General features: G+C 37.8%; 8 protein-coding genes across 13 annotated transcripts; 4 read left to right on the top strand and 4 right to left on the bottom strand.

The window, feature by feature from the left end:
- Positions 1 to 3,944: 3,944 nt before the first annotated feature.
- LOC306882049 (protein L-Myc-1a-like) lies at positions 3,945 to 7,596 on the top strand. The gene is made up of 3 exons (XM_079436482.1): positions 3,945 to 4,356; positions 4,969 to 5,552; positions 6,517 to 7,596. The coding sequence occupies exons 2-3, from the start codon at positions 4,994 to 4,996 to the stop codon at positions 7,074 to 7,076; spliced, it is 1,119 nt and encodes a 372-aa protein (XP_079292608.1). The 5' UTR covers positions 3,945 to 4,356; positions 4,969 to 4,993; the 3' UTR covers positions 7,077 to 7,596.
- Positions 7,597 to 11,871: 4,275 nt separating this feature from the next.
- On the top strand, positions 11,872 to 20,439 carry LOC306882886 (transforming acidic coiled-coil-containing protein 3-like). 2 transcript variants are annotated; one of them, XM_079437878.1, is made up of 17 exons: positions 11,872 to 11,997; positions 12,596 to 12,712; positions 13,170 to 13,335; positions 13,722 to 13,849; positions 14,198 to 15,376; positions 17,650 to 17,716; positions 17,803 to 17,974; positions 18,067 to 18,128; positions 18,295 to 18,428; positions 18,600 to 18,681; positions 18,797 to 18,946; positions 19,030 to 19,097; positions 19,421 to 19,464; positions 19,545 to 19,705; positions 19,815 to 19,921; positions 20,037 to 20,157; positions 20,275 to 20,439. In XM_079437878.1, the coding sequence occupies exons 3-17, from the start codon at positions 13,171 to 13,173 to the stop codon at positions 20,344 to 20,346; spliced, it is 2,712 nt and encodes a 903-aa protein (XP_079294004.1). In that variant the 5' UTR covers positions 11,872 to 11,997; positions 12,596 to 12,712; position 13,170; the 3' UTR covers positions 20,347 to 20,439. The 2 variants fall into 2 exon arrangements, with proteins under 2 accessions (XP_079294004.1, XP_079294003.1); XM_079437877.1 differs by lacking the exon at positions 12,596 to 12,712.
- Positions 20,440 to 20,887: 448 nt separating this feature from the next.
- Positions 20,888 to 29,640, bottom strand: LOC306882220 (potassium channel subfamily K member 1-like). The gene is made up of 3 exons (XM_079436711.1): positions 29,127 to 29,640; positions 25,714 to 26,109; positions 20,888 to 23,482 (listed from the first exon to the last, which is right to left on the bottom strand). Exons 1-3 carry the CDS (start codon positions 29,479 to 29,481, stop codon positions 23,220 to 23,222), a joined length of 1,014 nt encoding a protein of 337 aa, XP_079292837.1. The 5' UTR covers positions 29,482 to 29,640; the 3' UTR covers positions 20,888 to 23,219.
- A 7,235-nt stretch (positions 29,641 to 36,875) lies between these two features.
- On the top strand, positions 36,876 to 68,942 carry LOC306882695 (mitogen-activated protein kinase kinase kinase 4-like). Of its 4 annotated transcripts, none has more exons than XM_079437524.1 (27): positions 36,923 to 37,175; positions 45,024 to 45,199; positions 47,095 to 48,419; positions 49,710 to 49,967; positions 51,013 to 51,165; positions 51,648 to 51,805; positions 51,960 to 52,076; positions 52,784 to 52,883; positions 52,966 to 53,049; positions 53,145 to 53,414; positions 54,245 to 54,394; positions 54,599 to 54,760; positions 55,481 to 55,614; positions 56,145 to 56,223; positions 56,305 to 56,383; positions 56,592 to 56,691; positions 57,032 to 57,160; positions 59,915 to 60,015; positions 60,089 to 60,169; positions 61,437 to 61,628; positions 61,710 to 61,780; positions 61,881 to 61,997; positions 62,087 to 62,246; positions 62,425 to 62,547; positions 66,574 to 66,680; positions 67,083 to 67,262; positions 68,164 to 68,942. In XM_079437524.1, exons 1-27 carry the CDS (start codon positions 37,153 to 37,155, stop codon positions 68,182 to 68,184), a joined length of 4,650 nt encoding a protein of 1,549 aa, XP_079293650.1. In that variant the 5' UTR covers positions 36,923 to 37,152; the 3' UTR covers positions 68,185 to 68,942. The 4 variants fall into 4 exon arrangements, with proteins under 4 accessions (XP_079293651.1, XP_079293650.1, XP_079293652.1 ...); XM_079437526.1 differs by lacking the exon at positions 36,923 to 37,175 and adding an exon at positions 37,862 to 38,063; XM_079437525.1 differs by lacking the exon at positions 57,032 to 57,160 and having other exon boundaries at positions 36,876 to 37,175.
- Positions 68,023 to 75,146, bottom strand: LOC306882697 (1-acyl-sn-glycerol-3-phosphate acyltransferase delta-like). The gene is made up of 9 exons (XM_079437528.1): positions 75,001 to 75,146; positions 72,831 to 73,051; positions 72,194 to 72,363; positions 71,851 to 72,012; positions 71,286 to 71,439; positions 70,994 to 71,096; positions 70,694 to 70,769; positions 70,131 to 70,329; positions 68,023 to 69,248 (listed from the first exon to the last, which is right to left on the bottom strand). Exons 2-9 carry the CDS (start codon positions 73,015 to 73,017, stop codon positions 69,172 to 69,174), a joined length of 1,128 nt encoding a protein of 375 aa, XP_079293654.1. The 5' UTR covers positions 73,018 to 73,051; positions 75,001 to 75,146; the 3' UTR covers positions 68,023 to 69,171.
- A 3,143-nt stretch (positions 75,147 to 78,289) lies between these two features.
- Positions 78,290 to 84,617, top strand: LOC306881999 (endoplasmic reticulum lectin 1-like). Its single transcript, XM_079436414.1, has 15 exons — positions 78,290 to 78,569; positions 78,673 to 78,851; positions 79,166 to 79,270; positions 79,379 to 79,459; positions 79,537 to 79,614; positions 79,965 to 80,016; positions 80,112 to 80,170; positions 80,252 to 80,475; positions 80,550 to 80,703; positions 80,874 to 81,035; positions 81,112 to 81,171; positions 81,311 to 81,435; positions 83,049 to 83,126; positions 83,203 to 83,278; positions 83,420 to 84,617. The coding sequence occupies exons 2-15, from the start codon at positions 78,723 to 78,725 to the stop codon at positions 83,489 to 83,491; spliced, it is 1,455 nt and encodes a 484-aa protein (XP_079292540.1). The 5' UTR covers positions 78,290 to 78,569; positions 78,673 to 78,722; the 3' UTR covers positions 83,492 to 84,617.
- A 402-nt stretch (positions 84,618 to 85,019) lies between these two features.
- On the bottom strand, positions 85,020 to 87,848 carry LOC306882353 (putative G-protein coupled receptor 75). The gene is made up of 2 exons (XM_079436907.1): positions 87,653 to 87,848; positions 85,020 to 87,097 (listed from the first exon to the last, which is right to left on the bottom strand). The coding sequence occupies exon 2, from the start codon at positions 86,982 to 86,984 to the stop codon at positions 85,323 to 85,325; it is 1,662 nt and encodes a 553-aa protein (XP_079293033.1). The 5' UTR covers positions 86,985 to 87,097; positions 87,653 to 87,848; the 3' UTR covers positions 85,020 to 85,322.
- Positions 87,849 to 89,830: 1,982 nt separating this feature from the next.
- Positions 89,831 to 117,793, bottom strand: psme4a (proteasome activator subunit 4a). Of its 2 annotated transcripts, XM_079436689.1 has the most exons (48): positions 117,457 to 117,793; positions 115,885 to 116,025; positions 114,919 to 115,035; positions 114,578 to 114,634; positions 112,560 to 112,604; positions 111,328 to 111,477; positions 110,742 to 110,805; positions 110,583 to 110,657; positions 110,261 to 110,383; positions 110,059 to 110,151; positions 108,296 to 108,561; positions 107,961 to 108,147; positions 107,484 to 107,573; positions 107,338 to 107,402; positions 107,112 to 107,262; positions 106,490 to 106,588; positions 106,326 to 106,395; positions 106,162 to 106,229; positions 105,142 to 105,357; positions 102,626 to 102,783; positions 102,117 to 102,212; positions 101,948 to 102,003; positions 101,798 to 101,854; positions 101,624 to 101,679; positions 101,425 to 101,523; positions 101,284 to 101,346; positions 100,173 to 100,268; positions 99,947 to 100,078; positions 99,596 to 99,805; positions 99,185 to 99,321; positions 99,020 to 99,073; positions 98,794 to 98,923; positions 98,587 to 98,695; positions 98,324 to 98,477; positions 97,872 to 97,941; positions 97,605 to 97,730; positions 97,250 to 97,402; positions 97,017 to 97,121; positions 96,237 to 96,328; positions 95,960 to 96,091; positions 95,654 to 95,862; positions 95,493 to 95,578; positions 95,283 to 95,411; positions 95,004 to 95,159; positions 93,084 to 93,246; positions 92,168 to 92,301; positions 91,736 to 91,870; positions 89,831 to 91,347 (listed from the first exon to the last, which is right to left on the bottom strand). In XM_079436689.1, exons 1-47 carry the CDS (start codon positions 117,705 to 117,707, stop codon positions 91,736 to 91,738), a joined length of 5,625 nt encoding a protein of 1,874 aa, XP_079292815.1. In that variant the 5' UTR covers positions 117,708 to 117,793; the 3' UTR covers positions 89,831 to 91,347. The 2 variants fall into 2 exon arrangements, with proteins under 2 accessions (XP_079292815.1, XP_079292814.1); XM_079436688.1 differs by lacking the exon at positions 114,578 to 114,634.
- Positions 117,794 to 118,367: the final 574 nt, after the last annotated feature.

Genomic DNA, 118,367 nt, shown 5'->3' with positions numbered 1-118,367 from the left:
TTACATTTTAAACAGGCTTCTCTGGTCTCTGTAGCTCACTTATCATGTGAATTGTGCTTTTTATGGCCCATTCTCAGAAAACAATACCATTTGTGCTTGAAGATTTCAGTGTTTTTGTTTTTTTTGTTTTTTAAAGCTACTACCAAACTGATTATTTGACCAAAATTACAGTAAAAAGTAGTATTGTGAAATATTATTTCAATTTAAATAGCCTAGCATTTTACTATTTTAATATATTTGAAATGCGATTGATTCCAGTGATGGCAAAGCTGAAAGTTTTCAGTGTCTTATAATCTTTCAGAAATAATTCTAATACGCTCATTTTGTGCTCAATAAACATTTCTTATTATTATCAATATTGAAAACAGTTGTGCTGCTTAACATTTCTGTGATGCTTTCCCCAGGATTCTTAGATGAATAGAAAGTTCCAAAGATCAGCATTTATTTTACATTTACATTTGCATATACATGGCAAACATCTTTACTCTTGCTTTTGATCAATTTAATGTATCCTTGCTGAAGAAAATTATTTATTTCAAAAAAAGAAAAAGAAAAGAAAGACAACTTTTGAACAGTATATAAACAACAAGATACATACACTTCATAAACTTGTACCATGTGCACACAGCTCAGACTCATTCAGAGTTCTCACGTAAAATCTTTCTGCTTAGTGGTGTATAAGGCGAGACTGTCTGAGGTTATTGGGGGTCAAAGGGGTTAAAGGTGAGGGGAATAGGGATTGAGAGCAGAAACAGGAGTTGGTCTAAAGATCAGACTATTCTCAAACACTCTACAAATAACTGAGAGATTATTTCAGCAGATCTTTTGTCTTCATCTTTAGCTTGAGTTTACTTTAACTCTGGGTCTGAACATACTTGGCCTTTCATTATCAGTCAATTTGCATGTGTACAATCAATTATTATTCAAGTACAGCACCTCATTTTCACCTAATGAAGCTGTTTGCTCTTTTTCCATTCCTCTTTAGAGTATAGATAGTAGTTTATAATAACTGCCGAAAGTTGTCAAGTCTCCATCCTTTCTCCACATGCGCATATGAGACTGAGGCTAGAACAATACCAGCTCCCAGCACGGAGCGGCTGCTAGCCCGCAGCACTAACCCTCCCCTAACCCTTTGTTAGGGGCTAATCTGTTGCCTTAACAAAGACACTGGCAAGTTTTTGCCTCCGATAAAGAGGGGGATGGTGGGGTAAAGAAGGAAGGGAGTGGGAGAAGAGGAGAGAAAGAAAGAACTGAGGAGCAGAGTGGGGGATTTGGATACTACTGGCATGTCTTTGGGCAACAGCTTTTATGTCAGTGAGTTGTGGTGATGCTCAGAGAGGGTTGAGTCTAGAGTTTAAATACCCAATGATATAAAATAAATTAAATGTGATAATATTCCAGTATGATAAAATCATGAAAACATGAGGTAATAATAAAACAATGTTACATGAACATCACAGTTCATTAATACAGTTATAAAATACTAAAATACATCTACATTTAAAATGTATAAGATTATTTGGTTTTGTTTGGTAGGATAGATAGATAGATAGATAGATAGATAGATAGATAGATAGATAGATAGATAGATAGATAGATAGATAGATAGATAGATAGATAGATAGATAGATAGATAGATAGATAGATAGATAGTGTTAATTTTATTTAAATTTTCCTAAATAATTTTCTTATATTTATATTTATACCTAATTATAGCTAGGCCTATAAGATTTTTCTATATTATTATTATTATTTGAATTCGGTCCTATTTCATTACATTTTATTACTGTTAGTATTATGCAATTTATATGCAAACACTCCCGGCAGGAAAGAAGAGAGTATGAGCTTTCTTTCTGAATGGGGGATGGAAGAATGAGAGGAAAATCTTTTGTTTCTTTCATGTAAGGAATTGTCATGTCTCCTTTATGCAGTAGGAGACGCCCGAACGCAGTCTGAGTTGAGTATGTACATGTGCTTCTTGAGAGGCGTGGGGGTTCTTTGTGTAAGTACTGCTCACTATAAGCTTTTTGACCGCTTGACTGGCTGTTTTGACTGACCAGACTTATACAACAAATGTCCAGAACAGTTAATAGAGCATAGCAGGCTGAAATGTGTGTCTCCCAGACTTTTATATTTAGTAAAAATAAACCAAATGTACCCAACAGTGCTGATCATTACAGTAGCTGAACTGGTTGTTAGGACAACAATCACTGTTCCAGAACTCACATTTCTCCACCTTTCCTGTATGTGTGTGGGGGTTCGATGATGACACACATCCAGTTTCCATAGCTGCACACTTTAATGTCACAAAAGTACTAAAGAGAACCACTGCATTCGTGGACCTTTTCATTGTCTTTATCCTTAATCATGCATGAGGAGCACATCAGACACATTTCTATTTTATCATTGACACTTTTTACTGTAATACATCAACTTTTTACTTTCCATATTTACAAATGATCTGTACACAGCTTTTGAAATAGACAAGTTTTAGAGATATTTCAGATATGACCTGATAGAGATTTCTCCACAAAGTGTTGGATGTGCTCTGGTAATTTGCGTAGATGTGTGATGCCCTATAAGGCCAAGCATTAGATCACACCTCTACTCGACTATCGTTCACGCTGTGCTCTCAGTGAGGAGTGTGTTGGGTGGCCAGGGGGTGGAGGGTGCATGGATGACGTCAACACAACCATTAACTGCTCTATACTAAACCACAAACCTTCCATGTGAGAGCCAAAACAAAAATCTTGGCTCCACAAGAACAATAGATGTGGCTATATTGCCATCACAAAAGTAGCAGAGCTGGATTTTCTGACAGAAATCATATAATACAAAGAAATGCAAGAACAGTTCTTCAACAAATTTAAAAAATACAAACACTGAGCACTACATGCAATTAGTCCGTGGAATAGATTAATTGAGATTAAAAACATTTATTGAAAGAAAAATCCACTTTAAAATTAATGAAATAACTGATATAATTGGTAACACTTTACTTAAAGCCTTTATGTATAATGCATTATAAAAAGTAGTTTTAATGCATTAATTATGCCTTGTAATGCACCTTATAATGCATTCTACAATCTCATGAATAATTGTAGCCACAGTATAACACTTGTCAATTAATTGTTACAGTATGCATTTTAAATGTAGTTTTTATTTACGACAAGATATAATGTATTAGAACACACATTATGGATAGTTATAATGCATTATGCCCGTTAATAACCCTTTATAATGCATTATACATGAAGGCTTTAAGTAAAGTTTCACCATATAATCTTTTTTGTAAAAAAATTGTTTGGACCTTTTTGCTAAAATCCCCACCACCTAAAATTTTATACCAGGATTATTTTTTTATTTTTTTATTTGACTGGTGAGGATTTAATGGGCAAGGGAAAAAAAATATGTGAAAATGGTAAAAGAATGAGATGAGACCCACATCATTAATACAAATATTCTATGACACAAACTTTCATTTTCTTTCATTAGGTTTTGCCTCTTTTGTACCAGGATTCAAAACAAGAATCAGTGACACCTCAAATAATTATTTTCATTTTAATGAATGTTATTTTATGTTTTATTTTCATTTTTTATATATTGCATGGCTTTCAAGTTACTGTTTTATAGAGCTTTTTAAGTACTAACCTACTGGATCTTTTCCTGTCTGCAACACTTTAGTGATATTTAATTTAGCTAATTTAATCATGTTAATAAAGCACACTACAAATATAATTTAAAAGAATCTGTTGCATTTTTTCAATAGATGCTTTAATAAAACGGCATAAGAGTTTTCGTCTAGCGCGTGTTGTCTTCGTCAGTTCAGACACAACATATTGATTAGTGCGTTATGCATCAGAAGACAATTAGAAGGACGCATCAGCTAAATCATGATTAGATTAGAGTAGTGACGTAAGGCTTCTATTTTCATTCAAATGCTTATTTTAGTGCTGCAAATTGCCTTCATCACATTCACAATAAGCGGCGGTTCACACGCTCTCCCCGCCCAGCGCCTCCGGTGGGTGGGTCCACGCTGAGCTCTCGCACACAAAGACTCAGATCTGGCGCGAAAGCACTTTACCGGCAGCGGGCTGGGGGAGGGTGCGGCTGCACTGCACCACGCGGATCGATCGTTGCTGCCGTTGTAACAGGACACCCGCTTTCTTTCCGCAGGGAAAAAAAAAACTTTTCTCGTTGTTCAGGTTAAACGGCTGTAAAACAAAGGCGGCTGGAGAAGCGCGCTATTGTTTAGTGAGCGCGTGTGTACCGGAGTTCTACCGGACGCTGCGCTTCTTTGTTCTGTCCTGCGCGTCCCGTTGACTCTGCCTGGATTTGCAGGTCTGCGACCCCATGGTAAGTGCATTTTTACATCAGAATACCATTAACTTGATCTGACATGAATTCAAAGTTCATTTCATGGTAAACTTTTGCGTGAACCCGTGGGCTGTTGAACATTTCCTGGGTCCTTTAATCGGACCGGGTGCTCCCTTTACCCCCTTGTTAGTGCGTCTAATCGTTATGGGAGTAATCTCGCAACCGTTGATGTTTGTGGGACTTTCGATCTGCAGTGGTTGGTTATAATTAACTGTTAGTGTTAATAAACTTGACTTGTTACTTTGGTTGTTTGGGTGCTGCACAAATGCTTGTTTTATGCGATTATCTGTAGTTATGCATGTGCTACGGTAATATTGTTTTATGCATTATATGCATTTTATAAATCGAGAGCATGAGTTTACGTTTAAAAATCGCGTTTGCGATGCATTTAATGATAATGTGTCTGCATGTAAATATTGTGGTTTTTTTAGCATTGCAAATGTGCATTTTTTTTAAAAGTATATTGTGAGTTTAAGCAATGCATTGAGTGAGCACGTGCAATTAGGGAGTGCGTTTTGCTTGTGCATTGCGACGTAGTTGAACTCCACGTGGGCAGGCATCATTTGATCTAATGACTCGTTGTCTTCCCAGATAATCTTGTAGAAGTTCTGCAGCAATGCCTGGAGTCAACACACTGTACGGCTGGGACATGGAGCACTACTTTTACGACGAGATGGACACCGAGGAGGATTTCTTTAAGTCTACTGCCCCGAGCGAGGATATATGGAAGAAATTCGAGCTGCTTCCCACCCCACCCATGTCGCCCTCAAGGACGCTGGATGGGAACTGGCTCCTGTCGTTACCGGGGGACCGGCTCGGGTGGGCGCAGCCAAAGGTGTTAACATGTGATGAGGAGTACGAGGGGCTGCACAAGTTCGACCCACTGGACATTTTTGGGAATCTGGGCTCTATCGTTATTAAAGACTGCATGTGGAGCGGTTTTTCCACGAGTCACCGGCTGGAAAAGGTGGCTCATAGCGAGCGAGCTCCGGTGATTGCTCAGATTCAGACCTCGAGCGCACAGAAAGCTGCTCGTGCCGCATCGGGCACGCCCGTGACCGGGACCCAGGCAGCACAGTGTGTGAACCCCGCCGCAGTCCTGGAGCTCCCTGTCCCGCATAACAAGAAAGTGGCTGCGGGCTCCTCCGGTTCTGAGTGTCGCTCAGATTCATCCGGTAAGAGGCTACATGTGATTACCTCCCAGTTATAGGTGGCATGAATTGATCTGCACCTCAGAATAATGCCGAGACAAAGAGGCGATGGTTTGCCCAATACCATGTGTTAAGATGGAAGTTAACCAAGGAATTAGTGTGACTTAGGATTCAGACCAAATTTGACAGTGGTTTAGTGTAGATCTCCAAAGAAAATTGTTCCTCAAGAAGCCAAAGCCACTTGCTGACTAAAAGCTGATGTGGATTGTGAGTTAGTGGACCGGATTCCATTCGTCTCCCCAAAGAACTGTAGTCCATTCCAACTTCACTCCTAGTTTTTCCTACTCCCTGTCCAGTAGCGAGGGGAAACTCGCTCCTTTCACCAGAGACACTTAACTTTATAAAACCACTTTTGCTTCAGGCAAAGTAATGCAACGTTTCCATGTAAAGAGAACTTTATTTTTAATATTTATATAAAATTGTATTTTAAATTATCTGTTTAGTTGATTGCCAAGACAGCATTTATTATAGAAGTTTAAATGTATTTTATTTGTACTATTTTAGTTGCGAAAGCCATTAAGTTGTCGCTAACAACAACAGCACTGCCCACACATCCAAATCAGTTTTGGGAATTTTTCTTTATTATAATGGATCTTAGAAGTAATTTGGTAGTGTTAAAAAGTTTTGCCGTTTAATATGACCACAGAAGTTGAAAAATGAAACCAGCTCATGTAGCTGTAGAGATTGCATGCAACTTCCTTGCAACCATAAAACATTCAACAGATTGACTTATTGAGGTGAAGTGTATAAACGACACATGGGTTCATTTCTATGCAGTAGATACATTGCTTGCACTTGTTTTGGTTCCTTATCAGGTTGTTTTTTAGTTTGAATGTTTTGTCTGATCAAATGTTTTTGCACTTGGAAAACCTGTCTCAATTGATTTTAAACGCTATTGCTAAATGTGCCAAATGTTTTGTTGCCTCAGATGACGATGAGGATGATGACGAGATTGACGTTGTGACAGTAGACAACAGACCAAAGCGTGGCCGCCCTCCAAGTCGCCGTACGCCAGTAACCATTACAGTGAGTGCTGATCCATTTGGACCATGTCCCAAGCGCTTCCACGTGTCTCTGCATCGGCAGCAGCACAATTACGCCGCCCCCTCCCCTGACACGGATCCTGAGGATGACTTTGATGAGATGGAGTCTGTGAGCAAACGGCCACATCTGGAGCCTTCATCCTCTCCCTCATCTCCACTTTCTTCACTGGTCACATCGGACTCTGAGGATTCCAATGAGCAGCGTCGGAACTTTCTGGAGCGAAAGAGGAGAGACGACCTTCGCTCGAGGTTCCAGGCGCTCCGGGAGGAGATTCCTGGTCTTTCTGCATCCTCAAAGACCTCGAAGGTGGCGATTCTGACGCAGGCAACAGAATACTTGCTGAAGCTGCACGCAAGCCAACGGCGTCAAGCTCAGGAGAAGAGAAAACTCAAAGCCAAACAACAACAGCTTCTCCGCAGGATCAGCGTATTGCAGAACTCATAAAGAAAAAGTAGTCCGCTTTAACTTGGCACAATATTACCAAAGCTCATTATGGACCAGAACTAATTTTCATTCACTGAAATGACATTTAAAACACTGCAGGGAAGTCTTTAAAACCACATTGAATTATGCCTTTCTTGAAGGGATCTGTACATGTATGTGCTGGGCTTTCAACTTCAGTTGAGATGTGGAGAACTTTGTGTGAGGAGACTGACAAATGTGCACATGCAATGCCTTTATGAACCTCAGCGGATGGTAATGCAGAGGAAGTTATATTGATATTTACCTCCGTAGCGCGAAGGGTGGGTGGTGTTTGTATGCATGTGGGTGGTGTGTAGGGTGTATAATGTGAGGGGAGCATGGTGTTCGAACACGTGTAGAAAATTTGAAGTGTCTTGTTCATAACATGATCTGTACAAAATCTGCTGTAAATACCGTATTCAGAGGATGTTCTCCTCCTGTATCTACTCACAAACTGCACAGAGATTCTATTTTGTTAAAGAATAAAGCATCTAAAATGACAAGTGGCTTTTACTGTTATGTTTTAATTAAATTTGGGCTTCTCGGCACGTTCTCAAGTACACAATCTTTCCTGAAATGCCAGAATCTGGGTCCAAAACTAACACTTGCCAAATAACTAAATTGTTGAGATTCTTTCTAGTTCCTGATCTAGCATAAGAGGCATAATTCCACTAAAGCAACGAACAAAATCCAACTAATAAAAATGTGGCTTAAGTTCCTGATTCAACTGGTAAAAAGTTGATTTGGAAATTAGATGTGTGTCTTGCACTATTTAATCAGTCTTGTGCAGCAAAACAATTAAGGCTAAAGTAAAGAAGTTTTTCAGATCCTTCCCTCTGTGTGCCTGCTGTTAAAGCAGAAAGAGGAAGTAGCCTGGATATTTACTGAAAAACAGGTAGTTCAAAAATCACCTTTACCCCCTGTTATCCCGAACAACAGGTTAAACAGTGACATGGTAGAGGTGTGAAAACTGACTTGTGCTTATTGGAGTATAATTTTTACTTACAGTTTGAATAAAATGATTCGGTCACATACGAAAGCTTGTTAATTCCCTCACTTTAAATGCAGTCACGTCTCATTTGTTCAAAGGAATTCTTCAATCTGCAGAAGTGGGAGAGGTGCATTTTGGGATGCAGGAAGCCAAAAGAGGAAGTGATGCAAGCAGCCCTATGACTTTTCCTCTATATTTGAATTTCTTCATCACATTGGTATTAGTTTAGTGTGTTTACAAAACTTTCTATCTCAAATAAATGCTGTTCTTTTGAACTTTCTTCATCAAAACATGCTTTAAAAAACGGTTGTCACAAAAGTATTAGGCAACACAGCTGTTTTCAGCACTGATAATGTTTCTTGAACACCAAATCAGCATTGGAATGATTTCAGAAGGATCTTGTGACACTGAAAACTGCAGTAATGTTTTTTTTTTTTCATTTTTAAATTGTGATCAAATTTAACAATATTAATGAAATAAAAGAGTATAAAGTGTTATGGGTAAAGTTAGATATGAAACTTGCCTGCTACTGGGTGGGTTACTGTTCCTACTCTTAAAAGTTGTAACTTTATCTACTGGACATTTTTGTTATGGTGCAGCTATTATTGGTGTGTTTATTTTCCATCAGTGCTAAAAGGTCATATGACTCCCTTTTCCCTTTTATTCAAAGTCTATTACATAAGAATCCACACATAAACAGTGTCTCTCTCTCTCTCAGACATACAGCCCATACCGGCACCATCGCTGCCAACCACTGACCAGATTCCATTCTCAAAGAATCACAGGAAGTCAGACAGCTCCAAACAACTGGTGGCCCACTGATCCTAATGAAGCTAATCTATGCCACACACACTCACTTATTTCATTCCCACTTCCTAATCCCTGTCTGTGTTTCTTGCTCTCTTCAATCTCTCTCATTTCTCTTTGTCAGAGAGTTATGTAACCGCAGTTACATGGAGAACAGGCAGTGTTTATGTCTCTCCCTCTCTCAGTCTGTCTCTCACCTCACTGTCTGTGAACGTTTTGGTCTGGGTGTGGCACAGAAGCAAGTTTATTGCATTTTACTTGCTCTGAAACTCAGAATCTATTTGTCCAAACATTGCTTTTTTAACTAAATCAGCAGCAGCCTTTATTAGGTGTGCTTTTGGCTCAAATCTCTGATCTGAAGTAACCTTAATGTCATTGGTTTAAACACTAAAGCCATCTGGCTGCAATACACATCTTCACTTTGCCACCCAAATATATATACACACTATTAGACGCCGTTGACACAAAATCAAAATAGACCCTATATATATTTAATACATGTTACTGGTGTTATTGTAAATGATTCATCTGTGCATTCATTTTTTTTAACATAATCTGTAATCATAACTTGCTCTTCTTGTGATGCTCACTTCTCTCTGCTGACAGATACAAGGCCACACTTCAGTTAAACCAACTGCATTCAGATCTGTCTGTATACCAGAATGCAAGACTCACAGATTTTTCTCTAATTTGATAGCCATTTCACTCAGAAATGCATACAATATGATAGTTGTCATAGTCGGCCACACTTAAATTTCATGCTGACTCTAAATGCATGCCAAAAAGATGTAAGTGTAGTGACCTTTTTAATAATTCTCGAACTCTCACTGGCCCTGAGTCATTGGGCCATCCTTATTATTGGAAGATTTTTAATTAAATCAAGATTATCTTGCATTACATCTGATTAACTACAGCTAAATTAAATCACTGCCTTAAATGCAGGAAATACATGCCTCTGCTTGATTTTTTATGCATAAAATAAAAGTGCACTGAAAAAAAAGAAACAATTTTGTGTAAATTTCAGCGCTTTATAGCACCTTTCATGATACAAATCGATGCAGAGCAGCTTTACAGAAAATTTTGAGTTTCTACATTATATTTAGGAGTAGGTGGTGACTATGACAGAAATGTACAGTAAAAATCATGCAGGTAGTTAGAAATTGCATGGAATCAGACAGTGAATTAAACATTTAATTAATGAAAAACTGAAATGGTATATTCTTGTTAAATATACCTCAATCTTTGTTTTATTTACAACTGAAATTGTAACAGTTGTGTGTGTGTGTGTGTGTGTGTGTATTACATTCCTAAGTGGTTTTAGGATTTCAGGGGTTTGTCTCTGTGTACACGCTGGTAAGAAACAGCTGTTGCATTGTGTGGATGCACTCTCAGAAGAATAGAGAAAGCCTTCAGCTAGACCCAGTAGCATCATTTGAAACCGCCCCTCTGCGCTGTGATTGGCTGAAGAGGTTGTATTGCAGATATGGGGGTGGGGGGGACATTAGATTGGTGGGGGGTCTTTGTCTATTTGGGGTTTTGTCTTTAATGACATTTTAGACTCCCAGCCATCAGACCAAAGCTGCAATTATTATCAGCACCACGGCTGCACTATAACATCAATGCATAATCACTGAAGCCATTTACAGTTTGCCTGAATGCAGTATTAAATTACAGGAATTCTGTGTGCAAGCTGGAGATAATAGGTATAGAGATGCATAATTTCTAAAAGGCAATAGAACAATAATTCTTATGTGAGGGTGTGTTATAGGCAGCTAGGTGAATGCTTTAAATTACCCAAAAGAATATGAAAAAAGAGGATAAAAGTGCTACTGAATCTCTTATGGATCTGCATGCATTTTCTGTATATATTGGATCTATTCAGCATGTACAAACCCAAGAACTGTACTTTTGTGGTGTATATTTACATTTCATTTTATTTTTGTACTGTGCAAGCACTAAAAAAGCTGTACTTAAATGATTTTTTATTTAATGCATATTTATTTTAAAGCTTTAAAGTAATGTAAATAAATAAATAAAGTCACCTTGACTGATGTAAGCTGAATATAGGTCAGTAGTGTGGGGGAGAGGGAGTGCACTGGCCTCAGCACAAACATACTATTGTTATGTAACTCTCTTCTCTTCTCTTACCTGCCCTCCCTCATTTTCTCTTTTTTTTTCAGATTCATACTCTGATCTTTTAAAGCTTTTTTAGCTTTAATAAACCTTTTATATACATGCATAATCCATATATAAACATCCTAATAAACATATAAAAGCAATTTCTCTGTTTTCATCTCACCAACCCATTGATGAGCTCACAAAAGCCATGCACTGTGATATTAGTTGATCCGATGCTGTCCTCTGGTGGAAAAAAGACGCATAAATAATAGTCTCGAGTCACTGATCCCTTCCTTCATCGTTTCTGTTGTTTGTGCAGTTATCAACAGTTTTATAGTTTTATTGTCTACAGATCACGTGTATTCTTTTTTATTTAAATCCACAACACTGAGCATCTATTTTCAGTGCTTTACATTCAAGGCATAGTTAACACAAAAATAAAAATGGTCAGTATTACTTTATTTGCAAACCCGTGTTCACGTTCATTGTATTAAAAAAGATATAGCTAATGAAAGTAAATTGTGACATTGTAACATCTAAAAATAACAATAAAAAGCCTTTAACTGTAATTTAACCTTCACAGACACTTATATTTAATATTCAAAATGCAACAGCAATAGTAGTTTACGCGGACACATTTTTTATACATTTAGTCTACTGGTAAAAGGGTTAAACGGGGTCATATTTATTTGGCTTTATAAGCTGTCTGCGTCAACGGCTTGTCTCTATTGGATGATTTGGATGTCTATCAAAAGAACATCCAATAGGACGACACAGTGCGACGCGCATTGCTATTGGTCGATTCATATGTTCGCCCCGCCTAAAAGGCGCAGAATCTTGCGTTTAATTGGCTGAGACCGCGCAGTTTAAATTTGAACCGTTTCAAACAGGGTAAAAGTTCTAAACGCACAGGAATCTCTTTGAGTATCACGTTGTATTTCTCAGAAGAAAACGGTTTATGTGTTAGATTTGAGCATCCTGAATAAGGTACGTATTTTAGGAAACCGTATACAAATGTTCAAGAGAGCGATAATGAAATATTTCCCGATACTGAACAGTAAAAGTAGTTCTTATTGACTAATTTGTTAGTGCTACTAGGACGTTGATAACTGCGCATATGATGTTGTCATGTTTATATATAATTTATCTGTTTGTTTTTTTGCAGAGATTTATATTCTCATTCTGTTCACAGATATAATAATTTAAACGATAATTAAATGTTTTGGAAATAAATAGTTTGATCATTACTAGAGATTTAGAGACATTGTATTTCAAATAAAAATGTTTTGTCTGCTGAAATGTATGGTTGTTTCATGTTTTGGTTTCTAATCAGCCTTGTCATCCGTGTGGGCACATGTTAGTCTAAGAGGAAACTAGTTGGAAATTCCTTCAGTTTCACTAGTTTAATTAGTTAATTTTGTAATGGTTCAATTTCCCACTCAGTCCACTGGCTGTTCTTATTTGGTTACTTTACTTTATTGCTTTCATTCGCACTGGATTGAGGGCTTGGTCTGAGATCTGTCTCTGTCCAGGTTACAACCTGATAATGTCATTTATGATGGTGAGCTGTTTATCACCTGTCTAGGTAGACTGTAGAAGAGAGAAGCTGTCAGAAGTGCCTGTCATTACAAAGCTGACAATCTTATTGTCAGTCCTACGTAGTTGAGCAGAATCCAGGGAAGGACAGATGAGGCCAAAATTGGTAATGATTCTTTGAAGATTTTATCAGTCTCTTCCTTGTTCCTCCTTATTCTCCTAAAAACATGCATTGGTAGACTATATGCCACTATTATCCAAATCACAAAGACCATATTGCCACCATCAAAATGCTTAGTTATCTGCTGGTTGTCTGTTATAACCTTTGCACATTTCTCTAGGCATGATTCCTTCACCGATACAAAACCACTTTGTTCCCTCAGCACATGGCTGAATTGCACCGGTTGCTATCACATGTTTGGGTTATTAGTCACAGTGGGTTAGTCTGATCTCATACTGATGCTCAAAAGAAATGCAACAGATTTGAAGGGTCTTTGGGTGTTGGGTTGAGAACGTCAGATGCCCACCTCCGGGTCTTATCAGTAAAACCAGCTGTGTGTGGTGCCCAATGGGTGTGGCTTTCCAGAACCCATGTTGTCATATTCTATGTCTCTGTTTTGCAGTATGAGTTCTGAGGCGCTAAAGGAGAATCAGGGAGCTGTATGGATGAACAGCACTTCTGAAGCCGCCTGTGACATTTTCGCGTTGGAACAGCTGACTGGCAGGCCTTCTATCCTGCGGCAGTCCCAGGCTGACAACATCAGCAGGACTGCGCAGAGAGGAGCAAAGGTGGGTTTTCTAGAGGTTTCCATGCAATTTGTGTGTTTTTACTTTTTTTTTTTTTTTTTTTTTTTTTTTTTTTTTTTCATATTTAAAAAATATAATTTATTCCATTGATGGCAAAGATGAAGTTTCAGCAGTCATTCCAGTCTTCAGTTTCACAAGATCCTTCAGAAATCGTGCCTACTTGCTAATTTGGTGCTTAAGAAACCCTTATCAATTTTAAAAACGATTGTGCTGGTTTATTTTTGTTGGAAAAGTTCAAAAGAGCAACATTTATATTGAAGTGTTTGTTTACATGTAGGTGTATTTTTTTTTTCAGCAGTTATAGTATGAAGCATTTGTTTTCTGTATTAGAGTTTAGATTTACATAGTTCTTTGTTGCTTTTGTATAGGTTTGTTTTCAAACTCCACGGCGAGACCCAGTCACAAAGAAGATCATGTCCCCGAGCCGCGCTAGTAGGCCATCCAGACAAGAGGACAGCAGTAAAGCATTGGAAACTCTCACAGCCTCTACTGACCAGTAAGCAAATCTCCTGCTGCTCAACTTTTTAAACTTATTTTAAGTGTCCCGTTTATGTACATATTCAAACCAGTTTCCACCAAAATGGTCCTGGATTTCATGCTGGTGACTAGCCAATGGAACTGCTAACTGACCCACATTTCCTCAGACCCAGTGATATTGACATAACCTGCCCACAAACACTTAAAACTATATTTATGAGCATGTTGTAATTTTAAAAACATTTAATTAATCATCTTTGTTCATTCACAAGCAGTAACATTCAGAGTTTATGTATGAGTAGCATTTATAGTAATCTATTAACATGAAAATGTAAAATCAACATGTAAAATTGAATTTGTTTTACAGGAGTTCACTGTTGAATAACCCTTCCACCACACTGATTGACATGCAGAGTAACAGCGTTGCCTACCCTGATGATATGCCTGTTCAGAGCAGAGGTGCCTATACCCTCGATCTTGACAATCTAGATGTCATCAACCCTTTCCTGGGGTCCAGTAAAATGCAGAATTCTCCTCCTAAATCTTCTGCTTTACCTGAGTCTTGGACATCAGAGCTTGTAGAGTCCGATACAACTGCAACCCCCGTTTCTGCACCTCAGCCTGAGGTTCCAGAGGTGACTGATACTGCACTTGATGAGACTCTTCCCTTTGTTCCATCGGTGGAGAATTCCCTTGCAGAGTGTTCTGCCAACATATCTTCAGCAGAGGGCACGGTCATCATCAAGACTGACAACATTGAAAACAGTGCCACAGATCTGGAGGAGTCTGATATGATTGAACCAGCACCAGTGTCACAACAGATTCTTGTTTTGGAAGATGAGCCTGAAGCCCAGGATTCGGCACGACCCCCTGTGGGATCCTACAACTTGGATTTTGATGATCTTGACTCGCTCAACCCATTCCAAACTGGTGGCTCAAAGATCCCAAACTCTCCTCTAATTGGCAAGGCATCAGTAGTTTCCGATCCACCCCTGCCAAGCCAAGAAGCTAAATGGGAACCAGAGTTCTCAGTCCACACCCCAGATGTCCCAACATCTTCAGATGCCTCCATACCACCTCAGGAGAACTCCACTGCCACAGAGGGCTCCTCCTCTACAGCACCCCCTAAAGGGAACCAGATGCTACTAGAGTTTAATTTTGACGATGGCGCTGAAGTCAAGCGCAAACCTCCTCCGAAACGTCTTGGGGTCAAAAGACCTGCAGGTGCAAAACCTGTGACAAAAAAACCTGTTGCACCAGCCACAGAAAAGAAAGAACAAGAACCCAAGCAGTTGTCCCCAAAGAATCCAGAGGAGACGGCACCTGTGGATGTTCCTCCACCTAAAGGTTCTTACACCTTTGATTTTGACAAGTTTGATGACCCAAACTTTAACCCCTTTGGCACAAAGGCTACTACGGGTAACTCTCCACCACGTGGTGTCGAGACTAGCCCGGTTTTGATGAAAGCTCCAGTTCAGACGCCTGAGGCTTTTGCGCTAGTTGACCAGCCTGAAGCCCCTGCACAAGATGACCACCCAGAGCACAGGTACAGAAACTAGAACTTGTACAGCTTGTATAGACCGAACACATGCAATTTCTTATCGGTATATGCTAATTACTTTTGAGCTACAGGTATGTTTCTGATCCTGAAAGTTGAGGTAATGGGTTTGATTCCCAGGGAATGCATGAACTAGTTAAAATGCCCCTATTATGGGTAATGAAATGTTCATGTTTTGGGAGTCCCTAACAGCAGGTTGACATGCATGCAAGGTCAAATATCATTATGAAATAAATGTTTTTCTCAAATACACATTGGACACAATTATTAGCACCCCTAGAAATTTTTATGAGTAAAATATCGCTAAGTATTTTCTCATTCATATTCACAATTTTGAGAACTCCAGGGTGACTTATGAGCATGAAATTATCCAGAGATTTAAATAGGAGGGAAAACAAAGCCCAAATTCCTTTAATTCATCCATCACAATGAGAAAAAACAAAGAATATATTTCTGATGTGCAGCAAAAGATAATTGAGCTTCACAAATTAGTGATGTGGCTTTAAGAAAAGAGCTAGAGCAGTGAAAATTCCCATTTCCACCATCAGGGCAATAATTAAGAATTTCCAATCAACATAAAATGTTACGAAACTGCCTGGAAGAGGACGTGTCTATATCGTCCTAATGTATGGTGAGGAGGAGAGTTTGAGTGGCTAAAGACTGTCCAAGGACCACAGCTGGAGAATTGCAGAAAATAGTTGTCTCGGGGTCAGAAAACCTTTAAAAAAAAATGTCAAACAACAGCCCCTACATCACCACATGTTGTTTGGGAGGGTTTCAAGAAAAATTCTCTTAGCTCATCCAAAAACAAACTCCAGCATATTCAGTTAACAGACACGACTGGAACTTCAAATGGGACTGGATTCTATGGTCAGATGAAACTTAAAAAATGAGCTTTTTAGCTGCAAACACTTAAGATAGGTTTGGTGAACACGGGGATAGAAAGTACCCCATGTGTACAATGAAATATACTGCTGTATTTTTGATGTTGTGGGCCTATATTTCTGCTGGAGGTCCTGGACATCTTGCTTAGATACTTGGCATCATGGATTCTATCAAATACCAACAGATAAAAAAAATCAATAAGTGATTGACTGTTAGAAATCTTATAATGGGCCATGTTTGGATCTTCCAACTGTACTATTATCCAAACACAAACCTCAAAAACAACACAAAAATGGGTCACTGGGCACAAAACCAAGCTTCTGCTATGGCCATTCCAGTCCTCTGACCTGAACCCTGTAGAAAATGAGTGAGGTGAACTGAAGAGAAGCACCACCAACATGGAGCTGGGAATATAAAGGATCTGGAGAGATTTTAGATGAAGGAATGGTCTCTGATCTCTTGTCAGGTGTTCTCTAACCTCATCAGGCATTATAGGAGAAAATTTAGAGCTGTTAAACTGGCAAACGGGGGTTTCAAAAAGTATTGAATAAAAAGGTGCTGTTAATTGTGGCCAATGTGTATTAGAGAAAAACATTTTCATAATGATATTTCCCCCCGATTTTAAATTGATTATCCAATGAAAGGTTAGATTATTGTGAATTTTATTTTTTTATTTTTTAAATAAAAGATCAAAAGGATTAACAATGCAGATTAATTTTCACAGCCACCTTTGATCATATTTACCAAGGGTGCCGATATTTTTGGCCATGACTGTATATGCATTTATTTTTACCTTACTTGCTCAATGACTCCCAAACGATTTGCTCAACGATTAATTTTTCCAAACCCCTTCTTTTGCATGATGCTAATCTGCGGTGATTGGTCCAATTGGTCTCATTTTCATTTCATCATGCCTGTAATGCATGATAAAGCAGGGTTTGTGAGCACAGTGCTGCTTTGTGTACAGCGTTACCAAGGAAACGGCTATTTTACCACTCTAAAAGCGGCATCTAGTGGCAAAGAATGAATTTGCACTTTCATTCAGTCCAATGTGAAAAGACCAACAAGTGGGCGGGCAATATGCTAACGTTTCATGTTGACATCAACATGAAATGGCTTGGGATTCATTTTAAAAACGACTCATTTCAATGATTTAGAGTCGACTCTTTTGAGAGACTTTCAGGTGCACTTTTGGATTTAAAACTTTGCAGGATGTTTTCATTCACTTAGAGCTGTGTTACACATGAAAGGTAATTTTCAAAAATCCATAATAGGTGCACCTGAATGCAATGGAAGTTTCTTTGGATAAAAGCATCTGCCATATGCATAAATTTTAAATAATCGTTGAGCTTAGACCTTTCCTTTTTCTCCTTCAGTTCTCCCCGAGCCGTGTCTGAAACCAATGAAAACATTGCAGAAACTGATCTTCCTGTCACTAAGAGGGTAAGAGTGTCTTAAATATACAAATTTAAAGAGAAAATTTGTATTTCCACAAATTATGATCATGTTTATGCTCATTCTCTTACTAGCCGGCAGAAGATGAGTCATTCACTGTGTCCAGCACTAACATACCCCAGAATCCAGCGTTACAGGTGCCAGACCTCATGGCAACACCAGAATCGAAAGTGAATCTACAGAACCAGACCTGTGATCTTGGTGTGGCGGCACCATGTGAAGATGAGTTTGTGCCAGGAGCATTTTGTGAGTATACATGGTTGCATTTGTATTTGAACTACACCGACTTATCCAGTGCAAGCCTTTGACATTTTGAGCAATATCATTCATTCTCTCAGTCATGCCAGGGGAAGATTTTGATGGGCAGATTGATTATCTGGAGCAGTTTGGATCAAGCACTGTGAGTTTTTCCTTTGAGCCCTTCCATAAACCCAGTTAGTGTGAGAGTAATCATGAATAATTAGTTTTTTTTTTTTTTTTTTTTTAAAGAATGCTGCTCCAAATATAGTAGAGTACATTAAGCAACATTTCAGTTGTTCAGTGCTATACTAAAACACTTTTAATAGTTTAAGGAGTCAGCCTTGCGGAAGCAGTCACTGTATTTGAAGTTTGACCCACTGTTGAAAGAGAGTCCAAAGAAAACTGGAATGGACAGTGGGATCTCTGGATTCAGCATGCCACGGCCTTCTCTTGCCATTAGGTCAGTCTTCACAAACATTCATATTAACAATGTTTCGTAATCTTCAACTGTCAAACAGGTTTCAAATGGAGTTAAATGGCCCAATGCAACAGATCATATCTATATCAAAATCCAGAGTGTGCACGTTACAGTGATCGTGCAAACCTTTTTTATTTTTTTTGTGCATTTTAGGATGATGGAGGCTGCAAAGTCTGAAGTAAAGCAGAGGTCTCACAGTGACCGTATGAAGCTGCTGGATGATCTGCCTCCACCAGTAAAATGACATAAATTCAGTGCTTTGTTTTGCATCTTTAACATTCAGACTAGGCACTGAAACATTTAGTCTTTTGCACATTGGAATCCATTTTACAATGTCTGTTAATCTCTAGGCAGTGGAAACTGTGGTGCCAGATCCAACTGTTCTGGACTTGCTGGTTCCCACATTAAAACAGCCAGTGAGGACTGAGGACTCCATCATAGAGGTTCTGAAGTACAGCCAGAGAGACATGGATGCTGCATTACAGAAAGCAGAGAGACAGGTTTGCTCCCATAGCCTCACACAAGATGACTGGCATATATGTCTGATTGGTCTCTATAATGTTTTTGTATTTTCTGTTCTTAGGCGGAGGAACGACAACAAGAGCTTAAGACTCACATTGAGAAGCTGCAACTGGAGAATCAGCATATGCTGTAAGTCTCTGATTAGACAAACACTTTCACATGATACCTGGAGAATGATTTGTTAGGGTTCCTACAATCATGGAAAAGCTGGAGTTGTCTTTTAGAGTTGGAAACGTGATGCAAGTGCTTATAGTCGTTACTCTTGAATTGTGAGCAAATAATTTGTCTTTTTTCAGTTTGATTCTCAAATGAGTCAATCACTGGGCTCTCTATTGAATGTGTTTTTCCAGTTAGTTGTGATTTACTGGATCAGTCAAATTGTGTGGGATCCCTGATGCATGACTGACATTTGAACAGCACACCAGTCTTAAACTCTTGTCCTCTGTTTTCAGGTTTATAGTGTCAGAATTTGAGGCCACCATCACTCAAATCACCGGTACGACAGTTGTTTGATTAGACTCAGTACATTATTTTGAAGGCAGGTATGTCAGATAACACACTCCCGTGTGTTTACAGATGAGCATAAACTGAAGGAAGATTTGGCCAAAATTGAGTTGGAGAAAGTCCTCCTGGAAAAAGACCAGCTGTCCAAAGATTTGAATGAATTGGAGAGATCCTTCTCCTCCGTTGTCAAGCGCCTTGACAGATGCAAGGAAGTCATTGAGGGGTTCAAAAAGGTATGCTTTTTAGACTTCGGAATCAAGACGTCATCTCAAATCAACATGTTATTTTAGTGTATAATGGTCTTTTTAAAAAAAAATTTTGGCCCCATTTTCTCGTCTATAGAATGAGGAAACTCTGAAGCAGTATGCACAGAACTGCATGGACAGACTGCAGAAAGAAGAAAAGCGTTATCAAGCTTTGAAGGCCCATGCTGAGGAGAAACTAGATCAGTATGTGCTTATCAAGCAGTCTGAAACGCGTTATCTCTTATGAATGTGATCATACAATCTTGCATAATTGATAAATAATGCCTGGAAGCGTCACTAATAGCATTTGTTGTTTCAGAGCAAATAAGGCCATAAATGAGGTTCGTACTAAACAGTGTGCAGAAGTGGCAGGACTGCAGGTGCAGCTCAAAAGAGAACAGCTGAAAGTTCAGTCCTTAGAAAACGATCTGGAACAAAAGGTAAATGTGTGCACATAGGAAAGTCACTCTTACAGTGGTGTCCTTTTGGGTGTAATTCTGAATTGCTTTTAAAAAAAGTTATGTAACCTCTATAATGTGACCATTTTCTCTTCTCAGGCTAAAGAAGTCAAAGATGTCACAGAACTGTGTGATGACCTGCTAGTTAAAGTGCAAAAGCATGGTTTTTAGTGCATTTTGTGTTCTTTGTGTTCATTATTTGTGTTTGTTTGTTGTTTGTATTTGTTCTCACCAATTGTAATAAATAAAAAATGAATGTTTGAAAACAAACCTTTGTCTTGATGCGAGTCCCCATGAGTAACAGCATTAATACTCTACATTTTGAAAGATTTTTTTTTTTTTTTTTGGCCCAGATTCTGTAGTACCCTTCAGTTTTGGGTTTTTGTTTTTCACCCCACTTCCTCATTTTACTTTTAAGATCTAGTAGTCCCACACTTCTACATTTCATAAAATAAGAAAATGAGTTGAAATTTGATACCGGTTTGATAATTTGATTTTTCCAGGCTGTTAAAACTCTTATATTTAAAAAATATATTTTGGACCGAGGCATCAATTGTATGTGCACAAGGCTGCAAGATCTTGCTCATATTTCTTTAATTGTCTGGCCCTAATATTATATGCTATATATTTATTATATAGAATATTTAAATGGATCACTTTCATATAGTTAAAAAAAAATATATATATATATATATATAAAAAGACAACTGATCCAGTTCAGGATTTTTATTTATGGAAATGACAACATTTATTCAACAGTTTCACACACAACTTAAACAGAGATCATGATAGTACGCCCTTGTGTATTTCTAAACATACTACTGATAAAAATTAAATATTCAATAACAAATACAAACATTATTCTGTGCTGCACTGATACAATGTTAAGACACAGTAGCTGATCATAGAGACTCATGCAGCAAAACACCAAGGGCAAATAAGCACAAAGAATCCAGCAGTGACATCACAGAGCATTTCATTATTTACACAAAAATGTCACATCAGCACATTCAAGTTCCCATGGCCTGAGCTCAGATTCAGCATGTTTCTTTAATGTAAAAACAACACTATCTGCAAGTAATCCCTACGGTCAGACACATCAGAAATTAAAATGAGGCCTAAAAACTTTCAGCTTTTATTCTATTGTGATAAAAATGTCATGACATTCTACTGCGGTGACAGTGATACAGCACAATCTGCAGTACAGTGTGATCTTCCAACGGGACCTTAAACAGTAGTCCTTAAACAGCCAAGATTTTCTCCAAATCATTTTTGGTATGTAATGGCATTGTGCTGGATCTCAGTAGCTTAGGACAAGGACACATGGAGCCAGCCATTATTTGACCTTGGTTTCAAAAATCCATGTAAACTCAGACTGATTTACTCTGTCAAGCATTTTATTATTTAGACCACGGTAAAATATCACTTTCTAAAATGAGAAAATGATACAGTATAACATGTTTTTCCCTTTAAAACACATTTAAAATATCCCTTAAGATAAACATCACACTATTTTAACTACATGTTATCTAAAAGGTGTAATGACTCTCTTTTGAGCAGGCTAACTTCTTTTGTTCATCTACACTGACTTATGCTACAGTATATTCTGCATTATAGTCTTTACATTTCAATGCATTAGAGCGATACAGCTTCATGAGAGACTTCTAGAGTAATCTCTTTCACCACTAGCAGATATCCTTAAGTATTACTCTAGTTGCAAGCTCACAAGGTAGAACACACGAGTTAGAAATAAAACTTTTCTACTACTATGTTTGATGACAGGTCTCCACTATATGCAAGTGAGCTCTCACAATGTTCATGAAGATGTAAGAAGATGGTGGTCTTTATTTGAAGCTTAGATCAGAGCAGAAGTGCCTTTTGATTTAGAGTCTATTTTTGAAAATTTGGACTACAAAAGAATATTCTAGGCTCAATTCCTGGAAAAGTAAAACTTAGCTGGCAGCAACTGTGGCAAAAGTTGATTATCGCAAAAAAAAACAGTTCCTCATTATTAAAAAAGAAAGAAAGAAATTGTCTAATTCTAATGGGTCTAATTTTAAAAAAAGGTTCAGCCAGAAATAAAAAATCTGTTATTTATTTCAAGTTGTTTCAAACCTGTATAACTTTCTTTCTTCTGTGGAACATAAAAGGCAATATTTTGAAGAATTTTAATAACCAAACACTTTCTGTTCGCATTGACTTCCATTGTATTTTTTGTCCTTACAATGCAAGTTAATGGGAACTGAAATTACCAACATTCTATAAAATATCTTCTTTTGAGTTCCACAGAAGAAAGAACATCATACAGGTTGAGTAAATGTTGACAGAAGTTTAATTTTTGGGTGAACTACCTTTATAAGCAGAAATGTGAAGCTACTAATTTTATAAAATCACTTACTGTATGTTAATTCTGTTATTTTTAAACTGTAAAGGTGTTGAAATTATAAATTTTATGGTCTTATTGGAATTTATAAGTCCATTGTGATGGTAAAAATGTTGTAAAATTGGCTATAAATTTATATAGAAAAGATTTATTTTATGCTAAAATCATTTTAACACACATACTATTTATAGTATTTATAGTACATAGTATTTTAGTGTTTACAGATTGGCCACATTCACGTCAACTGTAAGTGCCTTACTGAAACACAGATTTTTTTTTTTTAAAGAAAAGGAGCGAAAAGTGAAAATAAATTTAGGTGGTAATCAACATTATGCCACAAATGCTGTCAACATTACTTAACATTTATGCTAGCCCAATTGAAAAGTACATGCTAGAGTTTAGTGTGCAATTATGCTTTTTAATGTAGTTTGCCGATTTGATGGGGTAACAGCCTAAGTGTCCTAATGATCATTTACAGTTATTCAGCCAGTGAACGATTTTATCATGTATCATGGTTTTGTAGAGGGCTGTTAAATACGCAGAATCTCGAGTGACATATTCGAGTAATTTCACAATTCTTTATCCTACCAGTCACTTGCAAGACCCCTCGGCTAAAGATGTCTCCCTCAATTGAGAGTTATGTTGATAGAAGTGAAAACCTCTATTTGATCATGGGGTCATCGCCTCCTGGAGAGGTTAGGACAGAGAAGTCCACAAAGGGTTCGGTTTTGTCCTCCTGGGGCGAGTTGATGGTACTGTCTGGCATGGAGCTAAAGGTCAGATGGTCATGTTCCATGATGGCCAGAAGGTCCTGGGGCTTCTCCTTCTTAAGATAAAACATCTTCCTCAGCTGCTTCAACTGCTGCAGCTCACAGAAAGTCTCCAACACCACCAGCATGGCAATCAGGCCGAGGAGGAGATACACTGTGGGACACGAAGGGAAGAAAGAAATGAAGAAATAAAGGAATGTAATTCATGAAAATATACAATATCACATAACAAAATACAACACAAAATATGTTAGGTTGAAATTGTGTTTACAGGAAAAGTGTGTACATAAAAAATACTCTTTTGGCCACCCCAAGGATCATGAGTAAGATTATTTTAGCCTGAATCTTATCTTTCATCTCAGCAACATCATGAAATGAATACAGAAAGATTCAGAGCTAAAGAAATATGATACTTCAAGAAAACTCAGCATGTGTGGGCCTCATGAATGCCACGTCCTCCACAATTACGCTACGACAGCAAATCTTGCTCAACGTCCCCCACACACCGAACAGAAAGACAGGACCATCTGCATCAACTAAACCCACACAAGTACGAAAGTGCCATTTTCATGCAACTTTTTGAAAATAATAGCTGTGTTGCATCATAAGTAAGACAAACACTAGATGGAACAGAGCAGCAGTGAAAGAACAGTTCATACTCTTGAATCCCATGCACTTCCTTTTTACCTTCCATCTGTTTCTATGACAACAGGCCAGACTTACACATGAAGATGTGTAGATACACAAAAGGAAGTCAGCTGAGTATTTTTACTTATATACTGGGCTGAATTTCACTTACGAGAAGAGGAAGTGAACAGACTAGGCATGTTTACTCTTATAAAATATGAGAAATAAAGGCTTATTGTTGAGAAGTATAAGGACCTTTAAACTGGACCACAATGTTAACAACATTTTATTAACCAAAAACTGACATTAAAGGAATTATCGACCTAAAAAAGAAAATTCTTTCATCAATTATTCACCCTCATGTCATTTCAAACCTGTAAGAGTTTCTTTCTTCTGTGAAACATGTTGGTAACCAGTTTCGATTCCCCTTAAATTTCACTAATTTTTTAGTCCATACAATGCAAGTCAACGGAAACCAAAACTGTTTGGTAACCAACATCCTTTAAAATACCTTCTTTTTTTTTCGATGTTTATTATGTTGTAACAGAATTGACAGAATTATCATTTCTGGATGGACAAATAAACCACAGAATGTTTACTATTCAGCATTTTTGAGACTTTTGAATGTTTTTTAAAGGAGACCTATTAAGCCACTTTTTTACAATATGTAATGTAAGTCTCAGGTGTCCCCAGAATGTGTCTGTGAAGTTTCAGCTCAAAGTACCCCACAGATAATTTATTATTTAATTTTGAAAATGCCTATTTTGAGTAGAAGCAGAAGCATGCAGTTTTCGTTCATGTCTCTTTAAATGCAAATGAGATGCTGCTCCCTGCCACCTTTTCCAGAATAGAGACGTGGCTTTACAGCTTGTACCTCAGATACTCTGCCAAAAAACATCCGTTTGGTTTTGATTATCATGTCTATCGCGCTGAAATCATCCATTTTAAACCATATTAGTTTAAACTTCCGATATATTGAGCGCACACATCTGAAGCACGCACACAGAAAGCAGCTGTCACACGGCATGCGAGTACTAAACTTGAAAAGTTCTCTTTCATGTCTTATTGTGCTTAAACTGTCAAATCCACACAAGTTTATAATAAAAACATGCACGAGTTACAAAAACAGTCAGTTATGTTTGTGAAGGTAAAGAAATCGCATGTTTATATTAGATCTGTGTGGCAGTAGCGTAATATACAGTAAATAAACCAATAAATCCGCTGCTCTCTTGTCTGCTCTGAGGCTGGGACTCTAAACAGTGTTCTGTGCTAGTCAGTGCAGCCAAAGATAGAACAGTTAGCATGCTTTGCTCAAACTTTCGCCATGGCATTACAACTGGTTCACCGATGTCGCTTGCGAAAACACAATTAAAGCGTGGCAATATTATAATAAGATCCCTTGCTACGAAGCACAATCTGACGCGCTCATTTTTGCACAAGCTTGCAGAGAAAGGCTTAGCAAAAAAAAATTCTGGGTTGTTCTTTTCCATGTTTTCTGGGTTAGAAAATGCACAGGGGACCCGATTATAGCACTTAAACATTGAAAAAGTCAGATTTTCATGATACGTTACCTTTAATACACACTTATGAATAAATGTTCAAACTTTCAAATATCACTTCAACTTCAAATGCCCTCTCAAGGACTATATTCTATTTTGTTAAAATCATATTCTTCCCTACAAAACTCTTTATGTAAGTCCCTACATTTGTAATAGATTCAATGCACACCAAAACAAAGCATACTGAAACCACACCTACCAGTGATGCCCAGTTTGTAGAGCTCACGAAACCTCTGGTTAAAGGCCTCACCAGGCACATAGTCACCTAGACCGATAGTGGAGAGTGAGATAAAGCAGAAGTAGAAGGACTCCAGAAAGTTCCAGTTCTCTTCTAGGGCAGAGAAGATGGCGGCAGGGATGAGGAAGAAACAGGACACGGCTACGACGGCCAGAAGAGTTGCGTGAACGAGGGCCACCAGAGGTTTAGACAGACCCCAGCGTGTATGAACGTACATAATGGGCCGCCATGTGCTATAGACCATGATCCTTTGCACCACAGCTGTGAGGAAGAGGAGGGTGAAGGGGATGCCAATCACAGAGTAAATGATACAGAAGGCCTTCCCACCATCAGAGAGAGGGGCCGTGTGACCATATCCTGTGAATTGAAAAAGTGGAAAATTACACATTAAATATATTTACTTGATGAAATTGTTCCTCTTATGAGACTTGCTTATACATGGATGAGCACAGTGTATTCTCCTTACTGAAAACAAAACCCGCAGCCCTTGCCAGACACCGATTAACAAACAGATTAAGTCCCATCCTGGATTATCAATGAATTAATCATTCAGTCCAGCTCTGTAATTTAATTTTTGTTTGTGTATCCTTGAAATAAACAGATTATATTGCTCTAATTTCTGCCCTCAGCAGTTTGATGCCTCCCAAAAGCTCAAATCTAATGGAAGACCTCACATTATGGATATGAAGAATCAGGTAAGTGTGCAGGGTCTCTCTAAATGCCTCGGGTCTCTGATACTAGCTTGCTAGACGGATTTGCATTAAGGAGAAAAGGCATTTAATAAAATGCTAGAACACACATGCCACTTTTAACAGGAAATGGCCAAAGAAAAACTCTAGTGATAATCACACGTCTGTTTGTATTAAAAGCTACATTAGCATTTAAAGGTTTGGGTCAATAAAGAAATGCACTTTTATTCAGTAAGAACACATTAAATTGATCAAAGTGACAGTAAAGACATTAATAATGCAACAAAATATTCCTATGTTAGTGCTGTTCTTTTTTAACTTTATCAAAGAATGCATAAAAAAAGTATAAGGGTTTACACAAAAAATATTAAGCAGCACAAGCATAACACTGAAAATAATAAGAAATGTATCTTGAGCAACAGGTCACCATATTATGTGACACAGAAGACTGGAGTAATGGCTGTTGAAAATTCATCTTTGTCAACATAAGAATAAATAGTTTTAAATCGAATGTTTTAATTTTAATAGTAAATCCCCTTTGTTTGCCAAAAAGACCAAGCACATCCAGAATTCTCAGTTTCGGCCCAGAATTTTCATTTCGGTGCATCCCTACCATTTACTATAACTGCATACTGAGCACTGTGTTTGAAACTACATGCTCCTTTAAAGGATTACACACACACACACACACACACCAGTATGCAAAGAGACATTTAAGAGGGTTCATTCTCCACATAACTTTAAATTCATGTTGCTGAAAAATGTGTTAAGAAATGTTATGTGTATGGACTTCCTGTTCCTCTTACAAAAGCCACAAAGCCTTCTAAGAATACAGTAAAGGCTTATGTCATGCCTGAGCTGTAGTTAGGCTGAATCTTGAAAGTTAAATTGCACATCGTTTAGGTTTTATTATAATTTTTTTATTACTATTATTTTGATTTATGTCGAGTTTTAGGTTATACTATGTTTACCTTTTTTAAAGTCATTTGAAATAGATTTTTATTTGTATTTGCATTTTGAATGTAATATGGCAATTAAATGCACTAAATGGGTTTAGTTTTCACAGTCATTAATATATGCAATTTCAGCAATAAAAATTTAAACTTTTCTAAAAAGGAAACAAATTACTTGTTTATTTAAAGAGACCTGTCTTATTTTCTCTTGTATATTTAGTATTGCTCTTTAGTAAAGAAAAAAGTACTTCTTATCCGATTACACGATTAATCGATGGAATGTTCGGTAGAATACTCGATTACTAAAATATTCGATAGCTACAGCCCTAAAACAAACACTAAATTCCAGTGGTATTTGGTCTTTGTTGGATCCATGTGTTAACCTGGTGATATTTTCCAGAGGAGTGTGAACCAACTGTAATTAACCCTAAAAAAGCCAGATAAATCTTTTTATACATACATACATATATATATATATATATATAGATACACACACACACACACACACACACACACACACACATTTCTAAGGCCTATAAATTACCAACATGATCAAATCTTTGCTCAAAAAAAAATCTGCTACATGCCATCTGTCATCTAATTAATAGTTAGAACACATTTAGTAAGTAAAAGTCCTTTTTGTGTAGTTGTAAAAATGTCCACCTTTAGGTTGCGGTCTTTTTGCTGTGAAATCTTTAATTATTTTTTTTATAAAATAAGCTTAAAAATAACTCTTTTTTTATATTTCAAAATGAAAATTTACTGGATTGAAGCAATTTAGTCTTAATTAATTTTGAGGAATGTTGTTATATAATTTATAAATCAATAAATAATAAATTTTCATTGAATTGTACTGCATTATAAGCAATAATTTCAACTTACATTATCAGAATTTCATCATACTTTTTGCTCGGTTTGGGTCTCTGAATAAAATGTAAAATGTTTATTTTTTCCTCAAGTATGAACTATACGTAATCTCATTAAATCATACAATATGGGCCATAAAAATCTGATGTATCAAAAATTATACAAACATATATGCTAACTTTTTTAGATTTGTCTAAAGGTTCAATAAATTGTTCCATTAAAAAAAAAATAAAAATAAATAAATCATAAAAAAAATTGATTATTTCAGATGTCAGGCTTTATGGAGTTAAAGAAGCTGTCTTGTAATACTGGTTTGGATGTAATGGTACATGCTGGGGCTTGTGAATGGAACGTTTAATCTTGAATCGTTTTCTTATGTCTGGGAAATATGGTATGCTTTAATAGAAATGAAACTGTAAGTTGTGATCTTTATGTCTGGCTTCCTCCTGTGTGTGAACATACAGGCCTATGTCTGCATATAGCTCACAGACTGAACTGTCTATAATGTTATCTGTTTGAGAATTGGATACCTGTCTAGGGTAACATTGCTGTGTTCAGGCAGGTGTTAAATGACAGATGAGACAGCTTCCCAAAGAGAACAAAGAAAATTAGAAGAACAAGAACAAAAGGAGAACTTCTCTATTATTAGCAGTAGTGCATTAAACTTTTTTTTTTTAAAGGCAAATGAGATTTATTGTTTGTTGTTATTACTGATGCCTTGCTAAAGCATTAAAAAAATGGGTCACTGCAAATATCCAGTCCCATCAAATGGTGCACTATCCACATAGTCTCACGGATGCCACGTTAGTCATTAAATGTCATGTTGTATAAGTTTATGACATCTCCGCATTGTTCAATGACTCACCTGTGGTTGATAAGACAGTGCTAGCAAAAAACAAAGACGAGGTGAAGTCCCAGTTCCAGCTGGCCGACGCGTTGTTGAGAACAGACACCCCATAGTTGCTGGCCTCCAGCGCTTTGGACAGAAACCTCTCCAGCCTTTCCTCGGACAGACATTCGTGCTCCTGGAGGAACTGTCGTTTAATCCCTCTGAGCTGCTGGCGCAAGAGGTCTTCATACGGCAGCTCCACCGAGGAGAAAACCACCGCTCCGAATATGAGATACAGAATATAGCCGAGCACGAGAAACAGAAAATACCATGCCGATTTGTTGCTCTGTATCAAGCGCATGCACGAATTACCGGCGAGGGACTGAAGCATCTTCAGCTTTCCTATTAAACTCGATGGTGATGATGATATTGATGTCGGGTCTTGTGGTGTCGATGCGTTTTATAGCTCTTGATTGCACGCGCTGCTCTCAATGCAGCGCGGAGGAGATGGAGCTCAGCTCGTAACGGGGACGTGACATCGACGAGACAGGAAGTTTAACATCCTCCTACATGAATCATGATTGCAATCTCAAACAGAACAGGGGAAATACTATTATGGAGGCGACTTTGGGAATCGATTCTGGTTCTAAATAAAATCCTTTGACAGTTTTAAGGGAGAAACATTACTTTTAACAGTCTGATGCCAGTGATTGAAAATAATATGAGGTTTCATTTGTGCCAAAAATGAGTCGACTGCTTTGTGCTTTGTACTATGCATTTGTCTTTGTGTACAGTCATTGTCTACTTGTTCAGGTAAATCAGTATATGCTGACGTGTATGTTGTCTGTTGACGTCGTCTGCTTTTTCTCTGTCCTTTTTACTGTTGTCCTTGCAGTACACAAATATTTTAATGAAAAAACAACAACAACAAAACAAAACAAAAATGCAACAAATGTCCCACATTAGGGCAATTCACCCCACATGCCTAATTTATGAGTAAAATAATAATAAAACCTCCCCTAGTAGCACCTGAGAACTCATTTCAGAATTCCGTCTAGACTTTATGTGACTTTAACACTATATATATGTAAGTTTACTGATAAACACAAACTGTCACATATTTCAGAACTATGGCCCTGTTTTCTATAGCTGCATACAGTATGACAGTGAGAGTTTCATTCTTTTATATGGCCTTGTTTCTTGAAGATGATGCAGACATGAGGACGACTGTTTCCAAGGTAACAGTCTGTGCAAGTTGGTGAGGTGGTGGTGGAATCTGGGTTCTGGTAGGCCAGCTGGGAAAAAGGTTCCTCTTCATTCACCAGTGTTCCTGCTTGGAGCAGTGGAAAAAAATTACATATAAACATGTGCACTTTTGTCAAGGGAAATGGAATGAAAAATTTAAAATACAGATAAAGTGTATTAATACTTGATCTGATCTAATACTTGATCATATCTGATCTGATGATCTTGATACCAAGATGTCTTGCCATTTTTTTTTTAGAGATACTGGTTTGATTCACTTTTTGCAGTTGGTAGCTGTACTTGTAACTGAAATCTGGCCTTTCATTTCTCTGTCAGACTGTATGGAACAGGGCAGTTTTAACATTACCAGTCTTTACCAAATCTTTAATTTCTGACCAAAATTATTCAAGTCTTCGGTGACTTTTATATGACTTTTTTTTTTAATCCTCTTCTTTGTCAGGCTGTACAGACGCTAAAATAGAGGCTGTCCTATAATAGTGTACTATTTGAAGTTTCTGTACTGGGAATTTAAACCTCTCAGCAGTAAAGATGTTAGGCAGGAGGTGGATTGCAAAATGTTTGTTTACAGCTCATACAATTTGTAGATTTTCAGTTTGCACAAAACAGGGAAAACTGTGTGTGTTGCAGTACTGTAACCGCCATAGACTTTTATTGGGATACATCTCCCTATATTCAGATTAGAAACCAGTCAGTATGGGTTTTTCTTTTTGGTGAAATTAAACTTCTAGACTGCAGCAATGTTTCTTGCCAGTAAAGTATAGCCGTTGGCCTGTTGTCCACCTCAAGCAACGTTTTGGTAACCGTGTAAAATGCCAGAACAACAAAATAGCTCCACTAAATGGGAAAATTTGATAGAACACCCGACACAAAGGCAAAAACGAAGCGTTTGTGAATAAGTGAAGAGGGCGACAAGTAATACCTCAGTTTTCAAACTGTCTGAGAGTGTTAGGCCATATACAGTAAGACTTTCTAAAAAGAAAAATATTATGTTGTACAATATTTTTATTTAAATAGACAGTTGTGTCTACACACACTTAGCCTGTCATGGCACTTAGAAATCAGCACTGCTGGAATTCTCTGTGGTTCAGCCATGTGAAGTCATTTTTCCTAAAATGACCTGTAAACTGTAATCATCGTCTTAAGCTGCTTAACATATTCTTGTCAGTTATTCTGCTTTATAGATTTAACAGTCTGCAATAATCTACTAAATAATATATATATATATTTTTGTAGATATAGGCTTTGTGAACATGGAAATCAAAGAAGGAAACAGTGGTTTGACCTAGTTTTTTCATGATATTATTTTTCTTTTAGTAACATTTTGAAAGATCAAGCAGCATCTGCCTACATTTTTATCAGCTGATGGACTTGAGATTTATTTTACTTGTGATAAACACGGTTTCTGTTGAAAAAAAATATTGTGAATCGTTCAAAACGGGCATGTCTTGTTTGGAATCAGAAAAATACAGATGTACAAATTAAATATATTTTTATTTACATTCAAATCACCTCAGGATTTTTTTTTTATAATTTCAAAATTTCAAAGCAAAGCAACATGTAATTGTCTTTGATGTGGTGTGATGATTAAGCAGGAATTCCTGCTCAACTGGACTGGACTTGTTTGAAAGTGAACATATTTTTATTGGGAATGTGCATGCTTTGAAAAGTTAATGTAATTAACTAACAAGGTCACAATTATTAAAGAATTATCCACATAAGAGACAACAAAACAAAACAATAATGCATTGAAAACATAATTTATGATCCAGGCAATGCAAAGTATTTCATTATTTATAAGCTCATATGCCTCAATTGTTTATTCTTGGCATTAAAAACTTTAGTGTGACCTATCTACCTGTGCCTTGGACGTGACACCCTCCTGATCAATCTCTGTTCCAGTTCAGTGAGTTTCTTGAGTTCTGCACGGTGTTGTTTCAAACACATTAACCTCCTGCTGCACCCTGTTCTATTGCTCTCTGTCTCAATCTGGAGTCATGAACTGACCTCCAAATACATGTGTAGGGTCAAAAATCACTATAAAGTGCCTTTGGTGTCCTCAACAGAATCACGCAGTCATCATAAACATAATACAATATAATGAAATTCTGAAATTATAAGATAAACGACCAAACATTTGCACATATATAACTACAACTACAGTCTCTTGAAATGTTTTTTTCTCATTTTATACCATTTTCTTTGATTGGATGTATGTGATTTTGACATCAGTGACTTCAATGAGTGTAAAAACTGGTTATATAACACAATAATTTTAAAATATTCTTATTGCCCTCAGCAAGTTGTTAATAAAACAAGTAAGATTGTTCATTTGTATTCTATTTTCATAATAATATTAAGCATTTTGCATGTGTGCCTGAAATTGCTGTCCACCCTGTCATGATGTTGCAAATGCCCCTTTAAGAAACCCTCTGATCTACTCAGTGACATTCCCACCCCCATTTTGCCTTTCTTCAGTGGAGGCTAAAACATCTGCTGCAAGTAAACTAAGTATCTACACTTATATTTCCTAATTTTCATCATATTGTGTTGGTAGTTGCATGTTGCCAAGCTTAACATGTCCACCCTGTCATAGTAAAATATTAATTTACATAAAAGTTTTTCAGAAATTCAAAATATATATTTTAAGCCGTACACATTCAGCTTCAACAATGAACCACTTTGCTAACTGAAGGTTGTCCACCCTGTCATTGTCCACCCTGTCACCAAGCCTTCCATGACATGGTACATGACAGGGGTTACATGTGCCTAGTTTTTGCCAAATTCTGATAATGGTTTAACAAGGGCTGTTAATTTAACATGTTTAATTGGTGTGATTAATTATGGGGAAAAAAGGTTGAATTGATAAATGCATTTAATGCACCCCAGCCCAGAACTGTATGCTATCTTACATTGCATGCAGTTGCTTAGTGATGAACATGATGGAAGGCAACTCACTGTGATGTAGCCTAAAATGTGCCTAAAAATCAAGATAAGTGGGCAAAAAGTGCCCTTGTATTATCATATGACATAGTTAAGCAATCACACAAGCAAAAGTGCAATTTTCCTGAATATCTAATCGATTGCAAATGTGATATTGACTTTAACAAACAGTTCAATAAACAAAAAAATAATAGTTACATTTTAAACACAATACTGTCAATATTGTCTTTTTTTTGGTTCTATTTCTCCAAAGAAAATAGTAAAAAAAAATCCACAGCGAAACACCAAATCCACAGTGGCATCTGTTTCTTAACTGAATGAATCCATGTTTTTTTTTAACAAATATAGCAAGTGGCTTTAGTTTCATATTTAGAGCATAATTTCATTTTTATTACTTTCAAAATTTAATATTACATTTTAAAAAACTCATTAATACCAATTTAAAACCCATTAATCTCTTTGTATTATTTATGCAATTCTAAGTGCAGTGTATACAGTCTGTGTAAATTAATATTATATATATATATATATATATATATTTAATGATTTCATTTGATTTGGAACAGCCCCAAAGTGTCTTACTATTCTAATGTAAATTATTGCTTAAAATGTAAGAATTTGACAAAATATGATGCATACATCTAATAAGGTGAGAAAAATGGCCTTATAATTGTAAAAATGTCCTTTTAAATCAATTTACAATTTACAATTGCAGTGTAGAATATATATTTCTGAAATCATTCTTTATACTTAAGGGTTTCTTGTTGTTCCTGTTGTTTATCTGATGTCCTCTTCACCCATTAATGCATTTGTCGACACCGTCATGCCAAGGTCCACCCTGTCATCTTGTTGTCCACCCTGTTATTTTTGTCTTTTATGAAAATAAACTTATTATTTAAACAAGTTAGCAAAACATTTCTTTATAAATAAATGAGGGCCAGTTAGTATTAATTGAAAGGTTGACCAGATATCTTTGTCGTTTGATTTTATGTAGAAAAGAAAGCGCAACTTTTGCATATTTTATAGGGATACAAATATGTTGCAGTAATTTCAATTTTTCAGAAGACTTTTCTCACTAAGTAAAATGTAGTGTTGAGAAAGGGACAAAATATCTTTCTGAAAATCTACATTTTCTAATCACTATGTAATAAAAATGTATATACTCTACTTTGAATTTGTCCATGACAGGGTGGACATATTTTGTGGTTTGCTCGAAAATTATCTGCTTGCAGTTATTTTATAAAAAGTGCTGGAGCTGGACCAATATGCATTTCTAACAGCCTACAGTCTCCTTAAAGGGGACCTATTATGCTCCTTTTTACAAGATGTAAAATAAGTCTCTGATATCCCCAGAGTCCCAGAGTGTGTATGTGAAGTTTTAGCTGAAAATACCCCACAGATAATTTTTTATAGCTTGTTAAAATTGCCACTTTTAGGGTATGAGCCAAAACGCTCTGTATTTGAGTATGTTGCTTTAATGCAAATGAGCTGTTGCTCTCGGAGAAGAGGGCGGAGCTTCAAGAGCTCAAGCTTCCTCATTAGCAGTGCTAGCCTTTGCAAATAAACATTCCCCTATTAGTACAAGCCTGTTATCTTTACAGAAAACATACTCGGCTTCAAAGTCAGTCATCTGATTATACTGTGCATAATAAATTTGTGTTTATGAATTACACAGACGGGGAGCACGGCGGGATAAAAATAACAACATAGCTGGTCTCATGGTACATGGCATGCTATCACAAACTTTATAAGACCCACTCCTGATTATAAGCTCAAATAAACTCAAGCGATTGACTCACATTGCTTTCATATGCAGCTTTTAACTACCACATTCCTATTCACGATCATTCATGAAGACAGCACCAGTGAAAACAGGCAGAGACAATGGTAGCTTTAGCATCATTAGCCTTACAGAGTGCCAAGAAGCTCTTTCAGAAGGGCAATTTGGAAAACAAAAGCGTGATACTTACTTTGTCTGGAGCTGACTTTCCCGCACGAAGTGTTGGTATTGATCCCTACACGTATTGGGGACTTTTCCGATTTTTTCCAGGACATTTCCTTAGACAATGAAACTTAACCACAGTGTCCTCAGCGGCTCAGATGAAGGGAGTCTATGGAGACTCCTGTGTTCATTAGTGCATCCCAAAACACAACACTTGAAATGCCTCTTTGGCGCTGACATTGTATATCTCCAGCAGCTACAGCTAATCAGTAATGGCGGAGGCGGACCACAGTTTCTCACTCAGGGCTGTGTCTATGCTTATAGGGCAGCGTCACAAATGGGTGGGACTTTTTCCCCTCGGTGATGTGAACAGAGGGAGAATCTGAAACAGCTCATTTGGAGAGACTGTTTATGATTTTTTTAGATTATAAAAAAAATTAGTTGGTGGTTTTTAACTTTATAGGCTGGTTGTTTTCACACACTGCGGCCACACAACTGTGTTCAAACACCTTATACAACAAATTTGAAGTTTAATAGAAAATTTCATATTTTTGTTTTGGAAATTGTGAAGTCTCAAAGGCACTTTATAGTGATATTGACCCTGTATTATATTGACCCTAAATGCCAAAAGAAGAAACAGGAGCAAGAGACAAACAATAGAGAATAGGCAATTTATTGAAAACTGCATTTAAACTCAAACAGGCTGTTCACCAGCTGATCAAATGTTTAAGACCATAGCCTTAAAAAGTTAAAATCTGCACAAAAATATGGCTTTCATGTCGTTGTTCTTCATGCAGTCACACTGTCATGACCTCAACAGCTCAACAATCCTGCCACGTTCAAAGACAGAGAGACTTCTTTCATTTGCCATCAGGAAATCATGACAGTGTGATGAACAGCCTGTTTGAGTTTAAATGCAGTTTTCAATAAATTGCCTATTCTCTATTTTTTGTGTCTTGCTCCTGTTTCTTCTTTTGGCATTTTGAAGCAGTACTTACAGCCTGGTTATGATCCACCTGAGCGAAATGCGAATACTTTTAATGTTTCCTCTGGTCTTAAGATTTTGTTCAGGTGTGTATTTGAACACTCATATGAAAATATATGCATCAAAGTTAAATGGATAAATAAAGTGAGAAATAAAAAGACAATTTCTAACTATTTTAGTATATTTACACTGAGAAAAACAACTGGTACGATTTATTTAATTTGTATTTGAATTTGTATTTAAAGTCTTTTCGAGTAAATTTAACAGTTGTGAAACTAATAAAATGTCTTTCTGCTTATTTATTCCAGTTCTAAAGTTGTGAGTAAATTTTAATCCAACATAAAAGTAATTTAAGTATATCTAACTTGATTATTTAACATTAAATTAATAAGTTATACATACATATATATTTTTAATTTTCATAAAATTTATGAATCTTTAATGTGATATTGAAACCAACAGAATTCATTATAACAAACAAACAGAACGTTAGAAAATAATAATATGAAATTAGTTAACGTAAAATGCTTTTTATTATAAAACATTGCATTATTTTAAGTGATGTGCACAATGCATTTAAAAAACGCAGGTCAAAATCTGGCAGATGGATCTATTGTAAGGTCTTTTTTTTCTGCAGTTCCTGGGAGCGTCTGAACGGGGCGGCCGTGATCCGGTCGGTCGCAGCAGCGGGTCTGATGTACTGCACGAGCTGCCGTAGTGTGTGTGTCACTCCCTCATCAGCGGCTCGCTGACATGGCGTCAGTGCACACACGGGCGAGCCTCAACTCTGCAGACGGATAGAGAAAGAAAGTGTGCACCGGGACTCATATCACAGACCAGTCTTTGCAAAGTCGACCTCTCTTTTCCTGGACATGTTTTGGTTCATGCACGGGTGAACGGAGAGCAATCCCGTCGATTCGGCCCCGGTTATGGAGCCTCCGGATGAGATCAGGTAAGGGAAGCGCATCAGAATCAGCGCGAGCGTGTTTGAGTCTGTGTGTCTTTATGCATATTTGTGTGTGTGTGTGATCACGCAAGTACACAGCCGGGATTCAGGACACGCTGCGAAATAGTGCACCTATTGAGACCGTATTGGGCACGACTAGAGCGCATGCGCGCACTGCAGCTTGTGATGGGAAATCCGAGTCATTTCAGCGAATCGCTCGCTTCAGCAGAACTTAGATTCTAGTATATTGACAGACCGCCACTGCATGTTTCATGCTTTAAAGAAGCCGCTGTTTATTACGGATTTATATAGTTTTATTAATAAGGGTGTAATTTAATGTATGTTCAGTTTGTTGCAGCCGTGATTTAGCTCATTTAAAAGCAAAAACTTAAACTGATAAACGTTTAGTGGAAATTAAAAAAATACATATTTTTAAGAATGTTGGTAACCAACCAGTTGCTGGTAAGTTACCCATTGACGTCCATTTATCAGAATATCGTCTTTTATTCAGCAGAATAAAGAAATTCATACAGGTCTGGAACAACTTGAAGGAGAATAAATATTTTGACAAAAATTATTTTTTATTTTTGTATTTTTTTGGGTGGACTACCGCTCAGGTCGATTCAGTCCAGTTAAGGTCGCTCTGTATGCAGTTCAATTCTTCGAAAAGAACCGACTCACTAGAACGATTCATTCACGAATCGGGCATCGCTGCATCTCGCTTCCTGCCACAAAGTGATCCCGCTTTGCAGCGAAAGCAGAATTTCACATTAAAGTTGCAAACTTTTGTACAAGGATTGAAAACGGCTTCCTCAAAGCCAGCGTATGCAAGATTAAATCCGTTTCTGTGAGGAAAACTCAGTGTTGATGGAAACAAGCCGAGCTGTGGGAAAGGTAGAGATTGTGCGTCTATGTGCAAGATCATTGTATTCAGCTAGCGCGCGTTATGTGCGGCGTCCCTCTCTCTTTCAGTTTCTGCAGTCTGCCTTTTAAAGTTTCAGGAATGTGTACCATTTCAGTCTGTTGTTGCATGAACAGATCACCGGTTATATCCGGTCTCGGTCTCAGGGCGCGAGTATAAATGTTGAGATTGTCGGGTCAATGTTCAAGTTTGTTTGCATCATTCCTCGAGTGCAATTTGAGTTGCACAGAACTCTACAAAACAACAAGCACTATGAGTGAAGTTGGACGTTGATCCGATAGCCGGCATGAAGCAACAGTCGTGATTGAATCTAAAATATCTAGCCGGTCCATCACGAGTCCTATGAGTCAGATTGACACACACTGCCTCAGTGATTTGGGGAAATGTTTGATTTGCTGTTCCCAGAAATCACCGGGCTGCGTACTGCTGAGCAGGAATTCTTGGATTTGACGTGCAGCATCTAATTTCAACCAGGGAATTTAGTTGTTTGTGTGTTTTTGTTTAATACACTGCTTTTTGGAGTTGTTTTGAGATCTATGTGAACTGTACAGCTTGTTCTGGAATATTATTTTCCCCCATATCTCTTGTTGCCTGTGGCCACATGCCTTTTTTGCTTATTTGCAGTCATAAATGTTCTCTTGCATTTGAGTCCCTCAGTTTAAGATCATGTTCAGAAAGTGTTGTTTGCCCTCTGCCATATGCACAAGGGTTTAGCTGATAAAGCCCACTGGAATGTTTTGTTGGAGTGTTTTCATAGTTTTGTCTCTTATAACCCCACGCAACGTCACCGAAAGTGTTTGCCCTGAACGCCTGGCGACAGCTTCTCAAGAATGCCTTGTTTTGTCTCTTTTCCTGCTCTCCCCACCCTTCCTAGCAATTCTTCTCGATAAACTGCTTTCAGTGGTAGAGATAACTGGTTTAGTATGCAAGAACAGAGATTTTCTGTGCACTTTACTTCTTTTATTGTGCAGTTCATGTGAACTGGGCTGCTATGAGGTGAACCGTAAAATCAGAGTGCATTGGCATTTATAGGTTGGAAAATTGCTTAGTGTGTCAATAATGTGTTCCTTGTCCTTGTATGGTAACTTAAGGTCAGGTTGATACCTCTGAACACTTTGGAATCTTTAGTGCGTATGTTATTGGTTTTTCTTCAGCTGTCAAGCAAGCAATTCTTCAATATGGTTGTTTAAGTTGCAGAACTGATCTGTAAATCCCATCCCATGCATGCCTCAATTCCAGGATGTGGTGCATTAAAAGAATGTTGACTTCGCGAGTCCTGGAGTCACCCGTGGCTGGATCTCATTAATTTATTTCTTTGCACAGTCCATGGTGCAATTCATGATGATATGGTAATTAATATAAATACAACAATAAAATATAATCAAGGCATGCTTTTTGCACTTTTTAATGAAACATTCATGATTTTAATTTATATAGCAAAATAATGCTGCAATAAACAGCAGTATTTACCTTAATTAGTAAGATGTTCAAAAGCATACAAAATGGCATGCAGTAAACATTTTTGCATGAGTGATGCAAGCAAATAGTTGAATCAGTGTTTTGAACTTAATTTTAAAAAAGAGATTATATTGAGTATATAGATTAATTTTCTTTTTTAAAATTGATTTTGCATATCTGACATGAGTATGCAAAATTGGCTATCTAGCCAAATAATTTTTTTTTTTGTCATTGCCAAAATAATTTAGACTATGTATTAAATATTGGATATTCCATGCAGCCCTAGTAGTTCACACAGCTGTGCTCTGAAACCACACATGATGCTTTTGTCATTTTATATGCATGTTTCTGATCATTCTTTCCTCTATGTGCTATATTTTGGTTGCAAGTTTAGTATTTTGGTTTGTATGTTGGCCAAGCACCTGCATTTCTCTGCCCAGCGGAGCTTCAGCCCACTGTGTCCTCTTTTTGGCTTGTCTTCAGGAAGGAAGTACCGAGATGTAACGCACATCATCCTAAAGCGATCACGTGTCTAGCTAAACTCCCAAAACGGTCTTTAGTTTCTCATGTAATACCTTCCATTATGTTTTCAATTGTCCGGAGAGGGTGTGCACCAGGCGTGGAGGTTAGAATAGCGGCTTATGTTGAGTCCTCAATGCAGAGGTATCGTCTAGACAAGGTTGGTGGATTTTCATTGGTCCCTCATGCAACACTCCATTCTGCTCCTCATGCTCTTGTCTTAATGTCACCCACCCACACACACACACAAGTCATTCTGCCTTTCGGCCTCAAATGGTCATTATGCGGACACAGGAAATGATATTGTACAAATCTGTGGCATAGTGATGGGAAATAGAGCAAAGGAAGTGGCTTGTTTTAAAATTAGAGGAAGTCTGCTTTAACATTCCTGGAACTCACTTTTCATAATGTGGCTTTGTGCTATTATCCAGTTCATTCATCCACGGCCAACATCAGTCACTCCATGCATAAGTTGTATAGGCTACAATTATAGCAGTGAATCATAGATCTAATTTGTGCCTATAGAGATCTTATTTAAGAGGCCAACCTTTAACTTAACAAGCAACATTACTTTAATCTAGTTTCAGTCATGCAATTATAGGAAATGCGTTTTCTTGCAGAATGCAGATGTATTCTTAGCATGGAAGTGCATGTGTGTTGTGACATGGAGGATGCAAATCAATAAGACCGAAACCTCAAAGTGCTGCACTTGTGCTGCTTTCACAATTAGGAATATGTGCAGGAATGAAGGAGTTGTTCTGCATCTTGATAGGCTTGGTAATACAGTTTAGTAATGGCCAGAGTGCATCGCCTCTGACTGTGCAATAGGACATAATTATGACAGGCCATGGAAACCAGTTTACATTTGTAGGCACTTCTATCTACAGTGCATTTGATTAACATATATTAATATTCACAAAATTACTACTTTTATAATTTCTGCACCAAAACATCAGCACCAATCAGAACAGCAAATAAGGTTTATTTTAAAGTCCCAGCGCAAACATTAAGCTTTAGTTGATCCGGTGTTTTCTTCTCATTCAGGCTGCACAAACAAATGACTTGCAATTTTATTTGGTTCTGCTTGTGATACAGAAATGACACACTTCAATTTGAACTTTTTTGCAGGCTCAGAACCACATATGCAAAAACCCAAACCAGAATCATTACATTTAATTACACGGATTGTACCTTTGTGTCTGTGAGGAAATATTGAATATCAATTGCATGACGACATGAGCTCAGAGAAAAACACTCAAGGGAACATCACCGGCCAGTGGAGTTGTTTACTAACAACGTCTCTGGATATTATTTCCAGTGCTTTTGGGGAAAGGTCATATGGACGCAAGTTTGGTGCTTGGGCTGCAATTAACAACTGTTTTGATAATCAATTAATCTGTTAGATTGTTTTTTTATCTAATTGCTGTTATGATGCATTGTTTTGCAGATACACACACTACTGTTCATTTCTGGGTCAGTGAGTTTTATTTAGCAAGGGCACATTAAATTGATAATGTTCCTTTTCAAATAAATGCTGTCCTTTTGAATTTTCTTTTCTTCAAAGAAAGCTGGCATTTCTTGGTTTCCACAAAATATTAATCATCACAATTATTTTCAGCATTGAGGATTATATTAGTGTGCGTGTCTATCTTTGGTTACCTGTGTCAGTGGTGACTGATAGTGCCCAGTCTTCATGTGTTTTGCAGTCCATAGTCAATCAGCCAGTGGCTCAGCAGGGATGTTGTCTGCGTGTTAGAGAAGGAAGTGTGTGAATGTGCGTGTGTGTGTGTGCACATGCCAGAAGGAGCACAGAATTGCTCGCAAGGTCTTATGTCAAAGTTACATAAGTTTGCGGCGTGGTTACTATTTGTTCCGTATTGTCTGTGACATGGTGTTCTTTTACGTTTTGGCCATGTCTGTGAATGTCCATTGAAAACGATTTCATTTATTTTCATTCTCTCTGTCTGTTCATTACAAGTCCATGTTTCTTCTGAAAATTTATGTTGGATTTTTATGTTTCCACAGAAGGGAAAAATTGCAAAGACAGGGTGAAGAAAAGTGTCAAGAAATATCCAGGTCATATTTTGCCCCAAAATCAAAAGAAAGTATTTGTATTTCAGTCACATGATCCTTCAGAAATCATTCTGTTCATTCGGATTTGGTGCTCAAGAAACATTTCTTATCATTCAGTGCGTTTACATGCACCCTCTTAATGCGATTATAATGAGATTTTGGCAATATTGCGATTAAACTTTACCTCATACTTCTATCTAAATAATGCAATTAAGATCATAATCGTAGCAAGCATAATCGTATTAACATAGGTGGTATACGCCGAGGCTAGCAATAGCAAGCTAACTTTGAAAGCATAAGATCCCACCTTCCCTGCAAGTCACTCTTCAAAACCACATGAACATGCACAGGCAGACCAGAGGCTAGTAACCAGCAACACAATGAGAGACTGTGTTAGTGTGGGGTTGAATGCAACAATGTCAGATTACCTCATGTCTCATTTACCCGTGAGAAAACATTACAATGTAAATTGCATGCTATTACAATAATAACGTCATCCATTCTCGGTCTGCAATAGCGTAACTGAATGCGTGGACATATGCAAATACATATGTTGACAGGCAGGTAAGAAAGCCAGTCATAATGTTTGGACCGAGGGATATGATTGGACAAACCTTTTATGTTCCTACACCTTCCACAGATGATTTAGACCACTAAACATATGATTGCTAACGGATGTGAAGAAACTTTCTTCCAGGAAAGTTTTTGTGGAAACATTAATATATTTTGTCAGGGTTCTTTGATGAATATAGGTCCAATGAGCATGTTATAATATAAAGGGTCTTAGTGGGCCCCATTCGGTCCAAATTCAGATTTTTTAATAAATACTTAAAAATGTCTCTTTAGTATATTGAGTATTGTCAGAAGTATTAAACATGAATCATTTCAGCAATATCATTCATTCCTAGTGCTGGCTGCAACCAGCCATTAGACGCGGAGACCGTCTGGTCCACGTGCCGCTCGCACACAATGAAGCTCTGCAGGCTACAACAATGACTCCAGTGGCGGATGGGTCAGAGTTCACTGGCTTCTCTTGACTGCAGCGAGGCAGATGTGATCAGCTCTGTTTATGGCCCTCGTCAAAGGCTGTAACATTCCTCTTTTGTATAGTTTGTTCCTGATTACCTTGGACGAGCTATTCAGTAGACCTGAGCTCCATATGCAGCCGTAAATCAACAGCTTGTGTTGCTTTTGTGCATTATGGGGTTGCACTCTGTGGTGCTCCTGCGGGTTGGATGACTTTCAGTGGGGTGATAGTACAGAGGCGGAATTCTCTAGACCTTTCTGCTCTAGTGCTCAAGCAGCGTTCAATGGAGATACGTCATGACAACCAAACAAACAGCCGGAGCCTGGGTGATTTCACCATTTCCTGTGCCATTCCTGAAGGGTTTGGTCACAGTTAGACTCTGCCCAGGGCTGCACCTTCAAACACAAATACTGTCACTCTCCTAGCAAGCTTTTGAGAGTTGGACTGGGCAGTTTGAGCCTAAATTTTGCACAGAAACACCCTGCATGCAACTAGTTTCGTTTTCTGTACAGATGTTATTTGCATGTCATAGTGCATATTTGCTCCTAGAGAGAAATAAGTAAAAGTTATGGAAACTTTCGTATTGCTTGTATGGTCGAGTTTTCAGAAATTATGCTATTGCTTGCTGTGTTCATTGTTGAAAAACACACATTAATTTGCATGCAGTGTGTAGGGTTGCATGATTGATCAAAGTAGCTGAAAACGTGATATCTGCAGTTTAAATATATGTGCTGCATATTTGAAGAATGGCAATGTGGCGTTTTAAACATTAGCAGCTCATTATCTGGTGTGTTTTTTTTTAGTGTATCAGAACGGGTTGATTTGCAGAAAATGCTTCTCATGAACTCATCTCTGCATGCACTGTGAGTTTGGGTCGCTTATATTGTGCATTTGGGAAGGCGTCATGCCAACAATCCTCCCAAATTTGCAATAAGAAGCGCTTATAAACCGACTGTTGTCAACAAAAGAGAAGCTTTAAAGGCTCCTTGCAGTTTTCAACCATAACAAAGTCATTTTAAAGTTTGAAAATAAAGAAATTAAGATGATAAATATTAGTATTGTATTTATAAAGTTTTACTTTCAAATAATTTTTTATCAGAAAAGTCACAATTAGATTTTTTTTCTCCCCAAATTGTGCAACCATAGTAAACAGTGCTAAAGTGATGTGAGTCAGCTAAATGTAAATGATGGATCTTGGGGTGGTATCCATATGTTAAGTGGCAGCAGCGGTGGGGTGCAGGGTATCGGGAGGGCTGTGTCTGAATGTTCTGGCACGAGGACCACAATACCCTGCAGCAGGTGTCTGGGGGGACTTTTGGGCTGGCTGGAGACTCCCTGGGGATTGTGGGTGAATTTATGTATGTGTGAGGGGCAGATGGATGACTCCTGGCTTTGCTCTGAGTGGTCTTTGTGAGTGGAATCACAGATTAACTCAACCAAAGTCTGACCCTACTGTGAAAGTGATCCCTTCCTCCATTGCCTGACAATAGCCCTCTATCAATATTATTTTCCTCCCACACACGCACACAGAGACATGCACGTGTTCAAATACACCTACGTACACAGTTTGTCTCAGCATGACGGTGAGTTTTGCACCAGTTAGGCAATCAGTGCTTTTTGTTCATTACATTGTCTATGGGATGAATTTCCTCTTCCGATTTGTAATCCTCTTAAAAACCGAAAGACCCTTATAATATGCTTCTAGACTTTGCTGTGGATTTTTATTTTAATTTTTTTATATATAAATTCTTCTGTTTTGATGATATAAATGTGGTTTAGCTTTTAGTTTTGCTCAAAGCTGCACTTCAGGTTCTGCTTCATACTCATATTTTGGATTAATGTGATTTCTATTCAGGCTCAAGGACTCATCCAAAGATGTGCCCCAGCAGAACACTGAGGTGGATGAGTCCTGGGACGAGCCCAGCCAGGAAGAGGAGACTCTCTACAGCACCTCCCCTCCCCGCACTCCTCGGCAGATAAAACGCATGTCCTACAAACACCAGAGAAGCAGCCAGGGGTCAAAGGTCAAAGGTGAGAGCCCTTAACTTGGCAAATTTCTGAAACATATGGTGTTAGGGCCCCACTCAGTGATGTCAGTGGTGCACAGCCATCATTCTGGAGTGACATTCAAGAGCTTAAGATCATGTTGAATGGCAAAAGAAAAAAAAAAACGCATTTACTCCAGCTCTGTGAACTGACATTTATTTAATAGGGGGAATAAAATAATTTTTAATTGAAGAATAATAACTAGGGCTTCAACAACTGAGCAAAGTTGGTGATAACTGATAAAAAAATAGTCAACCATATTCAGCTCGGCTATTGCTTTGTTTGGAACTATTGTTTGTGAAATTGAGCAAAACCTGACAATATTGTATCTAAAATTTAACAAAATATTAACTTTTGGTTTATTGAACTGATGTATAACAACATATCACTATCAATATCAGTATCACATTTGCAATTTTATTTTTGCTTTTGTGATATTGCTGTCTATGTCATATGATATGACAAAACAAATCCCATCCAGGGGCGTTTTTGCCCTCATAGCTTAAATTTTAGAGGCATATATCGGCATTCTAATAAGCTACACCATGCATTAGTTGTCATCCTATACATTCATCAGCAACTGTATGCGCTTTTAGATGCTGAACTCTCAACTCTATTCTACTTGACCCATTTCAGTCTCTTCTAATGTGCTGACGAGTTGAATCGAGTGTGTTAGATGAGGGAGACTCCAGGGACAGTTTTGAAAACCATTTCAGAGACATGTTCTTAATGTAACTCATATATAACATTACATGCATGCACAGTTTTATGGCAGCTTTAATCGCCTTTTTGGTAACTTCATGACTTAACTGATCACGACATTGCATGCTAGTAGTTTCTTTCGCGATTTGATATTAAATGATACAGGCTATGCGCGCGCCGGCACCTTTGTGCGTGTATTGAAGAGCATGCGCTGCGAGCACAGTACAGTTTCCGCGTTTGACGCTGAAGTGAAGCTGAAGTGCTCGTCTGAAACGTCTCCTGTTTGATGTGCTCTTAAAGACGTTCTGCGACTGAATAAATGCGCTTCTTGTCAAGAAAGAGACATAATTAATAGTTATGAGTGGGGTGGCCAACCCTAAGTCCCACCCCTGCTTTAACGGCGTTAAATAATTTTAATGCGTTAAACTGAACAAAATGAATCGCCTGCGTTAACGCGCTTCGTTGGACTAATCCTATTACAATTTGAAAATAAAAGAGCTTAAAGTGTGTGAAATATAATGTTAATATAATATAATGTAGGCCTGTTACATTCTTATTTTTATTAGGCCTATTATTAAGTTACTTTTATTATTAAATTATAGTCCTATAATTAAAATATTAACACAAAATACGTTTCTTTTTTTTTTTCAATATGTATGGGCCACAAGATACATATTTATGGAACAAATGAAAACAGCTATAGCCTATATCGTTATCAGCATAGGCCTATGTTGAAGTAGATTTGTCTCTCGTCGTCTCTGAGAGAATAAGCGGCGTCAGATGCCGAAAGCTCCGTCATAACTCTGTCATTCCGTTTTTACTTTCACTTTCTGCATAGTGAATTGACTGAGATTAAGATGTTCACCAGCCAGCATAAATATTGCGCAAAATTTGCACGTGGGCAAACGCGTGCTTGTGTGATATGCATTTGCTCACCTTCATGGTTTAAAACAGAAATATTTCCAACATTGCGATGTAACCAATTACCCCGCCCCGTGTATCGAATACGTACCGAACCGTGACACCATGGTGTCGTATCGAACCGAACCGTGAATTTTGTGATCAGTTACTATATATATATATATATATATATATATATAAGAAATTAGACCTTTTTTGTAACCTCATTGTGACAAATGGGTTGTCTCTGTCACTAACTTCATCTCTTTCGTCAACAGAGAAGCCGTGTTCCTCCAGCCCGTTGTCTCAACGAGAACGTGAGGCAGTCAGATCAGCCGAACCTTCTGAAGAGCACAGCTACAAGCAAGAAAAGAAGCAGCGCTTCAACCAGCGCTCCAACGAGCGGGACAGCAAGAAGACGTTTGAGGCCTCCTTCATGCTGGATCCGATGTCCAAGACCAGTCCCATTGGCTCCAGAAACATGGATCCCCGCAAGCCCTACCTGAGCCTGGGCATGTTGCCCGTTCGCACCCACCGACAGACCTCGCGCACAGACTGTCCGGCAGACCGCCTCAAATTCTTTGAGACTCTACGGCTTCTGCTTAAGCTTACCTCCATATCTTCCAAGAAGAAAGAGAAGGAGCAGCGAGGCCTGGAGAACACAGCGTCTAATGGCCAGAACAATGAGGTCATCTGGTTGGAGTTGCAGGCCTGGCATGCCCGCCGTAGCGTTGTGGACCAGGACCTGTACCTATACACTGCCCGCCAAGCCATACCTGACATCATCAACGAGGTTCTGCACTTCAAAGTGGACTATAGCAGCTTAGCTTGGCTTGAGAGCAACGTCTTAGTCGAGGAGAGCAACTCTTGTCCTGGTGAAACCAACTGCAGGAATGATCCGTTTAGCTTTAGCACCTGCTCCACGTCCTGTGGAGAGATCGATGCTGCTGCTCCTTTTTCCTCAGTGCTGGAGTGCCGAGAGCACCTGCAAAGGCAGAGAGTAGCTTTCGATCAGGTCAAGCGGGTCATGTCACTGTTAGAGTCAGTGGAGGCTCTGTACCCGTCACTGCAAACTTTGCAGAAGGACTACGAAAAGTACGCAGCTCGAGACTTCCAGGGCAGGGTGCAGGCGCTCTGCTTGTGGCTCAACATCACTCAGGACCTGAACCAGAAGCTGCGCGTGATGGGCACCGTGCTGGGCCTCAGGGACCTTTCCCGCATCGGCTGGCCCATCTTCGAGATCCCCTCGCCTCGCTGCTCCCGCGGCAATGAGGATGATGAGTTGGACGAGGATGACACCGAGTCCACCGCTACCTTCACTGCTGATAACGAGGAGGAGGAAAGGACCTTGAGTGAGGCGACCAGCGACGGGGAGCAGTCGCCTTGCACCACGCCAAAGTTTTCACGCCTCCTGTCAGAGGAGGAATTCCTCCCACAGGACAACAAGACTTATTACTGTCCCACCGCCATATACAGGCCTTTTGTGGATAAGGCGCTTAAACAGATGGGACTGCGTAAACTCATCCTCAGATTGCACAAGCTGATGGACCGCTCGCTGCAGAGGTCCAGAACTGCTCTGTTGAGTCACACGCCAACTCTAGAGGTGAGAGAGCAACTGAGTGTTGGCAGAATGTTAGATTGGTTGTGAACGTGTGGAATATCGGAGGAAATGGGAAAACATTCCTTTTGGCTTTATGGCAGGTTGGAAAGAATGAGAAGCTGAGAAGGATTAGTTCACCCCAAAATAAGAATACTTTCATCATTACCTCACCTTCATTTTGTTCCAGAACTGTGACTTTTCTGCTTCTTTTGAGCACAAAAGAGGAAGTGTACTGGTTGCTGTTCCATGCGGTTGCTATAAATGAGAACTAGATCTTCAAGTTCCTAAAGGACAAAAAGTCGTCATACAAATGATTCTGTTTACATCCAGTGAGCTGTTTACCTCCGCAAATGGGTCATTGAGTCAGTCAAGTAGATGAGTTAGATTGGTGAATGAATCATTCCACCACTTTTGTGAACTATCGGCAGATGTGTTTAAAAAAAGAAAAAAAACTTCTTTTTTTCCCCCTACTGTTTCGCACCCAAATTAGGCTAATCTACTCCACGACTAGCTGATGTGAGATGTCAGCATTTTAAGTGACATAAAGTTGCGATGTGACAGAAGTAACAACAGATCTTTTCTTCTGTATGGTGAAATGCATCTGAGGAAAATTAAGTTTCGTTTCATTTAACTTATTTCATTTCAGTGGTTGTTGATTTGGATGAAAGCAAATCTAAATGCAAGCCTGCAGTGGATTGTAAGAAATGGGTGGGGTTTATGCGAACTAAATATTTTGAGAAATCCAGCATACGTCACTAGAGAAAAGTCTGTCTTTTCATTGGGAGATTGATTAAACACATTTTAATTAATAATTTTGAGGACAAAAAATATATATAAAAAATCAAAGCATATACATGGAAGAATCATTTGCAGTAAGACCAAAAACACATTTAGAAAACGGTGATTTTCAATTTCTTTTTTCAACTTCACATGTAGGTATGCTAGGTGTGTGTATATATAGCACAGAGGTTGTGTAGACCATTTGTATGGTGCTATTTTGTCATTTTGGAGGCTGACAGTCCCATTCTTCATTTAGTTTGAATATAGCAGCCAGGAAATGCTTCAGAAACTCATCTGCCTTCTGCCAAAAGAAAATCGTACAAGTTTGGAACAACATGAGGGTGAAAAAATTGTGAATTTTCATTTGCAAGAACTTCTTTGAGATTGGTGTTAGCGTGTACTGTCTTTCATTCTACTTATCAGTATTTCTGCAATATTTTGTTGTCAGTGTTTTCTGTTTTCTGTTCATGTACTGAATCAACGTCCATGTTCTCATTGCTCTGTTCCTGTTAGTTGTCAGCGGTCCCGGGTTATTCTTTGCAGCACTGTGACTACCTTCCAGAGCTATCGCGTCACGTGTCCGGTCAGGTGGAGGAGGAGGCGGAGTCGGGACGAGTATCGTGGAAGGAGCTTGTGGACATGGACCTACCCTCATTCCGGCCGGCCTTCTTGGTGCTTTGCCGTGTGCTGCTAAATGTTATTCACGAGTGCCTCAAACTGCGCCTTGAGCAAAGGCCTGCAGGGGAACCGTCCCTGCTCAGCATCAAGCAGGTCATTACTTGCATGTACCTACATGTTGTATAAACACTGCCGTTCAAACATTTGGGGGTTAAATTAATCAAAAGTGATTAAGACATTTATGATGTTACAAGGGATTTCTATTTCAAATAAATTGCGTTCCTTTAAACTTTCTATTCTTCAAAGTATCTTATATGCTATAAGAATCATATAAAAAATATTAAGCACCACAACTGTTTTCAACGGTGATAATGTTGGAATAATTTCTGAAGGACCATGTGACATTGAAGACTGGAGTAATGATGCCAAAAATTCATCTTTGCCATCACAGTAATGGACATATAAAATATAAAAATAGAAATTACTTATTTTAAATTGCAATCATATTTCACAATATAACTTTTTTCCTGTATTTTTTATATTTATATGTAGTTATATTTATTTTATTTTTATTTATTATTCTTTGATTAAGCCAACATAAGAGCCTGTCATACGGTGGCCGAGAGAGCTCAACGTGCTGCAAATTGAAAAAACACCTGCAAATTAAGAAAACAACTTCGTCAACACACGCGCTGCAAATGCTCACAACACAAACAAATAAAGAAACACACTGCGAATACTCACAACACAACCAAACAAAGAAACACGCTGCAAATAAAATTCTTTATTTGGTTGTGTTGTGAGCATTTGCAGCACCTGCTGTCAGATTGATGAAGATGTCTTCTTGATTTGCTGGTGCTTTTTCTATTTGCATCTGTTTTCTGAAGTTGCAGCATATTGAGCTCTTTCGGCCACTGTACTATAATTATAATTTCATCTTTTTATTTGTGCATGACTTTTTTTTTTTTTTTTGTGTAGAAACCAACTGATAGTGTTTATTGCACATTTTATTTGATTTATTCTTATGACTTAAGGCTGTTTTGAAATGTGATGCCTTATGAAGAAATTGTGTTTGGCTCTCTTCAAGACTCAGAAACTCATGAAAGCTGTTCACACATTCAGCATGACTAAATTAAATGCCATGAAATTATTCCTAGAGACTTCAAAAATGTCTGACTTGTGTATTTGTGTGTTGTAGTTGGTGCGTGAGTGTAAAGAGGTTCTTAAAGGAGGGCTCCTGATGAAACAATACTATCAGTTCATGCTGCAAGGCGTCGTCACTGACCCCCAGGGTCTGCAGACTAACGCCAACATCGACGAGTTTGAGGAGGATCTGCACAAAATGCTAGAGGTGGGATTAGGACTGACTGGTGTTGTAATCGTACTCGCAGGCTTTCTTGTTTAATTACCTTTACATTCATGACCAAGTGACAGTGACTCATTGAGGAAGTCAATCTTGCTACGCTAAATTCCAATAAACAACCCAATACGACCCAGATTCTGCGTGAAGGTGTGAATCTGATGTGTATATCACCTGTAATCATCACAAATGAGGACATTAGTTATAATAAGATGTTAACGGTACAATTATTTCATTGTGACTCAATGGGAGTAGTTCCCCGTGTTTGATGACTGCTAATCTTTACCAGTGTTTTTTGCCCAGCTCTGTGGTTTTTTCATTATAAAATAAAATAAAAAAATCTAAAAATAAAGATTTATCCTTCTGCGGTTAAATTGTGTTTAGAATAATCCAGCAAACATCTCCATCCTGAATGCCAGTGATCTGAAGAAAATAAACAGACAATAAATGTTTCTGTGTGCTTGTGCATGCAGGTGTACTTTGACTACATGCGCAGCTGGATCCAGATGTTACAGCAGCTGCCTCAAGCCTCCCATAGCCTGAAGAACCTGCTGGAGGAGGAGTGGAATTTCACCAAAGTCATCACTCCATACATCCGGGGTGGAGAAGCCCAGTCAGGGAAACTCTTTTGGTTAGTCTTTTACTCTGTGCTCTAGCTGTTTCTATGGTATTATTTTTTTCTTGATGAAACAACGAAGGATAAATGATTGCAGTGATCCATTGGTTGGAATTACATATCAAAGTAAAGTGCACAAAAAGCATCACTACTGGTTTGTCTTTTCCAGTGATATTGCTGGCATGCTGCTAAAATCCACTGGAGAATTTCTGGATGCTGGCCTTCAGAAGAGTGGCAATGAGTTCTGGGAGTGTGCGGATGACAGCACTGCCTCGGATGAAATCAGGTGCGTCTTAGACGACAGTTAATGAGTAATAAACACAGTGCTTGACTTCTCAACTTCTCTGTGTTCAGTGCTATGTCATCATATCTGTCTTGTTCTTGCAAAAATGTTTTTTCATCTAAAATCTGTAGAACGGTTTGGGTTATAGACAGAATAGAACAGAAACTATATAGAATAGAATCCAGTTCTGTTTGGTGCCGTTAATGTCAAATACAAATGTAGTTTTAATATCTATCTGAAAATATTAGTTTTATTCAGCAAAGACACATTAAATTTATCAAAAGTGACAGTAAAGACATTTTTAGTGTTCCAAATGATCTATTTAAAAAAATGCTGTTCTCTTTATCTATGTATTCATCAAAGAATCCTAAAAAAGTGTCACGAATACCACAATTTTAAGCAAAATATCTGATTTCAACACTGATAAGATTACGAAATAGTTTCTTGAGCACCAGCTAGCATATTAGAATGATTTCTGAAGGATCACGTGACACTGAAAACTGGAGTAATGGCTGCTGAGAATTCACAGGAATAAATTGTATTTTAAAATATATTAAAAAAGAAAACAATTATTTTACATTGTAACAATATTTCACAATATTACTATTCACTATTCTACTGTATTATTTTTAAGACATCCTAAAAAAATCTTACTGACTGAGTTTTTTTAAGCATTTAGCATTTATCCCTGTTTTTTTTTCCTCCTGCAGACGTTCGGTGATCGAGACGAGTCGTTCGCTCAAAGAGCTCTTCCATGAAGCCAGGGAGAGAGCATCTAAAGCATTAGGCTTTGCCAAGATGCTGCGCAAGGTGAGTTCACTTGACACTATGTTTGCACTGTGTTGTGTCACTATAATGTGCAATTTTAACGTTCTGCTTTACTTCTACTCAGGATCTTGAGATTGCTGCAGAATTCAGGTTAACCAGTGGAGTTCCCTCCCTCCTCCAAGCACTGAAGGCCAAGAATTATGTCAAAGTATTAAGACGTTCCTCTATATTAATGATAGTCTGCTATAGATAGATGCTCTACATGTGCTTAATAACTTTGTCATTGTGTGCCCCTTTTCTTAGGTCCAAATCCCAGGACTGGAGGAGCTCCAGGTTTTCGTCCCTTGTGATCTGATGGAGCAGCGGCTAGTCATCTTACAGCTGTTGAATGCAGCAGCTGGAAAGGACTGCTCGAAAGAGCCAGACGAGGTCCCAGAAGATGAGGCCTATCTGCTCATTAGCAAACATGGAGTTGGGGACTCGAGCTCCGATGGTACCTGGACTGAGTGGGACGGCACTGTGCTCAAACTAGTACCTCAGGTGGAGACTGTAGACACATTACGGGCCATGAAGGTATGAAGCTAGGCATGTGATGATCTTAGTTTAACCATTCAGTGCTGTTAGTACATAGAATGAGTCACTTCCTCAAAAAAGTTATTTACATATCAAAAGTCTGGAGTGATTAAGATTTTTTAAAATGTTTTTGAAAGAAGTCTATTTTCTCATAAAGGCTGTATTTATTTGATCAAAAATACAGTAAAACGGTAATATTTTGGAATATTTCAATTGAAATAGTATTAAAATTACAGTTTATTTTAATAAAACAATAATATTACAATTTAAAATAACTTCTATTTTAGTCATTAAAAGTCGTTTCTGCACATCTTTTGGGTAACCATAATACACTAACTTCCTAAAGTTAATTACTTTTTGTTTTTTTTAAAGGACGCGTTACGTTAATCAAAAGGTACAGTAAAACCTCAAATATTAAGCAATATTAACTGTGTACATCACTGATAATAATAACCATTATTAATAATTGAGCACCAATAGTAATTGATGATAAATTAGAACCAAGTTATCATTATAATGATATGAATGAATGAATTATAATGATTTCTGGGGGATCATGTGAGACTGGAGTAATAGCTGCTGAAAATTCAGCTTTGCCATCACAGTAATAAATTACATTTTAAAACTATTCAATAGAAAACAGTTATTTTTAGATTGTATTTTGTATATATTGCCCATTTTAATGTATTTTTCTGTCTTTGAAGAAAAATTTATGTTTTACAATTTTTAGATTTGGAATAAATCTTTGACTTCTAATTTTCTATATAATCATTTCAGTTTACAGGTCACCCATTCGTTACAGCTTCTAATATGTCATATATGCTTCCTAGGTGGACAATCTGTTGCTGGTTGTGATGCAGTCGGCCCACCTGGTGACACAACGCAAAGCCTTCCAGCAGTCTATGGAAGAACTTCTGACCCTCAGCCGAGAGCAGACATCCAGCCAACCACTTATCGTCTCTGCCCTGGAACAGCTCAAGGTGATACAAAAAAAACTAACTAGATTTTGTGGTCCCAGTTTCTGTTTTCTGACATCAGCTGATGTGTACTTGGAGACCCACTTTCAAATCACATCAAGCAGGGGTTTCAATCTGTGTCACTGAACGCTGATGTAACATACAGATGGAGTATATGGTAATTTTGGTTTGAGCTGCTGTTTTAAAGAACATTTTCTGTCCTTTCAGAATGAGGCTCTCCAGCTGTGCATCAAGATCAACACCGCGATCGACCGTGTGGATTACATGTTCACGTCAGAGTTTGAGGCTGAGGTGGAGGAGACGGAGAAAGCCACACTGCAGCAGTATTACAGAGAGGCCATGATACAGGGCTACAATTTCGCTTTTGAGGTCTGAAACTGATGGTGTTCTGTGTATATGAATGCTGCACACCATGAAATCACAATTAGCAAACAGCAATCCAGCTGATTCAATCAATTCTCAATGGAGAAATCAAGTTCTGCCCTTTCACTATATATGTCACAATAGGGAGGAAAAGAATGCCATTTCTGGTTGATGCCAACTTTAAGTAGCTTACTAATCTGTTAGACATTAAAGATTGCAACTTTTGTCCCAGGGCTATCAGAAAATGTGCCACTGTTTCCGTTCCCTTCTATTTAAGGCTGTTAAAAAGAGCTAGTAATGATATGGTGAAGTTTAGTGGTTGAACGTCCATGTGGGTTTCCTGCACCCTTGAATCTAAAATAAAGTCTAATTAGTAGTTGGCTAATAAGCCTTAATTTTCTTCAGTGCTGTTTTTATATCCATGTTTACGTTAATTAGCCATGTGAGCTAAAAGCACAAAAGAGGGGGAAAATACATTCAAAACATGTCCAACAGCTGTTCACCTATTCCCTTTGTTTTATTTAATAAAATAGCAAAGTTTCAGTCATAGATCTTTGTCAGGTAGCGTGCAGATGTTCCTTGTTTTCTTTCAAGCCAACAACACAGAATTAAAAGAAGTTCAAGAAAAAAATATGTTAAGGATACGTGTCAAGTATGAAGAAGGCAAACACACAAGGATTTTTCTCGAGTCTATCAGTTCAGCATATGCTTTTTGTTTTCCTGCAGTATCATAAAGAGGTTGTGCGGCTGATGTCTGGAGAGTTCAGGCGGCGGATAGGGGATCGTTACATCGCTTTTGCCCGCAAGTGGATGAACTTTGTCCTCACGAAGTGTGAAAGCGGAAGAGGCACTCGTCCAAGGTGAGTAGGCTCTGTTCCAAAAACAAAGAGGGTGTTATGCAGTCTATTTCTTACATGGGCAGTTGATTTGAATTGAAAAAAAAAAAAAAGAGCTTGTTCCGATACAGAACATTGTTCTAATAAGCATAGGAAACATAGTACATGCACAAGTTTTGAGTAAATGTTTTTTAATTTTTTTTTATTTATGCTATGTCTTCATTTTAGATGGTATGATTCTTAGACTTGTTGACTTGCATTATAGGCTTGCATTTTCTTTAAAGGATGCATGCAGTGCTAAAAAAGTTTTCTGAGGACCCTGCATTTTCTTGCTGCCTACATTTTGGAGCAGGAGTGCATCTGTGCTGCCTTAACATGCTGTCTCTGTAGGAAGCTCACTAGGTTTTGGAGCAGAGCCAGTGTTTCATCCCACAGAGATGCTAATGTTCAAAGAATACATTTCCAGCTTCTTTCTCAATAAACGATATTGCAATCTTGTTCTTTTAACAAGCTTTCAAATGTTATTTGAGGTTACATTTTTATTTAATCTCTAGGTGGGCGACGCAAGGCTTTGATTTTCTTCAAGCGATTGAGGCTGCGTTTATGTCAGCCTTGCCAGAAGATGACTTTCTGGTGAGATAGCCATGCCCTGTTGTTTTAATATCTGTTTTGCAATTGCAATTGAATTTATGTTGTTAATCTTGTGTCTTGTAGAGTTTGCAAGCTCTGATGAATGAATGTATAGGGCATATTATCGGTAAACCGCACAGTCCAGTCAGTAGTATGTACTTTGGTAAGTGCTCTCTTTCCTTGCGGTGTTTAAGGTCACTGTTTATGCTTTTAGCTTATGCAATTTACATAATTTTGAATAATTATTATTATTTTTTTAATTGAATAATGTGTTTACAGAAAATTGCTTTTCACAAAAATAATTTTTAAGGCAATTAGTAGGAGTTTAGCAGTAAATTGATAATGGCATCTGATGCAAAATCTTCCATCAGGCCCACGAAATAGCCCTCGACCTGTCAAAGTCCCCCGTTGCCACAGCGATCCTCCAAACCCATGCCTCTTTATCCCTTCATCTCATTCTGAGACCTTCAGGTAGGTCATGTCCTGGGTCTTCACCAGTAGCACATCTTAGTGGTATTATAATGCTTGTGCATATATGTCCCTCCTATGCATGCCCTTGTGTTCTGTTTAAACTGGAGGAGGGTTTAATTAAATGAGTCACGCTGCTTTTAATGCTGTAGTTTATATTTAAGCTTTAACCACTATCTCTGCTGCAACATAGAGCTTCATACGGGTGTGTGTTGTTTTGTGTTTGTATGCTGACATTAGAAAATGTGTAAAGCTGTGCCTTATTTAATAATAAACACTTTCACACATGCACACATCATCCAAAGCAGAATACTGAGGCCGTCAGTCTGTTTTTCCACCACAGCTCTCGGAGTCTCCCGTGTGATCTACGTCCCCAGTTGTGTCCCCCAGGTCCCCGTCCCGCCCCTCCATTAGCCCCAGGGGAACACGGCCACGCCACCAAATCCTCCGGCGGCGTGCCCAATGACACCAGGTAGTCAGGACCACCCATTCTCAACCCCAGACGGAGCTCTGCAACATTTTTAATATCCTAAGCATTGCATCCTTGTCAGAACAGCATTTCTCGTGGCTTTTGAGGTTCATAAATGAATTGGCAAAAAATTTGGAATGTATTATAAATGTTTTATGCCAACAACAGGATGATGGGTACCTGAAAAACTTGAAACAGGCTGCTCTTTCTGTAAAATGTTCCGTTTTCTCACCCAAGTCCACGAGAAAAACATTCATTTTCTGAGTAATGCTGTTTTTACACAGGATGTTGTGAAATTAAAGGGGTCATATCATCAAGAATCAAATTTCCTTGAACTACTGAGAGGAGCTGTGAAAACATACTGTCACAACCTTTATAACAACAGCTCAGTACAAAAATATAAACTGCAAAAATAACTTTCTGAAATAGTTTTTGGATTTCCTATGTCAGAAAGCCAAGAAATTAAAATGGCCAGTTATATTTAAGTGTCAGCAATGCTCTGCAAATGTGAGAATGTTTGCTAAACCTGCAGTATGTAGCAGGATTGATATAGTTAACTAAAACCATAAAAAAAATTAATTTCATACTGTATTTTAAGTTCATTGAAATACAGTAAGCATTAGATTAAATAAATAATTTCTCATTTTAATTTAGGTTGAAGAACTAAAACCACAATAAAAATAAAGAAAAACTATATAGGCATTAAAAAAATACTAAAAATGACTAAATAATTTTTTTATTTTTACTAAAAAAATAAAAACTAATTCAAAATGCCAATAAAACTACAATGGTTCTAAAGAAAACCCTGGATGTAGCACCTACTGCTCTTCATGTACTTAAAGGATTCCAATATTAAAGGGGACATCGGATGCCCATTTTCCACAAGTTGGTACGATTCTTTAGGGTCTTCGTGAAATGTCTGAAGAATACTTTGGTTAAAATTCCTCACTGATCGTGTAAAACTAAACCCTTTTTTACCTTGTCAAAAACAAGTTCACAGCAAGCCGTTTTGTTGCATGTCTGTTTAAATGATAATAAGCTACTGCTAACTCCGCCCCTCTCTGCTGGTTGTTGTATATTTGGTGGCACGTTACCATCAAAAAAATCTTCAGTGGCTCTCATGTCGGGAGAAAACCACAAAACAGCTGCATTGTTTACAAGACATTGTTGTCACTACAGCTGTTCGAGCACGGAAAAAATGTCTGACAGCGTACAACTGACTGAGGGCGGTACTATGCTAATATGGGAGAGTCTGTCAGCAGTCATGGGTGGGGCCTGAGCAGTATGATGTCATACTAATTAGAAAATTACAAAAATGGCTTGATAATTGAGACTGTTAGGTTCTTTGGGGATTAAACAAAGGAGTGAATGGAATTTTAGAGTGGGTGTGGTTACACTGCTAGGACACATTTATTTACAAACTCCATGTAAAAAGGAATTTTGCATCTGATGTCCCTTTTAAAAATAGTTAAATTCAGTATGGAATCATTTTGTGATTATCACATTGTAAAGGTGTTGCATTATTGCAGGATGAGGCAGCACAAATGATATCAGACACAAAACTGCAGCTCATGTGTAAGTGCAGAAAAATGCGCTTATGCTGTATTTCATTTCACATGGAAATGGGACATAAAAGGCTTGGCAGTAAAAGGCAGTAAATTACCTGTTTAATTCAATTCAGTGTCAGAGAGAGGGTGAAAATAATTATTAACGACTGAATTATTACACAAAAACATTTGTAAATATAAGAAAACATTTAAAATAATGAAAAAAAAAAAAAAGAGTATAATATGACCCCTTTAAGTGTAATACATTTAAGTACAGTATATGAAAGTGATGTAGTGCTCCTTCTCAAACTCCTTGCCAGCTAGTTTGGAGATATAATCAGCCCACAATAATTGTCTTGATTCCACATAGCTGTATGAGCCCTTAGCAGATGAATTGCTTGAATGATAAATGTGTTTGGTGAATTTGATCTTTGCAACTTTCACAGTGTCCAGTGCTTCTGTATTAATAGCCTCTGTTGAGGCATGCATTAGCATGCATCATTGGCTTAAACACCCTGTCCCGCTGCCATCAGGGACATCACTGAAACAAAAATACACGTTGATCCAAGTACATAAAGATCTCAAAGTGCTGTTTAAGGATAAGCTCACCTCCACCTCTACATGGGATTGTTCATTAGTAAATGAAAAAGTCTGATCCTAATCAATACTCTGATATATTTCATATAACTCCCAAAATCCACTGTTCCACTCAACACATTCTCCTTGTTATGACAGCAATAAAAGAATGAGGCTGCATGTTACAGTGATTCTACCACGATTTGGCACAACATCAAGTGGAAAGGCTAAAACTCTCTTAATGGTATTAATCTCTCTATGGTAAAATCACTGTAATGCACGAGTGCCTTGTTGCTTGCAGTAATAATCAGAATAAACCATTCATATATAGACTGTCAATTAATATTAATAGCTTGAAGAGTAGTTGACAGATAACTTGTTCAGTAACTTTTATGTTAATATCAGTAGCAGAGGTTGATGTATATAGTTTGAAAGAGCTTAATAGGATTCTTAACACTGCTGTACTTGAATAGAGCTGACTTTTCCATCTGCATGGTGTTGCTGCAAGACTTAAGCATGCTCATATCTAACATGTTTCATTTTAATTATTATTGCATGGAGTGTGTCTCAACCGGTTTCTGTCTGAACGAAGGCTGTGACTGTATGTAACATTTGACTCTCTTCTGCCACACAGGGTCTCTAGTGTACATGAAAACGACCGTCTCTCGTCTGTGGCGGCGGAGTTGCAGTTTAAATCCCTCAGTCGCCACTCCAGCCCGACAGAGGAAAGAGAAGGTATGCATTACTTGACTGTGCAAAGTGTCATTTTTATTAAACGCATTCTGTAAGTTTTCTCTTGTATTTCCAGAGCCCTCGTATCCTAAAGCAGATCCCAGCAGTACCGCCCGTCGCAGCTGGGAGCTCCGCAACTTCATCAGCCAGTCAAAAGGTAAAATAAAGAAAAGAAATTATGATGAGTTCATGTCATGAAAGAGGATAGATGAAAGTACATCTGTGCAAAATAGCTTAAAGTATATCTATATTTTTCACACCTTCTGACAAAGTTCTGTCTATGTACAGTATTATAAAATAAATATTTGCCTTTAGTACACACACTACTGTTCAGGGGGTCAGTACGTTTTTTTTTTTTGCAAGAAATTAATTACTTTTCTATAGCAAGGATGCATCAAACTGATCATAAGTGACAGTAAAGAATTTTATATTGTTACATGTGTCACGGTTTACACACAAATATTAAGCAGCATTACGGTTTTCAGCATTGACAATAATTACAAATGTTTCTTGAGAATCATTTGAGAATCGATTGTAATCTATTTTTATATAAAATCTAAATTGTAATATTTTAACTTTTACTGTTTTTACTGTATTTTTGATCAAATAAATGCTGCCTTTAAAAACATTAAAAATTTCTTACCAACCCCAACCATTCAAACTGTAGTGTACTGTATATTTTAACTACATTTACATTTACATTTATTCATTTAGCTGACGTTTTTATCCAAAGCGACTTACAATTGCTATACATGTCAGAGGTCGCACGCCTCTGGAGCAACTAGGGGTTAAGTGTCTTGCTCAGGAACACATTGGTGTCTCACAGTGGATTCGAACCCGGGTCTCTCACACCAAAGGCATGTGTCTTATCCACTACGCCATCACCACCCTACACTAAACATTTTAATACATGAAATATACCACACTGAGACTTCAGTGACTCTTTTTTTCGTTTAGAATTGATTCACTTAAAACTGCAACTTTGTGTTCAAAATGTACAAAATTTATATAAGTGAGTACACCATGAATCCATTTTCCAAACCGTGTTTTTGGCTTGTCCTGAATCACTACGGTACACCTATAATAGGCTAAGTGTTTATATTCTGACTATTTAGACTGGTTCGGGTAGGTACCGCTGCGGAGTAGCCCGGTACGTCCGTGATTCATCATAGACATAAACAGAGAGAAGTAGCTCCGGCTACAATGTTCTTCCGCAACACGCACGCAGTTCTGTTTATTAACTGCTAGAGTGCCAAAAGTTACTGACTGCAGCTTTAAATAGCTTTTTTTAAACTGATTCCAGCTTTAACAGCATTTTTATTTTAATGTGTAATTTATCATTAGAATTTATGAAGATTTGCAAATATAATGTATTTAGCAACCCTTTTGCCCTTCATTTTTTACATTTTAAAATTGTCCTACAGACACTGCAGCACGTCAGAGCCCTATGGAGGCTGTCCGGCGCTCTGTACGCATCTTTGACGACAAGCACTATGTGCTCATGAGACAGCGAAACATCATCGGACAGGTGTGCAACACCCCCAAGTCCTACGACAACGTCATGCACGTGGGTCTGCGCAAGGTCACATTCAAGTGGCAGAGAGGCAACAAAATAGGTCAGTGGTCATCCGTATGTGCACATTACATAGTAGAGGCCTTTGTTACATTTTCATAACACTTTTTCTCTTTGTTGACAGGCGAAGGGCAGTATGGAAAGGTTTACACATGCATCAATGTGGACACTGGAGAACTGATGGCCATGAAGGAGGTATATTCTTGAGAATGTATATTAATTTCATATATGTATATGTAAATAAAATACACTGCACTATAAGCACTTCAATATCTGTAAATGAATTTGCTTCCAGATTCGCTTTCAGCCCAATGACCACAAAACCATAAAGGAAACGGCAGATGAGCTGAAGATCTTTGAAGGAATCAAACATCCGAACCTTGTCCGCTACTTTGGTGTAGAGTTGCACAGGGTAAAAAGCTTTCCGTGTTTGTGTAATGTGAAGGTCTGCTTGTCTCTTCTGTGCTTTTATTCCTCATTGTTCCCCGTTCGCTCTTGCAGGAAGAGATGTATATCTTTATGGAGTACTGTGATGAAGGGACCCTAGAGGAAGTGTCTAGACTGGGTCTGCAGGAGCACGTCATCCGCCTCTACAGCAAGCAGATCACGACTGCAATCAACGTGCTCCATGAACACGGCATTGTACACCGTGACATTAAAGGTGTTCTTTTATTGCTTCATTTGCGTCAAGATTTTCATTTTCTCAGTTACTTTTTTCTTCATTAAAATGATCGATGCCTTTCTGAGATGCAGATTTTCGTAATTAGCTAGTTAATGGAATGTCTAGCTTATAAATGTTTTATTGCATCACTTTTTATTGTTATTCTTTTACTTCCCAGGAGCCAATATCTTCCTCACGTCATCGGGCTTGATAAAGCTAGGGGACTTCGGCTGCTCGGTGAAGCTGAAGAACAATGCTCAGACGATGCCTGGAGAGGTGAACAGCACGCTGGGAACAGCAGGTGAGAGACTTGAAGTTGTAGTTGATGAGGAATATCTGAACAACATCCACACATAGATCAGCCGTTTCCAGGCCCAGACTTTAACGCAAGAACTGGATCTGAACCTGATAACATAGATCCAAAGCGCAATGAACATGTCTTTGGCCAAAACCCCCTGAGTCTCACAAAAAACCTCCCATCAAGAAACAATCTTGACCAAACTGTAAATAAAAACGGTAGAGAATTAGTGCAGCTCTGCCGAGCCTCAGGCCTGTACATACTTAATGGCAGGATCAGAGGGGACTCTTTAGGGAGGTTCACGTGTTGTTCAGGTCTTGGAGCTAGTGTAGTTGACTATACCATCACTGACATGGACCCCTCCTCCTTCAGTGCATTCAATGTCAAACCACAAACTCCACTTTCTGACCATAACCAAATGAACATTTATATTGAAACACATCACTCACTAACACAAAACATACCCAAAACCTGTAAAATGTATCAAATCCAACCAGCATACAGATGGGCTTCAGACAAATTTATTCAAGCCCTCAATTCTGAAGAAATGAAAAATCTAATCACTACATTTATTAACAAAAAATTTGAAACAACTGAAGATGGTGTTAATTTGGCTATAAATGAAATAAATTACATATATAAAAAGCAGCTTGCAAAACTGAGTTGAAAAAGAAAAGAAAAAAAATGAGTAAAAATACATCAAAAGATGAAAAATGGTTTGACTCAGACTGCAAAACATTAAGAAAACAACTTAGAAAATGATCAAATATGAAACATAAAGAACCAAACAACGCTGACATAAGAACTGAATACTGTTCAAAATTAAAACAATACAAAGACACTATCAGAGCAAAAAAAGCACCATCTGACCAAAAGTTTACAAGAAATAGAACATTCAGTAAATCCTAATCAGTTCTGGAATATGTGGAATAATCTGAGCACAACAAAACCTCAAGACTTGCCAATACAAGATGGAAACATTTGGACAAAATAGAAAATTTATATAAAGATATCCCTCCAAAACAACTCATTAACAATTCTTACTTATGAAAACATAATTAAAAATAATCAAAACCCTTTCGACTTCCCAATTACACATGAAGAATTGATGAAAAAACTCAAAAGCCAAAAATGTAAAAAATCTTGTGGTCCTGACAGCATTCATTCACACCTTGTACTTAGTTCAGGCTGTTTTCCTAACATCTGGATCCAAGGACTTATTACCCCTATTCACAAGAGTGGAGACAAATTGGACCCTAATAATTTTAGAGGCATTTGTGTGAGCAGTAATCTGGGGAATTTGTTTAGCAGTATTTTAAACAATAGAATAGTAAACTTCCTTAACGAACACGGTGTCCTGAGCCCTAGTCAGATTGGCCTTATTCCTAATTATAGAACTACTGATCACATTTACACCCTACACACCCTAATCAATAAACACGGAAAACAGACTAAACACGGAAAAATATTTGCATGCTTTGTCGATTTAAAAAAAGCATTTGATTCTATTTGGCACGACGGATTATATTACAAACTTTTACAAAGTGGTGTAGGGGGTAAAGTTTATGACATTATTAAATCAATGTATTCAAGCAACAAATGTGCAATACGAATTGGCAATAAACATACAGAATTCTTCACCCAGAAGAGAGGAGTATGGCAGGGCTGTAGCCTGAGTCCAACACTGTTCAACATTTACATTAATGAATTAGCGGTGCTGTTGGAACAGTCTACAGCCCCTGGACTCAGTCTACAAGACAAAATTATCAAGCTTTTGCTGTACGCAGATGATCTATTGCTGCTGTCATCCACCCCACAGGGACTACAGAAGCACCTAGACCTGCTGGAAAACTACTGCCAGAACTGGGCCCTGGCAGTAAACCTCAAAAAAAAACATTATGGTCTTTCAGAAAAAGCCCAGATGTCAGGAACACAGATACCAGTTCAGTCTAGGCAGCACCGAACACACGATGCAGTACACTTACCTCGGCCTGATCATCACTGCATCGGGGAGTTTCAGTACGGCAGTGAATGCTCTCAAAGTTTTAGAATCATTCGCAAAATGATTCTAAAATTACAAAGGAGAACACCCAATAATGCATGTAGGGCAGAATTAGGCCGTTTCCCATTGATTATAAATATACAAAAAAGATCGCTCAAATTCCCACAGAATCACTACATTATAAAGCACTACAAACCCAAGAACTGAACCCTGAAAAGAGTCCACTCAGACAGCTGGTTCTGAGACTTACTAACCTGACTAACTCTACTAACACTAACCAGTCTCAGACCAGCACTGCTTCTCAACCAAACAAACAAACCAAATGATCAAACAATCTAAAAATATATATCTGGAACATTGGGATCAAGAAACCAAAACACAAAGTAAATTACAACTCTATCGAACTATAAAATTAAAATATGAATTAGAAGATTATCTCCAGAGTGTCGAAGACACAAAGCAGAGACAGATCCTGACCAAGTACAGGCTCAGTGAGCACAGACTAGCCATCGAGACCGGCAGACACAGAAAGAGCTGGTTCCCCAGAGAGCTAAGAGTGTGTGCTCACTGTGAGACAGGAGAGATCGAGACAGAGACACACTTCCTACTTCACTGTTACCAATTTAAATCAATCAGAGACATATACATCAACAAATTCACAAACATCATAAAGAACAGCCATGACTGAAGAGGAACAAATAAAGATAATACTAGGAGAGGGACAGACAGCAGCACTGGCTGCGAGATACGTGTGGACGTGCCACAGCCTGAGAGACAGCAGCTGAACGTGTGTAATGTGGGTAATATGTGTACCATGTCTGACCTCAGTGTGTTTCCCTACTGTCTACCACAGTTACCCTCAGCCTGTGTGTGTTTATACGTTAAACACTGTGGTATGACATGTTCACACAAGTTCTTATTTGTTACACTGTGTATTTAAGTTTATATTGTTATAATGGTTTTATTCTATTATTTTGATATTTTCATTATTATATTTCTCTCTATATATTTCAAGCTTTGGCAATATTGTATTTTTTACAGTCATGCCAATAAAGCAATATTGAATTGAATTGAATAGTTCCCAGGTTTAGACACCAGAGGGCATGTCAGAACAGTTTTAAACTGTTTTCAAAGTTTTCTTATCACCAGTGCTGTCAAAAATTAAACACAAAAGAGTACCTTATGCTTTTTAATAGTATCATCATATCTCATGATAAAGGGTCACTTGGCAAACTGAAACGCTTCCTGGAAGACTTGAACAGTATAAAATGTTTCACGCTGTCACCAAAAGTTTCATTAGTTTTATTTATATACTTTTATAATATTTATTAATGTTTTGTAGTAGCTGTTGTATTTTCATTTTTCATTTTAATTTGAGTTATTATTGTTTTTCTCATTTTTATTACTTTTTGCTTAAATATTTGATCTAGCTGTATTATTTCAGTTTTAGTTACTTCTTAATACCTTTACTTTTTTCAGTTAGTTGCCATTTTCATTGAAGTTTTCCATATAATATTTATACTTTGTCAATTAATGAAAACTGTTTTTCATTAACAACACAACCTCTTCACAGGTTGTAAAAATAAATATTAAAAATGTTTAACAAATGGTAGCATTTTAAAATGTAAAATATAAAAGGAAATTTAAGTGTTAAATATAGCTTAAATGCAAACTTTAGCAATCTTGTTAATACTTTCAAAAATATTTTTCTTTAAGCTAAAATTTAATATTAATATTTGATGAGAGGCTTAAACTTACACGGAAATTAATGTGGCCTTGGTATCTAAATTAAATAAAAGTTTAAAGTACTATGATTAAAATACTTCAACTGAAATAATTAAAAGCTACATAAAAAAATGAAATGATAAAAGCACATAAATTTACTGAAACTTAAACTAAAACTAAATATAAAAACAAAAGCTAATTAAATACCATAAAAGTATATAAATAACAATAAAAGAACACTATCTGGCATCTGTAGCATTGTGATAATTACCACAAAATACATTGTTTTCGCTCCTTTCTAGCATACATGGCTCCTGAGGTCATCACAAGAGCAAAGGGTGAAGGTCACGGTCGTGCTGCTGATATCTGGAGCCTTGGTTGTGTTCTCATAGAAATGGTCACTGGAAAGGTAAAAACCTGGTCTATGTGCATATTTTATGCCTGAGTTTGGTTCTTTTATGCTATCCATGTGCCAGCATTTCCCCACACTGGTTTGAAAATAGCTATCTGTTATGGAAACATGTCCACTCTGCATTCATTCAACACCAAATCAAAAGGAATTTTCTGGGCTTGTCCACACATGCCTAAACAACCAAATTGGTACTGCTGGATTGGGCTTCCTGAAATGTAATTAATCACATTTCCACCAATTACAACAAAACAAGATTCAGTTTGGGTATTCACCAGTTTATTGTGTAAACTAGTACCATCATTTATTAACTTTATTTTATTTTATTTTTGTGTACAAAAAAATTCTACAAACGTCATGTTACTTTAAGTAACTCATGTTCTGTCCTGTTTGTTAATTCAGAGACCTTGGCACGAATATGAGCATAACTTCCAGGTCATGTATAAAGTGGGAATGGGCCACAAACCACCCATTCCTGAAAAGCTGAGCACAGAGGGGAAGGACTTCCTGGTCCACTGCCTGGAGAGTGAACCGAAGCGGCGCTGGACCGCTAGTGCCCTGTTGGACCACCCCTTTGTCAAGGTATAAACTCCCTCTCACCCATACAGCTATTTATTTCCTTCAGCTGATTCATAGGGTTATACATACGAAAGAGATGAGGCTCTGGTATCTGGTGCCAAATTTGTACACAATGCCAAATTTCCAATCTGTTACCCAAATTAGATCCAACCAGCATTTCTAGTACATCCACCAACATGTTACACACTTGAAAAAAACATGAAAGCAGACGCTGACACAACTGAATTCTCACTTTGAGCACTAAACACCAACAATCAATGATTTATTTTAGTGATGCACCAAAATTTGGCTACTAAATATGGAAGAAATCTGTGTGGACAGTAGGGCTTGCTTGACAATATTGATTTCACATTTTTTATGGACATTAATTTGAATGATCTTTCAGTCCATGCTGGTTTCAGGTGATACGTGAACAAAACTTGACAAAAACATTATTTGTAGTGTTCCTACCATCAAATAATAGCGATAAGCTCTATGCTCAGTACAAAGTCTTAGCTTTAAAATTCAGTCAATGGATGTCATTTTGATTCTCTTTAGTGTTTTAACAGGTTGAATAAATCTGTCAAGACAGTTTATGAGTTTATATTTCAACAACGACTTGGGAGTAGAAACAATTAAATTTAAAAACTTGCCTTATGTCCAGTTTAATTGTTTATCATTTTATTTGTGTGTTGATTGTCAAATAAATGTGCTTTAATTGATTATTAAAAAAACTACTTTAATTTAGTTTTTTGGGATAAATAGAAATGTGAATTTTGGTTTAGGTAAAAAATTTATTTTCGGTGCATCACTAATTACAGAGGGGTGAGGTAGACCATCACACGCTGTCACCTGATTGGCTGCTTGGATGAGGCTGATGGAAACGGCATTAACACATCATTATCTCATGTCTTTACAATTGCAGGTCTGCACAGATGAAGAGTGATGGGGAAAGACGTGTATTCTCAATGTTTACATAAATGCTAGCACTACTTCACACGGCATGAGGGAGGAAGAAGGAAAAACAGACGCGCTCTGCTCGAGCCCCTCGCAATGTTAAAAGCAGGGCAAGTCTTACATGTACAGTAACATGGGATGAAATGTGTGAGCGCGTTATGTACATACTGTAAGAATAGGGTTAGGGTTTTTCTTTGTACAAAGCATATTGTAAAGCTGAAGTTTAATAGCCACTTTGTTGGTGATTGAGTCACAGGGAATGCATGTTAGGAGACTTAAATTCAAGGGACATTCTGCACAAAGCATCAGAAAATGGGAGATGGAGGGAGTTTGGCATTTACTGACTGTATGTACAATTTCAATGAGTGTTCACTGAAGAAAACATACACACCTGGGGCTGAAAGTCACAGTAGAGAAGGTTTTAAATTTTTTTTTTTTGTTAAAATGGCTTTTTTTGTTTGCCTTGCTGCAGAGCCCACTGTTAACAAGTCATATTTAAGCCTATAAGTAGTTGTGCTGCGTCGGCTCAGCTTTGTGCTGGCCAATGGCGTGCCTTTACTATCTGGGTGTACAAGAGCATAATCAACCAATGAGAGGGAAGAGGCCAGTCTGACTCCGCCTTTCTGCTGCTGCACTCGGACAGATGGACAAAAATGCTCTTACACAGGCATCAACTGCTGGTTCTCTGCTCCTCCAACAGTGTTTGCAATATTTAAAAAAAGAATATTAATAAACAGACCGTTTTTTAAAATGGCCTACTTGTCTTTTTAAAAAAAAAAAAAGCCTAGACATGATGTAAATCAAAACAGAGAGAAATTATTCAAATGACTCTTTCTGAAAACTTTGTGGCGATTTCTTCGAATTTCATTCATGAAGGTGGTTTCACTCGGCTAATGCCAGTTCCTGTTCTGAAAATGCCCTCATGACTGCACAGTAGCATGATCTTGTTGCTGGTGGATGACAGTCTTTCAGTTGTTCATTTGCCTTTATTTCCGTAGTTGGAACTCTTGTCAATCTCAGTCTGTCCGATCATCCAGCGGATACCAACTGACACTGAAAACAAAAGTGAAAATTGATCAGTTACAGCCAGTAACGTTAGCATGCTTTATAACTAAACTAGGGCTACAAGCACTCAGGTATATAATGTCATTCATTAGATCAGTGGTTCTCAACCACGGTTGCCACAGAAAAAAAGCTGAGAGCCACTGCAATAGATCATAATACAAACAGGGTTCCCACGGTCATGGAAAACCTAGAAATATCAGGGAATTTTAAACGGAAAAGTCAGAGAGATTTGTGACTGAAATTTGTGAATGCTAGAACACTACGGATCTAGTTATACTTTGCTATCATCCACTAGAACTTAATAAATTAGTTTTTCCCCAGTAATCATAACTCATTGAAATTCCTTGGTCAACAGGTGTGGGAACCCTGTATTAAGTAAAGGAGAAACAAAAATGAAATGAAAGCTTCATTTAAACAAAATATCTAGTAGATGCATGACTTCTTATAGCATATCTGAATCATGTAGTTCAAGATTTGTTTTGTGTGCATTTAGTATTTAGATGAATCTTTAATCCTGTGCTCACATGCTATGATATTTAAGGGCACTTTAAATGCATTCAAATGTGTCATTCATTCATGCGCTTATGAATTGACCAGCATGTAGTAAATCCAGATTGAAATGGTAGATATACTTACTGCTCTAGCACCTAATTGGTCTCCTTTATATATATATATATATATATATATATATAACAGATTAGAAGAAAATAGCAGCAGTATATAATTCCTTTGTTGCTTGATGACAAAAAAAAAAAAAGACTGACTAAAAATCATCTGCTGCAATTTTATTATTTCGCTATTAGTTACACCAGCTTAAATTACCATCAATATGAAAATACCACCCCGTACCCTTGAATTTATCCCAAGTACCTGCTAGACAGAAGACAGACGTACAGACGACAGTGAAGGTGGATCCTGATAGCAGCAACTGCAGCAGTAACATGCAGAGAGGGTAGACCAGCAAACAAATCCAGAAGAGCCAGTTTAGCAGGGCCCAAGGTCGACGCGGAGGGCTTGTAATGGGACCCGGAAAACGCCCTGTCTGTCTGTAATGCTCTTGGAATTCATCCTTTGAGAGATGGCACAACAAAGTTATTTAATGGCCACGTGTGTCCACTATTGACATGCTAATACTAACTAAAAGGCTAATACTGCAGCCAGTCTTGTTCTTTTTAACTACAATTAAATCTATTAACATTAAAATACTTATTTTTATAGCAGAAATAAAATATCTGATGGATTTTTTTTTTTTTTTTCTAATTTAAGAACTAAAACTGAAATAGAAATATAAAAAAAAGTAATAAATGGACCAAATCATATAACAAAACTACTAAAATAAACAGAAATAATAGCTAATTCAAAATATTCATATATGCTATAATAACACAGACCAGTACAAAAACACCTCCACCTAATGCAGGTAGTGCACTTACTTTTTCCTGATAGAGTTTGTGAAGCCAGGCTCCACATTCAGACTCATCCTCTGGGATTGAGTCCAGAGGAATTCGCCTAATAAATGCACAAGGAAATCCATGACTGTTTATCTTGATGTTGCAACTGACAATGTATTCATATAGGAGGTCATTAAACTAAAACATTTATAAAGGATTATGGAGACTGCATATTGAACTTTGTTATAGCAGGAGACATTGTCACAAAGCATTTAATAAACAAAAGGCTGTTAAATATTGCCAAAGGGCGATGGGAAGAAATTTTCTTTCTTTCATTCCTACCTCGCATATAAATCGGCATGGTACTTTTTCCCGTTGAGCACCCCGAGTAAAGTTGGCATTTCGTTGTTTCTGAAATTAAGTGTACAATCGTACACCGCAGTAACTACAGAGGAGACACAAACCAAGTCAGCGAGCCAATCTTTAGAGGCTACATCGGCCAAAAATACATTTTCTTTCAACTAAATGTAAATTGAAAAGACATCAACAGACTGATTAGACTTAAGTAATTGAAAGAGCCATAAAAGCAATTCGCTATGGGTCCATCAATACTTAAAGGCCAAGAAACTCTCACCCGTTCCCCTGAGGTTCTGGACTGTGATACAAAAGCCCTTGGTCCGAGGTAGAAGGTGGTACTTGAGTTTGGGCAGACCTTTCTTCTCTGCCACCTCCATACTAATCTTGTGCTTCTGTTCTGTGAATCGTGTGCCCTCACAGTGCAACAGGAACTATAGATGCATCATAAAATTGAACATCAACCACAGGAGGAGACAGAAAAGCTAAAATAAAAAAAGCTAAAAATAGAGTAAGGGAATAGTTCACCAAAAATTGGACCCTTCTTTAAGTGAATAACAAATTTATTACCACTACTTTCCATCGTACTTCTTTAGAGCAGAAACAAACTATCATCACATGGAAAGAGCTGCGTTAATATTTTATAAAAAGAATATTTTTTTTGTTCCACAGAAAAAAATAACAGCATATGAGCTGGAACAATGTCAGTAAATCATGACAGAATTTTCATTTTTATGTGAACAGTTTAACTATTCCTTTAACTACTTGTGTTTAAAATTAAAATCTGAAATCTACAAAAAAATAATGACCAGAATACAATGTGCAATGAGATTTCACAAATATACCCAAAAGTTTTCTGGGTAATCCCAAAGGTTGCGCAGGCTTTGCACTACTGTCTTGCGATCCTCTTCCCATTTCCTTTTGCAAAAGACGATCTCTAGGAAGTACCACATCCAGCCAATCACAGGAACAAAGGAAAGTTCCTTTTTTGCCAACACCTTTGAGCTCTAAAAGCAACATATGACAATTACATGACAGTCTAACAGTCTATTTGCATTATGACAATATTCTCTTAAAAATAAGTATTACTACAAATTAACAATCATTTAGAATCACACACTTGTTATGATGTGGAAAAGTCATTTATATATATATATATATATATATATAACTATATTTTTGTCTTACCCCTAAAATGCCAAATCTCTCACAGAAGGTCCAGCCGGTCATAAAATCGATCTCAAAGTTATGATTTAGGACAACAATGGCGCTTTCTTTGCCATAAAGTTTATAGCTTTCTGGATCAGTGTAAAGGGTGCATTCTGTTCCAGACCACCACTCCAACAATGCCACCAATTCTGAACAAACACAGAAAAAATACATACTGAATTGTGATGCATATATTCATAATGCAGAATTCATTTACATATTCATGAATGTGTAGCAGTCCAACAAGTTCATCATCTTTGTATGTATGTAAATAGATGTTAGAGCAATTTGCAATATTCAAAAATACCAACTTCCTGTTTTGTGGCCCTCAGTGCAACACTGAGGTTTTCAAACAGGAAATAATGGCCTTAGTTTTTGTGTATCCTACATTACAACTGTGGGACAATGCAATCTGTCTTAAACAGGTGAGCCATGAATAATCATAATCTCCATGTCTAGACAAATATTATTAACCAGTTTGTTACTATTTTGCCACTTCACGCAGTTCTTTTTCAGCGCAGACAAAATAAGCACTGGAAACTTGTTGCATCATGGCTGGTTGTGTCAGTATCTTTCTTTGGAAGATGTGAGCTCACATGTGACTTGCAAAACTTACGACTAGAAATGGAATAACCCAATCTGCAGTTGATCTTGCGTGCGAGCTGCTTGTTAATGGGCCACAGTGGTAGAGTACAAAGCTGCAGCAGGTTGATAATGAACCCACTGACTAGGAACACATAACAGATAATGAGATGGCACAGCAACTGAGTTTTCAACACTTGAAGAATTCCCATCCTTATCATACAGTCTTGACTTCCCCTGTCTCCGCTAAATCCTCTGCAGAGAGAGAGAAAAGATCAAGTTAAATAACTTTGGCAGCTGTATCATATTAACCAGAAGACTGTTTTCATGAATAAAGATGGAAACGCCTCATAACATGTTGCGCCTGTAAAAAACTGTATTCGAAATATGAAAATCTATCTGAGCCAATATTCAAATAGCATGGTTGCAACCAAGAGGAATAAAGTTCAGGGTTTGTTTTTTGTTTTTTTCTTCCATTCCTTGTTTCCACATCAACCCACTTGAATGTTGTGGATATGGTTAGTACTTTGTTATTCAATTATATTTTATAGATTGTGGTTTTACAAACTTCTAAATTTCCCCAAATCTTGTGATCCTAAATAGTTCACCTAAAAATAAAAAAATTTATTCTCCATGCTGTTGTTGTTTTTTCAGTGGAACAAAAAACAAGATATTTTGAAGAGTCTTCAGGTTCATATTGACTTTTAAACACCAAAACAAACAAGAGAGCATCATAAAAGTAGTCTATTCTGACTCAAGAACCTGTGTGGCTGGATCATTAAGCCAAGGAGTCCAACCTTTAATTGTAATGTTTTTTCTCTTTCTTATAAACCAAACCTCCAGAAACATTCAGTGTTTGTTTTTTTGTTTTGCTCAGATTTTTTTCCCTGTTTGAGTGCATTTAAGTAAATTGATAAAAATCTTGTGTATGGTTTCTATCAAGAGCAAGACAACCCAGATACCCCATGTCTTTGTGAGGAATGTGCTCTTTTATTACTGTGTGGGATGTGCCATTTTCAAGAGTAAATAGTTCATTTAAGAGCAATGTTTTTGAGAAACATAAGACCATTAGCTGGCACAAAGAGCAAGATGAGACCTGTCCCTATCATTACTGTCAGCTCTTACACGTGAAAGTCTCTCAGGACACAGGGCAAAGGCTGAAACTGAAATGTCACAGTGTTACTTATGTTGCTGTGTGTCTACTGTGTGTTTTGGCATAAGCACATTCAGTCTTAGGGTGCAATGTTATCTGCATACTCTGCTAGTGGTCACATTAAAAAAGTGTGAACTTTGATTTAAATCAAATAGCTACTGTTAGCAAGTATTTGCAGTCATACGTGTAGGAATGAACCAGATGACTTCTAGGTTAATAAAATGTAAAACCTAATTGCATTAGACCAGGATTCTGATTCATTAGAGTTACTCAAATATTTTGCATCAGTTCACTGAACAGAGTCGTTCACTGTTTTTTGACTCAAGTTCTCATGTTTAGCAAGTACCTGCCAACAAGTGATTTTTCCAGTAGCCCCTCACTGCAGAACAAAGATCCAGGGGGCGGGGTTGGATCCACATCTAGGGGGTGGAGATGGTAGGTTTAGGGGTGGGGATGGGTGGGTTTAGGGATTGGGGGTGGATACGGGTAGGTTCAGGTATATGTAAGGTGGGAGGAGTTGGATCTAGATCTAACCACACCCCCTGGATCTTGTGTTCTGCAATGAGGACCATCGAAAGCTATTGGTTGGTGTTATAGTGAGTCCACGAATGATCCAGAACAGTCAGGCGCTTCAAAAGCAAGGAAACTATAAACATTTGAGTCAGTGCGTAGAAATAATCAAAACTATTAATTCACTTAAATCATTCATAAACATGGAGAGAAACTACTAACTAATCTGTACTAGCTAGGTTTACACTACAGGGTGCGCCTTGTTTGGACGAAGTTACTTCAACCTGATTAAACTTCACACTCACCGGCAGGTAACACTTACAGCTGTCAAGTCGCCAACAACATATGATGTACATTCACGGTATTGATGAATCTCTCTCTTCTGGTTATTTGTGTTTCATTTAAATGTTTCGTTTTGTTTGCCTTGGTATCATAAGCATCAAGAGTGAACAGACAGCCATTGAAAACAAGAGCAAAACTCGTGCACATGTTTGCTTTAACTTGAATTGTACTCTAACTTTCATCAGAAGACAAAAAATACCTTTTTTCCCTTGTGCGGTTAGTAGTAGAGCATCCGTCTCATCATATGGAGCTCATTAGAGAGCGCGCGAGAGTTGAGAGATTCCAGCGGTGGTGAACGGAGTATGAGACCACACCCGGCATAAACCGCTGCTAGAAGAGCACTGGAACGTGGGCAGGGACTTTATGTCATTTCCTCTGTCATGAGCCTTACACAGGCTGCTTCCCACTGCTCACTTCGACCGGCAGATGAACGTAATTGCCAAGCACACTGGCAACCGCAGGACATCACCTTAAACGTCGACTGCGTCCTCGAGTGGATGAGAAGGGCTTGGGCTTCATTTCAGAGACTAAAGCAAACATCGTTGTAAAGAAGCTCGTTGTTTTTCTGAGAGAAACAGAAAGGCAGGTTCTCTGTCAGGAGAGAAACGTTTGATAAGATATTAGTAGCTATACATTTTGCATGAGTTATGTTTTGTTTGCAATAGAGAGAGAATTTACATGCTTTTCTTTGTTCCTAACAAAAAGCCTCACATGACAGCTGTCAGATGACAGATGACAGCCTGAATAGTACAGAGATGCAGCCTTGAGAAATACATCATATTTGTCAGGATCCAGTATTTATTCTTTTATTCTTTTGTTTATTGAATAGACTACTGTTCTTAAAGGCATAGTTCACCCCAAAATTAAAATTCTATCATAATTTCCTCACCCTCATGTCATTCTGAACCTGTATGGCTTTCTGTCTTCTGTAGAACACAAAGGATAATATTAAAATATTATATTGTAAAATGTATCTGTTCTTTTGTCCATACTCTAATGTTGTTCATTATGGCTTTGGACCCTATACTGACTTTCATTCCATGGACAAAAACCTTAGACAATAATACATTTTAGTGTAAATGATCAGAACTTTTGAACCATAGTTTTTTTTTGTGTTTTTACATTTTTACCATACAGTTAATCTATTTATGCAAATGTTCCTGAAATAAAGATTCAACCTTCAGTATCATCAAATTGTAATAAAAAGAAGCAGGTTCTGCCCTCTACTGATTGGACTATGAATGAGGTCCACTTTCCACTCAAAACTCTCAGCTTTGCTTTCATTTCTAGTGATATTAAGAGAGGCTCTCCACCAGCATCAAAAGACCTGCTATGACATAAAAATACATAATTTATTCAGTGATCCACAAACCATGTGGAAAGGCCATTCAAGTATGACACTCACTACGAAAATAGTGACCTCTTCACTAGAAGGGAAATTAAATCTCCTTTTGCCTGCCATTATTCTGGAAAATAGACTATTCAGACTAAATTGGCTGCTTATGAAAATAGCACAAGCTATTAAATTCACAATACCCTTTACATGATGCATCCAAATTAAAAACATGTATTGTAGATGGAAAAGTGGAGGGGGGTATGAAGAAAGGACCGGTGAAAATCTGAAAATGCTCATCTCTGCCAGCTTTGAGAGCAATTTGTGGTTGATAGTTTTAAATGAAGACTCTGGAGAAATATGATGTCTACCAAGGATGCCCTGGCTGATGTAAGTAGTTCCTGAGCTTATCTGAAGCCTGATGGGACGGAGCCACTCAGTAGAGGAAAGCTGAAGATCAGGAAATAGTCTTATTAGAAGATATATTGAAATGCATGTAGTGCATTTTAGAAAGCTCAGAATTGTCAAAGGATATTATAATTATTATTGTCCTTATCCAAATATTACATGAATATTAATCCTTTTGTATGTAGCAAGACATGATTTATTTAATAGTGAATCATTGCAATTAAATGGATTTTAACCATTCAAGATTTGCAAACTCTTTTACATGATGATGTTATTATTATTATTTAATAATATTATTATTATTATTATTTTTATACAATATCCAAAGATACAACATAATTAAAAATAAAAGCAATATTTTGGAATATGTTTAAAAAATTCCTTTTATTCGAGTCCTAATGTGTTGGAAAATAGCAGTAAATCGGTGTTCTGAGATTTTTTGTGAAGTAGTATAATTAGATAATTGAGCTTTTTGCCCATTGTGCCAATAAATGATTAGAATAAATACTTTCAGAAATGTTTTAAACAAAAAATACATAAACGTTTGTATAAACAAGACAACAACGTGAAGTAATTTATTGGAAAAATAAATAAATAAACAAGACAACATAAAATATTTGCTTATGAATAAAGTTGCAATTTCTTAAAATATTATTGATTAGCACAAATGGACCCTCTTACACAACTGCGTTTTTAAAGTTTAAATAATATTTTCTTAATCGCCCAAAATATTAGTATTAATCTGATATCGCAGCGTATTTTAGTGCTTTGTCCAAATACCCACACTTGCAGTCTTAGCACTTGGCCACTTAAATGACGTATTTCCTGTGTTTGGCCCAAGTGTTCAAGTCAAGTCAAGTCAAGTCTGCTTTATTGTCAATTCTTCCACATGTACATACATACAGAGAATTGAAATTGCGTTACTCTCAGACCCTTGGTGCATACAGTTAACATTTAAGACACTGACTGACGTTCAAATACAGATAAATACAGTTTAAACATATGTACATACAACTATACAGATATACAAATGAGGACATTGTAGAGAAAAAAAAAGAGATAAATAAAGTGGCATAAGGCACATGGCAGAATAGATAGAGTGTAAACCAGTTAAATAAAACAAAACTGTGCAGATATATGTGTAGTGCAAGAAGAGCTTATCAGTCTGTTAAAGTGACAAAAGAATAGTCTTTTTATCAGACTATCCGAAGAGGTAGTTTGCAGTCAATGCTGGATGAGGTAGTGATCAGTCCAATGCTGCACAAGTGACAGGTGCTGTTCACAGTTTTTAAGTGTGTGTGTGTGTGTGTGTGGGGGGTGGGTGGGTGGGGGGAGGTGACTACTCCACAGTCACACCGTTGATGGTCAGAGGGGCATGCTGAGTCAGAGGATGATGTGGTGAGGATGAAGACCACAAGTGTGTGTCAAACTATTTATTACCTGATGGGACACACTTATAGTGTTGTGCAATGCAAGTGTTTACACATCTTTATTTTAATTTGAAATACTTTGAAATACTTTTAAAATCAACTTCTAAATGTCTATTCAGTAGTCCCTATGACATCATTTTAATTTATGGTGCTTCTAATTAAATGAAAAAAGCAGTTGCAAATGTTGTACAAAATAAATATCAAATAATAAAACGTAAAAACACAGTTTTTCTACCAAATTATTTATAATATCTGTTATTCATATTTAACTTACATTGGAAAGGTTTCCGTGACCTCTCGCGAGATCTCGACAAAAAGTCTCACGATTTATTTCCAGAACATGATGCTAAATCCACATAGCTTCTGTGGATTTAGTATCCATTAAGGGCACTGCCCTTTGGCATTTTGAAGACATGGGACAGACTTGCACACTTACTTCCTGTCGCGCGCACGCTCTCTCTAGTGGCCAAGACCGCAAGTATTTGGACAAGGCATTGGACAGCAATCCCAAAGGCAGTACTAGACCCTATTGGCTATTGGCTGAGGTGAATTTCCGTCTGGTGCCGGAAATGGACGTGGCAAGATGACAGTGTTCTGGTTCGCTTCCTGTTTGAACTCTAGTCAAACTATCAGCAGTCAGTTGGCTATTAGATCTCACTGACTGTCAGTAGTAACCGTGTTTGTGACCCTTCTCCTCCAGCTGTCTCTCTCTAATGTCCCGATAGCGCTTTTGGAGGCTCAGCAGGGGCAATGCGGATGTTTTGGAGTTGCTTTTTGGGGCTGATTTTGGTCGGAGTGTCTGCAAATCGTGCAGGATCTCCTGTGTTTTCGGATGAGATCCCCTTCAAAATCAGATGGCCCGGGGCAGACTTCACCCTGGTGAGTGAGTCTTGATATCTTAATAAACCCCGACGTTTATATGACAGCTGTAAATACAAATGTGTTTATTTAGTTGTCAGCTTGTTGGCTGAGGTCGCTTCATAATAACAGCTGGATGTTGAGCTGTTTTGTATCGAGCTGTGTTTTTAGTGTGAATATTCTCTCTTAACAGCATTATGAAGCATCAAAGTACATAAATGGCAAGTAGAGCTGTTTAGTTTATCTCCCCGGATCTCATGGATTTATCAGTCCTTATTTGCTTCTGCAGAAGTTAAAAAATGCACTAATATATAATAATATCCCTTTCTCTGCAGTCAACGTCAGGAGGCCTGTACAAAGAAGATGATTATGTTATCATGACAACTGCAGAAAAAGAAAAGTACAAATGTTTATTGCCATCTTTGTCCGGCAACCAGGAGGTGTGGTTATGCATGGCCAATTGTTTAGTTATTATTATCTTGAGCCATTCTGTGCATCGTTTAGTTCCGTTTTATTTGATCAGTTTATTGTCTGTCTCATTTTTGAAGGATGACATGAAGGAGTATGATGGACCGAGTCCAGCTGTGCTGCTGGAGTCGTTATTCAAACAGAGCAGCTGCTCCTACAGAGTGAGTTTCATTTCTCAGTTTCTGTTTATAGTTTATAAACACAGTCATATGAATTGCTTTTATTACAACTATGACAGATCGAGTCATACTGGACATATGAAGTGTGCCATGGGAAGCATGTACGGCAGTACCATGAGGACAAGGAGACGGGGCAGGTAAAATCACTGGTTATGACGTTTGCTGTAAAAGAACATGCCAGATCCTTATTTATAGCATTCCTTATATCTTATTAAAAATGCATACAGTACTACTCAAAAATAGTAGTACTGTATGCACTGTATGTTCTATTTTAATATAATTATTTCTGTGATCGTAAAGCTGAATTTTCAGCTACAGTCTTCACTCTTCAGTGTCACCTGATCCATTCAATACATCCTTGCTGAATAAAAGTATTAATTTCTTATAAAAAATCTTACTGATCCCAAACATTAGTGTATGGATTATATTAAGATATTTCTAATTAATATAAACAGTTCAATGGTCTTATTTGTCTCTGGTTCATCAGAAGGTCAACATTCAGGAATACTTTCTGGGTACCATGAAAAAAGAGACTGCAGGTTGGTTAATTTTTAAGCTTACGTTTTTATAAATATTTCTTTACATATTCTAGTAAAGTGTTAAATATTTGATCAAAATATTATCTGCTCCTCAGAATCAGAAACTGAGAAATCCAGTGACTCTGAATCAGAAAGGTCAAACACCAACACACAGGTTTGTAGCTGTTAAATATAAAGGTAGGAAATGTGTGTCACCTGAGGATTTAAAAAAAAAAAACTCTGTTTGTGTTCCCAGGTTCCAACAAAGAATATAGAGGGTCAGCTGACACCATACTATCCCGTAGAGATGGGACATGGGACTGAATGCTCTCTGAGACAGAATACACCTCGCTCTGCCTCAGTGCTGTACGTCTGCCACCCGGAGGCAAAACATGAGATCCTCACGATTGCTGAGGTCATCACCTGTCAGTATGAAGTAGTGGTGCTCACACCCCTCCTCTGTTCTCACCCGAAATACAGGTACATACACAAACCTTCAAAGTCAATTTCCATTTTTAGTCCTTTGTGACATAATCCAGCCCATCTTTCCTCAGGTTCAAGTCATCCCCAGTGAATGACATCTTTTGTCAGGCTCTGGGTGGCTCCCCTCTCAGACCTCAGAGTCTGTCCCAGCTGGATCGTGAGCGGGAAGAGCTGCTCAAACCACCGTTCAGCTCAAGTGGCCAAAGAGAACAGAGAGGATCCAGGGTGAGTGCGCATCTGCCCTTTATCTTCACACTAACCTATTTGGGGATTAGTGGGGCGGTAATGAATAACTGCTGCAAAAAAATAGTTCTGAAAAGTATATAAAAACTAATTTAATATAAATTATTATTGTAAAAATATTTAAAAGTAATCCCTATGTCTCCCTTGCTAAGGAGGACGCATCTCCAGTGAAAGAAGAGGCGTATACCTCTACCCATAAGCCCCTGACAGTGGGTGGGCAAGCCCAGGTCACCGTTGGCACCACCCACATCTCTCGTTTGACTGATGAACAGCTGATCAAGGAGTTTCTGAGTGGCTCATACTGTCTGCATGGGGTGAGGATGGATGGATTTAGTTTCTGTAGATCTTTAAATTGGATTCCTAGTTTAACATATGTTTGTTTCTGTCTAGGGTGTTGGATGGTGGAAGTATGAATTTTGTTATGGAAAGCATGTCCACCAGTATCATGAGGTAAGAGTTGTGAAGTCTTTGAATTCTTTAGAAAATATAATAATTCCAGATTAATGTCTGGATTATGTGAGAAGGTCTGGATTATGAGAGAAGGTCTGGATTATGAGAGCTAAATTGCATTTTGTGCATTTGGTTGAAGGATAAAGAACAAGGAAAGAACATTGTGGTGGTGGGCAGCTGGAACACTGAGGATCATATTAACTGGGCCAAGAAAAACGTGGCACGATCTTATCATTTGAAAGACGAAGAAACGCAGAAAGTCAAGTATGATTATATTTCCCTCACATATTCCCATGCTTTAAAAAACCCCTGAATAATATAAATAAAAAAATAAAACAAATTATATATATATATATATATATATATATATATATATATATATGTGTGTGTGTGTGTATATATACACATACACAACGTTATGTTTTGTTGTTACCAAATTCTGTGTTTTGCATGTCTAATTATTTGAAAGCATAAAAATAAGTTTAATTTATTCTTACAATAGCCCTATGTTTTATTCCTTCAGAAATTCTGTGTTGTGTATTGCAATTTTTTAAGGCATAAAACATTCATTTAATTGATCTTTTAATTAATGAAAATTTAAATAATTTTATTTTTTGGAAAATAAAGGGGATTTAATTTTACAATTAAAAACATTGAAGAAATATTGTATGATTATCTCTTAAAAATAAGGTTTTAATAATTTTAGTAGTAGCCTATTACATACATTCTACTGAACAATAGTAATGTTGGCTATTTCTGCCGAAATGACTTCAAGGTAAACCAAACCTTTATGTTGACGGGTTGCCGTGAATACCTTTACATTTCTGTGTGTATATGATATGAGTATAGTTCATGAAGTGACTCTCAGAGCAGTTCTGGAGATGTTGTTCATGTAGTTATGTCCTTATTAGTGAGACGGCAGACGCTAATATCACCGCAAGCGTCACGCACGCGTCAGAAAAATCACCGGGTGCCGGGCCACCCCCCTAAAGTAATGGTAGGGGAAACGTGTGTGTGCAGGGGCGGACTGGGACAAAACTTAGGCCGGGAAATCTCACACTCATCCAGGCCATCTCATACATCCACAACAAATTTTGAAAAAAGTTTAAATCCCTAGGCTGGGGCCGCGCATAATTAAATGTTATCTCTTGAACTTCCATTTTCCTTTTTAGTCTCATCATTTTCCCTGACATCTCTCTGTCCCTCGTGTGTTTACTTTTTTCACTAATTTTCTTGTACCCGTCACTTTTTCATAAACACATCTCCACCTTGTTGCAAAACAACCAACTCATTGTAATTTGTTTGCGCATAGTATACATTTATTTTAGAAAAATTTAAGTATTACATTAGAACGATGTGTTGTTGTTTTATCTTGCCTAAATGTCAAAATAAGTACATTAATAGCTACATCTTGAATATATCTTTACAGAAAAATCTTAACACTGAACATGTCTTTGCATCATCATGGGTCATGTTTTGTCCTAAATAAAATTAACCATGGTGTTATTAGGCCTATGGTAAAAGTATAGTAACCATGTTTTTTTGGCGGATTGATTACCGTTTGTATAACCAAAGTTTTACTACAAATACCATTTGTAGTTGGCGGATGCGAGGAGCCTGCGTGAGGTGAATTGCGTTGCCAGTCCAGACTAACCGACTCATGATTTATTAAAGTTTTATTGAATGGCAAATTTGGAAATAATCACTTTAGTACATTCGGCAGGCAACAAAAACAACAACAAAAAAATTTGTAGGGCAGCGGGCCAAATTGGCTGCCAGGCCACCGGGAATTCTCCCGATGGCCAGTCCGCCTCTGTGTATGTGTATATATGTATGTCATATTTTAATGTCATGTTGTCTTGGTGATACCTCATCAGGGTCGTATCTCACTTCTATGGCCATGGAGATGTTTGTGACCTAACAGGGAAACCAAGACAGGTTATAGTCAAGCTCAAGTGAGAGATCCAAACTTCTTGATACTATTTGAGGTTTGTTGAATGCTGCCACTAACACCTAACTGTTCTGTCTCAGGTGTAAGGAGTCAGAGTCTCCTCATGCTGTTACAGTTTACATGCTGGAACCTCAGACCTGTCAATATATTCTCGGGGTGAGTGGCAAACAAAATGTCTTTGAGATTTGACTGCAATTTAGATTTTTAATCTTTATGCTTAGATATTATGGCTTACGTGATGCTACAGTGTGATCATTTCATGTGGCTAACACTTATCCGGTTATCATTCTGCCACAGGTTGAGTCGCCTGTAATATGCAAGATCTTGGACACTGCAGATGAAAATGGACTTCTTTCAATCCCTAGCTAGTCTATATGGAGGAATGCTTAGTTTGGAGAATGAACAATACAGAAGAGGAAGGCAGTATGATGCTCAGAGGGAGAGATAAAAGTCTGATGAAGTCTAGTAGTTCCATAGATCACGGTGATAAAATGGACTTGCTGAATCTCAGACCCTCCACCCTTTGAGAAAGTCCCTCAGTGACTGCACTTTCTGTTGTTCGAAGACTAAACAAGGAGGAAATTTGAAGAAACTTTTAAACCTGGAGATGCCGCTAGGACTGAATCCTCAATGTTTTATTTACAAATTTCAAACCTGTTGAATTCTTTTGTTCCCTTTTTTTTCATGCTTTGGCACAGCTAGATGGTTGGCTGTGGTGAAGTCAATTTAAAAATCTAATCAAATGATTCATTTGTTCTGTTAATCAATTGATTGTACAAGTTGGTCAGCTGTGTTAAATATACATTATTTATTTGATCAAACTTCTGGTAGTTCAATGCTTGCCATTATCACTGTGCAGATGGAGATGGTTATTACATTGTTTTTAAAAGTGATTTAAGTAGTATTTGTACAATGCAAATTGCAAGGGAAAATACACTGTCTTGTATACAAAGGAAAGTGAATGTAATTAAACTGTTTTTTGGAAATCACGGGTCATTGATTTATGTTAACAATTTGTGATTCCCCTCACTTAAATGTAACCACTTCCACTATTGTACAATAATGTGTTTGGTGAAGGCCTCCTCTTAACTCTTATAAGAACAAGTTTATCAAGACAAGTTTATATTTCATTTCATTGCATTGCCTGCAATGCTGGTTTTTACTCGGCGTGTACATGATCAGTTGAATAAAATGAGTTTCAAGTCATTTCAGAAGATTCATACACCACCTTAATGAATACACTGCAAAATTTGAATTTTAGTATTTTTTTGCCTGATTTTCCAGGACAACTATTTAAACATTCTTAAATCAAGATACATTTACTTGATATGCAAAATGACTCAAAGTCTTGTTTTCTGAAAAAATATCAAAATTGCATTATACTTAATGAAATTTTTTTTTTCTTGAGATAAGCATGAAATCACTTTTCTTATTTCCCCCCAAAATCTCTGTATTGTCATTGTACTGGAAAACAGCAAAATAAAAGCAGAATACGATTTTTTTTGCAGCGTAAATCTTTTCCCCCCATTTATGTCACAATGAAAATTAAACTAATATATTTTCTTAACACAATCATTAGGGCAGCACTATTCATTATATATACATATATATATATATATATATATATATAAAAACATAGCGAAATAAACACTTATGCCTCTGCTAAACATTATAAATTGGCCAGAAGGGTCCATTTACCTACACTAGGTGGTGCTATTGTCTTTTTGTTGATAGGTTTTTTTTTCTACAGAGAACTAATAATGCTCTTACATAAAAACATCCATCCATAGCTTATTAATGCTTAAGGCGTGTCAATAACTTAAAAGTGATGATTGACAAAGCAAACTACAGCTGTACATTATTAAACGTTCAGTCTCAAATTAAAGATGTCAGCATACACTTGCAAAACATTTAATTAGTTCATATATAAAATGTAGGATGTTTCACTAATACATAATCTGCGTGAAGACTATTACTGTACATGAAAATGCCACGTCAATGTAAAAATAGAACATCCTTCAGTCCATAAAACATTGAGAATAATACTTTTGGGGAAAACGACAATTAGCTTGTCCCACTTTCTTTTTATTGGATACTTGATGCATACTGTCTCTTGAGCAAAACAGCACTAGCAAACCACAAGCAAACACTATAAATGCTCCCCTTTGGATGCTGAGGAAGTAGTATGATGTTCTACAGCTCAGACTGATGGGATGGGAATCTGATGAGCCGAGGTGCTGTCAAAGTCCTGTAGCGCCTCCTGGTGGGTGTGGTAGTGCATAGCCACGTAGCTTTTGGCAAAGGCCGTGGTTTGAGAGTTGACCGGCTGCAGGCTGTTGGGGGAACTCGGGCCTGCTGATGGACTGCTGTTATAAATACTGTAGTAGGGTTCTATGCGCGTATTGATGGGCGTATATGTGCTCGGGGGTCGGGGCTTGCGTCCAGCGGTCACACAGGGACTAGGCATGCTGTCCCGGGAGTGACTAGGTCCGCAAGCCTGATCCACCAGCCTCCTCTGAGACTTCGGCGAGAGCATATACGCAGAGTTGGTCTCGTGGTGTGAGGACTTGTTACGGTTGACTTCCAGGCTTCCTTTGCCCATAGCGTGTAGGCGTGTCTTGTGCTTGCAGCACAGGAAACCCAAGTTCAGCCACTGGAGGCAGCAGAGCAAACGGCGGCGCAGACCTGCGCTATTGCGCGAGTATACAAATGGGTTGATTCCAGACTTCAGGAAGATGAGGGCGAATCCACAGAGCTCAAACTGGTAGTGGACAAAGCTGCTCTCCGGTGACACCATATCCTGTGCCAAGGATATACCTAGTGGTAGACAGCACAACAACACTGAGATGACGATCACTATGCATGTGACCACAGCCTTTGAATCCTTGGCTGTTGCCAGGTTAACTGTGGAGACCAACTGGCAGCAAGTTGCTCCAGTGGCAGCCCCGGGCACGAGGGGCTGGTTGGTTCTCCTGGTGAAGGAGTGCGTCTGGACATGTTGGAGCTTGTTGTAGGTCTGGTTGCGGTATAGCGAGGGCACCTGCACTGTACACTGCATGCCCTCGAAACCTGCGGCAATGAGCGGCGGATGAGAAGCAGGTGGACGTGTCGCATCCACCGTGATGATGGGACACTTCCGAACCTGAGCGTTCTTCCTCAACGCCTGAGCGATCATGAGGTACGAGATGGACACCACACCTACACAGAAAGCAAAGTCCGCAATGTATAGGTACAATACTACCTTGGCCTTGTTGCCGGTAAGACCAAAGTGGAGCAGGCAAGGTCCGGAGCTCCTGGGATATGCTCGTAAGGTGACCAAAGCCGCCAGCGTGAAACTGGTGGTCCATAATAGTGCGGTGAGGGCCAGAGTACAGGGAAACGAGGCCGTACGGTTGGGCTGCTGACCCAGGACCATGCGGAGACGATGTAGGGCAATCACAGCCACCGTTTCGAGGGACATAATGATGAAGCCCGAGCTGGTGAGGTGGAAGGCAAAGCAGAAGCCCTTGGACACGCCGCCGCTAGCGTCTCCAGCGTCCAGAAAGAGCACCAGTGCAAACATGGGCGCAGTGACGCAGCAAATGAACAGGTCACAGAAGGATAGGTTGAGGATCATGAAGTCAAAGTTGGTGCGGAACTTGCGGAACGCCGGGTCGAAGAAGGACAAGAAGACAACCAAGTTTCCATAAGAACCGAGACAAAAGATGAGGACCAACAGGAGGGAGCAGGAGGCGAGGGTAGCCGTGTGGATTAAGGCCCAGCCGCTCACCGAAGCAGACTGGCTCTGGGAGCTGTTAAAGCTCCGAGGTTTTGCAAACTCAGCCAGGTCCAAAGGCCAGGCAGTGCTGTTCATGGTACACATGGGGATGCAAAGTGGTCACAGCCTCAGAGTTTTGCCCATTTTGCCTTTAAGTCACCCAAGAGTGAGCTAATACTCCCATTGTGCACATGGTTCATGGTAGACCCTCTGGATTGCTGCAAGGACACAAGGGATAAAGAAATATTGATTAGTAACAGACAATATGAAGCTTTGCGTATGACAACTGTAACACAATAAATGAACATACATAACTAAGCCTAATGGCTTTTTTAACCATTCGAAGGATTCGTTTTAATCTGTTATATCACTTGGTGCACAAATTATTTGGAATTTCTTTAAAAACACAGAGCATCAGGATGACTATTGTACCTTATATCATCCGTGCACGCTCCCGTCATCCACAAATCTATCGATTAAGATGAATACGTGCCTGCAACAATCTGCATAGTACCTGAAGGCTTTTCTTATCTGTTAACCTATGTTAAGAATGATATTACTGCAGGTGAATGTGCGCCGACTATAAAATCGTGTCAAAAATGAATCCAGCCCCATATCTTTGAAAGAACATATACAATAAATCACATGCATCGTTAAAACAAACGTCCAGTAAATATCTAATAAATCGTTCAGTCTACACACACAGTCGCCTATAATGCCTATAACTCTGCGGCATTCTTCCTCCACTTGCCGAAAAAAGATGCTTTTCTTACCATGGATTCCCTATGTGCACCTTTTTTACGACGCCGCGTTTTCCACATTTGTACGAATTTCCAAAGTACATGAACGGTACAAGCATCCTAGTTAGAGAAAGAGTATCACAGCAAAAGATAAGAATGAAAAACACTGAATTTAATGCGCAGAAGAAGAGTGAACGCGCCTCACTGGAATCATATTGAAGCTGTGAATGGACAGCATGCGCGTGCCCGTGAGTACAGAATGCTCACTCAGGAAGCAAAAAGAGTCTAATTTCGTTTGAGATTTAATAATAACAGTTCAGGCTATATGTAGAATTATATATATAGCGAAATAAAATACGAAGGAAATTTTTATATAATTATATGTATATATAAATAATGCTTTTTTATACTCTGTATAATTGTGTATGTGACGAATAAAAATCTTGGATCTTAACTTTTTAAATAATGCTTATATAAAATTCCCACTATTTTATTTCACTATATATATATATATATATATATATATATAATTATTAACATTATGTGATGTATTATATGTTCAACATTAATTGTATTTTTTTTTTTTTATTTAAATAAGAGCAGACACGCGCACACACACACACACAATTGTAATACATACACAAATTTTTTGTCTGTGCGTGTATAGATTGCATTTATATATTGATAATTTAGGAAAGTGAATGTGTATTTAACATATACAGGTCCTTCTCAAAAATGAAAAATTGAAAACCCAAAATTCCTATCTCAAAAAATTAGCATATTTCATCCGACCAATAAAAGAAAGGTGTTTTTAATACAAAAAAAGTCAACCTTCAAATAATTATGTTCAGTTATGCACTCAATACTTGGTCGGGAATCCTTTTGCAGAAATGACTGCTTCAATGCGGCGTGGCATCAGCCTGTGGCACTGCTGAAGTGTTATGGAGGCCCAGGATGCTTTGATAGCGGCCTGAAGCTCATCCAGAGTGTTGGGTCTTGCGTCTCTCAACTTTCTCTTCACAATATCCCACAGATTCTCTATGGGGTTCAGGTCAGGAGAGTTGGCAGGCCAATTGAGCACAGTAATACCATGGTCAGTAAACCATTTACCAGTGTTTTGGCACTGTGAGCAGGTGCCAGGTCGTGCTGAAAAATGAAATCTTCATCTCCATAAAGCTTTTCAGCAGATGGAAGCATGAAGTGCTCCAAAATCTCCTGATAGCTAGCTGCATTGACCCTGCCCTTGATAAAACACAGTGGACCAACACCAGCATCACTGACTGTGGGTACTTGACACTGGACTTCAGGCATTTTGGCATTTCCCTCTCCCCAGTCTTCCTCCAGACTCTGGCACCTTGATTTCCGAATGACATGCAAAATTTGCTTTCATCCGAAAAAAGTACTTTGGACCACTGAGCAACAGTCCAGTGCTGCTTCTCTGTAGGTCAGGCGCTTCTGCCGCTGTTTCTGGTTCAAAAGTGGCTTGACCTGGGGAATGCGGCACCTGTAGCCCATTTCCTGCACACGCCTGTACACGGTGGCTCTGGATGTTTCTACTCCAGACTCAGTCCACTGCTTCCGCAGGTCCCCCAAGGTCTGGAATCGGTCCTTCTCCACAATCTTCCTCAGGGTCCGGTCACCTCTTCTCGTTGTGCTGCGTTTTTTGCCACACTTTTTCCTTCCCACAGACTTCCCACTGAGGTGCCTTGATACAGCACTCTGGGAACAGCCTATTCGTTCAGAAATTTCTTTCTGTGTCTTACCCTCTTGCTTGAGGGTGTCAATGATGGCCTTCTGGACAGCAATCAGGTCGGCAGTCTTACCCATGATTGCGGTTTTGAGTAATGAACCAGGCTGGGAGTTTTTAAAAGCCTCAGGAATCTTTTGCAGGTGTTTAGAGTTAATTAGTTGATTCAGATGATTAGGTTAATAGCTCGTTTAGAGAACCTTTTCATGATATGCTAATTTTTTGAGATAGGAATTTTGGGTTTTCATGAGCTGTATGCCAAAATCATCAATATTAAAACAATAAAAGGCTTGAACTACTTCAGTTGTGTTGTAATGAATCTAAAATATATGAAAGTCTAATGTTTATCAGTACATTACAGAAAATAATGAACTTTATCACAATATGCTAATTTTTTGAGAAGGACCTGTATTACGTCAAACTAATTGCTATATGTCAGTAGTAACATGGGAGAAACACAAAAAGACTTTACCTGCATACTTTGTCACACTTTATTACAAACATCCCTTGACTTGTCAAATATTTGCAAAAGGAATATCAAGAAAACAACAACAACAACAAAAATATAGCTGCAAGCAGCGATTACCGGGGTTCAAGCACTTAAGGTGGTCTTGGCCAACCTGGATGTGTGGCTGACAGTTAAACACATCTAAAATAGAGAATAGGCTCACAGACACACAACAAACATACACACATACTGACATTAAAATGATTAAACTAGTATATTAATACTCTATAAGCATATTTACACACACACATGCGCGCACACATTTTGTTGCAGGCATAGATATTTGAAATAAGTGATAGGTGACACAAAACTTGTCATTTTCAGGTTTCACTGTAATATAATCTGGCAAAATTGTAAAAACTGATATGTCTGTATGAAAAAAATGGTAAACTTTGACTCGAGATTTAAAATATTATAACAGCTACGTGCTTGAACCCCTAACAAGTAATCAATTAGTCAAGCATTAGCATAGCATTACGGTCTTCTAGTTTACCAACCAAAGTTGAACTTCACATTGGCTTATGACATGATTTTGACACTGTGAATTATACTTAAAATGCAAGCTTGCCAACAAACCACTGCATTAATGTATGGTCTACAACGGTTGCTACTGATTTCAAGTGCAGCAATGCTTTGCTTTCCTTTAAAAAGCTTCTGACACCTGGATTGAAGCAAAAACTGCAAACACAACTAAATGCAAAGGTCAACTGAAAAGACAGACTAATATTTTCAATTGAATAAATTAATACATAATAACATTTATTGACTGCAAAAATACTAATAGAGAAAAAGATGCGTGAAGTGCAGGAGGGAGGAGTTTAAAATCTCAGACTACAATTTTGTAACACCATCCATTGTGATTATACTGAATTTTTAGTTTAGTTCAGCTGTATTGGCAAGACAACTGAAGAACAGCATCACCAAATTATATAATCTTACACTCTTTCATTAATGTAGGCTTACATAACTGTTCAAAATGCACACTGTCTCTATGAGGCAGGAGGAAATGTAAAGTGCTACTTCAAAAAAAGAAATTGGTACTTTTACCTCATACACGTATGTAACGTTTACCAACATTACATGTGTACACATTTCAAACAGATTACTGCTAAAATTGTAAAATGCTAGTATTGCAATAAATGCAGTGCAGAAAACTGCTTTATATTGGGCTATCACAATCCATACTGAACTCAAACAAGCGAAAACTGAAAACTGTACAAGAACATTATAGATGCAGGTCAGTGATACCTGCAATAAAGTTCCCCTTAAATATTAAGTGTATTCAAAAATAAAAATAAAAAAGAGTTTAGTAAAATATTCTAGTTCTCTCATAACTAGATGATTGCATCTATTGCTACATAAACTGCGTTTTAATTTTCTGTCCTCTACAAACAATCCCAGACATTCAGAGCAAACAAAAATTCAGGTTTCAGTTAGCCTTGCCTTTTCCCTACACCAGACAGTGACATCATTCTGAAAAACAGAAAAGAAATGATCATAAGAAGAGTCTGAAGATAAAACACGAAGAAGAAAACTTATCATATCATCTATGTTATCAAAATTCATCAAGGTGGATGAAATGACCCAAAAATGATTTAATTATGAAATAAGTCTATAAAAGATGTTAAATCAAAATAAAAATCAACTGTTACCCAATATGTGTTACAGCATGTATTGTGTTGAAATTGTACCGTAGTATTACTATTTTTATGATGTACAGAGTTGCTGCCTACAGTATATAAATCGGTCATTTCATTTCAATTAGGATGCTGCCTTAGAAGGCACCATCTATGTAGGCAGCAGAAAGCAAATCAGCTCACTAGGTTTTGGAAGAGAGCCTGTGTGTGTGTTTATAACAGACCTAAGCGTAGTAACAGGGGGAGACCAGCAGATCTGTGAGCACCAGCAGCTGGTCATCTGTGAACTTCTGCTTGTGCTCCTGCCAGTTATCATGATGAGTGCGACGGAAATCCGACAGGGTTTTCTTCACAGTCATCTAGAGAAACAACAAATACATATTTACCTAAAAAAATCTCAAGAGTCACTCATTTAAAATAACTGGCTCTCGGTTTAGCTAGAATTTTCAGTATTGCAGTTGCTGGTCTGCCTTTGCCATCCATACATTTTCTTCAAAATGCAGTTGCATGAGTCATGTTCAATTTCCAGAAATGTTTAAACATTTCATCTTTGCTCAGTCAATCCCTGGCCCCCTGCAGACTGCAATCAGCTGATCATTCCCAATCAACGCCCATTCTCTCCACAGCTAACAGCGGGCAAGGAGAGAGAGCTGTACCTCTATAGGCTGTGTGTCGTTGAGGTGGGCACTCAGGTCCATGAGGATCTGGGGCATCCAGATGGGCACATCATACGGGCTGGACAGGATGCAGGCACTCAGACCCAATACACCTGCATGTCGCCGCACCAGGTCTACACATAGGAAAAATGAAAGAGTTATTTAAATTATATAAATATATCTAGGGTGAACTCAGGTAAATTAATCTGAGTGACTAAAACAGCTGAAGCTTACCTGAATTCACCCTAGATATAAAATCATATACAGAAGCCTGAGACAACAATTAACAACTTAAATATTTTTGACCAGTCATGATGTAAAATGAAAAACGTGTGTGTGTGTGTGTGTATATAACTAAAATTAATTTTAAGCATACCAATGTAAAGTATGAAAAATTAATTTTAAGATTTGCTAAAAATTACATTTAACAATGTTTTCAAGATTAACTTTAAGCATTAGACAACAAAAGTAATTTAAATGTAAAACAAAGGAGAAATGCGCATGCACAATTAAATATCCAGTACTAGATTACATATAATATATACTGAACGACACTGATCATTTAAAAATTCTATAATATCTCTACTCAAATAATTTAAACTTTAGAACTTAAAAGCATTTAAAGATGAATCAAGTATTTCCTGAGCACCAAATAAGTATATTAGAATGATTTCACGTGACAATGAAGACTGGAGTAATGGCTCCTGAATATTCAGCTTAGCCATCACATAAACAAATATTTTCAAATATATTCAAATACAAAACAGTTCTTTTAAATTGTAAATACATTTTACTATATTACTGTATTTTTGATCAACCTTGGTGAGTGTAAGAGACTGCATTCAAAAGCATTTTTTTTTTAAATTGCTGACCCCAAACTTAGTGTATGTACTGTATGTGTCCGTGTGATCATTACCAGCAGAAGGGATCGTGTCCATCACTGAGCCCAGCTCTCTCCTCTTGCGCTTGGGCAGACGGGTCTTGCTCAGGGCCTCAAAATGGGCCTGCATGGGTTCGTCAATGCTGAGAAAATTACACTGCAGGAATCCACTTAAAGTAGTGGCGGCCATCTCCCTCACCTAAAAACATGAAGAGAGACAGACAGAGAGACAGAGAGACAGAGAGAGAGAGAGAGAGTAGGAAAGAAAGATCATTACAGAAGATTGTTACAGTTCAGGCTAATATCTTGTGGCCAAAGGTTCAAACAGTTTATTTTTTCAGTTATCTAAAGCATGGGAAGTGCAGAGCAGGGTCTTTTGTGTCACAGCTTTTGCTTAAAGAAGAAGAATACAAGAAGTGTTGCAAATTTATGGAACATAGCAGAACAAAACACAATGTTCCAGAGCAGGACTCGATTTCATTTTGTTATGCTAATTTCGGTGTGTTGCGGCTTGTTTTCGTTGTATTGTGCACTACTGGGCCACCGTAAACCAGTCTCAAAGAAGCCCTGTGTAATTAGGCAAAAAGACAGAGATTAAAAATACACAGAGCCATAAAAGCTGACTCAGCAATAGCAATTCTTTGTGCATGTCTATGAGCGTTTAGGACAAGCATTTGTGCTGACAAAGAAACAACGGCTATTGTTTTAAGCTTCAAACTCTTGCGATCTTGGCCCGTGTGTTCTGATCTTTAACCTTGAAACAGTCACTGTCACGTTCTGACTGGCTAGTACTAATCAACCAAATGTCAATATCACATCACAGAGGGTCATATTGTATGAATCATGGAATCCAGAATGCTTTTATTTAATAGGCTGAATTAAAGGGTGTAGTTTTCTTCCACTCATAACCCTATTCTTTTCTCCCTTTAGCCTCTTCTCTCTGTTTGCCTTCCTCTCCTCTCTGAAAATTTGAACATCTATCACCATGGAAACAGAATATTGCTGCATTTAGGAGTTGCTATGGTAACAGTAAGAGGGATCGAAGGATAGAGAGCATATGTGTGTGTGTTGAGAGAGAGAGAGAGAGAGAGAGCTACATTGAAAAGATAGAACGGAGAAAGAGACACTTTCACCATGGTGGCTTACATAATTGGCTTTCGACACAATTAACCTTAGCGATTATACTAAAATACACAGGCATGAATCAGGCTTAATTCAAGTGAAAAATGTCTTAAACATGCAAAAACCTGCACACATTATGAGAGTGAAATCATTATATGTGAATATGGCCTGTGCATTTATGTTATGTATAATAAAGGCAAACTATGTGGAATAAATAAATAAATGGTTTAAACAAATGAATGAACAAATTAATTAATGAATAGGTAGGTTGAGAGGTAAATGAAAAATTAGGGTAAAAATAGGGTATTAATGTAATTAAATAATAAATTCTAATAAAATCAATATATAAACCATTTTAAATAAGTACAAATGTGCAATGCCAATTTAACTCATATTTTTTGTGCATGTTAACATGGTTAAAATGCATTGCTTCATATGAGAGAAACTTTGAAAAAGTATTACATGTCCACTCTCTCGCTATGCTATCAAAATGATTCATTTAATAACATTAATTCATCGACAGCCAGATATAGAAAAAAGTCTTCATTGGTGATTCATTTTACTCCAGTGCTCTGCTGATTGGCTGTCATAGTTAAAATGATGTTCATAAAGTTCATCCCTTTAATTTTTGAATTTTATTTGATTGTAGAACACAAATAATTCATAATACTTGGTATAAAATTACTAGGCAAGTATGTACTCTCATATTAGGCAAGGCAGATCATTGGTTGTTCCCCATAGAAATAAAGAGCCAGAGACACCCCTAGTCCTCAGAAACTTCGAAACAAACCTTTATACACGTGTATATATCAGTGTGCAAGTTCATTCACACACCTCAAGTTGTTCATCCTCCAGCAGGCGCAGTACAAGCGCTCTCACGTCACCGATGGCCTTGGCATCGCTGAGGAAGGTGAAAAGATTGTAGAAAACCATGATCTGCAGGTAGGTGAGAACGGTGTAACGTGCGTGCCATGAGCTGCTCCTCGAAATCTGTAACAAACAACACCAGCTGATGGTGAGATTCCACATTAAACCCTTGAATTCATACATAACTCACACTAAAAGCATATTTAGTGTCTCTGTGTGTGTGCATTATGGGTACTGGAAAGTCACCTCCTCAAGTGCATTGAGGACTTGTGGGATCTGCTCTGAGTACAGCAGTCCCTGGGACATGAGAGACAGACATGTCTTAGCATCTCTCTTCATCTCATCATAGCTGTCGTCATTCTCCACAGGAGCAATCTAGAAAGAGAGAAAGAGACAAACTTAAAAATACAAGACTTGTAGACAGTTAACTAAATTACAGACAAAATTGGGACTCACTTTGAAGAGTAGAGGGAGGAGACGAAGCTGTTCTGGGACCACAGAAGAGAAGGAGCGTCCAGCACTGATCATCAACCACTTCAACACTATTACAAACACAAAAATATCACTTCTGCACACTCAAATTCACACACAAACAGAAAGACATACAAAGTACACACCGGTTTTGAGTAATTTGATGGCTTGTGTCCTCTCGTCTGAATCTCCCTCTGTGTTCTCCTCTACCACATGGTTCTGGATCTCCTCCTCGTGCTCTGTTAAAGGCTTGAGCCTGGCCAGCACACGCTCTGTGAACTCTGCGATGTGCGGGGATGTGGTGGGCTGAGTGTGTGGCAGGTTCACGTCGATCATGAAGATGTAGGTGAGCACACTGAGAGACAGGACAAGAAGAGAGAAAGAATGAATGGCAGTTGCTGAGGCAAAAGCAAACAATGACGTTGAAAAGATTTTTGAATTCAAGTACATACCTGCCAATGCGTTCGCGTACATTCTTGTAGACCTGAGTGAGTTTGGGTTCTAGGTACTGTAGTAACCTGTGAAGCAACTCTGGGACTCTCCATTCCTGCTGAGCAAGACCTCCCTGCAGCACATACAGACGGCTGAAAAAGAGAGATGACATTGCATCTGATTTCAATTCAAGCTTAGACATAAAATATAAAAAAGTCACATTCAGCATTTCCCCTTTTAATCCATTCAGTGCATTCAGTTTTTTAAAAGAGGAAATTTGTGGTAGAGATGTCATACCAGGCATCCACAAATGAGCCTCCTTCTCCTGTGACCGGAGATTCCATCAGCATCTCAAATAGCCAGTGCAGCTTTCGTGGGTCTCGGCTCTCCTATAAAACACATATATTTGTATAGAAGGAATATTTTTTGGGACAATATTAAGGAATATAGTACTGTTCAAAAGATTTGGGTCTGTAAGATTTTTTTTTAAATGCTTTTGAAAAGACATTTCTTATGCTTACAAAGGCTGCATTTATTTGATTAAAAAATTCAGTAAAAACATTAATACTTTTAAATATAATTTTAATTTAAAATAGAAAACAACATATGTTAATCTACATATATGTTAAAATATATATTCATTTGATAAAGCTAATTTTTCAGCAGTCAATCCACCTGTCACACAATCCTTCAGAAATCATTCTAATATGCTGATTTGGTGCTTAAGAAACATTTTCAGGATTCTTTCATGAATAGAAATTTCTAAAGAGCATCATTTATTTGAAATAAAAATATTTTGTAACATTTTTAAATGCCTTTACTGTGACTTTAGTATTAATTTTTAACTTTCACTAACCTAATCTTTTGAATGCTAATGTATATTAACAGATTTTTCCCTCAGAGTTTCAGTCATTATAAGAATATGAGATTTAAATTTAATCCACACTTTAAACAGTATATGTTTTTTCTTGAAAATATTTGTGAAATAAACTCAATAATATGAGGCATACTGTACAGATATACATCTTACTAAAAGATGAGTTCCTGCTCTAAAAAGAGTGACAAAGTGGTCCTTACGCAGGCAGTGGCGATACAGGTGCCCCAGTCCGCATACGTCTCAATGGTGATATTGGAAAGAGCTTTACGGAGGAGTGGACACAGCAGAGCCCACAGTTTTTCCACCTGTAACAAACACATACAAACTTAAACACATCATTCTGCACGAAATGGTGTAACAGTGATGTTGAGGACTCAAATAATCTATTAACTTTGTTGTACTGCACCTATATTTTATGCATGTGTGCTAATACCTTGCTGTAGCTCCAGTGTTTGGAGCCCCTGATGAGTCCAGAGATGATCTCGGCCACACAGCGCTGGGTGCTCTCATGAGAATCTGCAACCAGACGCTCCATATGAGGCTCCATCAGAGGCAGGAAGGAATCATCAAAGTTCCGAAACAGACCCTTTGACCACACAAGACAAGGTTTATGGTGCAATCCTTTTTTGTTGATTTTTGGTTAATTGACTGGGTGTCAGTCACAGAACTGGTTGACAAACTGGTTTAAACAAGCCTGAAGACCTGGCTCGTAAACTTCTACAGTCTATAGTCAACATTTCAATGGGTTTGAGGAAACAGACAGTAGAAGGACATCTAAAGACTCTCACCTTAAAGAGGCAAAATCGTCGTGGGCTGAATTTATCTTTCCCTTTTCTGTCCTCTAGAGACAAATACTGGATGAACTGATCTATGAATTGCTGGTCTGAGAAATGATCATAAATGATCTGTTCACTCTAGAACACAGAAAACAGGCATGAACAAACCTAAGCAAACAAGGCAAAAACCAGACTGAAATAAAAAAACTGAAATGAGGTTGTACAAGTTGTTCTGAAGAGGTTGGGTTTAGATGTTATTTGGTTTGAATATTTGCGCACCTCATTCATCTCTTCTCTTGTTTTGCCCTGTTTGGGCTGTTCCTCAGGAGGGGCATAGAGCATCAGCTTCCTAAAAAAAGAAATAATCATGAAATAAAACTAATTTTTTCTTCAATCATTCATTCAATCAAATGCTAAATCTACACTATTGTTCAAAAGTTTGATTTTCAGCAACCGTTACTCGTCTTTAGTGCCATAATCCTCTCTTATTAATAACACACAATCATTTCTTGTTAATATCAATGTTGAGAACAGTTGTGCTTCTTAACATTTTTGTGATATATATTTTGTCCAGTTTTCTTTGCTGCATATAAAGCTCAAAAGATATCTTCTGTAATACTTAAAGGGTCTTGCTTATCCTTGTATAATTTTCTTTGTATTCCTCACACAAAGCTATTGTATGGCTTCAGAAGACATTTAATATGGTCCACAAATCATGTAAGCATGTGTACCGTGGCCATGTGGAATAGCCCCAGTGGGTTTTCTCAATGAAGCAGCATTCATTCCAGTCCTGCTGGGAGCATGGCAACCTGCTGCTGTCATACTGCAGCCACTGGTTATCAGGCCTGTCTCCCACCAACAGAGAGCCTAGAGCTTTACCACCACCTACATGAAGAACAGGAAGAAATATAACACAAATCTCAGATATTCTTTTATACGTGTCCATTTACTGAGACCATATGGTCATTTATTACTGTACAGTTAGTGTTCTCACATGACTGCAGCGAGGTTTTGAGCTCAGATATGTCGTAGGGATTCACTGCCACTTTCTTGTGAGGTCTCTTGAGCTGTTTTAGAATGCCACTCACTGCTGAAATCGCACCCTGAAAAATAAATAGTAGATGACAGAATGAAGTGTCTTTTTGTGTAGCTTTCCTTACACACATATGTTAATTGTGACAGAATGCACACACAAACACACATTGCGAACTAAGAGTGAGTCGTGGTTCAGATTTTCAACGAAAAAGAGGACTGCAGAGGAAGGCAAGGTGTGGTCATCTCTCAGCATCAGAGAGAGGAAGCCGATAGATATCTGCTCAAACTTCCAGGGCCTGCCAAATAAATAAGCATATGATCAATGAATTTCCATTACTTTACCATCCAGACATTTGCTGTGCAATCTAACCAGATACAATGAGCAGACGTACAAGTTTCGGTCGTAAAGGCTGTCCAAAAGATCAACCACTAGCTTCTCATACTTCCTGTAAGGATTGATTAAAAAAACAGAAACACAATTTTTGTGTATATCCCCTGCTTAACAAGATATAAATTGGAAAGCATATTTGTATGTAGTTTTTTTTGTATTTACTTACTGCACCGAGTCTTTGTTTTTCTGTTCCAGTCTCTTTCTTCCTTCCAGTTCCTCCTGTTCAGAGGCGGCACATGGAGTTGGTTCTGGGTTACTAGATTTCATCATTTTTAGAGCAACCTCCACACAGCTCTCCGGGATCTGAATATGAAACCAAAAAAACAGTGTAAAGACAAATGTCACAATAAAAATACTTTTACTTTTGTTATTGCTGCAGTTGGTATAGAAAGAAAAAGATGACGCTGGTGTGCGATGTCAACAAACACATTAACAAAAATAATTTTCACTTCATATAATCGTTAATACTTTATGAACAAAGGGTCTTTAGTTTACTTGAAGCTGAAGTGTGTACTTTTTTTTCTAATGTTTAGTTAAATGTTTCTCCCTCATTTACGCTACTATTTGCTGGACTCACAGAAAAGTCAATTCCGATGGTCTCATACTGGCGGTGGATTTTGTCAGCCAGATCATCAAAGAGCCGGACGACTGAAGACTTCTCTAGAGACATTGAGGGGCTCATACCAGAACGCACAATGGCAGGCCATGTGAGAGCAATGCAGTCCCAGTACTGCAGGTTAGCAAGACAGATCCCAGAGTGGTTCCCTAACAGACAGTACAGGGCACCCTGGAGAAGAGTAAAAAGACATAGACAAAATATGATACTGCTCAATTTTCCAAAGCTGTCATATGTCAGAATGATCAATAGGAAGAGAAAGATTCTTAGTTTCTTTCAGTGTATATTCATCCTGAACTGTGTAAGACCTACTTTGAATTGCTGCTGGGTGACGTCAGTGCGGTCTGGGTCCAGGTACTCCAGCACCACAGGGATGACGTCTCTGCAGCATAAGTTGTAGGTTCCCAATGCTGTAAACAGCACGTTCTGAGCTTTACTCCTCACCTGGAGGTAAAATAGGGACTGTTAATGGTGCATTCATTGCTTATGTGTGTGAATACATATGTACTGTATGTTTGTGTATATGGCCTTGTCATACCTGACTGTACCTGCTGGTGGACAGTCTAAGCAGGTCATTTATCAAGTCCTGATGAACACTCCTATAGCAACATCCCTCCATGGTCAGATTTCTTAACTGAAACACACAGGCACAAAACACACTCAAAACTATTGAAATCATAAAACATGCTGAAGAGCCCCAAAATATGTATTCTTGTTTTATGATTATGATCCCTAACCCTAACCTATCTCATGAAAACCTGTTCAGGTCAATAATTTTACCCTAAAATCAAAAAAATTGTTAGAGAAATATTTTTTCAATAGCTTTCCTGGCCAAATTGCCACCACTGGCCCTTGCCTTCATGACCTCCTAATAATCCCCATCCATTTGATTGGCTTTATCACTCTCTCTTCCTCTCCACCTGTAGCTGGTGTGTGGTGAGCGCACTGGCGCCGCTGTACTGTGGCTGCCGTCGCATCATCCAAGTGGATGCTGCAAACTGGTGGTGGTTGAGGAGAGACCCCCCCCACGTGATTGTAAAGCGCTTTGGGTGTACAGCAATACACAATAAAGCGCTATATAAATGCATCATTCATTCTTCCATGACACATTCCACATAGGCTTCCTTTTCTTTATGCAATTTATTATAGGATATATTAGAATGCAGTAATAAATAAAATTTTAAAATTTCAATTAAATAAAAAAAAAAAAAATGTCTTTGACAGGCTTTCGGAGATTCACCCAAATGTTCTATAAAATGTAATTATTATTTAGGACGTGACGTGATGTATGGCCAAGTATGGTGACCCATACCCGGAATTTGTGCTCTGCATTTAACCCATCCAAGTGCACACACACAGTAGTGAGTAGTGAACAAACAAACACACACACACACTGTGAACACACACCCGGAGCAGTGGGCAGCCATTTATGGGGAGCAGATGGGGGTTTGGTGCCTTGCTCAAGGGTCTCACCTCAGTCGTGGTATTGAGGGTGGAGAGAGCGCTGGATATTCACTCCCCCCCACCTACAATCCCTGCAGGACCTGAGACTCGAACCCGCGACCTTTGGGTTACAAGTCCAACTCTCTATCCATTAGGCCACGACTTCCCCACTATTATTATTATTATTGTAATAATTATTAAGTTACCTCATGTTGCAACATGACTCTGTCTATGAGTAGAGCTCTAATGTGCTGTTTGCTGCCATGAAGCTGGAGAGAAGAAGAGAGAGTGTCAGTCAGCTACATGTCAAATAAAGAGATTGGTAACATATTAAATGTCTGTCTAACCTTGTTCTCCATGGACTTCTTAATGAGACCGAAACTTTTCCAACGCAAGTCAAACTCATGTTTGTGTGAGCCTTTAAAGTGGAGAAGGTCGCTGATGATCTATAAAGAGAAACACCATTTGTCTGTCTAACCACTGCTTATCACCAATACAATACTGTAAATATCATGTGCACATAAACCTGACAGTGTTGCAGTTCACCTTTATAATTGAGAAGAGGGATTTGATGTCATCCTCTGAGTGCTCTAGAGTGTGGTCTGTATGCATAAACATCATAGAGTTGAGAGACAGATCTACAGATGCTAAAAAAAATCTGTTGTATTAAAATGTAAAGTTTAAATCTATAACAGGACTCAGTATGTTAGAGTAACTTACGTAGTAGAGGTCTAATCACCTTACAGATGTCCTCTCTGTAGTTCTCTCTAGACAGGTCTGCCACATAATCAATAATAAGCAAGCAACTAATTCATTAATCAGTATAGCTCCAGCACTGCTTGTAAATAAAAGAAGGAAACGCTCACTCACCATAATCTACTCCAGTGTACACATTTGTCTCGCATAGCTGAATCATACCGTTTATCCTGAAGTGAGAGGCATTGCAAGGTTACAATATTACTAAATTAATGTGTTTAAAATAAAGTGCTTTAATCTGTTTTTGTAACTGCACTATATTGTACATGTGTGTCACACTCACTTTTCCGGCACAGGGTCTCCATTCAGTGGGGGCAGAAGACTACTTGCTCCTAGAAGGCAGTTATGAACAATGGACAGACTTTGTAGAACATCATCCCTAAAGAGAGACAAAACTCTTTAGCAAATTAATCTTTCTCTGATCTCTTTTTCTTGAATGTTCTTTTGTGTATTAATGCATAAAATTAAAATCTGTCCATCTATGAAAGAAACAAAAAGATCTCTAACAGATCTTAAATCAATCTTAAATCATAGTGACTGATTTATCGATAAATCAGTGATACGTGAACGTGTACCATATTTAAAAACATTTGGATTTTTGCACCTATATATATCACAATTAATCGTTTGTTATAAACACAAACACATTCAGTCCCTTTAAAAAAAAAGAAAAGAAATCCAGTATATGAACACATTTCTGGTTTGATGTTGATGAAGGGGAACGTACTGATGGGACTGTGGGGGTACCAAGGAGTTCAAAGAGATAACATGTTACTGTATCCTGTGGCTGACCTGCTGATGTCCAGTTCTCCCTGTGCGTGTTTCTGCAGACGCTCAAGTTCAGGTTTTAACAGCAGATCTAGCAGGTAAAAAACAAACTCTTTTTCTTCTGTGCTGGGTACGTGCCACTGGATGCCCAGGTTCAACAGGTCACCAGGCTGACCCCAGTCCTGATCCAGAGAGGAGACAGAGACAACTATTGGAACATCAGCAATGGCATGCAGTATTGTTTTGTTTTGTTTTTTTACAAAAACATAACATAAAAAAACAATAGTGACCGATGTTTTGTGCAATTAAGTACACTGATGATAACTGGTGTAATGTCTAAAATCATCCTTATCTTTTCTTGATCCACTTTTCTTTTAGACCTTAAGAAAAAAAACATTACCAACAAGTTTCATGGATTTGTTTTCATAAATGTAGAAAATGAGGGGAGTAGTTCTGATTTTCTGAGAATGATGAGGTGGAGTCGAGTTCAAATGAACCACGTAATAATACGTCAAACAGAGAGGAAGAGTGACGTCTGTCTGTCTAAGAAAAGGTGCTCAGGTTAACCAATGCCAGAGACGATGACGGAGCTCCACTAATCCATTCCTTTACTCAATCATCTCATCTCTTCCTCGTTAGAGACATTTGATGGGATAAAAGTAAAGCCCAGTCACAAGAGCAAACAAATATCCTAGTGGGAACTTCCCATTCACACTGCTGTTGTAAATGGTAATTTAAACATTTTGGAATTTTTAAAGGGGACCTATTATGCAAAAGTCACTTTTATAAGGTGTTTAAAAAAACACAGTTGTGTGGCTGCAGTGTGTGAAAACAACCAGCCTATAATGTAAAAAATCCACCAACTCCTTTTTTTTTTTAATAAAACCAATAAATCATAAACATTCTCTAAAACAAGATGTTTCAGATTCACGTCACTGAGGGGGGAAATATGAACATAGGAGTCGCCATAATCTCCTCCCATCTGAGCCGAGGACAGTTGTGGTTAAATTTTATTTTTGAAGGAAATATCCCGGCAAAAATCGCTAACGTCCCCTATACGTTTTGGAATTAATACCAACGCTTCGTGCATGAACGCCAGCTCCAGACAAAGTAAGTATGATGTGTTTGTTTTCCAAATTGCCTTTCTGAAAGAGCTTCTTGGCACTCTGTAAGGCTAATTGCTAAAGCTACCATTGTCTCTGCTTGTTTTCACTGATGCTGTCTTCAAGTGCTATCAGAATGATCGTGAATAAAAATGTGGTAGTTAAAAGTTGCGTATGAAAGCAATGTAAGTCGATCACTTGAAGTTGTCGAGCTCATAATCAGAAGTGGAACTTATAAAGTTTGTGACAGCATGAGACCAGCTATGTTGTCATTTTTATCCCGTCGTGCTCCCTGTCTGTGTAATTCATAAACGCGAATTTATTACGCACAGTATAATCAGATGACTGACTTTGAAACAGAGTAGTTTAAATAAGATAACAGGCTTATACTAATAGGGGAATGTTTATTTGCAAAGGCTAGCACTGTCTGCCCTCTTCTCCAGGAGCAACAGCTCACTCGCATTTAAAGCAACATACTCAAATCAGCGAGTTTGGGCTCATACCCTAAAAGTGGCAATTTTAACAAGCTGTAAAAATGTATCTGTGGGGTATATTGAGCTAAAATTTCACATATACGCTCTGGGGACATCAGAGACTTATTTTACATCTTGTAAAAAGGGCATAAATAGGTCCCCTTTAAATTATATTTTCAGCCTTGTTTGTAAAATATTTTTTATTTTTTATTACCATACTTAAACACTGATCATATTATAATATAATATTCATATAATATTAGTATTTACTCATTTATATCATATGTATATACACTAATTAATATCAACCCTAAAATACCTAATTTGTCACTTTGTAGTAGAAATAATTAACCCATAGAAATTCATTTAAATTTAGAGGGTTTTTTTTCTTCAATATAGTTCTCGAATTAGAAAAACAAAAAAAGACCTCAGTAATCGCACACATATTCTCCAGAGTTTCAGAAGAGATGTCAAAGATATCTCTGAGTTTAGATTTACCAAAATATCAAAGTCAACTGAACACAGGCATTTCTCATTAAACTGATTTAATACAAAACTAACTGGTCAAAGTTATTCTTTTGCATCAGACATCTCTCTGTACTGTACAGTATGTCAACAATTGTTTTCAAATGGACTCTTGGATACTCTGTGGATTCTTCAGGATTATGGCATCATATTTCAGATTTATTTTAAGCAGAGCTGAGCCTTGTGTCACTATGAGAGGGTTAGTGGCAAAATCGGGCACCTCATTTTCCCAGTAGCCCCTCACTGCAGAACAAAGATCCAGGGGGCGGTGTTGGATCCATATCTAGGGGGTGGAGATGGTAGGTTTAGGAATTAGCGGGTGGAGACGGGTAGGTTTAGGTATATGTAAGGTGGGGGGAGTTGGATCTGGATCCAACCTCGCTCCCTGGATCTTGTGTTCTGCAGTGAGGACCATCTCCATTTCCCACTTGAAGCTGACCTTAATTGGAAGGTATGTGTCAGTGTGCTGCTGGACCCCTCCGGGCATGCTGCAGTACTCTCTGGGATAGATGAGGGACATGGAGCGCAGGATGTGATAGAGCATCTTACAGGCCAGATTGTAGCCCTGCTTACATTTCAGGTGCAGAGTTAACTGAAGGATTTGCACCAGCTGAGACCTGTAGAGTAACAGTTGATCACCATCCACACGGGTCACCTACAGACAGAGACAAGGATTGTTATTTAATAAATATCTAGATATTTTTATAGTAACAGGATTCCAGTTAGAAACAGATTTGTAGTTATAGACTCTAAAGTCAAGTTTTAGATTTGAAGAGTTCTAAATATCTTTTTTTGATTTCTAGATTTAGATTTATAAACTTTTATTTCTTCAATTACAGATACACCACTAACAAGTTTGGGGCCAAATTTTTTTTTTAAAGCAATCCTGAAAAACTTAATTGTTTTTGTTTTCACAAAATTATGAAGGAGCACAATTGTTTCTAACATTGATAATAAAAAGAAATGTTTCCTGAGCACAAAATCAGCATATTAGAACGATTTCTGAAGGATCATGTGACACTGAAGACTGGAGTAATGTTTGCTGAAAATTCAGCTTTGCAATCACGGAAATAAATTACTTTTTCAATTTATTAAAAGAGAAAACAGTTATATTTACATTTTAGTATTTCACAAAGTACTACTGTTTTACTCTATTTTTAATTAAAAAATGATGAGCATAGGGGAACTCTTTTAAAAACATTACAAATTCTTACCGACCCCAAAATTTTAGTGTTGATCTCCAAATATACATGTGTGAAGTTAAAGTTCTACATTTAGATTTCTATATTTCTAGAGTTTGATTTCTAGATATACATTTCAAAAGTTCTATATTATAGATATTTTCACTTATAGATCACCAGATTTTTCCAAAGATATTGATTTCCAAAATCAGATTAAATGTTTACATTTCTAAAACTAGCTAGCTAGATATCTACACGTTGTAGAATCCAGTGCTTACCTCAGACAACAGCTGGAGGTTCCACATCAGCTCTTTATCCAGCTCCTCTTCATTTAATACCTCTTCATCTGAGAACACATGGCATGTTTACAGGAAACTCACAACACATGTAGCAATACATACAGTATACTACCATTAACGCATTACATGCAGGCGGAACTTACAGGCTGAGATTTGTAATATGGCATTACAGCAGTGGGACAAAAAGAGTTTCAGAGCCTCTGCAGGGTGACACTGAAAGGGGAATAATCATTTAAATTGGTCAGCCAAATGTTTTGAGAAACACGATAAGCTGTGGATGTCAATGAGTTGAGCTCAGGACACCGACCTTGGTTGCACCTCGACACATGTTCGCCACCATCCGTCCAGCCACATGAGTCTCAAAAATGTTTGTAGTGGCAAAGTTAAAGACTTTTTCCAGAGCCACCTATAAAAATAAAGGAAATATGTTTAAATATCATCACAAAGTACTATGGAAGTACACTTCCGTTTAAACGTTTAGGGTCTGTAAGATTTTTATTTTTGAAAGAAATCATTACTTTTATTCAGCAAGGATGCATTACTTTGATCAAAAGTGACAATGAAGACATTTACAATGTTAAAAAAGATTTCCATTTCAAATAAATGCTTTTTTATTTTTTTTTAAACTTTCCATTCACCAAAGCAGCTAGAAAAATATGTATCATGGATCATGTGACACTGCAGAATGGAGCAATGGCTGCTGAAAACTCAAGTTTTGCCACCATCGATAAATTAAACAATTAAATAAATAATAATTCACAATATTACTGTTTTTACTGTATTTTTCATCATAGAAATACAGCCTTGTTAGCATAAGTGACTTGGTGAGAAAAACATTTAAGAAAATCTTACCGACCCCAAGCTTTTGAGCGGTAGTATATGTTATGACTAGGTTTAACTCCATGGGTACAGAGAGTGTTTATAATGACCTGGAATATTTCCATAGAGCATTGCGTGAGGATAGTGCTGAATGTGGAGGACAGGCCCAGCTCCACCAGACTCTCCAGATGAGTCATTTTCTCTGTCTCCATCTCCTCCCGGGTCTGTTCCAGTGTACTTGTGTCAATCAGTGCAAAACACCTAAATACACAAATATGAGAGGGAGAATGAGGATAAAAAAATACACATGTACAGTATTCAAAGATAGCTCTGTACCTATCAATAAATTGAAGAACAAAATCCTCAAACTCTGCTGAGGCTGAACACAACTCTTTTTCCACCTGCACAAAAAACAAATAATTAAAAAATTGCACATGAATTATGACATGTAAAAAGATCCTAATGACAGGAGGATGTTTCACCTTTGTGAGGTCATTTCTTGTCTGAACAGCAGCTGAACAGTCCACCAATGGCACAAGAGTAACAAAAGTCGCTAAAAATTGGAATGTTATCTGGAAAAAAATAATAATAATAAAATAAATATATATATAAATAAACACTTTTACTGTATGATATTCTTAGCTGGGACAGGAAAATATATAATCAGTATTCATTTTAATATTTTATTTTAAAGCTTTTTAAATGCAAGTTATTTTGCAAGTTAATTTGATTGTAAGTGTTGGTAATTTTGTTATATGCTTTTGTCATTTTTATTATTATTATTATTATTATTATAATATAGTTAACATTTTTTATACACACACACACACACACACACACACACACACACACACTATATAAATATAAAACAAATATAAATAAAGAAATAAAGAAATTACATTTATAGTTTACCAGTTTCCATTATCAATAACCAGCATCTGTCTTGAATAGACTCTCACCATGCACTTGCTGAAGTCATTGGGGTCGACCCCAGGCAGAGCCCTCATGAGGAGAGGCAGCATGTGTGTGGGGCCCTCTGGAAACCTCTGGCCCCCGGCCACCAGGCTCCGTGCCACTCCGATCATACAGCTTAGAGTGGCGGTCAGCTGGTGAGGCTCAGTGAGGGTCTCCATGGCAGGATATGTCCTTAAATGAGATGAAGAACAGGAGAAAAGAGTCCCGAAAATGCTTTTATGTGATAATATCAAGCCCATCATCAATTTATTGTCCCAATTCTAAACTACCAAGGGTTTGTTAACAAGTTGAATTCTACTCAAAATAAACACACACTTACTTCTCCAGCACTGGAGGAATGACTAGCTCAGGTCTAAGCAGGGCAAGGTTTTGCAGGGCCTGAGCAGCATCCAGGCTGCCAGTTTTGCTAAACATCGCCAGCAGGACGGGCTGCTTCATACTTTCCACAAAGTCTGTGATGTCCTGCTCACTGAGAAGGTGGCTCTCAGGAACAGGAGTCAACCACGTTGGCGTCCGGTAACGTTCTCGATGCAGACGTTTCACAACACTGGCAGGTAATCGCTGAACGAGCTTCATGAGTTTCATCTATGGATGGATGGAGAAATACAAAACATTTTTATAAATAAAAAATGAAAATAAAATATAATATTTTTTACATTATTTGATTTTTCCCTATTATTAGGTAGTGCAATGAAGAGGAGAGGGAATCATTAGGGAGAAAATTTTGAAATGGACTTGAAATGGAGCTCTGACCATAATGATATTATTACAACTGTGAAAAAGATTGAATGAACAAAACTTAAGACACATCCAGCACACACATCTGTAATGGGTCTGTAATATTATGAGATTTATTTAGACAAATTTGTCATTGAAGCCTATATAAATAAAGCAAACATGGATTAAATGAAACATTAGTTCTACTGAGCTTTTAATGACAAAATTGCACTACAACTGCCATTTGATCAAAGGGATGAATATTAACTTCTGAACATGTTGGCCTTTGACATATTCTTTCCTGCAATATGATATGATTTGTACCCTATGATGCTCACCGCAAACCATACAATTAATTTGCATCAAAGAAAGAATACTTTTTGTAAGCTTCTGAAAACAAATCAGATGTTCCACAGAACGCACACATCTCATCAACAGCTCAAAGGGAAAGACAAAGTAATATTGCAACAATGTGGTGACAATAAAAGGACAAAGCTTTCACAGGGTTTACTGTGACATTTGAAACTGAGAACTAGATGCCTCCCTCAGTCAAAGCAAACATGCATCCCTGGAAAGACAAAATGTCCTGTGGTCTATGAGGAGATGTTTCTAGAAAAAGAATGGCATGCATTGTTGATGGCAGCAGTGTGTTTGAAATGGACACAGCTGCAAGCTCATAAAAAGCATTCTGGGAGACAGATTAGCAGCCTAAAAGCCTTGTTCATTTTGTTGTCCATTTTTTTGTTAATTCAAGTGCCCCTATTATGCCTTTTCGAATATTATCTTTCATGCAGTATGTCATGTAGCAGTATGTGAACAAACTTTCTGCAAAGTTGTGAAGCTGAAAGTGCACGATATATAAAGTTATTGTCTATCAAAAAAAAAAAAAAAAAAAGAGTCGGCTCGCAATCGCCTAAACGAGTCGTTAGGAATTCGAATCTTATTCTGTTACGGCTGTACGTCACAAAGTAACACATTTGCATAATGGGCCCATGGGCTGTCATTTGCGCTGTACGTGGTAGACCAGTCACGAAGGACTGCGCCATCTGACCAATCACAGCAGCGCGGGCTCACGGAATGGAGGAAATTTAGAAATTAGGTCAAATTAAAACTAAAGTGTTTTTTGACCTTGGATGCATGTAAACCTGTTTTTAGGAGACTCGTAAAACAATATTAGCAACCTTAAAAATGGCATAATAGCGGCACTTTAAATGGCTTATTTTAATACAATAACTTATTTGTTAATCCTTATATATGATTTATGATATAATAATATATGATTTATACTTCATATATTATTCAGCATTTTATATAATATTTATTTCTACTCAATTTCAGAATCAGAAATCTCCACCAGTAACTCACCAGCCAGCGGCCGTGGTTAGAAGGGTGGAAAAACGAGGCGATACTGTTGAAAAGGCCACTGAGCAGGGTCTGGGTCTGCTTGCTGGGCCCTCCCTAAAATACATTATTAAATATAAAATAAATGCATTACATCATATCCTGATGGTTTTGATAACTTGATGGCATTTCAATAGCAATTAAAAGCATATGTGCTTCATTTTACCAGCAAAGCAGAAATCCAGATGACCACATGACTGATGTCGTAGGCATTTGTCAGATATCTGGAAACCAGCATCTGACTGGATCCTACAGGAAGGTTAAGACTCCTTAAGATCCTAGTGAAGATCTGAAAACAGAGACAGAATACAAACTGTATAACCAGCATTACTGACCCAGCTCTGGATTGAACTTGTATATTTGTTATTATAATTTGTATATTGTGTATACAAAACAGCCAAGGAAAATCATTTAAACAAGAAACTTATTACTGAAAAGAGAAGTGTTGGAGCAATGCCTCTCTACGGTGGCAGTAAAGTGAATCTCACCTTCGGTATATAAGGGTCCCAATCTATGTAACCGATGTTGTCATTTGCCAGTCGTGCAAAAAGGCTGACAAGATTCTGGAACAGACAAAATCAGGTTAATGCTAACATAATGAATTACTGAAGTGAGATGCAATACGATAGTGAGGCAACTATACTTACCACTTCCCAGCTTGGAAGGTTCTGCACTGACACCCACAGGCTTATCAACTCATCAAACCAAAGTCTGCAGAAACACACAAATCAAAATACTTTATGGAATATGCAACACATAAAAGCTCTAGAAAACAATATGATTTGCATCAGATGTGTAACAGTTATGTTAAATACTGCATTTTCCAATGCAAGTTAATTTAAAATGATATTTCATTAAAAAAAAATAACATATCATGGTTGTTCCATATATCTGACATGATGCATTCTGCATTTCAGGTTAAATGCACCACCATTTAAACCTTGTGGTCAGTATGAACTTTTTAAAAGAAATTAATGCTGAAAATAGTTTGAAATTCAGCTCTGACATTAAAGAAATAAGTTACAAAAACACTGACATTAATTTTAATAATATTGCACAATATTACTGTTTTTAGTCTATTTGTGATCAAACAAATACAGCTTTGGTGAACACATGTGACTTCTCTTTCAGAAACATGAAAAATTCTACTGACTCCAATTTCCAGATTAATATGACGGATTATGCAAGTGAAAACAGACTGAAAGTGTGTCGTAAATTTCAGGCAGTGCTCACTTAAAGCCCTTATCATGCAGCTCTGGAGGGAGAGTGGTGGGCAGGAAGAGCTCAAAATATCCCATCGCTTTCTGCATGGTCACATCAAATGGGCACATCAGAGGCCTCCACTCTTCCAGCATCTCCTGTGTGGCTGATTCTGGGAAATATCTGCACACATTCATACAAAGACACACAGAGAATGATTTTGTGAAGTGCTGTTGCTGATATCTGACCTCAAGCGTTATGCACAGATATAACAACACTAAAACTTTGTGATGTGCCATTTAAATCTCATGGTAAACTGAATGCAGTACAAGTAAACTCTTATTAACTGGATAACTAGTTAAAGTGATTTAGTTAAAGGATTACAGTCTGCCGGTCTAATCCTGACAGACACCATGCAGCACTTCCTGTCAACCATCTACTGGCCTGTCCAGTAGATGGCCTGCAAACAGTGTGTTATCTGTACAAACTGAAGGCATGGACTTCTCTGACCATTGACATGATGACCTTTTCTGTAATCCTACTGTAGATGAGCTGAGAGCAGCTTTGGACATGCAGCTTCACCTCACCCTAAATGACTTGCATAGAGTCTCTTCTGTGTTTTAGTGGAATCAAGGCAAGCATACATTTTTCTCTTTCTATTACAGTTAAAATGTCATCAAAAGATCATTACTAAACAGTTTGATCCCTATTGTATGGATATGATGTCCTTGTTGACCTCCTGCTGAAAAAGGGATAGCACTGATCCTGGCAGACTCAGAGAGTCACAGAGTCAGGAAACTCCCACGAAGCCAAATTAAAAGAGCTTTAAACAGGATGAACAGCCTAGGGAGAAACTAAGGATCTATTAGGGTACACTGTTTATGTACACTACCAATCAAATATGAGAAGTAATCAGAAATTCCCACTCATCCACAAAACTAATTTTAAACATTTAAGATTTGTATAATATCATTATACATTATAAAAATATACATATTTAGTCAAGTGTGTCCAAACTTTTTACTCTGGTAGTGTAACTTTGATTAACCTGCATGAAAAACAAAGCAGATAACCCTTGCACAAAGCATACTCGCATATGTAATGAAATCTATACATTTTGCATTCTTTACTGTCACTTGTGATCAATTTAATGCATCCTTGCAGAAAAAAATATTAATGTTTAAAAATATCTTATTGACCCTAAACCTTTGATTGGTAGTGTATGTCTGGCATGAGGAAAAGAAGATATGAAAGTAAGAACTTACGGTCTGCAGTTCTTGATTAAAGCCTTCAGAACTGCTTCCACTGAGCTGCAAATTGAAGAGAAACTTAAAAGTGACCAACACTGGATACAACGGCACATTCTAATTCCATGCAAACAATTCTACAATGAACAAGACCAACACACTAGCGTTGTTAGACCCACTCATGCATCACAAATACTTTCATGTTATAAACCCAAGCAGGCAGTGACAAAGCTAATGATAGTGGAACCTTTTTGGAAAATGTTTTTATTGGGTTTATTTTATTTGAACACAGCTGTGCTGTAAACTGGCATATTGAGGGCTCATGCTCCATCTGTGACCTATATGCTGCTGAAAAGCTGGTCAGTGCAGCTCATTTAAAGTTTAATCAACCCATTTTTCCTGTGCATCTAAAAAAGTGAAGTGAAGTGACATTCAGCCAAGTATGGTGACCCATACTCGGAATTTGTGCTCTGCATTTAACCCATCCAACGTGAACATACACCCGGAGCAGTGGGCAGCCATTTTATGCTGCGGCTGCCCAGGGAGCAGTTGGGGGTTCGGTGCCTTGCTCAAGGGCACCTCAGTCGTGGTATTGAGGGTGGAGAGAGCGCTGGACATTCACTCCCCCCACCTACAATTCCTGCCGGCCGGAGACTTGAACCCGCAACCTTTGGATCACGAGTCCAACTCTCTAACCATTAGGCCACGACTTCCCCCAAAAAAAGAGGGCTATTTCATGAAATTCTGATCTTCAATACCAAAACACATTCATTATTTGCATGAAATCCAGTAAAAACACATGCATCATATAAACCACACAGCTAAACAAATGTAAACAAGCCTGTGAGCGTCACCAAAAAACTGCAGATATGTGACACCCAGACAGGGCCTCTGAACCTGACAACCTTTGTTTTGAAACAAGCCAAAGTTATCTTTCACCTCTGCACTTATACAGAGGAAAGAATCCCTCAGTGGGGACTGATTGTGTAGCAGGAGCCAACAAGGATACTGGAGTATCAGATATCTGTATTAATGAGCATGGGGGAAAACAGATGCTACAAACACATTCAGCACTCAGAAACAATGTACAATACAGGGTGTTTGCTGGGGCATGACAATTGAGAGCAACAGAGTGTTACTGAATGGAGTGAGAGCAGCACAACATTGGTTTTCACAATGTTAGTCCAACAGCCTGTGTCGGGGTGTCAGTACTTTTTTTTTGTGTGCAATGTGACATGCATCTTATTGGGTAAAAGTGCACTCAGTAATTTTAAATAATATTAATATTTTAAAATACTTTTATATTATATTATATAGTTTTATATCAAATTTATATATAAAATTAGTTGTATTTTATTATTATTTCCTTACACAGATTTCAGAACCGCTAAATGATGTTTTATTAACAAGGTTCGGGAGGAGCGCGTCAGATACTTAGCCTAATTAACACAGGAGGTTCGCACTCAAGTTAATCAACGCACGGATATAAATACAGCTGACATACCTCTATTCATTTGACTGTTAATCAATATATGCCAGTGCTGTTACAAAAAATTGTAAAAGGCAGCAGCTTAGGCAGTAAAATCTAGTTACTTAATTTTTTTAATGTATTTAAAATTATACCAAAGACATCAAATGCATAGCACCAAAGTTAGACAAGGATCCATTTTTGCATAATGATTATTTGAACAGAAACTAAAATGTCAAAAAGTCAAATATGCTAAACGCTCAAAATATTATCTGTCACTTGTCATCTAATGAAATAAATTTTTATTAAACCAAAGAACATCAGTTTCTTTGATGTGTATAGTATAAGATTGAGAAAATAAATTGATAATTAACAAGGAACAAAAAGGCAAACAGACATTACTCTTGTGCATCAGCAGTGCCTAATAAACAAAAATATCATGCATCCACAGCAACAGATTTAAAGTCAAATAAAGTCAAACACCACTGAGACAAATAAAAGTCAGTGAAACATTTAAAAACTATTGAGTGCACTTTAAAATATTAACATAGAGTAACATGGTCCTTACCACCTCTGAGCAAGTTTAACGATTATGTGTTTAGAGGAAGAACGTGGCCGCAGAGAACTGAACATGAGAGGAGAAAAAAGACAGGCTCACTCATCACTTCCTGTCTACTATGCTCACCATCAGCACCAGTTCTAAGATGTGTGCAGATTCCCAGAATTAAGAGTGACAGTCTTCAAAATAAGAAGCTGGGATGGAAGTTATGAGGGTAACTATATGATTTATTACCTGGTTTATTGAGTAGATATGTTTTTTAAAATGTATTTTTAAAATATTGTTGATTAAAAAAATCACTTTTGCTTTTATCCACTTTTTATAATGTCTCTGATGGGATTTGCATGTACCTGGGAAACCAGTTCAGACCGAGGTGCTCTGTCTTTGAGTACAGGATCCTGTCCTGCAACTCATAAAGTGGTCGCCACGGCAATTCTAAGTCCTCTCTTGAAAGCAGCTCCTTCTTCCTGTAAGACAAAACCATTAACTTCCTGTAAAACAAAACCACGTTTTGTTTTTGTCATAGGTGTGGGTGGATATTCAAATAATGCGCTGTTCTGTCACTCAATACGAAACAGATAATGTGCAGTCAAAACTGCCTTGCTGTAATGTGAAGAACCAGTTATTACATGGCTACATAACTAACATAAAATGTAGATTTTGTAGTATTTTAATTAATGTATTATAATAAATAATGCCAAAAAAAAGTTAATTACCACGCAGAATCAATTGTTAAAAAAAACTAAACTAAAAAGGTACAATGATATTACAGTATGAATTTATATATAATTATTAATCTGCAATACAAGTTACTTTTTCTATATATCTAATATAACTAGCTTCAGTGTATGATTTTGTATATTTGTTAGGGACTTCTAAGCCTCTAGTCATCTGTCAAAAGTTTTCAGAATTAAATTAATATTTAAGTCTTCTGACGCCGTTTTATTACAGTTGCAAAAAGGCCTTAATAGCTTTTCTAATTGGCACTAGTACAAAGAAAACCTTTATATTGCATATATAAATCCATTGTATGTATATGTGTATATATATACATACATACATATATATATACACACACACACACACATATATATGCCAATTAGATTCCATGAAACAGAAAACAAGATGTGTTGAAACTGTGTTATTTAAATGAATGAAATCTACTGAACTTGAAGAATACCAATCTTTTTGCCAGGGCTAAAGAGTTTGCAAACTACTACAGAAATGCCCTACACTAGTGACATCATCTCTGTGCTTCCAGTGTTGATGTCATCATCATGGGACTAAATGGAGTGCATGTAGGAAGTCCATCTTACTTCAGCAGAGTGATGAGGAGACGGGCGAAGCTCTGCATCATACTGATCTCCAGTTTGGGGATGGTGACCAGCTCGTACAGCAGCTTGACGAAGTGCACATGGTCCTCTTTGCTGAACTTCCTTCCATACAGTCGCATATATCTGGAGGACAAGAACTCAGTGTTTTTTAGTATTAAAATGTAACACTATTTAAACTATATTGTGTCTCCCTCCGATATTAACAGTTAGGATGGCGAGTTGTATAGTATGAAACAGATTGCATAATTGCAGAACTAACAGTGTTATGGTTCAGACTCGGAACTTCCAAATCATTCATTTCTGTCTAATTAGTGTAGTTATGTTAGATCATGGCATCAACAATGTGCATCTATGAATAAAACAGAGAACAATAAGAACAAATTTAAATTGCTGTACAAAGGCATTCCATTTTAATTTGTTTTCAGTTGCTTCATGTTGAAAGGTGAAGACATAAAAGCACCATGTGATACCCAAGTAAATCACTTTAATTAGAAGATTTAGGTCAAGCTGTCAAAGCTTGCTTTCCAGTGAAAAGGAAGTCGACTAAAGCTGACCTGACACAATCAAATAATTTAGGTCAGACCTGGATACCATAGCTTCTGTGCTTAGGCTGGCAATGCCAATGGCTTGCCAAGAGGGTTTTGTTGGGATATTCACTGGAATGGCAGTGATAAAAAAAAAAGCCATGTCCTAAACACCCAAGGGCACACAGGGACAAGTCCCAACCCCAACACAAACGCTGGGGCATCTCCAAACATGGACATAACTTGCATTGTGGGTTTAGTAAAAAGCCAGACAATCTGAAGAGATACACTACAAGGATTCATTAATACTTTTAGTGAGGATGTCTTGGTTTACACAAATGTCTTGGATAACATTGAGGACATTATGTCCGTCCATGTTTACAGATAAGTATTGCATCTCATAGAGTCACACGCGGTCTGACATCAGTGACTGTTTGTGCTCTTAAAATAGCATTGAAGGGCAAAAACATGACCAAGTCATTTTGCAATCACTGACAAAATATTTGGCCTGTTAAACACCAGTCAACTTCTTACTTTCACCGCAATGAAGACTCAAACCAATAACTCCATCACAGTAAACACCAAAACATAATAATGTTGCCAAAGCTAATTGTATACGTCAACATTGGGTTCATTAAAAAAAAAAAAAAAAAAACTAACTCGTGCCAACTGAACATTCTGCAAGATTTGTTTGAACAATGAAGCAAGTGAAACTAAATCAGTGACTGCGCATGCGCAACAGCAGGCAGCGCGCACTCTCGATTAGCGCTCTATTTAAAACGCATTGGAGATATTTTTACCGTAGTCTGCTTTATCTTCCTAAATACAAAGGGGTCATTCGGTGTTCCTGTGACTCTAAATAGAGCTGCCTACGGAACAGTTTATGATATTAGGATTAAGGGAATGTATGGATGATTAACAATCATAGACATTCTAGGAACAACCCCATAATTTAATTTCGTTGGCAGACGAAACTATCCGGATGAGTCCTGTATAATGTTCGATGAGTTAATGGCTCTTAAATACTTACGTGGAAAGTTTCCTCGTCCAAAACAAGACGCCTGGCCATATCTCTCTGAGTTGGACGGCTCTGCCGAGGTTTCCTTTGATCTGTGCCAAAAATTCATTGGACTCTTCGTCTAGTTTGTCCTTGTAAGGCAAAAGTTCATTGTAAACAATATCTTTTTGCGGAACAAACCCTAAAAATTCGGTTGCTTCTTTTTTCATATTACAGTCCCCCAAATGTGGCTCCTCCACTTCGATTATATTAGAGACAGTCATGAACAAAAATATTCCAAACTGTGATGAGCTTCTGAGATTGTGAAATAAGTAAAATTATAAAACCACTATATGTCAAAACCATAATACAGTCGTGGTATTTTCTTGTTGGAAGACGCGCACTATCATAGCTCGTGTCGTTTCTGAACTCTCCAGGATAAACGATGACTTCTTTTAAGCAGACCCGCTTGCTGTCATGCATCGTATTTCTATTCGAGCGCTACATGTATCCGTTTCCATTCAGCTGTAACCAGCCAAACACACATGCCGCAACTCCACCCTCCTGACCCTGCGTCACTTCCACCTAACTATGGTCAAAATAACAGATCCAGGAACAGTTTATTGAGACTTGACACCGGCGAGGGGAAAAAAGGTACGAAGGATTAGTCCATGCATGAATAATAATTGTGCCATTCCGAAATTACTTGATAATCTTATTCAGAGCCATCATTTTACTGCGGTCAGGCCAGCCTCCACTTTGAAAAACACGGTCATTCTAGCCGCCACGTTATTTTGTGGTGCGCGCATATACTAGGCATTCATTTATTAAGGCAGTTTCTCTGTCAATAATGAATAAATAAATGAATGAATGAATGAACGAACGAATAAATACATAAATTTTAAATAATACAAATGCTTAAAAAACAGTCTGATAAAATGAAA

Source organism: Barbus barbus (assembly GCF_936440315.1).
Source record: "Barbus barbus genome assembly, chromosome: 16".
In the NCBI taxonomy this organism is placed as follows: Eukaryota; Metazoa; Chordata; class Actinopteri; order Cypriniformes; family Cyprinidae; genus Barbus; species Barbus barbus.
The sequence above is the reverse complement of the archived record's forward strand: the minus strand, read 5'-3'. Positions and strand labels throughout refer to the sequence as shown.

Bases quoted from the DNA above. Each gene is read 5' to 3' on its own strand.
- LOC306882353 (XM_079436907.1), bottom strand. From the start codon at position 86,984: ATGTGTACCATGAACAGCACTGCCTGGCCTTTGGACCTGGCTGAGTTT.
- psme4a (XM_079436689.1), bottom strand. From the start codon at position 117,707: ATGACTGTCTCTAATATAATCGAAGTGGAGGAGCCACATTTGGGGGAC. The intron at 97,403-97,604 runs GTGAGAGTCTTT...GTGTGGTCAAAG, and splicing joins GACGATTTTGCCTCTTTAAG to GGTCTGTTTCGGAACTTTGA. The intron at 96,329-97,016 runs GTAAGGACCACT...TGTGTTTTATAG, and splicing joins CCTGTATCGCCACTGCCTGC to GAGAGCCGAGACCCACGAAA.
- LOC306882886 (XM_079437877.1), top strand. From the start codon at position 13,171: ATGAGTTCTGAGGCGCTAAAGGAGAATCAGGGAGCTGTATGGATGAAC. The intron at 15,377-17,649 runs GTACAGAAACTA...TTTCTCCTTCAG, and splicing joins GATGACCACCCAGAGCACAG to TTCTCCCCGAGCCGTGTCTG. The intron at 18,682-18,796 runs GTAAAATGACAT...GTTAATCTCTAG, and splicing joins TGGATGATCTGCCTCCACCA to GCAGTGGAAACTGTGGTGCC.
- LOC306882049 (XM_079436482.1), top strand. From the start codon at position 4,994: ATGCCTGGAGTCAACACACTGTACGGCTGGGACATGGAGCACTACTTT. The intron at 5,553-6,516 runs GTAAGAGGCTAC...TTGTTGCCTCAG, and splicing joins GTGTCGCTCAGATTCATCCG to ATGACGATGAGGATGATGAC.
- LOC306882695 (XM_079437524.1), top strand. From the start codon at position 37,153: ATGGAGCCTCCGGATGAGATCAG. The intron at 52,077-52,783 runs GTGCGTCTTAGA...TTCCTCCTGCAG, and splicing joins ACTGCCTCGGATGAAATCAG to ACGTTCGGTGATCGAGACGA. The intron at 66,681-67,082 runs GTAAAAACCTGG...TTGTTAATTCAG, and splicing joins TAGAAATGGTCACTGGAAAG to AGACCTTGGCACGAATATGA.
- LOC306882697 (XM_079437528.1), bottom strand. From the start codon at position 73,017: ATGATAAGGATGGGAATTCTTCAAGTGTTGAAAACTCAGTTGCTGTGC. The intron at 72,013-72,193 runs GTAAGACAAAAA...TGTTGCTTTTAG, and splicing joins AGAGATTTGGCATTTTAGGG to AGCTCAAAGGTGTTGGCAAA. The intron at 70,330-70,693 runs GTAAGTGCACTA...CATCTCTCAAAG, and splicing joins ACAAACTCTATCAGGAAAAA to GATGAATTCCAAGAGCATTA.
- LOC306881999 (XM_079436414.1), top strand. From the start codon at position 78,723: ATGCGGATGTTTTGGAGTTGCTTTTTGGGGCTGATTTTGGTCGGAGTG. The intron at 79,271-79,378 runs GTGTGGTTATGC...TCATTTTTGAAG, and splicing joins CTTTGTCCGGCAACCAGGAG to GATGACATGAAGGAGTATGA. The intron at 80,476-80,549 runs GTACATACACAA...ATCTTTCCTCAG, and splicing joins TGTTCTCACCCGAAATACAG to GTTCAAGTCATCCCCAGTGA.
- LOC306882220 (XM_079436711.1), bottom strand. From the start codon at position 29,481: ATGCTTCAGTCCCTCGCCGGTAATTCGTGCATGCGCTTGATACAGAGC. The intron at 26,110-29,126 runs GTGAGTCATTGA...TTCAATTCACAG, and splicing joins CACTGTCTTATCAACCACAG to GATATGGTCACACGGCCCCT. The intron at 23,483-25,713 runs GTAGGTGTGGTT...CGTGTCCCACAG, and splicing joins CTACAAACTGGGCATCACTG to TGTATCTCCTCCTCGGCCTG.